We start from the raw sequence: 144,179 nt of genomic DNA on the forward strand, positions 1-144,179 counted from the left end.
GCGACTGGAAATTCAATGCACGGCCCACTGGATTGATGCAAAGCTGAGCCAGAATGACGCAGCCAGACTTCCAGAGCGGAATCGACGCAGCACCTGCCGTGCAGTAGAAATTTCCACACAGCGCCCACTGGATCGACGCAGCCCCTGTGACTTCGTCCTGTCAGTTCCGGAAATCCATGCATCGTCCCCGGGGCATCCGAAAACCCTGCAACCTGAAGAGGATCCACGACCAAGCACCGGAAATCGACGCCAAGCCATCCCTGCGTGAATACTAAATGACGCATCGCCATGTGTGGCCTGAGAAATCAACGCACACCTACATGTTTTCCACGCATCTCCTCCTCTGCGGTTCTTTGCGAAGATTTTCAACACGAACCAGGTACTTTGTGCTTGAAAGAGACATTTATTGCTTTTAAAAGACTAAAGACACTTTATATCACTTTTACAGTGATATCTCAACATATACTTACTGCATTTTAATCATTTTGACCTGCATCTTATCAGATAAATATTATATATTTTTCTAAACACTGTGTGGTGCATTTTTGCGGTGTTATACTGTGTTATTGCATGATTTATTGCACAAATACTTTACACATTGCCTTCTAAGTTAAGCCTGACTGCTTAGTGCCTAGCTACCAGAGGGTGGGCACAGGATAATTTGGATTGTGTGTAACTTACCCTGACTAGAGTGAGGGTCCTAGCTTGGACAAGGGGTAAACTAACTGCCAAACAAATACCCCATTTCTAACACTAGGACTTTTGCACAAGGTTAGGCACAAACTAATTGACAAACGTAACCTAGAATTCAAAACATCAAAGTTTCACATCACACAGTTCTGCAATATCTCTGATTGTATCACTCATCTATCACTTTCATTGCCTGATGAATAAGCTTAGTTTGTAGTCACAATGCCTGTGATTAGCAACCTTTCATGGCTTGTGACCACAAAATGCCTTTTTTAGTTACCATGCTCTTTTTATCAATTAGAAGAGTTTTTTGGATTCATAAAAGGGGTTTTGTGACCCTGTCTGAACTGTAAATATGAGGGGGATGGAAAGGTGTGTTACCCTTCTATCTGTGATTCAGAGACAAATATATAAATGGTTTGTGACCTCAGTTCCAGTTGCAAAACATTGATTAGATTTTGACAGCTCAAAGGGGGTATTATCTGATTCCGGGAGTAGAAGATGGCTTTGTAGAATATCTTCCTCTTTGGGAATCCTGCAGCAACTTCAGAGGGAGCACTGCCTGCTCTTCTAATGTTTTCCCAAATGGGAAACATTTTTGAAAGCAGCATCACTCACTTTAATCAAAATGGAATGCAAACGCAATGATCAAAGTATTCTCTTTCTTGCATACCTCCATCCCTGCATTGGTATCCAATCACAGGGGGTGGCAACTTAAGCAATTTTGTCTGTTGGGCGGAATGTGAGTCCCTCGCATGGAGTAAGACCAAAATCGTTTCAGGTCTAACACACAAGTCCACTAAATACATCCAGGCTCATCTGCTTGTTGCTACGGCATAGAGCATACAGGCCTAACTAAAGGAAACATTTGTAAAATATTATGCAGTTCCAAAAAAATTTAAAAGTCAATACACAATACAATACAAATACCACAACCAATTTTTATAAATAAATAACATTTTAAAAAGAAGAATGGCTCAAAAATGGATAAATCAAACACAGGAGGCCCCAGACATGATTTGTCAAAGTATAAGGGCAAAAAACATCAAGAAAAAGAGAACTACCAATAAGAAGTCACTATTTGTGGGGCCTAAGTTTGTTTTCAGGCTGACTGTGATGTAGTGGACGTTGGACACACCAAGGTTTTGCCTTTTTACCTAGGCCCTTGTAAGTGGTCCATGCAGAGTAATCAGAATAATGAGATTTGGGGTGGTTACCACATTCCACACAGTTCCCCCCAGGTAAAATTTTAGCAGCTGAAACCCTAAGAATGTTAATGGGGCAAATTACCTAGTGAATATCTGTGCATGCAGATTTAGTGCTCAGAGCACAAAAATCTATCTGCATGCTAAACTCCCTTTTAAGGGTATACCTTTAAGTAGGTAATAATTATTGCTCCTTTAAAATTCAAATCCATTTATTATTGGATTTCAAAAGGTAATAATCACCTTCTCTGCCAAGCAGTCATAATGGTGACTTTATTCTACATGCAGTGGGGCAAGACTGCAGGATGTGTCTGAATAAGTCCTGTCAAAGTCAGATAGCTGTTAGACAAGGTCACACTGAAGCTTTTAATTTTGGTAGGAAAAGCTCTGAACTGGAATATTCACATTTTTGCACCCACTTAAATCTTATCTTCAGCCAGATACATTTTGCGCTTCAGTCGGTCAAGATTTCTGACTTCAGAATTAGGGCCTTATTTAGGATTTGGGGGATGGGATACTCATCCATCACATTACCAGTGCCATAGGCTATAATGCACTTGTAATGTGATGGTCGGAACATTCAGTGTGTTTGTGATTAATTATATCATCCTTCACACTCTAAATAAAGCCGAAAGTCAGGCCTGTAGCTGTATCCAACAAATCAGACCCTTTTACTACAGGGACTCGCTGATGCTCCGGATGTTTTCATATTATTTGCTGGATACTGATCCCAATTTATCAATGACTGTGTTCATTTATTAACTGCAGTGCAAACATGTTGCATATTTGAACTGTTGAATTTACTCTTCGGGCCAGTGCTGCAATGCCTGATGGGCTCCGCGAGAGGGCAAGTTTTTGGAGATCTTTTAAATATTTACCAGAAAAATGATGGATGTGTTTTGTGTGTAGGGTGGTGTTAGTGCAAAGCAGGAAAAAGGCATCAACTGGATAAAGAGGGTTAAAGGGGGTACCTAAATAATTTTATTAAGGTGGTCCCCTTGGCAGAGATAAAACCAGAATAAAGAGTGCTACCCTGTGGGCTCGAGCTACCCAGGTAGCATTAATGTGATTCATACAGGGTCAATATGTTTCACACGTATTAGTCCATATGGATTCTTGGCACTTCATCAGGACCAGAAAAATCCATACCCTACACTTAGATAGGACATGTAACAAGGGGTGTTCCCTAGCAGATAAATATACCTCACTGTAGTATAGTCTGCCCTAGAAAAGATTAATTGAAAAAATAAACAATATTATTTCAAGTGTCGCAGATGATACTCTGATAGTATCCAAAACACTTATGGGCCTTCAATCCTCGCTGAACTGATTTGAAGATTTCTGCTCCAAGAGAGGCTTAGAAATAAAAACCTACAAACCTAAGTTCATGGTCATCAACCCTCACAGATCATATAGGGGGAACCTTTTCCTAGGTGGGTCTAAACTAGAATGAATTAACATCTGTGAATATTTGGGGATCAAACTATCAGACTCAATGTCCTCGAAAACCCACAATAATTCTACATCACTAAAATTTAGCCAGCTGGTGGGCATCCTTCTAAGGGAGCACCATGCATCCACTTCACGACCAATAGCTGCTGCTCTATAGATCTACAACATGAAGTCTGTCAGCACAGCACTTTACGGGGCCGAACTCTGGGGCTTTGAGGATGTAAAGGAGCTTACCTGAATAGAAAACGTGTTCATGAGAAAGCTCACCTCCCTGCCCCCGAGGACCGCACTCCTTCCTCTGCACTTGGATCTGGCCCATAAACCATTAGCCACCATAGTTGGTCTTAAGCCGTTGCTGTTTTGGAAGAGAATCATGGCAACTCCTGAACTTTCCTCTCATGCCACTGCATTCAGGAAAGTTTGTTCATTGGATACCTCCAACACGATCCAGTGGATCAACTCAGCCATGTCATCATTGATTGCCATTGCGTTTGGAGACTCATGGAACTCCTCAAAACACAGGGCCACCACCGACTAAAGAAAAAGTGAAGTCTTGTTACTGAGAGTGGGTAACTCAGTCTATATCTCGCTCGTTCTCATTGGGGCGACTAACTAGCGAGTTCCTGGACTTTAAGTCTACCTGGTTCCTAGAATCTTACCTGGATGGCATACTAGACCACATTGACAGGAAGCTCAATATGCAATTCAGATTCGGTTCCCTCCCTCTGAAAACTTTCACCAATAGATGGCAGAATAGGGACCCCACTAATATGTCATGTCCCAGCTGCAACCTGTTTCAGGAGTCAACCGCCCATGTCTTCTTCGTGTGCCCATCTCACACTCCTTTATGTAGGAAATGGCTTGCTCCAACCTGTAACGGCTGGGGACCCGAGATCATGCTGCAACCATGAGGATTCTAAAATCAGACTCTAGTCTGCCCATTGCCATTGCAGTTGCCAAATTCCTCAGCGGAATGTGGCGCATTAGAAGGAAACTGGTCAAGATCACCTAGCTCCTTTGTTCCCGTAGTTCTACACGCACTTTCCAACCCCCATACTGTATTTTGGGACTGTTTCTTTTGATTGTATTGCACTCTCTGCATCGTTTTTATTTATTTTAAAGTAAATTACAATTTTATGATTCTTAATTTATTATTTATTGTGGTGCTATGTGACTTTTATGGCACTGGATGCCGAAATAAAGGTTTATATGGGCTTCAAGTGTCACCTCAGAAAATATGTAGATTGACATTCCTTGTAATGCAGGTGATTCTCAAGTGCCCTCATACTACATGTTGTTAGCATAGAAAAGTAACTTTCTGACGGACAACAGAGATGTCTTGAATCTCATCACAGATATCAACCTCGAACAAGAGACTGACCTACTAGCCACTCTTGACGTTTAAGCAAGCCTTATATACAAACATTCCACAGGATGGTGCTATAGAAGCAATTGAAATGTGCCTGCGATCCGAGATTTGGACTTTGGTGACCTCAATTAGTTTCATTAATGAATGTGGCACTATTGCACTAAAGAGCAACATCTTCAAATTGAAAGACCAGCTTTACTATCAGATGCAAGAGACCTCAATGAAGAGTACCTTTCCCCAAGTCTCGCCTGTTTTTCTGTTTTATCTCTGCAAAGGGGACCATTATATTAAAATTATGTAGGTACCCCTTAGACAGTTTTCATCCACTCAATACCTTTTTCCTGCTTTGCACTCGCATCATCCTACAGTAAACACACCCTCACTGACACATCTATCATTAAGGCAAAAATGTAAAAGCTCTCCAAAAAAACACCCTGGGCCCTGCAATGCCGACCCGACAATGAGTTAGCCATATGATGAAGCATGACACCCATTTGGGTGTGTGAGGGCACCAATTTTTGATTATAGGGATCCCCTCTCAATTTCTAAGGTTCCAACCTCTCGTCCTTTTACTGCCACATAAACTTTAGCCCATGTTTGTCTGCCTAGACATTTTAATATATTATAGAAGTACCCTAACAAATCTACTTCTTAATTCCTGAACGCTTTAGAGCTAACAGCTTGACAGATTTTTTCCTATTCTCATGGAAAGTAGTGTCTGCCAAAATGATGACAGGTGCACTAGAGTTAGCCATCACCAATACATCTCAGCCATTAATAGGGGCGCTTTGACTCTTTACTCCCTTCCTTCTAGAAGATTAGGAATACCTACAGTAAGACATACATTAGTACATTTTTCAACATGTTCTTGCACATTCTCATCTTCATTTGCAATTTTAACGTTATCACTGCTAGTTAAGTTTTTACAAACTGACTGAAAATGACAAGTCTTCCAACACCGATTACATTTCTTTCCTAGTACAAAGCAAGAAGCATAGTTTCCAAAATGCCCCCTAGACCCACATCTAAAGCAAATATATTAATTCCTCCTTGGTCTAGCATTTTTATAATTAACAGTGTAAATTGGTGCTTCCTTTGAGACATAACTAACAGGGGATGAAACCGCTTCCTGTTGAGATAAAACTTGAGATGTTACAATAGACCTTTATATGTGTTTTGCGATAGCCATAGCTTCTATTAATGAAGGATTACAGTAAGTTATCGGGTGCCCATGGATTTTCTTAGAAAAACAATTAAAAACAAATTGATCTTTTACATATGTGTCAACATTGTTTTTGAATTCACTGGTGTCAGCTAACGCTCTAAATGTGGCAATATATTCCTCTGCCGATTCTTCACTCAACTGTGTACATTTGAAGAAGTTTTGTCTCTCCAAAAGAATGCTAGATTGTTCCTCAAATTGCTTTGCAATCCTAGCTTTTGCCTCTTACTACACATTCCAGTAAACTCCCTCCTGCACTGGTGCTGGAATAACTAGCAAACTGTCAAAAACCCTCTGCCCAGCTGTTCCCAAATGATTAAAAAGCAACACTAATTTCCTGGGTGGATTATATCCGCTGGCGTCAATTGATGCGAGATAATTTAAAAAATGCGGATCAATGCTTTCCACTTAATATCTGGTTTGGCCTACTATTTGAAGAAAGGGAGGTGGTTATATAGATCCTTGCACAGTAGCCATGAGTAATAAGTCAAAATATCCATGCGACATGTTTAATACCTGACACTTGTAGTAGCGCCCGAAGCATGAAAGTCAGGTGCAAAAAGGTGGATGGCAAGGAAGGCGTAAAGCTGTATCAAAACACAAACTGAGTACACCTTCCTCATACACAAACACAAAGTGCTTACAGTATTTTGTCAAACAAAAATGTGGAATGAAATTTGTGAAAACTAATGAAGATACCAAACAGTGCATGAAAGCACACCCTGCACCTGAAATGCATGCACAGTTTAAACATGACAAATACAAGGTGCTAATCCGAGATGGCGCTGGTTTGGCAAAAGTTAACCCTTTTGTTTCTGGTGATCTCTTTGTGAAGTACTGCAGTTTCACTTAGAAATACATGGAGTGGCACAAACACTATTGCAGAGAATTGTGGGAAGCTGAGAAGCAATGAATTATGGGCCGAGGTTCTGAGTGAGGTTATCAGAAATCATTGAGTGAAGCAATGACCAGCACGTCTATGATTAACTCAGAGGGAGAGAACTTTGTCCAAGAGTAACCCCAGATTCCTTTAAAAATGAGCTGGGACAGTACATCTTCACAAGCGCACATTAACCCGAGTGTGGCCGCCTGAAAATGTTTGCATTAGGCAAGTGGAGTGTCTTCAAGCGCACAGTCAAAGTGTGGTAGAACCTTTACTTCACGGATCTCCTTTAGCACAGACCAGTGTCCACGCTGAGACAGACTTCCCGCACCTCAGACAAATCTAGCAGGTCAGTGCGCGTTTCTCTAACAGCGGTGTAAAGTTTTTCCGTCTTGCACTGCTGGAATATGTCATGCATCTAAAAGATTTTGCAAAAAGTGACGATCACTGTGCACTGTCACACGGCTAAAATTCTACTGTTCTCGCAAGAGGCTCGTGAGTCCGAATGCGCCCATAAATGATCAGGCCAAAGTATTCCAAACAGTGGACAAACAATGAGAAACCCACAGAGTGGCACAGCAACACTCCAAAACACCAGACAACGACATTGAGTGCGAGGAAGTAAATATTAGCAGAGTCTAGACCTCAAAACAAGATTGGTGCGTCTGAACAGGGTGAATACACCCCCACTCATGGTACTAAATAAATATAGTGAGGGTCACAGCTGAAGAATATCCAAATGATGGGAGCCAAATTCTGTGACCAAATAAAGTTTATTTCCAGAGAGACCCACAACCTCAGAAGCATCTTGTGAGGTTGTAATCTACTGACAACTGCAAGAAGCGCCGATTCCAGACCTCACCTTAAAGCTGCAAAGATGCACACACAGAACAATGCTTTAATCTAATTATCGTAATATACTTAACAGAGAGTAGCAATAACAATGCAGGTAGGCGACATATAGATATACATAAATAAATACATGAATGAAGCTGCTTAACTAAAGCTGCCTACTATAGCCATTAATTCATTTACTTCAAGATATTGGTGGTGAGATGTCTTTCTCAAATTGGAGATAAGGTACATCCTTGAGTAGAATACGGTACTGTATACATAGGACCCTTATGATAATTAATTGTTTTCTGCTGAATCAGTAGTAAAAAAATGGCTGCTCTAGGTTTTTAATGTAAATTAAATGAAATATGTTTTTGATGCAACGTTTTTCGGTGGCCGCATTGATGTCATTATTGTACCGAGTTTGTTGATCAAATTTATACATTTTACTTTCTCTTGTGGTACGGGTCGCAGTCATTTAGTTATATGAGCACTTTCTGGCCGGAGCTTGGCAATGCAAATCTAAATTCCTTCTGGCTTGCAGTACATTTTTAAAGACTTTTGACCCAGCCACATATCCATATACAAATTCAGATTACATAATATGTTTAACTAACATGGTTTTCTGTTCCCTGTGTATTCTTAATATTTTTTGTGATGGTTGTCCTGTATGGCGTATTTTATTTAAAAAAAAAAGACATATTTGAAATTGACCGTGCAAAGGCAATTCAATTTGGAATCAGTACAATGTAAGATGCAATGTTACAACACAGATTACACTTTGACAACACATTGGGTGTGTTATTATTTCAGACTGCATTGTGCTGTAATTGGGCAGCATGGGACTAAGTTATAGATAGGGATGACTTATGTGGCAATTTGCAGGATTGAGCATTACCTCTATATGATAGAAATATGTTCTATTCTTGCCCTGAATTTGTATCATTCCTTTCGAACTTCCTCAAATAAATGTCATTGTTTGTTCAATAAGAGGCTTTTTTGTCCTTCTCAAGTCTCCAAGGAGACTTATATAATTGAAATGAGAGACAGAGCATTAATGAAAATAAATGTGCTGCCATGCTGCCAGCACATCTTGTGAATTGTAATGTTTTACAAGAGACATTATGTTTATCGCAATTGAATTAAAGCAGGCACCTTTCGCACACTTTAAATACAACAACTCAGGTGTGAAGCAGCTCCAATCCACCGATGGCCAGAAATCACACATCTATATTTGACCTTGTAAATTCTATGTATATAGTTTATCTGGGTGCAATGGTTATTTTCAGTCAAAGTTACACTGTAAATTAAAGTGTGGTTATTTGTATTTTACAAAGGGGAAAGCTGTGCCAGCACAGAGGAGTATAAATATTTCGAGGCAATTGGAAATGTCTGCTCTATTGTTTAGCATAAAACATTTTGGATGAAATGAGTAACATCAAAATGAAGGGTAAACTATTTTACATTCCTTGTGCCATTTTCTCTTTCGTATTTATTTTGCCATGTTTATGTCGTAGTGTTCATCGACTATTGACACACGTTTTGTTCAGACAGTTTCTCATGTCACTTATTGCCCTATAATGACTGTCACTTATTGCCCTATAATGACTGTACCTTAGATGGATACCCAAGGGTGCAATAAGTGGCATTTATCACGCGTCCTAGAAGTTATCCAGATGGGAACTGGACTGTGAAATTTAAGATTGACCGATGGTCAATGGGCACTTCTTGTTGTTAGATATTCTAATCAAGACGCACACAGAAAATGCCAATGTCCTAATTTTAGATGAGTCACAACATTGAATGCCGTGGGAGCAACGGTCCATCTCGTCTTTGCTAATATCAGCCCACTGACCCATCTCCAGTACGTCCTGGAGTGCGTAGCCCTCCTCCTAAGCCCTGATGCTTTGATGTTACTAAAAAACTAAAAAAGGGCATTGCAAGAGAACAAAACTGGATATATAGCCTCAAACATATGTTCGGAGGTCATCATTTAAGGACTAAAGTGTCAATGCTTTGCCTGTGTTTCTGATTTTACCCTTTGCCAAGCAGTATGGGACCCAAAAGGGAGAAAGGCTCACCAGTGTGGAAAAGCTGCTCATTGTGATCATAGACCGCATATACTGCTATCTTGGGGGAAATGGGACGCAAATTAGAAAGATTGCAGTTAAGAAAATATTTAGTCTGGATGATTAGCAACAGCCATAAATTCAAACACAAAATAATGAATTCACTATAAACAGTACAAAGAAGTAAAAACGCAAGTGGCCATATTTAAAACAATTGCTAGGTTGCATGCAGAATGAATTACACATTTTTTTTTTTTATTTGTAAGTGCTTTGATATCAATTTTCTACAATAGAAACTTTGGAGCGGGGTAAACATAACCATTGAACCAATAACTTGGTAGTTTGTCACAACATCAACAGTTAAAATAATGTCATTCTAAAGTATTGTTACTTAAGTATTGACTTGATATGTAAAATACAATCAAAATCAAAACTAAGGGCCAGGTGTATTGTTTTACTCATTGCTAAATATTGGTTGTTATTTGCAACCAGTATTTTGTGACACTGAAGCATTTTAAGAACCAAAGTATCTATTAATTGGTCGGTTCTCAACATTCCAAATCACCGTGGGTGGTAATCTGATGTACATCTTGCATAATAATGAGGTTAGCTGTAAATTGTGACTCTCTACAGTTGGAGGCCTTCACAGTAATGGTGATCACATTGGGGACTGCTTTTTAATATTAAAACCTTTTTTTTTTTTTTTATGCAGTCCTTAAAGGAAACATAACTGCATGTATAAAAAAAATACTTTTTCTGTTAGTTTGAGTTGAAAGTGTTCTCCTGGACCAATTCCTACACTTCAAGAAGCTTTTTTTAACATACAGAAAGTAGAATTTACCAAGGGGAGTGCTTCCCTTCTGCAAATGCATTTCCACCTCCTTTCAAGTGATGGTAGAATATTAAACTTTTGCAGAGTGAATTTCAGTTGGAAAACACTGCATACATAGGACACTGATTTGGTATTTGGAAGCAGCGTCTACAAAATGCCTCTTCCATATACTAAATGATTGGTCATGAAGAATCCCATTTTGTGAGTCAGAAAATCTTTTCTGACTCTTAAAATTTAATAAATACATAACAAAAAACATTTTAAGTTTAAGGGTCAGAAGCACTGAATTGGAGCATTCAATGCTGCTCAAATGCTTAGAACATCTGCCTCAAGAATAGTTTCATTACAAATATTCAAATGATATCAGCTACAAAACATGCAAATCAAACATATTGATTCAGAAATTACACAATGGACCTGTATAAAAAGCATTGAAACCATAAACAATGTTCAAATAACTATCAAATAAACATAAGTAAATCTAAAATAAAGAAATAATCCCCATTATATTCATATATAAAAAGCAAAATCGAAGTTGGAAACATATGAAATAAGAATCAATATTCTATGAATAAAGAATAACCAAATACAATTAAAAAATAACTATGAAACCAATTACATTAAACACTACAACTGTTATTAGGAAACCATTGCAGTTATGTAGGTCAATAACCAGAAAAGAAGCCAAACAATCAATGTTACTGAACACCTAACTTGATGCAAAAGTATTACTTTGCTCTTCAAAGTACTCTGAAGAAAGTGCATATTTTTTCAACTTAACAGTATAAAATAAAGTAAAAATAAAAAAAGACCTGCCTTCATACACTCATATCATTTGATATACACATACTTTTTGGATGTACACCCTTATTGACATACCTGCAAGATCTCTTTGTTGTTCATCAATTGTTATCTTGGTATCACTTAGAATATCTTTTCAGTTAAAATCTCAAGTAGAAGTACAGGAATGGTGTACCACTCCTAGTACAAAAGAACCAATAATTGCAACCCTTCCTACTCTGCTTTTAGTGAAACTGATGCAGTTAGCAAATCAAAACCTTCCTTTCATGTTCAATTTTTTGTTATATCACTTCAGAATGGTAAGTCTTTATTAACCCTTTGTAAGGTTCCTGTTAAGAAGTCCAGTTTGGAAGTGTTTTGGGCAGATTCACTGATCCACCGCGGAGCTCACCATGGCCCCCATGTAAACTCATGGCAGATCTGAAGATCCACACTAGAGCCCATTAAAGCATTTACCATTTTGCTATTAATACTTTGCATTTACTTTGCAAGAAAGTACTGAATTAGGAGGCAAACACTACAATGTAAACATGTGTCTACTACACCACTGTCCACTCTTTTTAGTTTCCTTCCTCCCAAACTCTTTTAGCTTGGCTTCCATAATGACCATGTTTGGAACACTCTCTGCTAGCAGCAGGTCACAAATTCAGGACACTTTCTGTGACCAGCATATTAGCTGCATATTAAAGTGTAGTTGGTATGGTTGAGTTTTTCCAATCGCAAGCATATCCAAATCACCATACCATATTTTTATTTATCAAAAGCCAATCACAGAGTTACTCATTTTTTTCTTAAAGTCATTACCTAATTTATTTCCCTGCACATCTCTACCATCCAATCTATTTTTATTTTTTAATTTTTACATACAGTCCTTTATTTTAACTTTCTTTTATCTTCAAAACTCACTCATTCAGCAGCAACCTTCCCCTGTGAGCTACTTTAAAATGGTCAGAGTGTGGATTATGGATGATAGATTTGAGAGACTGCTAGAAAGTGTGGCATTGACAGAGACCTAGGTTTACCTAATCTAGACATTACTTGGGTTGGCCAGAGAGGGATTAAAGTGGCATCAATTACTGCCTTAGGTTGAAATCATTGAAAATTGTCAATATCCAGACCTCATAATTCTGCACTGTGGTGGCAATGGCCTAAGAACAATTACTGGGATAGGGCTGGAAATGCTAATGTAGGATGCCTGTGATACATTGATGCCACTTTTCCCACATACTACCTTGGTGTTCCTCAACATTTGCCAAAGGCAGAATTGGAAACGGTCTAGCAAATTTGTCCCCAGATAGACAAATCCAGCACAAGTGTCAATAAAACAGTTTCTGCATTGCTCAAAGACCACAACCTGGGCTCTACATACCACAACAATTTACGCTTTGACATGAAAGGAATATATCGAAACAATGGGGTTCATTTCACAGAGAAAGGCAACAGGGTGTTCCTCAACAATTTGAGAGACTGCATCATGTTCTATGTGTAGTTATCATCTACACATCATATATATCAAAGCTGTTTCAGAGCCAATCCTTTTCCCATACACCAATTGGTTTTATTTTAAAATCCTTTTTTCCAATTCTTATTAGAATCCATATATCCAAAACAAATCCAGAAAGCAAAAGTACACACTCAATACACAACAAGAACACTTATAGTTCTGTGAATTGGTGTGTGAGAGTCTGTGTTGGTTTGTCAGGGGGTGTGTTAGTGTCAGTGTGGGTTTGTGAGTTGGTGTGTGAGTGCCTCTGTGGTTCTGTGAGTGGTTGTGTGAATGCCAGTGTAGGTCTGTGAATTACTTTGTGAGTCTCTGGCTTTGTCAGTGCCTCTGTTGGACTGTGAGGGGTGTAAGTTCCTTTGTGGGTCTGTGAGGGGGTGTGTCAGTGTCTATGGGCATCTTTGAGTGGTCTGTGAGTGTCTGTTTGGGTTTGTGAGCGTGTGAGTGAGTGTCTGTGTGGGTCTGTGAGGCGGTGCATGAGTGCCCGTGTGAGTCCATGAGTGGGTGTATGAGTGCCTTTGTGGGTCTGTGAGGGAGTGTGTGAGTGCCTGTGTTGGTCTGTGATAGGGTGTGTGAGTGTCTGTGTGGGTCTATAAGGGTGTGTGTTAGTGCCTATTTGGGTCTCTGAGGGCCTGTGTGGGTCTGTGAGGGAGCGTGGGGGGGTCTTTGAGATCCTGTGTGGATCTGTGAGAGGATGTGTGAGTGTCTCTGTGGGTCTGTGAGAGGGTGTGTGAGTGCCTGTGGTGGTTCTGAGAGTGGGTGTATGAGTGCCTGTGTGGGTCTGTGAGGGGCTCTCTAAGTACCTTTGTGGGTCAGTGACTTGGTGTATGAGTGACTGTGTGGGTCTGTGAGTGGTTGTGTGAGTACCTGTGTGGGTGTGTGAGGAGCTGTGTGGGTTTCTGAGTGGCTCTGTCAGTGCCTGTGTGGGTCTATGATTAAATAGTAATATTTCTAAATACAGAAATCTACATAAGTGATGGTATGATAGAGAAAACACTATGCAGAAAAACTACAGCCACCAATGTATTCCAACACGTAGGATGTTTTCGTCAACCATGTCTGAAATGAAGCATCCCCCTTGGGGAATTCTTGTGAATAAAAAGAAACTTCTCACAGGATGTCAAACTAGATGAACGCAGTGTGGCCACACAGAAACAAATTTGAGCAAGAGGGTACACCAAATGATTAGTTGACAGAGGACTGGCAAAGGCAAAACCAATCAATAGAACACCAATTTTGAAGGGCAAAGAAAAGACACAATCAAACTAATCACCACATTCGCAGATTCAAATAGCTTACGTCAAATCCTAAGAAAACATTGGAGCCTGTTGACATTGGATTCAACAGTCTCCAGCATTATTGGGAATCAACAAGAAATTACATTCAGAAGAGCGAGTAACTTGAAGGACAAATTGGCCCATAGTCACTTTATGGGGAAGAAAGCAAATGTGATGGTGTTTCCAGGGTTCTGGAAGTGTAAACAATGTGAAGCATGTAAGATCACAGCCAACACACAAGAATTTATCACAGCTACTAAACAGAAGTGGAAAATCATGCAAAACATCACATGTAAAAGCAAATATGTTTTCTATGTGATAGAGTGTCCATGTGGTTCAAAATACATTGGAAGCACCATCTGTGGGATAAGGATCCATACCTGGAGCATGTGAGACTAGGGATAGGAGCAACAGAGTGGCAAACACATAGAACAACACCATCAAAATGACTGGGAACAGTTGAAATGTTATGCAATTGATCGAGTGAAGAAATCCGAATGTGGTGGAGACAGAGAAAGTATATCAAGACAGAAAGAATCACGTTATATCTTGTTGCTCCACACACTGACCACGAAGGGGTTCAACCAAGATGAAAAATTATGCGTCCCTCTGTATCCAGCTAGGACAAAAGAGCCAGGTAGAGCTGTAAAATCCCACCAGAGGGTGAAGAGATGTCTGGGATACATGTGGCCACCAAAGGCTTATTTTGTGCTTCTACAATGAAGATGCAAAATTGACTATATTTGACTATTGACTATAAGAATCAATCAAACTGTCAATAGTTAGAGACCACAATTAAAGCATTAATTTCTATTATGTTATAATGGCTGGAGCAGGCATTCACCTGCACACACGAATGATGGAGAGTTACTGAACGAAAATACAAATGTCTCACTGTAATAAATTGAGCAGTGCAAGAGGTTCTCATACATGTGCACAAATGAAAACTCGAAGGATTGTGTAAGCGGACTCAAGCAAAACATCTGAATGCCCCAATGTGTTGTGTTTGAGATATGAAAACACAAGTTAAGCTACAAAGACCACCATGCATCGGGGCTATTCAGCCTGAGACGATAAGGGATTTTAAAAATAGTTGCGATCATATTGAGTGATATAACAGAAATGACTAGAAAAATGTAAAGAGTTCCATTGTAATATGTGGGCAGGTCGCAGGAACTCTACTAATGTGCACAAATCATAATCGCTGGAAATGTGACCGCACACTTGAAACAGATCTAAATGTCACAATGTTCTATGCTCCTTGGACTGGAATGTGCATGGGTTTACAGAGACCGGCATACATTGTGTGGGCCCCGTACTAGGATGGTACATGACAGCATTAGACATGTCAGTGGACTCAGTATGAAAACAGAATGAAATGTTTTGCATTGTGATTTTTTTTCATTTGATTTTTTAGCACTATGTAATTTGATGCACAATTCAAGCACAAAAAGCAAACTTTCATAAAGAGCACTTTCTCAGAAAAACTACAAATCCTCAGTTAGTGGGGGAAACAGAAGTAGTTCTAAAAAGGATGATGAAGGATATGAAATAGCATAGTAGGATTGTGATGATCACCTGTGACCAAGGTCTGGGGGGACCAAAACGCATTGGGCTTTTATTTCTTCACTCTGTGATTTGATGGATTAAAGAAAGTAAATAAAGCTTGATATGAGTGTGACTCATTTTAAGTTGCAGACAGCAATGCAAAGGAATAAATATTGTGTAGCGTGGTACAGCTCTGTGGGTGCCACACCCCAAGAGAATTAAGAGTGTTGTGGCATCCATGTAAGAAGGACCTGCTGGACTACATGCTGTATAGACATTTTTGGGGTGCTTCGTCAAGTGGAGGCCGAGAAAAAGGGGGGTTCCTAAAATATGTTTTCCCCATGTAATTTCCTGTAGGGATTTTAGACATGACTACAGCCCGAACTGCTGGACAGAATTATGCCAAATTTGGCAGAAAGATAGCTCTTGGTCCAGAAAGAGTCCTTTTTGTAATTTGGTGTAAATCTCTTCCGGAGTTATGGAATTATTAAAGAAAAAAGATAGTAAGATATCTGGGTGGAGCCTAAGCACAGAGCTCATGTTGAGATTTGATTGGCTGCCAACACTTCAACCAGGAAGTGTTGGTAGCCATCTTGGCTGTCCTTAAAGAGTTTATATCTCTCCTCTGCGAGCACCATCTCTCTCCTGCCTTAAAATCCCTCCTCTATGTATCTGTAAGTCCTCAGCATGTTCCTGTCTCTCCTGTGAGCTCATGCCCCTCTCCCCAAGCTGTCTCTAAAGTGCTCACGTCTCCCCTCGCAGACACCGAGTGACTCTTGTCTCCTCTTTTCTCTGCATTGGACTTTGTGGCACAGGGTAAGTCTTAGTATCACTAGCTGAATGGCTGCAGCCCTGCCAAGTACCGTTTATCAGGGGTTAGCTTAATACTTTTTAGTCCTGTTGTCCACAGCACCACACTAAAATGCATTAGTCACGCATTTCTATTCCCCCCTGTGACTACCGTGAGGAGCACTCTACCATGCTACATTTAACAATCGCAAGTGTGCTGGCACTGAGTGCACTACTGTAGCATAACAAAGGCCCCTGCAGCTCCTGTGGTGTGGGGTGGCCCGAGCTCCAGGGGGCCCCGTCAGCACAGTGCGCTGTGCACGGGCAGCAGGCCTCTGACTGGGTCCAAGGGGGTGGGGGGCCCTCCAGGTACTTTGCTGGGGGCCCCCTCAAGTTTTGTTACGCCACTGGTGCACTAACTATGTGTACTCAAACTATTACATATCATAAAGTGAGCTCTTGGCACCAAGTAGCCGATTAATCATTACACCTCATAAACCAGGCCAGGTAACCACCACATGTGCCTTCTGCCAGTGACATGTGGTGGTTATAAACAGTAATATTGCTGTCCCGGCACTGATTTGTTTCAGTACCCCACGTGGAATGGGGCAGGTGGCAGCGCCTTGCCTGCTGTTTTCGGGCAAGGCACCTGAATCACTGTAACCATGCAGCGGTGATTTCTCCATGAGACAGGAGAGACACAGACACTCAGGTGCTGGGCTGCAGCTTTTTGTCCCTGCTGCTCCCACCATCTTAAAAGTGACTTCTATGTGCAGAGCAGATTCACTGACATACAAACGGATGTTTCCTCAGGCAAGTAAAAGTGTTTTTTCTACTGCGGCATCAAGTCTAATGTAAAGTAATTTAATCGGGCCTTCGTCCTACAAGACTCCTGCAGCTTAACCTCCTCTGTCATGTTTATTATCTCTGATTGTGCTCAGCAGCACCAATTTGACTGGGAAGCTGTCTGCAATGCTAGAGACTGGTACATGAACGTCTTGGCAGTCCAGAGGCCCTGGAGCAGCTGAAAAGTGGAAGCTGAAAAGTAAAAGGTGGTGATCAGGGCCTGGAGGCTGGTGCGCAGTGTGAGTCCATTCATTGTGTGTGGGCAGCAGATGGCTGGCACTTGTCCATTGAGCAGTAAAACATTGTCTATAGTACACATGTTGTGCACCTTCCCTAAATCTCAGTCCCTTTAACCCCTTGAGTAATGTGGACGAGCTGTTCTCGTCCTCGGCTACAGTGCTCGTGTGCAAGGATGAGACCAGCTTGTCTTGCACCCAGCCCACCCACACCCCCGGTCAGGGATGGAAGGAGGAGCGCTTCCCCCATCGGCGATCTAATGACTTTGGCACGCTCACAGCATGCTGATGTCATCAGATGCTGCCAATGACCAGCGCCTCTAGGAGAGAGGATGCCATTTAGGTAAGTCCTTCTCCTGGGGGGGTAGAGAGGGGAAAACAGACACAGGGGGAAAGGAAAGAGTTTTTCCTTTCCCCTTGTGCCTTTTTTAAATGGATTCCTGCTTGAGGATCACACGTGCGAGGCCCTTAATCGTGGAACAGGCATCCACCCACTTGACACCAGGGATTTTTTGGGGTGATTTAGGGAATTGACCCCTTAGGCAAGGGTTGCTCCCTGGGGGGCAATATTGGATCCGTGTTTAACACCCCCCCGGGGGGTAGATCAGCTGTTTTATTTGGCCCCCAGGGGGGATGGAACCCACTAGGCACCAGGGATTTGTGCAATTTTAATTTTAGGGCAGGGTTGCTGTCCTGGGGCAATATATTTTTCTATGTTTTGGTTCTCTCCTGGGGCTAAATAGGAAATTTTTTGGCTGATCTGACCCTTGAGGGGGGGACGAAACCCCCTAGACGCAAGGGATCTGTGTGTGTATGTGTTTTTTGTTTGTTGTGGGTGGGCCCATGGGCAAGGATTGCTCCCCAAAGGGGGCACAGAACTGTTGGCCATTTAGATTGGCCTATTATTTTTAGGCCTATCTGCCCGCAGAAGACACAACGACACCAGGGATTTCTTCATTTAGTTTTTTGTGTGGTTTTTTTTGTGTGTGGGGGTGACTCCTTGTGCAAGGGTCGGTCCCCAAAGGGGGCACAGAACTTTTGGCCATTTCTGCCCCCTATTTGTTTAGGCCCATCTGCCCCCAAATGGGGCAGAATCCACTAAGGCGCCAGGGATTGTTTTTTTTCTCCGTTTTTTTGTGTTTGACTGGGCAGCACCTTGGGCAAGGGTCGCCCCCCCAAGGGTTGGCACATGGCTTTTGGCCATTTCTGCTCCCCTTGATGGCAGATTGGCCCATTATTTTTAGGCCCATCTTCCCCCAAGTGGAGCAGAAACCACTAGACACCAGGGAAAATTTCTAAATGTTTGGTCAATGGACGAAATGTTTGCATTTATGATTACTGTTTATTTCTCCTTTTTGTTCTAGTTCAAAGCCTGTGCTTCCTTTGCTGTGATTCCTTGCGGTTTTTGAAGTGGTTGACCTTCAGTTTGCGTAGTTGCATGTTTTGGGTAAGAAAAAACTATTTACTCCAAATAAGTATTGTTGCCATGCATGAATGACATTTTTGTAAATGGTGTAATAAATGCAGGATGTGTGTCTCCCAAGTAAAATGATACCTCACTTGTGTCGGTCCCCAAAGCAGAGTCAGCCTAAAAATGCATTAACAAAATTGTGCTTATCAACTCGCTGTGTTATCCCCTTAATCTCTACATGTTTTTGGCCCTTCCCTGTTGCAGGCACCTGGGCCACCCACACAAGTTAGGTACCACTTAGATTGGCAGACCGAGGGGAACAATGAGTGGTAGGAAATCTGTACCTGTGCGGTGATCGAACAAAGCAAATGAGAAAATTTTATTTTTCTAGCTAAATGTGAGGTTTGCAAGGGATTCTGGGCAAGAAAATGTTGGGGGAACCATGCAAGCCACACCTCCCTGGACCCCACCGGGTGTCTAGTTTTCAAATGTTTCTGGGTTTGGTAGGTTTCCATAGATGGTTGCCAAGCCCAGGACAAAAACGCAGGTGCCCCCTTGCAAAAACAGTTAGTTTTGCAATAGATAATCTTTTTGTGTCCATGTTGTGCTTTGGACCCTTCCCTGTCGCGGGCACCAGGCCTACCCACACAGGTGAGGTATGATTTTTATCGGGGGACTTGGGGGAATGCTGGGTGGAAGGAAGTTTATGGCTTTCCTCAGATTCCAGAACTTTCCATCACCGAAATGCGAGGAAACCTTTTTTTGACACATTTTGAAATTTGCAAAGGATTCTGTGTGCCAGAACCTGGTGAGATCCCCACAAGACATCCCATTCTAGATTCCACTAGGTGTCTAGTTTTGAAAAATGTCTAGGTTTGGTAGGTTTGCCTAAGTTCCGGTTGAGCTACAGACCAAAATCCACAGCTAGGCGCTTTGCAAAAAACATGTCCGTTTTCTTTGGGAAAATGTGATGTGTCCACATTCTGTTTTGCGGCATTTACTGTTGCAGGGATTAGGCCTACCCACACAAGTGAGGTACCATTTTTATTGAGAGACTTGGGCAAGACTGGGTAGAAGGAAGTTTGTGGCTCCCCTCAAACTGAAGAACTTTCCATCACAGAAATGTGGGGAAAAAGTGTTTTTTTGCCACATTTTGAGGTTTGCAAAGGATTCTGGGTAATAGAATCTAGTGAGAGCCTCACAAGTCACCCCATTCTGGATTTCCCTAGGTGTCTAATTTTCAAAAATGTAAAGGTTTGTTAAGTTTCCCTAGGTGCCGGCTGAGCTAGAGGCCAAAATCCACAGCTAGGCACTTTGCAAAAAAAGAAGTCCGTTTTCTTTGGGAAAATGTGATGTGTCCACGTTGTGTTTTGGGGCATTTCCTGTCACTGGGATTAGCCCCACCCACACAAGTGAGGTATCATTTTTATTGAAAGACTTGGGGAAATGCTGGGTGGAAGGAAGTTTGTGGCTCCCCTCAGATCAAAGAACTTTCCATCACCAAAATGTGAGGAAAAAGCGTTTATCTTGCCACATTTTGAAATCTGCAAATGATACTGGGTGCCAGAACCTGGGGAAAGCCCCACAAGTCACCCCATCCTGGATTCTCCTAGGTGTCTAGTTTTCAAAAATACACAGCCTTGGTAGGATTCCCTATGTGCCGGCTAAGAGAGAGTCCAAATTCCAAAGCTAGGCACTTTCCAAAAAACAAGTCCGATTTCAGTGTAAAAATGTGATGTGTCCATGTTGCGTTTTGGGGCATTTCCTGTTGTGGGCACAAGGCCTTCCCACACAAGTGAGGTACCATTTTTATTGGGGGATGTGGAGGAATGCTGGGTGGGAGGAAGTTTGCAGCTCCCCTCAGGTTCCAAAATTTTGAAGTACCGAAATGTGAGGTGCCATTTCTATTGGGAGGCTTAGGGAGACACAGTGCTATTGCCCCCTGTCTTTTTCTAAATTTTTTCCTAGCATTTTTTGCTAGAATGGGCAGCCCTGAATTTTAGAAATGTGCAAATAGCCACTGCTTCTCAACACCTTGTCTTGTGCCCATTTTGGAAATACAAACGTTTCCTTGATACCTATTTTTTACTCTTTATATTTTATCAAATTAATTGCTGTATACCTGGTATCCAATGAAAATCCATTGCAAGATGCAGCTCATTTATTGGCTCTGGGCACCTACGGTTCTTGATGAACCTACAAGCCCTATATATCTCCGCCACCAGAAGAGTCCAGCAGACATAACGGTATATTCCTTTAATAAATCTGCAATAGCTGAAAAAAGTTACTGAAGAAAACGTGGACAGAAATGCCTGTTTTTTTCAACTCAACCTCAATATTCTTTTTATTTCAGCTGTTACTTTCTATAGGAAAACCTTGAAGGGTCTACACAAATGACCCCTTGCTGAATTCAGAATTTTGTCTACTTTTCAGAAATGTTTAGCTGCCAGGGATCCACCATTTGATTCATACCAATTTCTGTCACTAACTGGAAGGAGGCTGAAAGCCCAACAAATAGTAAAAATGGGGTATATTCCAGTAAAATGCCAAAATTGTTTTGAAAAATGTGTTTTTTTAATTCAAGTCTACCTGTTCCTGAAAGCTGGGAAGATGGTGATTTTAGCCCTGCAAACCTTTTATTGATGCTACATATAAGAAAAAAAACACATTCTTTCTTCTGCAGCACTTTTTTCCCATTTTTCCCAAAACAAAAAACAACACATTTTAGCTGTATTTCGGCTAATTTCTTGGTCTCCTCCTGGGGAACCAATAAACTCTGGGTACCTTTATGATCCCTAGGATGTTGGCAAAGAAGACGCATATTTGGCATGGATAGCTTATGTGGACAAAAAGTTATAAGGGCTAAGTGTGAACTACCCCAAATAGCCAAAAAAAGGCTTGGCACAGAAAGGGGAAAAGGCCTGGCAGAGAAGGGGTTAACATTATGAAAACACAAATGCTATCTGGGGAAGCATGCCTATGTGGCTTTCAATCTTCACTTACAATTCAAATTAAAATAACGTGTTGGCTATTGAACTGCAAGCAAGTTTTGCAGTTTTTTCAGCTCTCAGCAAGCAGGAAGAGTGAAGGTTGTGTTAGCAAAAATGTGTCCATTGGCACATCCCATGAAGGAGGTTGCAGCACATCCTGATGGAGCCTGGCCAATAAATGACACTCCAAGTTTGTGATTTCAAAGTTGCCAAATTTGATTACTGATTTAGAGAGACATGAGGTTCACCTAGCCACTGCAGGCACAGAGTCCTCTGCAGAGATCATGGCAAGTCAGCTTCATACAGCCTCACATAGTATTAAATGGCCTCACACATCCTCATATCATGTAGAGGAGAAAGCGAGAGAGAGAGAGAGAGAGAGAGAGCTTGGCGGTACAGAGAAGAGAAGGAGGATAGCTGAGGAGTAAGAAAGGAAAGCTATCGAAGCAGAGAGCCCTATGGCAGAAGAGAGGGAAAAGCAATGGAGAAAGTCAAAAGAGTTTTCCCATTTCCTGAAACCCCACACAATCAGGTGTTCCCCTGATTAGTTTAGGAGAGGGCTGGAGGGGGTGTTTTAGGGAACCTAGCCACACCACTGGGTGGACTCAGCCGGACCTAACCTCCAAAATTCTGATTCAATCAATCAATCAATCAATCAATCTTATGTTTTAAAGCACACCACCCACCCATAGGGTCTCAAGGTGCTGAAGGGTGTGTCCTCAGAGATCAGTTGAAGAGCCAGGTCTTGCGGTCCTTCCTGAACTGTGGCAGCAGTGGCGACTGTCTGAGGTGAAGGGGTAAGGTGTTCCAACTTGTTGCTGCCAGGTCTGTATAACATCTTCCTCCAGCTGATGACTTCTTTATGTGGGATATGTTGGTGAATGATTGCTGAGACGAACAGAGAGGTCTGGAAGGGGAGTACCAAGTGATGCAGTGGTTGAGGTATCTAGGTCTGCTGTCATGGAGGGCTCTGAAGGCGTGCATGAGGAGTTTGAAATTGATCCTCCTCTCAACAATGAGCCAGTGGAGGTTTTTCAGATGTTCTGTGATATGCTCTCGATGAGGCAGGTTTAGGACGAGTCTGGTGACAGTGTTCTAAATTTGTTGAAGCTTTTTCAGGTTCTTCTTGGTGGTAGTCAAGTCTGCTCAGGATTAGAGTGTGTATCACAGTTTTTTGGCAGTCGGTTGGTATCCCTCTGAAGATCTTTCGTAGGAGTCAGGGTGTGGAAGCAGGTGTAGGTGACGGAGTTGACCTGTCTGGCCATGGTGAGCATTGAGTCAACGCTGATTATGTGGGTGGTCTGTGGGGGTGGTGGGCCTGCTGAGTGTTGAGGGCTACCAGGAGTTGTATCAGACTGAGGAGGAAGGTCCCATGATGAGGAATTCAGTTTTGTTAGAGGTCAGCATAAGGCAGCTCTCCCTCATCCAGGTGACGACTGATTCCATTCTGTCCCTGAAATTCTTCTTGGCTGTTGAGAGTTCTTGGTCAGAGAAATGATTAGCTAGGTGTCATCTGCATGGGAGAAGATGTTTATGCCATAGTGCCTGACAATGGGGGCGAGCGGGGTTATGTAGATGTTGAACAGCATGGGGCATGATGATCCTTGGGGTACTACACAGCTGATGTCTGTAGGTTCTGACAGGTGTGGCGGGAGTCTGACTTTCTGTGATCTGGTGTTAGGAGGTAGTATATCCATCAAAAGGCTTTGCTGTGTATGCCTGCTGCATGGAGTCTAGTGCATAGGGTGCAGTGGGCTACTGTATCAAAGGCGGCTGAAAGATCAAGTAGGATGAGGCCTGATGTAGGTCCGCGGTCGAGGAGGGAGCAGATGTCGTCTGTGGTGGTGAGCAGGGCGGTTTTGGTGCTATGGTTAGTTCTGAATCCTGATTGGGAGATGTCCAGGATGTTGTTACCCTTGATGTGTTGGTGTAGCTGAATGTTGATTGCTTTCTTGGCGACCTTAGCAGGGAAGGGTAGCAGCGAGATGGGGCGGTAGTTCTTGAGATCTGTTGGGTTGGCTGTGGGTTTCTTCAGGAGTGGTCAGATCTCAGTGTGCTTCCAGTCGTCTGGGTAGGTTGCTGACTCTAGGAAGCAGTTGATGGTCTTACAGAGTTCTGGTGCGATTGAGGCACTGGCCTTGTTGAAGATGTAGTAGGGGTCAGGGGTCAATAAGGACTCCGGAGTGGATGTTGTTCATTACTGAGCAGGACTCGTCCGTCAGGAGGGGTGTCCAGGTGTGCAGGAGTCCTGGGGGTTCGGAGGGTTGAGACAGGGGTGTCTTTGGTGAATTTAACGAGTCCTGTGATCTAAAGCTGTTAAAGATGTCTTTGATCTTCTGATGGAAGAAGGTGGCAAGTCTGTCGCGGAGATCCTGAGTTTCAGGGGTGTTGGTGGTCTCGGCTTGTGTTTTGGTGAATTCTTTGATAATGTTAAAGAGTTATTTAGTGTTGTATGTGTTGGGGTCGATTAGGTCCTACAGGGCTGTTTTCCAGGTGGACCTAATGAGGTCTGTTAGAAGTGGGGTCTTTGGTTGACAGTCAGGTCACCCCCTGTTCAAGCAAGGACCCTCACTCTAGTCAGGGTAAAAGAGAATCACCCTCAGCTAACCCCTGCTTACCCCCTTGGTAGCTTGGCAGAGCAGCAGGCTTAACTTCAGAGTGCTAGGTGTAAAGTATTTGTACAACACACACAGTATCTTATTGAAAACACTACAAAATTACACAACACCCGTTTAGAAAAATAGGAAATATTTATCTAAACAGAACAAGACCTAAATGACAAAAATCCGACATACACAAGTCAAGTTATGAATTTTTAAAGATTAAACTAAAAAATAGCGCTTAGAAACACAAAATGCTTCGATGAGGTGTTAACACGGCGTCGTGACGGAGTCGTTCCCAACAAGCCGACACCAGCGGCACCTGACACGGAGTCGTGTAGACCCGCAAGTACAGTACCTTTGGTGAAGAGTGAAAACAAGTCGATGCGCGAAGTCGGGGATCATGGTGTCTGTGCAAAACTTTGAATCCGCGCACTTCGAGCGGCATCGGTCATGATGTGGTGCAGCAACTTCCACGGAGTCGCGGACTTCAGCAGGGCTGCAGCAGCATCGGGCCTGCGAAGGTCGTCGCGTTCCAGCGAAGATCACGGAGTCGGTTGCAGGCGGCGTCACCGGATTCAGCAGTGGCGTCGGTCCGAAGTCGTCCAAAGTTGATTTCCTTGGATTTCCACCAGCTTTCCTTTCAAGGGCCCAGGGACTAGATAGGGCACCACTTGTCAGAGCAGGAGTCTCACCAGAGACTCCCGGTGCTGGCAGAGAGAAGTCTTTGCCATCCCTGAGACTTCAAACAACAGGAGGCAAGCTCTAAATCAAGCCCTTGGAGATTTCTTCACAAGATGGAAGGCACACAAAGTCCAGTCTTTGCCCTCTTACTCTGGCAGAAGCAGCAACTGCAGGATAGCTCCGCAAAGCACAGTCACAGGCAGGGCAGCACTTCTCCTCAGCTCGTCAGCTCTTCTCCAGGCAGAGGTTCCTCTTGATGTCCAGAAGTGATCTAACATCTGTGGTTTTGAGTGCCGTTCTTATACCCAATTTCTCCTTTGAAGTAGGCCTACTTCAAAGTAAAGTCTCTTTTGAATGTGACATCCTGCTTTGCCCAGGCCAGGCCCCAGACACTCACCAGGGGGGTTGGAGACTGCATTGTGTGAGGATAGGCACAGCCCTTTTAGGTGTAAGTGACCACCCCACCCCTCCCTCCTAGCACAGATGGCTCATCAGGAAATGCAGACTACACCCCAGCTCCAGTCTAGTGTGAGGTGCAACCAGCCCAACTGTAAAACTGACCCAGACAGGGAATCCACCAACAGGCAGAGTCACAGAAATGGTATAAGCAAGAAAATGCTCACTTTCTAAAAGTGGCATTTTCAAACACACAATCCTAAAATCAACTTTACTAAAAGATGTATTTTTAAATTGTGAGCTCAGAGACCCCAAACACCAGATGTCCATCCCCTCCCAAAGGGAATCTACACTTTAATCAGATTTAAAGGTAGCCCCCATGTTAACCTATGAGAGGGACAGGCCTTGCAACAGTGAAAAACGAATTTAGCAATATTTCACTGTCAGGACATATAAAACACATTACTATATGTCCTACCTTAACCATGCACTGCACCCTGCCCTTGGGGCTTCCTAGGGCCTACCTTAGGGGTGTCTTACATGTAAGAAAAGAGAAGGTTCAGGCCTGGCAAGTGAGTACACTTGCCAAGTCGAATTTACAGTTAAAAACTGCACACACAGACACTGCAGTGGCAGGTCTGAGACATGATTACAGAGCTACTGATGGGGGTGGCACAACCAGTGCTGCAGGCCCACTAGTAGCATTTGATTTACAGGCCCTGGCACCTCTAGTGCACTTTACTAGGGACGTACTAGTAAATCAAATATGCCAATCATGGATAAACCAATTACATACACATTTTGTAAAGGAGCACTTACACTTTAGCACTGGTTATTAGTGGTAAAGTGCCTAGAGTAACAAAAAGAGCAAAATCAGAGTCCAGCACAAATCAATAACCTGAGGAACAGAGGCAAAAAGCTAAGGGAGACCAAGCCAAGGATGAAAAGTCTAACAAGGCCATGGTGGGATTTAGAGGCAGATTTGAACATTGCAAGGTCTTCTGGGGATTTGCTGTTCCTCCACTTCTTCTCCACCATCCTGCATTAGTGGTTTGATTCCACTATTGTGGGGGTGAACCAACTGGATTTTTTGGAGGAGTATTTCCCTGTGGTCACCTGGAAGGGAGCTAGGGTGTCGGTGCAGTCGGTAATCCATTTGTGGAGGTTGCATGCTGAGTTGTAGGCATCTGTCATGTTGGTGAGTTGCTGAGGGTGTTGATGAGTTGTCCCTCTGAGGTCTGGTTTGATTTTCTGTAGGGGGGATGCGTTGTGTGAGTGTGCACTTTGGGTGTGGAGATGGAGAAGTGGATGCAGTGGTGATCGGTCCAGTGTAGCCGGGTTGAGTCGGTGATGATGACATTGCTACTGGCAGAAACAATGAGGTAGAGGGTATGTCCGACAGTGTGCATTGGTGAGGTGACAAGTTGCTTGAGCCAGATTGTGCTCCAGTTCTCGAGTATTGATATAGGGGGTCATTCCGACCCCGGCGGTCAAGGACCGCCGGGGCCGGGGATGCGGGAGCACCGCCAACAGGCTGGCGGTGCCCCGCAGGGCATTCTGACCGCGGCGGTTTGGCCGCGGTCAGACAAGGAAAACCGGCAGTCTCCCGCCGGTTTTCCGCTGCCCTGGGAATCCCCCATGGCGGCGCAGCTTGCTGCGCCGCCATGGGGGATTCCGACCCCCTCACCGCCATCCTGTTCCTGGCGGCTCCGACCGCCAGGAACAGGATGGCGGTGAGGGGTGTCGTGGGGCCCCTGGCATGGGCACTGCAGGGGCCCCCGTAAGAGGGCCCCACTTTGTATTTCAGTGTCTGCTGTGCAGACACTTAAATACGCGACGGGTGCCACTGCACCCGTCGCACATACCCACTCCGCCGGCTCCATTCGGAGCCAGCTTCCTCGTGGGGAGGGGTTTCCGGCTGGGATGGCGGGCAGCCCTCTGGCGGTCGTCCTCCAGCCCAGCGGGAAAGCCAGAATGGCCTCCGCGGTCTTTCGACCGCGGAGCGGCCATTTGGCGGCTCCCTCCAGGCGGGCGGCTCCTGCCGCCCGCCGGGCTCAGAATGAGCCCCATAGGTTGCTGAGATTCGGCCGTTTTGGATTTTTAAGGAATGTTGCTCCATGATTTTTGCCACACTTCCCAGGAAGTGGTCATGCAAGAGGGTGGTGTACTCTTATGTGATTGGTCAAGAGGCCCCCCCATGCGTTCTACCCCAGGAACAACAATAAAATTGGCAAAGCTGCACCCACACCTCAGATCCCTACAAGGAATAACATCAAAAGAAGATGGACTGCCCTGCTGAACCCCTTACCTGCACCTGTACACTGCACTCTCACCGACTACACGAGCTGCACGCTTGGGCTTCACCACAAAAACGACATTGCCTAGCTTCAAATGGTTCAAGAAGGGACTCCCTGCATGCTACAGGTACAAAATATATAACCAGAGTCCTCTGCATCAAATTCAGCTGAACACTGTCCAGTGATCATTTTGGAGTTTGAGCCAGGTGCATTCTCGTAGTTGGAGTCCTAGCCCTCCCTCAAGGAGCAACTCAGAGCTTCTGGAACCTTGGGGTGAGCTGTGGACTCCTAGAGGACCTCCAAAGACCTTTTGCAAGAAGAACAGAAGTTTTGAGAAGTTTAGAGAACTTTTGGTGAAAAGCTACATAAAGGGACCGACCTGCTGTGATGAGTCAAGCCGGCTTACCTCAACCGCGACCCAGCCTGACTTGCAGGTTTATCCCACTGAAAAGCTCCAGAGCCCCAGACTTCCTTGATTCACCAGGGGCTCCTGAAAAGTTGATCCGGTGAACTAGCATCGAAATCAACTTGCTTTGGAGGGTCGACCCTCATCAGAGGGAAAAAGCTCAAAAAAAGTCACAACGTCAGAACGTAAAAAGTTGACCGGGGCTTCCCACGCAGCATATCCAAGGAGGGTTACAGGGACATCAGATCAAAATTGAGCTTTGGCCCAAATGAACATTTCCATCCTGAAAAATCGTTTAATTCCGAAGGTAGAATTCTTCATTGATGTCTTCTGTGATGCACATCTGAAGACACCTACATGGAGGTTTGATTGGATTGGTGACTTCGTCTCGTTGAAGAAAATGTTCAAGAAAAAGACTCAGGGGCATATTTATGAGCCCTTTGCCCCACTTCACCTGATGCTCCAGTGGCGCTAACCTCAGCTCCATATTTACAAGGAGGTGTAACGCCATATGGGCCCCTCAGACACAGTTATCTGCGTCAGAGGGGCATGCAATGCAACCCATTGTATTTTGATGCTGTCTCAGATTTACAAGATTTCGTAAACCTAGTGCCAAAGTTAGCAAGGCACACGAGGATGAATACTTTTATTCCTCCTCGTTTTTTGCTTTTTCTATGTGTGCTACATTCCTTTCCTGCACATAAACAACAATTTGAAAATATTGCTTCGGCACAGCATTCTGCAGCACACACAGAAGTCCCAAAGCGCCATTAGTGATTGTTTATGTACGGGAAGGGATACCTTCCCGCACATAAACAATCACATCCCTAAACACAGGCATCCTTGCACGATGGTGCAAGGATGCCTGCGTTGGCATTGGCAGCTAAACTTAGTACCATGTCAGGGGACAACACAGGGGTGCGCCATATTCACTTAAATATTGTGTTGTGAAAATGACTGGGGGCCAGATGTAGCAAAGTTTTGCGAGTCGCAAATGGCCCGTTTCGCTATTTGCGACAATGCAAAATCGGTAATGGGATTCAAAAACCCCATTTCCGACTTGCAAAAAGCGATGCGAGCCGTTTGCGACTCGCAAAAATTGCGACCCCATTTTGGGACCCGCACATAGCAAGTCGCAATTTGCGAGTCGCAAAGCTTATGCAATTGCAACTCGCAAATTGCGACTAGTCGCAAAAAGCCCAGTTTGCATATCCCATTTACCACTAACTCAGAGCAGGTAGTAACCATAACCAAAGTATAAAAGGAGACCCAGAAAGCATCTGGGTTACTCAAGATGGCGGAGATATACCTGATAGCAGTGAGGAGGAGAGTCCACGCCGTACAGCAGAGGAGGAGGAGGGGCCACAGACAGGAGAAGATATATAGAACAAGGCAGACTCTTTTTCAGCAAACTGAGGATGAGATATAAGATAAATATCGCCTTAGCAGCGCAGCCATACTAGAATTAATTGATTTACTGAAACCACAGCTAGAACACCAGACTCTGCGTGGCTGCGCCATCCCTACGCATGTGCAAGTGCTATGCTCACTGCACCTCTTGGCCTCAGGGAGCTATCAGGGGGTCATCGCTGTGGCAGGTGGGGTATCCCAAAGTGCAGTGTCAAGGTTCCTCAGGACATTCCTAGATGCCTTAGTCACACACATGGCACGCTTCATATACCTACCAAGGAATGAGGCAGAAATAAATAGCACCAAGCTGGACTTTTACAGGATTGCAAACTTTCCCCATGTCATAGGATGTGTAGATGGGACACATATTCAAATATGCCCCCCTGGAAACCTGGAACATATTTTCCGCAACAGAAAGTGTACCCACTCACTGAATATTCAGGTTGTTTGTGACGCCCATTATATCATCACTGACATTGTAGCTAAGTTTCCAGGCAGTACCCATGACTCATACATTTTTAGGCATAGTGGGATACATCAACGCCTGGAACATGGGGAATTTGGAGACGGATCCTCCTAGGTAGAGCTACAGACACCTTGCATACATACACACAGGTCACTGTGCACACCAATCAGGACTTCCTAACAGTGTACTTTTTGTGCCCAACAGGTGACAGTGCATATGCTCTAAGGCCATGGATTATGACTCCGTTTTTAACACCCAGCAATGAATGTGAGAGGCGATACAACAATGCACATAAGAGGACCAGGAACATCATAGAGCGCACCTTTGGACTCCTGAAAGCAAGATTCCGATGCCTCCACCGCAGTGGAGGTGCCCTCCAGTATACCCCCATTACAGCATTCAAAATTGTGGTCGCATGCGCCATCCTCCACAACATAGCCACCCGACGTGGGCTACCTCTCACCCCTGCAGACCCAGATCCTGATGATGAAGAGCAAGAACAACCACATTGCCATCATGGGGATCGGAGTATAGCTAATCAAGGCAGACTGAGACGGGAACACATCGCAAACCAATACTTTGGAAGGTACGTTTCAACTCCAACCATACTCACCTATTGACCAAAAACACCATTTGTTAAGTGGAACAAATAAACTATTTAATTAGTGCAGAAATTGAACTATATACAAGTAATGAATGTCCATGGGCATGAAAATGCAAACCAGGCATGTGGCACATTGACGTCATGTGCCACTTCAACAGGACCAGGGTAATCTCTATGACCTTCTGCCCCTCCTGCCAGCCTGGCTGGTCCCTGGTGCTTCTGCTGTGCTCTGCCTGGTACTCCTGAGCACCCTACTGGCAGAGACACTGCTCACTGTAGAGCCCTCCTCACTGTCCTGGGGTGTTTCCCCTGTGCCCCTAAACAGATGCCGTGCCTCCATCAAGTCAATGATGTGGGTGAGACATCCCAGGCCCCTAGCCACATCCCCAGCAAAATGGCCCATTTCCACCTGCAGCCCAACTGTCCTCCTCGACAGGCCTGTGGTGTTCATAGCCAGCCTGCCGATGGATGTGGCCATCCTGTCTAGTCTGTGCAGGAGCTGACGGTCCCTGCGCCGCCCACCCTCGGCCTGGGCCAGTAGTCCTCCCGCCAGTTCCCTCATGGCTAGGGCAAGGTCCCCAGTGTTCGTGCATATCATGTCCATCCTGGAGTTCAGTTGCTGCATGCTGGCCTCGTTATTGCGCACGAAGCGGTGCAGCACACCACTGATCCTCCCTAAAATTCTATTTTGTAGGCACTGACCATGCAGCAGCTGGGCCTCACTGGTGCTGGGAGGTTGTTGGCCGGACTGCAGCCCTGATGTCCTGGACCTGCGTCGCCTGCGCAGCGGTGGCTGCCCTGTGTGTTCCACTGTCTCACTCCTGCCTGTTTCTGGCGCAGCCTCTTGGGATACAGTTGCAGCAGGTGTGGATACTGCAGGGATGATGTTGGCCATGCAGGTGGGAGTGCTGGCGGGTCCTGAGGTGTCCTCATGGGGCTGGCTGATTTGAGTAGTGGTGGTGTCTTGTGGGAGACCTGTGGGACATGGGGAACAGACTGTCAGTGTCTACTATCTGTTGCACACTTCCTAATAAACATTTGCCTATGAACTGCCTACTTGACTACATTTCCCATAACGCATCATTCTGGTGTTTGCTACCCTGAAATGGAGCTATCTTGGTTGAGCATGCCCCTGTGTACATGGTGGGTGGGGGTATGGCATTGATAGGGGTACAGGCATGTCACATGGTACTCACCGGTTGATGTGCTGGGCTCTGAGGTGTCCAGGTCCCCAAATCCGGATACTGCCTCCTGCTCCAGGGTTTCCTCCACCCTTTCTTCCAGGGGTGTGGGTGGTGGCACTGACGATGGTCCCCCTCCTGTGCCTCTCATCTCCCGGAGCCTTTCAGCCACCCTCTCCTTGGTCCGGGAGCGGAGGTCATACTACCTTTTTTTGATGTCATCAATGCTCCTGTGGCTCACCCCCAGGGAATTTATTTTGTCCTGGATATCCTGCCACAGCTGTTTCTTGGTGGCTTCAGGCACATTTAGGGCTGCCTTGCCAAATAATTTGTCATAGTGCTGACAGCATTCGTCTGTCAGCACCTCCAGCTCCCTCTCTGAGAACTTCAGCTTTCTCTTCCTTGGAGTTCCTTCCATGGCAGCTGCTGTTTCTCCTGTGTGCAGTTCAGCAGTTATAAAAGGGTGTGGTCCTCCCTCCTCCCAGGTGTATTAGTAAACTTCCTGGCTGGGATGTCATCATCATGTGCCAGGAAGTGTTTCCAGAGTGTTCTGGAGTGGTTTCTGGAGTGTTCTGCAGCACCTGTAATCAATTTACACGCAACTCGCAATTTGCGACACCCACTCGCAAATTGCGAGTTCGTTTTTTGCACGGTCGCAAAAAGCGACCTCGCAATCGGCGGACTCGCACACTGCGTTGCGACTCCGGGTGCGAGTCGCTATTTCGGCACTGTTGTTTTGCCTGCATTTCGATTTGCGACTCGCATTTTGCGAGTCGCACAAACTCGCAAATTGCGAGTCGCACATTTTTATTTTCCTACATCTGGCCCAAAGTGCGGTGCTGCCAATTTTGGCGCAGTGCCACGCTCTGTCATTTTTCCTTAAATATGGGCCTAAGTCCGAAGGTAAACTTTTGACCGAAGCCTCCCCCTTACTGTAGCCGAGCAGGGCTCTATTGCAGTTGGCCTCAAACTTTGACATTGCTCAGTCTACTGAGACCAGATGACCAGATTGGCACTTTTAGGGGCATATTTATACTCTGTTTGCGCCGATTGTGCATCAAAAATTTTGACCCACATTCGGCGCAAACCTTGCCCCATATTTAACCTATGACGCCGGACCCCGCGGACGTCAAAAAACCTCTGTGTGTGTCATTTTTTGGATGCAGGAAACCGCCTTGCGTTAATGACATGCAAGGTAGGCGTTCCCATCCAAAAAAATACTTAAGGCCTGTGCGCCTTATATATAGTCCTGTGTCATTTTGATGCACAGGAAGGGGTGGGCCCTAAAAAACGGCACACAGCCTGCTGTGTGCCATTTTTTCATGGCCGGGTGAGGGCTGGCGTTAAGGGACCTGTGGGCTCACTTCCATGGTCTCAGACCATGGAAGCAGTCCAGAGGTGCCCTTCCCTGCCCCCAGGGACACCCCCTGCCACCCTTGCCCACCCCAGGAGGACACCCATGGATGGGGGACCCATCCCAGGTAAGTACAGGTAAGTTGAGGTAAGTATTATTTTTTTATTTTTTTAAAGTGGCATAGGGGAGCCTAATTTGGGCCCCCCTACATGCCACTGTGCCCAATGGCCATGCCCAGAGGACAGAAGTCCCCGGGCGTGGCCATTGGGCAAGGGGTCATGACTCCTGTCTTTGCTAAGATAGGAGTCATTTCAATCGGGGTTGTGCGTCAAAAAATGTTGCAAGTCCGGTTTGAGCCATGATTTTTGACTCAAACCTAACTTGCACCATTTTTTGATGAGCATTTTCCACTACGCCGGCTAACGTCAATCCTTAAATAAGACGCCTGCATTGCGCGTAGGAATGGCGTTAGCCGGCTGTAAATTCTTTGACGCAAACCAATGCCGGCGCTGGTTTGCGTCAAAAAGTATAAATAAGGGCCTTAGTTTCTATGCGCTAGAAAACATGAAGGCCCTCATTACAACCCTGGCGGTAAATGCCGCCTACCGCCGTGCTGACGGCTGCCAACATACCGTGACTGTGGCGGTATACTGCTACGGATATTATGACCCACACAGAGAAATCCGCCACTATACAGACACCCACACAAGTCCGCCAGACTAAAGGTCAGTGATAAATTGACGGTACCAAAACCCACACCATTAGGCCCACAGGAATATGCCCACAGTATCAGAACCCACAAATCACCATGGCGGTCTGTCAACCGCAGTAAACCATTGGCGGTACACACCGCTGCGCTCAAAATACACACACACTTACAAAATACCACCACATTGGACAATTCAAACTACACACACCTGACACACATACACACACCACACCCACACACCCAATCCAATATAAAGCACACACCCATATTACCCAGAACCCTTTGAACCAAAAAAAAAGATTGCCAACAGAGAGAGACACAAGCCAGGAGCACCCACTCAATCTGAGCCACAGAACACCATCACCCATATACCATCCACGCACCTCACAACACACACCCCAACACATCACCTCACACATCACCCCACACATCCTCACACATATCACTCACACCACATCCATGGCACCACAAAGACACCCCAGGATTTCAGAGGAGGAGCTAAGGGGCATGGTGGAGGAAATCATCCGGGTAGAGCCACTGCTATTTGGATCACAGATACAGCAGACGTCCATTGCAAGGAAGATGAAGCTATGGCGGAAAATCGTGGACAGGGTAAACGGTGTGGGACAGCACCCCAGAACAAGGAATGACATCAGGAAGAGGTGAAACGACCTACGGGGAAGGTGCATTCCGTGGTTGCAAGACACCAGGTAGCTGTACAGAGGACTGGCAGTGGACCCCCACCTCCTCCCCCACAACTAACAACATGCGATGAGCAAGTCTTGGCAAATCTTGCATCCTGAGGGCCTCGCAGGAGTAGCAGGAGGACTGGACTCTGGTAAGTCAAATCTTTACTACTATATACCCCACCCTACCTGCATGCCATCACAAACTCCTACCCCTACCCTGACCCCCATCACTCCACCACATCATATATACCCCACTATCACAACCCACCCATCCCAATAACACCCCTGCATGCCACTACAATCCATGGATCCCCATCACAGACCTGCATGGACACCCATCACCACAGCATGCCCATTAGAGAGAATAACCTAGCCAACAAAATCACCATGCACACAAGGCAAAGCTGACAGGGCAATCACAACCATACAGGGAATCACACCCATGCACAAGATGGCACACGCAGACACACTAACACTGCATTTGCATTCCCACCGGCCCCCTCAATGTCACCGGAGAGGAGTTGCCAGCAACATCCAGTCCCCCCAGAGGAGGCCCACAGTGATGACAGCAGCTCTGCATGCCTGGATCACAATGACTAACCTGGCCCATCAGGGACCTCTGGACAGTCGGTTACCCTGCGACAGTCCCAACCCACCACAGAGCCTACCCCCTCAGGAAACACCACCACAGCACCCACCCAGTGGGCCCATCTCTCTGTCCCCAGGACACATCAATCAGCAGTGTGTCCACCACTACAGGGACCCCAGGCAACTCCACAAACACAGGCCGATAAGGGACCTGGGATCAGTGGCAGTGGGCACACGGTTCAGGGGACAGAGGCACAGGACGACAGGGAAGCTGGGAGGACTGCTGTGCGACAGGAGGAGGAGAGGCCCAGAGAACCCACTCTCCAGGAGGCACTCACCAACATCCTGGGAGCATACCACCATTCCCAAGAGACGATGGGCCAAATACTGGCCAAGTTGCAGGAGACCCAGCGGCCGCAGGAGAGACAGTACCTGAGGATCAGGGAGGACCTCAAACACATCTACACCATCCTGGTCACCATTGCAGGGGTGCTGGCTGACATGGCCAACACCATGAGGGAGGCAGTGGCACACCAACGGGCCCCTGACACTAGCCACACCGAAGAACAGCCCTCCACCTCCGACGGTGCTAGTGACTGGAGGCCCCGCCACAGGAACAACAGGCCACCAGCACCTCACCCCCGCAGAAGGAGAACCACCCCGCAAACGGTCCCTACAATCCAGGCAGAAGCCAGAGAATATTGCCAAGACCCCCACCAGGAAATAAGACTCTCCTGATTGTCACCCTTCTGCCCCACTCTGTCACCCTGTTTACCTTGAACTGCCATTACTCCCCTTTCTATGCTCCATTGGACAATGCACCTGTGATACCAAGAGACTGGACTCTAACTGGACATTCCTCCACCATCACCCGAGCCCATTGCACATCCCCCTCTACTTATGAGCACATTCATAGAGTGATAGCTTTTTCTATTCCTGAACACTTGTTCATTTCTCTGGGGGGAAACAAATGCTACATGTGTACTATCATTGGCACCAATGATGTTGGGGATATGTTCAGGGCATAAAACTCAGCTTTCACTGTTGCCAAATCCTCCACCTGTGGGAATACAATGTAGCTGTGCATGTGTTTAAGCAGGGCTGACAACACTCTGGTCAACACATTGGAGAACATTGGCTGAGACATCCCTGATGCCATGGCCACTGTTGTTTGGAAGGAACCACTTGCCAGGAAATGGAGCACTGACAGGACCTGCACTAGATGGGGGATACCTATGGGCTGGCGGATAGCTGACATCAGGTCTGGCTCCAATTCGGCACAGAGTTCTTGGATTGTGGCCCGATCAAGTCTGTATGTTAGTATAATGTGTCTGTCCTCCATTGTCGGGAGGTCCACCAGGGGTCAGTACACTGGAGGATGTTTACATCTCATATTCATCCTCAGCGGTTAAAGCATATGGAGGAAATTGGTGAGCAGAGGGTGATAATCACACATCGATTGCAATAATGATGCATTTCTGCATTTACAGAACCAGTATGTGAATCCGAGAGTCAGTCGCTGTGCCAAAGTCTGCTGTGACGCAGTTAGGTGCCATGGCCTGTGCCCCACTGAAATGGTGGCTGCCTGACCTGTGAGGAGGGACAAGTGGAAATGAGGTAATTCCGATGACGTTGTGCGTCGTTGCGGTAGGCGGTCGATGACCGTTGCGCAACTTCGCATTGGTTATGATTGGGCCCCATGGGTTCCAGGAGCCAATGGCGATGTATGCCGGCGGTGACAGTATGCACCGCCGCAGATGTGACCGCCATTTTCTATCTATTCACTCACTTGCTACCTGACCATCAACAGGAGAGGACCTACACTGCAAGTGCTGCCGTGACCTGCGTCTGGAAGCGACAATGGCTCATGTATCTGGGGAAAGGGCCCCTGCCTTCACTACGGAGGAGTTGGAGAGACTGGTGGATGGGGTCCTACCCCAGTACACTTTACTCTACGGTCCTCCAGACAAACAGGTGAGTACACTGTGAGCATGATGTGTGGGCCATAAATGTATGGAGTGTATGGAGTGCTGTGTATGTAAGCCACATGTAGGGGGAGCTGAGCCGTCCTGGCCAGAGTGCTGCATGTATGGTGGTCAATGTGTGTGCGTCAGGGGATGGGAGGGATATGGTGGGCCATGAGTGTGACGGTCCCGACGGTTAACTAATTCCCTTTTCTGCTATCTTTTTCATGCAGGTCAGCGCCCATCAGAAAAAGGGTATTTGGTGTACCATCGCCAAGGAGGTGTGGACCCTGGGGGTCTTTGACTGGTGGAGCACCCACTGCCACAAACAGTGGGATGACCTGCGCCGCTGGGCAAGGAAGACGCCCCAGGCCCAGCTGGGGCTGGCCTCCCAACAAGGAAAGTGTGCCCGTCGTACCCTGACCCCCCTTATGTTCCGCATCCTGGCAGTGGTCTATCTGGAGTTGAATGGGTGCTTGAGGGCATCACAGCAGCCACAAGGGGGTGAGTGCAAATTCTGATTCATTACTTTGCGCGCGTTAAGGTTTTACCTGGGAGGGGGGTGTGGACTGTGGGTGCCCCTAGGCCGGGGCGAACATGGCAGGGTAGGTTCCTTGTTGAGCAGGCTCTGAAGCACTCCAACCCTAATAGTGTTAGTGGGCATCTACTACTGGTCAGGGCCCTGTTTGTTTCAGGTGTGCAGCTGATGGCGTTAGGCATTGTACCCCATGGGCTGGTGACTAGCATTGTAACTGGTAGTGCATGGAATAGTGCATAGGGCTGTTCCCTGTGAGTTGTGTACACCAACCTTGTTTTTGCTGGCATTGACCAAGTGTATCCTCTGTCTTTCCCCCCTTTTTATTTTGTCACTCTGTCCTTGTGTGCGGAGGAGCAGAGGCACCGGCGACGGAGGGAGCTGCATCCCACATGGGCCTGTAGGCAGAATCCACCAGTGATGAGGGCACCAATGGGTTGGAGGGTGAGGGGAGCACTACGACGGGGACAGTAGGGGACACCATAGACAGCGACTCCTCCTTGGATGGAAGCTCCCTGGCGGTTGCGGACACCTCTGTGCCCACCCCAATAACAGATACAGCCGCCAACCCCCCTACCAGCACTGCCCTCCCAGCAGCCCCTCAGCGTGTTTCCCGTGCCCGCTCACCAAGGAGGGTGGACATCTCCTTCGCCCCAGGCACCTCAGGCCCTGCCCCAGTCAGCCCTGCTGCCCTCAGCGAGGACCCTTCCCCCGCCTGCGATCCCTCACTGTTGGGCAGTCAACCATTCTGAATGCCATCCAGGGTGTCGAGAGGCATTTGCAACAAACAAATGCATACCTGGAGGGCATTCACTCTGGTGTGGCGGCCCAACAGGGAGCATTTCAGGCTCTGGCCTCTGCACTAATTGCAGCCATTGTCCCTGTATCCAGCCTTTCCCCTCCAACGTCCTCTACCCAGTCCCAATCCCCTCAACCCCAGCCTATCCCAAGCACACCTTCAGACCAGCATTCACCCTAATCAAAACATAGAAGTGGCTCAGGCAAATACAAGCACCACACTTCATCTCACAGGCACTCACACAAGCACCATCCCCATGCAGACACACAAACATCCACTGTGTCCCCCTCCTCCTCGTCCACCTCCCTCCCAGTAGCGTCTCCACTTACACCTGCATGCACTACATCCTCATACACGACCTCCAGCACGCCCATCACTACACACCACTCACTGGCAGTCACCACTCCCACATCCATGAACACATCCCCTGTGTCCTCTCCCACTGTGTCTGTGCACCCTCCTTCCAAAGTACACAAACGCAAGCACCCACCCACCCAACAGCCATCCACCTCACAACAGCATCCAGCCCATGTACCTGCACCCAAACTCAGCAGACAGACACCTCCTACAACCAATCCCTCTTCCTTCACTCCCAGACCTTCTCCATCTTCCCTCCCCAGTGTCCCTAAGAAGCTTTTCCTGGCAAACATTGACCTGTTCCCTGCCCCTCCCCCCTGTCCTTCCCCTTGGGCCCGAGTGGCCAAAACCCATCCCAGCACCTCAGCCACCAAATCCGCATCCGCTGTGGTTCCTGCAGCTGTCAGAGGCTCAAAGCGAGCACCCATCAGCCCAGCCAGTGTGTCACCAACCCCTGCCAAGCCAAAAACCATTCTGCCACCTGGCAAGGTGAATAAGGGGAGAGCATCAAGCAAGGGGAAGGAGCCACAGTGACCCAGCAAGGCCTCCTCAAAGACTCCAGCTGCCAGACCCAAGGTGACACCACTATCTGCCAAGGTGAGGAAGGGTCACAAAGCACCAGGCAAGGCACTTCAGCTGTCCGAGGCTGCAGGTGAAGGCCTGATGGCTACCAGCACAACCGCCAGCACTGCCACCTGCACTGCGGCCAGCACCGCCAGCAGCCCCACCGCTAGCACTGCCGCAAGCACTGACACCTGCACCGCCACCTGCACCGCCGCAAGCACCATTACTGTCAGCAGAAGCAGCCCCAGTGGGCAGCCGTCCAAGGCTGCAGGAGAAGGGCTGGAGCCTCCCCCCACCTCTGGCAGCACCGGCACCTGCACCTTGGCCAGCACCGCCACCTGCATCTGCCGCAACCTCTGCTGCAAGCACCGCCACCTGCTCGCTGACAGTAGCACCACTGCCAGCAGCAGCAGCCCCAGTGGGCAGCCGTTTGAGGCTGCAGGAGAAGGGCTGGAGCCTCCCTCCACCACTGGCAGCACCCCCACCAGCACTGGCACTACCACCACTGTGCAGCCGTAGCCGCCGAAGGATGGACTCTAGCCCTGCCTCCATGGACTATCATGCATCCTGGTCACTCCAAAACTCATGGATCAGACACCCAGATGAGGGACTGTGAACGGCCACACCCCAAGTGTTGCATCACTGGGCAAAGAGCCCCCTGCAAAACCAGTGGAAGAAGGCATCCACTCAGCCTATCCTTGGCAGGATGAAGCACATTGGGCACAGAGCCCCCTCCAGAACCAGTGGAGAAATGCATCCACTCACCCTATCCTTGGCAGGATGAAGCACACTGAGCACCAAGCCCCCTCCAGAACCAGTGGAGAATGGCATCCACTCACCCTATCCTTGGCAAGATGAAGCACACTGGGCACCAAGCCCCCTCCAGAACCTGTGGAGAAATGCATCCACTCATCCTATCCTTGGCAGGATGAAGCACACTGGGCACCAAGCCCCCTCCAGAACCAGTGAAGAAAGGCATCCACTCACCCTATCCTTGGCAGGATGAAGCACACTGGGCACAATGCCCCCTCCAGAACCAGTGGAGAAAGGCATCCACTCACCCAATCCTTGGCAGGATGAAGCACACTGGGCACCAAGCCCACTCCAGAACCAGTGGAGAAAGGCATCAACTTGAGAGACTGTGGCTTTGTACTCCCCAGGAGCAAACAGTGGGCAAACCACCCACTTGAGAAACTTGCGAGACTGTGGCTTTGTACTCCCCAGGAGCAAGCAGTGGGCAAACCACCCACTTGAGAGACTTGAGAGACTGTGGCTTTGTACTCCCCAGGAGCAAGCAGTGGGCAAATCACCCACTTGAGAGACTTGAGAGACTGTGGCTTTCTACTCCCCAGGAGCAAGCAGTGGGCAAACCATCCACTTGAGAGACTTGAGAGACTGTGGCTTTGTACTCCCCAGGAGCAAGCAGTGGGCAAACCATCCACTTGAGAGACTGTGGCTTTGCACTCCCCAGGAGCAAGCAGTGGGCAAACCTCCCACTTGAGAGACTTGAGAGACTGTGGCTTTCAACTCCCCAGGTGGAAGCAGTGGGCAAACCACCCACTTGAGAGACTGTGGCCTTGCAAGCCCCAGGACATCGCTGTGGGCATGGAACCCCCTCCACGTGCAGTGACGTTGTCCTGTCTTCTGGCTGAGGTGCCCCCTCCTTCCCCATCCCCCTGAGGTGCCTATGTGTTTTCAACCTGATGCCCCTGCAGTGTTCTCTCCGTATTGAGGCAGGAGTCAAGTGTGGGCTTGGTCTATGAGTTTTGGCCCAGTGGCCCACGGACATTTTGAGTGGACCATGTACCGCCTTATGTACATATTCTATATAATGTAAATACTGATTTTGAATTTGTAACGTATATCTGACTATTTCTAATATGACACTCATTTGAATCAATTCCTTTTGTCCTTGCGTTCTTCCAGAGGGTTATGGGGTGTATATGTAATGTTAATGCAAGTGTTTGTGTTTATGGTGTTAGGGGTGAGGGTGGGGGTGTTGCATGTGTGTGTCACTCTCTTTTTCCTCCCCTCCTCCCCTGTGTGAAATGTGCAGTACTCACCGTGGTCATTGCCACCGCTGTTCGTACTCCTGGTAGATGAGAAGATACACCAACATGGGTAACACCTGTAGTTCGGGCTCCATGGCGTCCTAATTCTTCTTTGGGTGTCGAGAGGTGAGTGGTTTCCCTTCTGTGTACAGTTTCTACCATGCTTTTGATGGCGTTGGTACCGCCCCAGAAAAGCAGGCAGATGGGCAGGTTGTAATGGGGTGGGCGGTACATTGTTTTCCGTCTGGCTGTTGGCGGTGACCGGCGCGGTGTTTGTTGCTACCGCCGTGGCAGTCAGAGTGTTAAAGTGGCTGTCTGTGTTGGCGGTTTCCACTGTGGTCGTGATTCCATTTTTTTTACCGTCAGCCTGTTGGCGGTATTACCGCCGCTTTAACACCGACCTTCCAGGGTTGTAATGAGGGCCTAATTGTTTAAAAATTCATATCTCCCGTTCCCCTTATCCAATTTTAATTGTTTTAGTGTTATTGTAAAGATAAAAACTTACTCTATTTTTATAAATTGATTTTGGAGTTTTATAGTGTTTTGTGTTTTACTTATTTACTGTTTCGTGATTTTTGAATGCTTTACACACTTGTCTCCTAACTTAAGCCTTGACGGTAGTTGCCAAACTACCAAGGGTTGAGCTGAGTTTAATTTATTGAGACCTAACTGGAACCTAAGTGAGGATTGGTGGCCTATTGCTAGGTGTAGGTACTTACCTGGCCCTACTAATAATCCACTTTCCAACATGGCACATGTGGGCCTGGTTTTCCCCCTGACTCTTTCTTCAGCACTGAAGAGTTGTTGGGTGGATAATCTCTCAGAGAAGATTTTTTTACTTTTTTACTTTTCTGCAGGCTGCATCAGTAGACATTGAAGTTATTAAGCATTACAGGTAGATTATCTGGGATACGTATTGTAGTCCAGATCTGCAAATCAAGTTGAGTACTATCTATAGCTCAGACCCTGGTCTCACTGGTGAATGATGGTCTCAGCATTTTGCATGTACATTATGTATTCATTTACGTTCTCCGGAATCAGGCAATGATCTAAATATAATTATGTTCACATGAAGACATTGTAATGTTTTTATTGGCACCATATTTTCAATCTCATATTTAATTTGAAATTAGATTGTATTCAGTTTGGGCCTAGTTTTAAATACTTTGCTGTCTCATAAAGATGTACTATGTGGGACATACTACATGCACTTTGTGTTTATGTTACTTAATTAGGGTGCTGTTAGTGTGGTTTCACAGTGACCTTTTATATCATGCACTGTGCATTTTATAGTGTTTATATGATAACACTTTACTTAACTATACAGATGCTATATATATATATATATATATATATATATATATATATATATATATATATAGATATATAGATATAAAAATATTCATTTTTTCACAATATTGAGGCTGCATATTATATGAAGACATTATTGTATGTTCTCCACTATTGGAATATCATTATGAAGTTGTGTTTTTTTTTTATTTACAATTAGTAATTCTCCATGTTTAATATTGTATATTTATTCTGTATTTTTCCCCCGCTAATCTTAGAAAAGAGTTTATTTTGCAGCATGTTATCACATCTTACCCTTGTAGATATACACTACAAAATGGTACTACAAAATGGTGGCACTTTTGTAAGTTGTTTTATGGTCCTTTATTGTCACTGTCTCTGTTAAAGCATATTGTTTCCACTGTGGTGGTAATGTGATCAAGGCCCTTTAACGTCAAATCGTGTCTGGTGTTTACGCTGCAATAAACTATGTTTATCGTGCAATTTGAGTAAGCGTTATACTTTTTTGTTTGAGGATTCACAATTATTTCCAACTGGTTCCATCAGACGAATGCTTTAACCCATTTGGAGGTGACTGCAGGTGCCAGTTCTTTCTAGACATATATATTTATATATGTATATTTTTCCATGTGTTCTGCTGCGTATATACAAAGGTGACATAACAAGGAGAAATAAGCATATTTGTCTTTGTTACACCTATGTTGGAATGACATGGAATTTTATCACAATCTCAGGTTCACAACCTTTAGTAAATCTGGGATTGCACCACAATCCATGGGTGGAAACCTGGGAATGCCCACACTCCAACAATGGAACGCCTTTGAAACGCAGAGTAGCAAAGTCAGCAATTTGCACAAGGTGGCTTTTCGTGGCCCAGTAAATCTCTCTTATCTTATCTTATCTTATTTTATCTTATCTTATCTTATCTTATCTTATCTTATCTTATAAGGATTTATACAGCACTTGGCTACCGTGAGGCTTCCCCGCACTGTGAGAGTAAGCACTAGACAGGCCTATTACCATATACTTCAGCTAGTTGGCAAATGCCAGGTTTTAAGAAGTTTCCTAAACGTAATTTCATTGGGTTCATTGGGTTCCATTCTCAGTCCACTTGGCATGGTGTTTCAGAGTTTGGGGGATATGTAGGAGTCATCTGGCCTTTTGAATGCGAGGGACCTTCAGCAGAACAGTTTTAGAGGACCTTAATGTCCTATTGAGGGTATAGAGAGTGAGAAGATCCCTGATCATTTCAGGTCCCTTGTGATTGACTTCTCTGTGAGTGATGCACAGTGTCTTAAGTTGTATTCTTTCTTCCACAGGGAGCCAGTGCAAAGACTCCAAGGCCTCCTTAGCTAAAGCAAGCTTGGACAGCTTAAAGATAGCCCTGGCCGCTACGTCCTGGTCCATTTGGAGTCTCTTTAAGACTGTTTTAGGTGAGCCCTTGTACAGGGAATTTCTGTAGTCCAAGCATGACAGTTTTAGCGCCAGGGCCACCATTCTTCTGGATAATGTAGGTAGGAGGTCCAGTATTTTGCACAGAATTCCCTGCAAGGCAAAACATGTACATGTCAGATTTTTGTCTGTGCTTCCTTTTGACAGGGAGCTGTCCAGTCATTTTTCCAGGATTTTATAGGCTCAGGTGGTATAGAAAGCCATTGCTTTGCCTTGTGGTGCTTTGTATGATGCAAGGGCAGTTAAAGTGTTTTGTAAATCTAACCTTGGATCTCTGATTGTGAATGCCAAATAGAAGATAACTATTTCAACATAATATTCAATAGGAAATTCAACAAAACACAACATTTTGCACATTCATAATACCATCAGTGGGAATTAGGTGGTAACCAGATGCAAAATATAAAAAGAGGCTCAGAATAAGTTGCAGCCATTCACAATGGCTACACTCCATGCTTAAGTGAGAAGGACGTGTATTCTTCAAGCCCAATGAAAAGAAAGCAGGAAGAGGAAGAGGAGGGGTAAGATATTCAGCTAGAGGGTGACTCTATTCGACCAAAAAGATGAGGAGGCTTATGTGATGTTCAGGATTAGCAGAGGTCATACTTGGTTTAATTAATGAATTGGAGCTGATACTTTGCAGGCTAGCACAACAAATTGGAGCATTTTTACTCACAGGTTTTGTGTAGCTTACACCATTTAGCATCCAAAAGCTACCATAGCACAGCTGCAGTTGCAGAAGGTATAGGGGTTTTAGGTTGCAATGTTGTCAAGAACGAAGTCTGACATTTAATTTCCAAGTGCTACTGCTGAGCTGGAAGCTACAAAAATCCATCACTAGTTTTCACAAGTTGCTGCTTGTGTAGGCAGTTGGATACCATTATTTTGTATTTGCATAATTAAACGCATTCATTAACAAAGTGTGATTTAAAATGTTAAATAGTGTGTTCATATTACTCATATAATTTGTAGTAGGTGACTGCATTTAGCCATTGTAAGCAACACATGCTAACATTGTTAAAATGAGTCTAGGTAGCCTAATATTAATGCCATTTTGAATGCCAATTTTACACAAAAAGTGGTGAAAGGCCTGCACATGATGTATCTGTTTGCTGTGCATATTATGTTTTCTTTTTTTGTCATTGCAGATGCTGAATTTTTCTGGATGCCTTTTCATTAGCTAGCGAATAGACATTTTTCATGTATTAGATGACTGATAGTGAGGTTCCAATCAGGAAGAGGAGAATATATCAGCATTGGTGACTTGTGGGAAAAGCTGACTGTACCTAAAAGTCTATTGGTTGTAACATCTCAAAGATATAGCCAAGCGTAGACCATTGTTTAGAAATGAAACTGTGGAGTAATCCTGCTTCCAGAGTTTGGAGAAAACTGATTGTCTCTAGCCAGTGGAAATGAGCTGAAATGTTTAATTTTTTGATTGTGTTGAAATATAATAGCATATGTTCCTTAGACTAGGAAGACTGCCCTTTTTCCTGACTCTTGCACACTCTTGTGCGCTAGAGAGATACTAGCTGACTCAGAACTGCCAATATCCTTCTCAACCCTGCAGATGTAGGGGTTTTCCTTTAAAGGACACATTTTCTGTATGCTTTACATATGATATGATATTATATTGGTTCCTGTAATGTTTTAGCTCATGCTAAAATATGAACATTTAGACAATTTTAATTTGTAACAATTATAGTTAAGATTTAAATGTCTGATTATCAATTATTTTAATGTGACTAAAATTGTTAATAAAACCCTTTAAACTCATTTAAATTATTTCTGTCTTTTTCCTGTGAAACTTATTGGTTTTCACTGTTTTTGGTAATACATCGAAATCCTAGTTTCCTCTTCACATGGACCAACAAAGATCTATATTATCAGTTTTGGGGTTTGTATGACCATTATATCCATATATTAAGATTCAAGAATCCCCAGTGCACATGTTCTAATATATCCGCCCTTTAAAACTGTGTATGTGTATTGCATTCAAAATAGTCACTACTGAATAAATATGCAAGTGGTGCGCAATGCCACATGCCTAATCACAGACCTAGTTGCTTGAAACTAAGGATGCACTCATGACTCTTACATCTTTCTAAACTGTGGTCTACATGAGGGTCTAAAAAAGAGAGACTGGAGATGGATGGTGGGTAGATAAATGTTTTTTTAATATAATCTTTGTGTCAAATTGTGGGGCATTTTGATAATTTTCATAATTCTAAAATAAGTTAAACTGCATATAAATGGTGACCAAAGATGATGACTCCATATATAAAACCTCCTAAGTGAGTTTGTCCTATAATAACATCCAGCAACGCCATTTAAAATCATAACCACATGTGCTGTAATACATAATTTAGGTACCCAGAAGAGACTTACACTGGACCCTGCAAGTGAGGAATCAGGTGAAAATGAGGTTGGAAAAAACCCCACAAAGATTATGAAACATTTTTTTTGTTTATTTTCAGGTTCATCTGAAGATGAAACTCAGTTTAATTTTGACCATTTGGATTCAGATTATGAGTAATGTCTTAATTTAAAAAATAACAACATCTTTTTTGTTCAACTTCATCAAAATTGTCAAATTACCTGCATTTCTATGTGCTTCTCTTTAAGATGTTTTTTTTCTGTGTAACTTTTTGCACCCTTACCCTGCCATTCTCCCCCAGGGGTGTAGTGCTCCTTTGTGTAGCAGGCTTTCCAATAGAAATACTGCTCATATTTGAGCCTTCCTGATTTTCACTGACTGACTTTGCTGCCCTAGTTCCTGCTTTATCAGTTTTTATTCCCTTAAAAGTTTTTATTATTTAGGCTAAGCTTCTTGCTACATTACCATTGTGGTCATCTAGCTCAACTTGCATTCTAGCAGTTCTCCGACACATAGTTGGAGTGGCTGTAGCCAACGTTCAAACAAAACATCCAAATGTTCGGAAGTGAATGTCCATGTGCCTCTTCTGACACCTGTATTCTAAATAGTCATCAGCCATTTGTGTATACCTAACCTTTTACCTATCTATCGGCAGATACAGGAACGTGGCCGCTGGGTAGGTTACAAGTATCGGACCATCGGAGCACGTAAAGCGACGATAGTCCATTGGCATGCACGTTCCCATGAAGCCCCGCCCCTAACAGAGGAGGGTCCTCATCTATCTAGTATGACAGCTGCATAGCTCCTACAGTAAGTTAACTTTACAATTCCTGCAATAAATTCCCCAATAAGATTTAGTATTTATTGTAGCCTAGGAGATTTTTTTGTTTTTGTCCTGATGAAATGCCAATTGATCCGTAGGGACTGCTTAGGTGTGAAACATGTTGACCTATAGTCGTGGTTAAAGGGACTTTTTTCAACCCCCCTATCTGATGGTAGAGTGACAGAACATTGTCTCCTTTCCTTTCCCGGATGTTTTTAACCTTGACCGAGAATCCTTACGATCAATAAAAGACATAGGTTTTGTTGATTCCCAAGCCAGTTTTAATTTTTCTCTCTCCAGCTCCTCTTATTATGTAGGTTAAAATGAATTCCTACATCTTTTCAGCTTGGCACATACTTTGCTTTAAGATGTCTGTCAAAGAGCCCCCTTGTGGGGCCCGCCAGACATTGAAGCGCCAGTCTGGAGAGGAGGAAGCCCTATGATAAAGCATGACATCCAATGGATACGTGAGGGCTCTTGCTTCTATTTTTAGGAGTTCCTAGTGGAGCTCTTTCTTCTCTTTTGGAACAGTGTACTTATCTGGATTGGTAATACTATTAGGGAGACTGTACACTGGACCACATAATCTCCCACTACCTCCTTTGGATAGATATACCTATCCTTTTAGTCATTTTTAATTCTTCAAAGCCAGGTGTAATCTCTGCATTACTTTCACAAAGTATTCTGTCTGATTCTGTTCTCCATCTACTCAATTCAGTGGTAGCCCTCAGCTGTTTTCTTTGCAATTTTAACATTGATTCTTTCAATGTATTGAATTGTGCTGACCTAAGGATAGGTTCAACCTTACAGTAGGCCATGAAGACCTTCTTTGCCTATCTAATATTTGAAAGGATGGTGTTGGATGATGTTCAGAAACTGCAGAAGGAGCAATAGTTGTGAGTGTGGCTCCTAATGCAGGGGTGGTGCTTTGCCATTAGGTAACTATTTATCTCTCTAGGGATTGTAATCGTTGTTTTGAAAGTTTCTGCTTCTGTGTAACAGAAAAAATCATTAACATCTTTAGGTTGTGGTGGGGATTTATGAGTAGTTTGAGCTGCTGTAGGTCAAAACATATTGAAAATATTGGCATGATATTTGTGTTAATAATTAGTTTTAAAGTCTGTCAAGTTAAACATTACAGCTACAGCTAAATACTATATGTAGGTTTTGCAAAATATTTTCGATAGATCATCAATCCCATAAGGCAAAATAGATACTTTTATGAAAACCTTAATGTTGTGCACATGGCCCACATCAACCATAATCCCTTGTATTGATCACTATTAAAACTTGAAATTGAATAATTAGCAATTATTAATGTTGACTTTTGTAACACCAGTTTTGACTTCTTGCTTAAAACACCATATCTTTAGGTAAATTTATTTTTAAAATGAACACACACTAGTATTAATATATATTACATACATACCTTGTAATGAACTGACCCGGAGCATCAGTTATAGGGGCTGATGGATCGATGTTAGATACTCCAGAGAGGGATTCCACCTGGAATGAGATCTCTATTAATTCTTCCAAATGGGTTGATTGTTCCTTTATTTAAAGCATTTAGAAACAACAAAAGTGTGGTATGAAGAGCTATATAAAAATGTGTTATTGTTATTTTATAGTGGAAGCTCAGCTCTCATAGAAAGCTAGAACTGGGGAGCAGCTTACACAAATGCAGTGTGGGGTCAATGGCAGCTTACAGGTCATGGAGTGATGTTTTGATACAGTACTGTTTCCAAACCAATTAAACAATATTTTGTGGCCTTATCATCGTATTTTTGGATAGTTTTTTCAGGCCTTCTGTTGACCCCCAAAGAGTAAGTAAACCAATTAAGAGACATTTACAATATTATTGAATACATTTTGTTTAATAGATTGTTAACTTTTATAACAGCTACATACTCAAAGTTGTGACATAACCTTTCAAAATCTAATCTAATTATTCCATTGGGACTTCTGCATCGTTATTTTTAATAGAAAAAAACAATGAATATGTAAAAATTATACTCATTTCCATGTAATGACCTGCCATTGTGTATTAATACCCAACATTGAAACATGCTTATCATATTTGACTCCATTGTGATGTAGCATGCTTCATTAAATTTAATTGTATTGGTTAAATATATTTTCCAGTATATCTTGACACTTTCAAAAAGGTTGATGGAATATTTGGCCAGCTTAATATGAACATTGCATACCGTAGTAATGACTGGGAAGGAACTGTAATTCTAAAGTACGCTTGGAGCTTAGATTCCTCGCTCTCCTTCTCCTTATTCAATTCAGTGCATGCATGCACCATTGCTGCCTAGGGTTACTTTTTTGTTTTGTTTTACTTTTTGTCTTTGACATTCTCTCTTGACATTTCAATTTTACATTTGCAAATACCTGTGGCCAACTATTACTGGATATCATCATTCTTAAATTAGTGTTTGTCCTACTGATTTGAATCAGGGGTCCCTCACCAGGCGTTAGATATTTAATTGAGAATGGCTGGATCGCCTTCTTTTACTGTATTAAGGTTAAGACGATTTTCTGCTGGCAACAAATTGTGAATCAGACCCTCTCACCTTTATGAATATACAACCTGCCAGTTCCTGTTGAAATTATATATGTTACATTTCTAATGCAAAACTGATTGGGGTTAATTTCTTGCCTTCATCCCAAAAGTACCTGTACGGAATATTGGAGACGATTCCCAAAAGCATGTTGGAGTATGTACATTAGTACTCCTGTAGAACTCTTTTACGAAGTCTTCCATATTTTGTTAATCAGTTCCTGAAATATTCCAACTCACTATTAGAGAGTGTGTTAAAAGGGCACATAAGTATGCACATGAATACTTCCTGAATATTCCCATTTTGTTCTCATTTGAAATGTGTTGGGGCTATTTCATAAAAGCATGATAGATACTGTAAAATAGTACTTCAGAAATACTACTTTACATGCTCCAAAATGCCTTTGTGAACGTTTCTTTTCCTCCAACGTCAGCCTCTGTCTCGTTTTCTCATTGTAAATACAACGAATTAATGCTGCCTTATTAACTGCAATGCACTTGTTAGATAAAAATACTATACTATATAATACTGTCCTCAGTGGTGGAGGTTACTTTTACTACTGGTAGGGGAATTATGTAGAATAATATTTATTATGACTGGTCAGACACAGTCGCGGCTCACGGGTTTAACGGGGACGGGATGGCACGCGGGAGGGGAGCATGGGAGAGGGGAATAATATATATATTTTTTTTTTAAACGCTGCTTACCTTCTCTGTCGCTCTGCAATGCCCCTCTTCCTTGTTGTCACCTCAGGCACAGGCTCAGAGCAGCATCAGGATTGTCTGGAAGCGCCCAGCCAGGGTGCTCCCAGGCAGACTGGGAACCTGTGCAGGCTCTCTCCAGCCCAACAACACAGTTGCTGGGCTGGAGACAGCCTGTTGCGCATGTGTGTTTGGCCAGCCAACCACACATGCGCTCTGAGGGGAGTGCACTGTGCACTCCCCTCACTGCTCGTGACCCCAATGTCCGCCCCTTTCGCAAGGAAAGGATAAAAAACATGGTTTATTATCCTTTGCTTGGGTAAGGAATTGCAGTGGTTGCTGTTGGCGGGGGAGACGCTCCTCCTCCGTAGCAGAGGAGCCGCCACTGGTCAGACATCACAAATGTGCCAAGCTGTCCATTTTTTTACTGCCCAACCCTCTCTTCTTAACGTCCCGTTCAACATCGGGATCGAAAGGTTTCTGATGAGCAGGGAATTATTCTGTAGTGCATTCTTTTCCAAGGAGGTAGGTGCTGTTGCCTCATCCCCTGGGAAGGAAACAAAAACCAGTAATCCTCCCACACACAACAGTGAGTGTTGTGGAGCCCTACCTTTTCTCCCCTCTCAAGACTAGGCCGCCCTCGGTGCTGAGTACAGCGTTTGAAGCCAAAGTAAAAATGCATGCGACCAGATGTGCATTTTGACAAACCTATTACAAACTAGGTCCTACAAGCCACCAGTGATGAATGGCAGTGGCTTCTCCATACAGGAATTTATTAGAAATATGGAACTCCTTCCGATTCAAATATTCATGAGTTTAATATAGACCGTGTCGAAGGAGTATTTCAATTGTGGTTTTTTGGGGTGACTTTTCTAACACATCACGCCGTAGCCTTATTGACGGAAAGTCCTAATCCAGGAACATCTTCCTAAGCCTCCATGGAAAGTGTATCATTAAACTAGTTTCACAAGTGTCCGAAATGTACGTTTGCTGGTAAAATCCAGCGGCCAGATATTTCAGCCACTAAACTTCTGTAGCTCAATTCTGCCAAAAAATTGAAGGGTGAAAAACACCAGCTCAGCAATTGCCAAAACCTGCATACTTTAATGCATTTTCATGGCACAACACACGATTGCTGTTATTTATTGCATCTGGTAAATACAATCCACAGGTATTCGGCATACATTTAGCTGTGATAAATAGTAGTACAATTATTGGTTCGATTTGCACTCTTGTTGGTGTTTGATCATGTTGCTCTTACTGTAAGTAAACGATTAGAAAGTCAAATATGCCTCTCTGTGTTTGCCTAGTTCAGTAAACATGAAACAAAAAGCTATCATGTGCATCCTTGTAGCATGTATCCTTTAAAATACCCTAAATAAAATATGGATGCAGCCTTTGGCATATCATGGTAAAGGGAGATAGAAAGAGCTAAAAAGAGGCTTTCATCTCTTATTTTATTCCACCGCTGGAATCAGAACACTTCAACTGAAAGCCTCTAACCTTTAGAGCTATAGTATCCAATTACAATGCTCTTACTGTCTTCCTCGACGATTTTACTGTGTTCTCTGCATTCCATAAATCAGGCTTGATATCTTGAAAAATCAGAATGAGACCATAAAATCAAGGACTTTTCTATATGCATTTGATTTTTATTTCAAGGTCGTTTTTTAAAATGTGAAGACACTTATTATTTATTATTCATAAAATGCAGATGGCGGTGTGCTTCCTGTGTTTTTGCTGCCACTTTGTATGCTGTCACAGTACATTGAAGACGAAGTATACAATATGGAAGCAGCTACATACTTCCTCAGTTGTCCCAGCTGAAATAAAGAAGATGATTATATGGACATATTTAATCCAGTTCTGATCAGGTCATGCTGGCTTCATTCGGTAAAAGCACGAACTCTATAAGGCGATGTAAAGGAGAAGCCATATTGTTCATATGTGCAATGAAAATGCTTATTAAGAGTAATTGTTGTATATAGAACTGCCACTTAGTCTTGATGGTCATCATAGCATGTGTAGCTTATTTAATGTTGGGAATTCATAAAAGGTCATTAGGAGATTAAAACAGTATTGGTTAACTGGGAAAGGAGTGTAAAGATTATACTACATCTATTGACAAGAATGAGGGCTCTCCAATGCCGCTCGGGGATCCTGACTTGGGGGCCCCATGAACGGTGCTGGCCCCAATAGCCATGCCCAGGGGACATTTGTCCCCTGGGCTTGTCCATTGGGGTGGTGGGCATGGCTCCTGTCTTTACTAAGACAGGAGCCATGTCCATGAGGCTTGTGCGCTAGAAAATGGCACTACACTGCTTGGAGGCAATTTTTTTGCCTCTAAACAGTGTATCGCCATAATTTGGCGCACAAGCCCCGGTTCCCCCTACACCCCCCAGACCCTGTTAGCGTCCTTTCAAAGGGCGCTAACAGGGCCTTAGTGCCGGCTAGCGCCATCTCTTAAATATGGCACCTGGATGGCGTCTAGGAATGCCGCTAGCCGGCGCTATACTTTTTGCCGCAAACCTGCACTAACTCAGGTTTGCGGCAAAAAGTATACATCTACCCCTTATTCGCTTTTGAATGCAAACCCCATTGGCACATAAAACAGTGATCTAAGTTGGGAGGTGTTTACTTAGGCACTATGTGCACATGTTATATTTATCCGTGTACAGATCATCAACCCCGCATTATATGTCCATAATCTTACACCAGGTAAATCATTTTTAATAATTCTGCAGGCAAATAGTGTGATATTCGGTTTGAATTTTACACAACAAACCACAAGCAGCGCTCAAGGCTGTGTATTTAGGCTTCTTCGTTTGACTAGGCCTGGAAATTCAGCCTTTTTTTGTTTTTTTTTAAGTAAAGGGACATCAGGTCTTCCTCTTGTCCTCATGGCTGCCTTAGGATTCCTGGCAACTTTTTCTTTTGTCCTAATCTTGTAGTCACACCACCTCTTCTCACACTCCAAGGCTGTCCTCTTTGTTTCTGTAAAACAGTTTATCTTTTCCACTATGGTTTTCTATTTTTCATCCTTCATTGATAATGGCAATTTTGAGATGAAAAATAACAGGTTCTCATTTTTTGTCACCTCACTCATTATTATCTGGTTCTCCTCCTCACTGAAGTTAGACTTCTTCTTCCCCAGGGCTGATGTGAAGTCTTCAGGGTTGGGGTTACTACCCTCCTGGCTCCCTGAGGCTCTGTCCACACTTTCTTCAGTCTTCAGGAACAATTTTTGCATATCGAGCCTCTTTCTGGAGTGCACCTGTGTCGCTAAGCCCTCCCACATGATGCAACACTGACTTGCTGGGTCACATAGACTGTAGTTGTGTTACGGCACATTTTACCATTCTCATCACTGTTGTGTCAAACTTCATGATGCATCTCTGGCCATTGTGCCATGGGACGCCATCATATAAATACCGCACATCCTTGAAGCAGGGAAATGCTGCAAACATTTCTGACACAATGGTGTGTTGCACAGCATTGCATCAGCAATGATAAATTTTCCCCTCAGTATGTGTTACTGATCTAAACATGAGTCTACACATAGAAGTTGGTGATTTTAATTCAAATCTTTACCTGAGTTTATGAGGCTGAACCTTTCCTCCATATTGCAGCATAAAGAGTGATGGAAACATTTGTTTTGGATTTGCAAAAAGTAGAATAGTGTGTCTAAATGATCATTTTGACTCATCAGCCAGATAAAACATCTGTTTGGGCCATCAACTATGGGCCTGGTTCCGATCTTGGCAGATAAGATGCTCCATCCGTCTGCTGTATTACAAGTTTCATTATAACCTAAGGAACGTGTAATACGGCGGATGAAATATCATTTGTGATGGAGTATCCGATCCACCAAGAACTTAATCAGAATGTAATGAGGCCCTATGTTACATTGGCGATATTTACATTTGTCTTTTTGATGTATTTCAAAGTGCTTACCTTCATGACTGTGAGGAACGTGATTATTGGGCCATTGAGCCAATTATTTCGCTGGAAGAGGACTGGAAGGCACAAATAGTTCTTCCTTTTAAAATAGAAAATACAAGAACTCTCAATACCAGGTTCCCCAATGCTTGCAAAAGGATTTTAGATTAAAACAAAAATAAACTAACTTAGCATTCTCTAGTTTTGAACAATATTCTTGCATGTTTATAATTAACAATCCTTTGTGAATCTAACTGTGCCCTTTTTGAAAGCTAATCGTCTTGATTTTCTTTTACAAAAATTTAAAAGTACAATTTGAAAACAGAAACAAGATTTTAGTTGTGGTTCACTTGTTATCAAGGTATCTTACTTAAAAAAGATCAAGGGCATAATAGAAAAATAAAATTAAAGGAAAAGTCACACAAGCCATGCAGGGTGCCTCTGTATGGCATGGTTAATCTCGTTCTAGTACAGAGCTGAAATAATATATGGTGTATAGTTTAGTAATCCCAATAATATAAAAGAATCCTGAATTCTAGATTGGTGCACAAGATATTGTGGGATTTATTTCGGTTTTATAAATTTCCATAAAGTTCTAAGTCAGAAACACAGTGTTCACAAAAGACAGCCAACTTGTGTTTCACCCCCACTTGACGTGAAAGTCTGGCGCTTTTTCAACACTGACCATACAAAAAAACAGTGCAAAATATTGATGATAAGAAAGATTACCACAAGAATAAATACATTGTTACGCCATAAATGTGTAGGTAAATCAAAACAGAAAAAAAAAAAATAATAATAATAAAACAAAGAAATATTAAGAAAAAGGAAGTCCAAATTTCATGTATCCGACACTGTTCAATAATTAAATGGAGACTCAACCGAAATGCAATAACTGCCAAAATTAGGTAAACAATCATGTACAACATTGACCCGAACATAATGGCATAATGTCACATAATTGCAAAAAGGTCAAAGTACAACAAAGCACATCCAAGTAGTACCTAAATTGACTTCCATTGTAAAATAAAATTACATTTGAATTCCAAATATACATATCAAAAAGCAAAGCAGAACATACACGTAAATCGATGAGAGTAGCATATGGTCAACCAGCAATCATAACAAGACATACCGTATTTAATGTGTATATAAGATACAGGAGATAATACATACGGCCCTCAAAAGGAACCGGGACCCAATATACAGTTTAAAAAAGGATCAACGTCATTATTACGTTTATAATAAATAAAAGGTCATCAATATAATGATTGGGATGTCAGACGTACATACAAGCTAGTGAAGACCCATATAGGCCTAATTGTAGAAACATCAGCATCACCCCGGTGATGAGAACTAATGTGCTCCAATAGTGATTAAATATATGACCATTAGTGACAGAAGGTTAGGGTACCAGGGATAAATTGTGTCCCATATTTGAAGTTGATGTCACCGTTTGAGGAGAGTATGCCCATTTGAAAAAGGGAGACAAGATGTTCAGGCTATCCCAGTCACTCCAAATTAAAAGAATATTTAGAAAACAGTAAATAGAGTTTGGACCTGCGCTGGGTGTGGCATGGCTTTCCAATATAGTGATATAATGTTTCCCAGTCGAATCTGGGTGCACACTTTAGGCCTCTATCATTGTTCTTCCTTTCATCCTTTCCCCCTCCTACATACATGAATTAGTCACCCTTAGTGCTCACTTTTTACTACCGTGGTTAGAGGTCTAGTCAGCAATCACCCCTTATTTAATGGTGTCCAGTGTGTGGACGTGAGGGAGATTACAGTGAGTTTCTGCTCCTACAAAAATAGTGTTTTACTATTTTTTGTCTGTTTTAATAATTTTCTAAAGATTCTTATAACTTGGAGTGACTGGGATATCCTGAACATTTATTTAGTAACAGTCCTTTTCACTTTCTCCACAGACGAGATCTGGGTGCCCACTTTAGCCTTCTATCATTGTACTTCATTTTGGCCTTTCCCCCTCTTCCATACATGAATTACACACCCTTTTTTCTAACCAAGAGGCCTCTTTGGTGGGTATATCCAAGCCACCCTTTTGGTAAATTTGAATTTTTATTTCCCATGATTTTTTATTTATTCATTTGATTTACATGATGGTTTTAAGTGCTTACATCAGAGCTCCTGAGAGCCCCATTACCATGATATTTTAGACATTTCAGTTCGTAGAACATGGTGGCACCCCTTTCATATCAATATATATTTTGAGGGATATCTAATTTGAGGGATATATTGTCCTAACTCTAACAAGTTGGCGGGAATTGCTGGACCCGGGATGCCATGGAGTGTTGCTGCAGGCTTTAGCTCGACCAGAAGATTATATCCAGCACCTCCTGATGGTAGTTTTGCACAGATTACTGGTGGACATTCTGGCCACTCTGTCCCTCCATGACCACACAAAACAACTTTGGACTTTTAGAGGCCCTTTAATTAATACATATCTCAATTGAACATTAACATCTTTATTTTGAGACTTTCTGCTGTATCCATTTGATAAACCTATTCCTGCTCGGCATTAACTCGCACCTTTTGGCTGCCCTCTAGATACATGGGATCCTGCTTTTCATCAGCATGCCTATACGGCCTGGTGCTGCAATGGACCATACAGAATTTCTAGAGTAATAAGGTAACTGCTATCTTTTTTTTAACATACTTTACTCTGCTCATAGGTGAATGTCAAACATTTTGGATTTATTTGCCCATATGCCTCACATTACAGAGTCTTCCTCACTAACCTTATCCTAATCAACCATCTTTTGGAGTTCCTCACGGCTACCATTCTATGCAGTAAGCCTGGAGGCACCCTAGATATTATGACCTTTGCTCTTGTCTGCTTTTTCTAGTGAGCATACTCTCCTCGAATGGTGACACCCACTTCAAATATGGGATAACATTTACTACTGGTGCCCTGACCCTCTGTCACTAATGTTCATTGTTAGACATGGCATCCTTGATGTGGTCTCCCCTAACATTTTGCCTCTGTTGCCCAGGTTGTTGATGTGTGCTGGACTCTGTTTTTGCTGTTTTTGTCACTCTGGGCACTTTGCCACTGCTAACCAGTGCTAAAGTGCAAGTTCTACTATGTAAAATGTGTATGTAATTAGATCTCCATGATTGGCATATTTGATTTACTAGTAAGTCCCTAGTACAATGCACTAGAGGCGCCCCCTGCCTGTAAATCAAATGGTACTAGTGGGCTTGCAGCACTGGTTGTGCCACCCACAATAGAGGCTCTGTAAACATGGCTCAGACCTGCCACTGCAGTGTGTGTGTGTGCAGTTCTAAACTGCCAATTCGACTTGGCAAGTGTACCCACTTGCCAGGCCTAAACACTCCCTTTTCTTACATGTGAGACACCCCTAAGGTAGGCCCTAGGTAGCCGCATTGGCAGGGTGCAGTGTATGTCTAAGGTAGGACAAATACTAATGTGTTTTCTATGTCCTAACATTGAAATACTGCCAGCTTTGGTTTTCACTGTTGCAAGGCCTATCCCTCTCATGGGGGTTGCCTTTAAATATGATTAAAGAATAGATTCCCTTTGGGAGCAGATATAAAAGTGGAGTTTGAGGTCTCTGAACTCACAATTTAAAAATACATCTTTTAGTAAAGTTGATTTTGAAATTGTGTGTTTGAAAATGCCTCTTTTAGAAAGCGAGCATTTTCTTGCTTAAACCATTCTGTGACTCTGCCTCCTTGTGGATTCCCTGTCTGGGTCAGTTTGATAGTTGGGCTGTTTGCACCTCTCTCTAGACACTGACACGAAGGGAGCTGGCGTGTGGCCTGCATATCCTGATGAGCCATCTGTGCTAGGAGGGTGGCACCTGAAAGGGTTGTGCCTGCCCTCACACAATGCAGTGTCCAATCTGCTGGTGTATGTCTGGGGTCTGGCCTGGGCAAGGCATTATTTCACAAACAAGAGAGACTTTCCTTTGAATTCAGCTTATTTCAAAGGCCAAAATGGGTAGAAGAAGGGCACCCAAAACCACAGACTTTAGATCACTTCTGGACATCAAGAGGAACCTCTGCCTGGAGAAGAGCTGAAGAGCTGAGAAGTGCTGCCCTGCCTGTGCTCTGTGGAGCTATCCTGCAGTTGCTACTTCTGCCTGATGAAAGGGGACTAAGACTGGACTTTATTGTGCATTCCTGCTTGTGAAGAAATCTCCAAGGGCTTGTCCTGAGCTTGCCTCCTGTTGTTGAAGTCTCAGGGCCATCAAAGTCTTCCCCTGCAGGCACCTGGACTCTCTGCTGAGACTCCTGCCAAGTGTTGGCCTATCCAGTTCCTGGTCCCTTTACCGGTGAAGCTGGCAGACCAAGGTTGAAAATCCACGCACAGAACTCCGTGCAGGGAAATTTCCGACACAACCTCTGAGACACGTCTGAAGAAACAACATCACCGGCTTTGCAGCTGAAATCGATGCACCGCCTGCAGCATGGCTAGATGATCTATGCACGCGGCTGGAGAAACGATGTACCACATCGCTAACGGAGGCTGGTAACATTGCAACCCACATATCGCGGTTTTGCTGATACCGTGCAGAAGGGTTTTCGACGCAAACCGTGCTGGGTGCGGAAAAACAATGCAACACCTGCCTGGACCTGAGTGCTTGCCCGGATCAATGCATCGCTCTCCTGCGGAGAGGAAAACAACGCATGCCGAACACCCGTAGAAGGAGAAATGATGCACGGTCTCGCCTGCGGGTGAGAAATTGACATATCGCTAACCTTTTTCGACGCACATCGCCCATGCATGTAATCTTGATGCTACCAGGTGCTTTTCAACGCTAACAGTGTTTTTAAGACTCTTTTCTTTTTACAATTAATAACCTGACTTGTGTACGTTGGATTTGTGTCATTTTGGTCTTGTTTTGTTTAGATAAATATTTCCTATTTTTCTAAACTTGTGTTGTGTCATTTTGTAGTGATTTCACTGAGTTACTGTGTGTATTGGTACAAATACTTCACACCAAGACTCTGAAGTTAAGCTAGCCTGCTTGTTCCATCTACCAAGGGGGCTGGCGGGGGGTTAGCTGAGGGTGATTCTCCTTTACCCTGACTAGAGTGAGTGTCCTTGCTTGGACAGGGTGTAACCTGACTGCCAACCAAAGACCCCATTTCTAACACAGTCATATTCTTAATCACTATCGTAGCATGTTACTTCTCATCACCAGGGTGATGCTGATATTTCTCAAACTATGCCTATGTAGGGCATCCCATTCATTATATTGATTTTTTTAAATTCATTTTTCCATAAAAATGATGTGGATCCTTTGGGGTGAAGTCAAGATGGTGACCAGCCTGGACGCATAAGAAAGAGCTCCGAGTGGGCCCTGGATCCATCCTGAATTAATCCTTGGGTTTAGAGCATACCTCACTCTGAAATCACAGCCTGCAGTGGGGGCATACTGAGTCTGGGTGCTGAAGGGCTGGATGGCTTCCGAAGCCGTCAGAGTAAGGAGGAGCAGTGCGGCCTAAGACAGGACGGGCTGAGATGTTACTGCGCGGCACTGCCACTAAGGCTCTGGAAGCATGTGCTGGGGCGGGGGCAGTGAGAAAAGGCGATCAATGACTGCCCTCCCCTGCTGGAGCCCCGGGGACCCAGGTAAAGCACCAGTGGAACTCTGATGAGTGGAGGGGGCATGCTGGTCAGAGGTTGCCCCCCACAATCTACACTGAAGGTGCTGGCTGTTGGAGGGTGAGACTTGGGGCCGAGTACTTAGATTCTGGTCTCCCGACCCCTTACTCATTGATACTGGGCCCCACTAGCCCCTGTGGGGGCCTGAGCTAGAGCTACCTATAGACCGTGACATTGCTGGACCTTTGGCTGCGAGGTGGGGTGGGTGCCTGCTTTCCTGCCATCCTCCCCAGCAGAAAGCAAGACTGGTGCTGGAGTGAGGACCCCTATGACTGTCTGAACTGTCTGGGGGGATGTGAACGCCACATTAGAGGAGGCGACGCAGTCTTTTCCCCCTGACTGCAGCTTGTGATGGGAGCACCGGCAGGAGCAAAGACTGGACCTGGGGGAGCTCCCTGAGGTGCTCGCTGGCGAGGAGTGTCCCTTTTGCACCAGGTAAGGCCGAGAACCTATGAGTCCGTTGTTGGAATTGCACCACACCCCTACCCAAGGCGAGGCTCCTTCACCTTTTTATGGACCCTTGGAACTTGCTGCAGCCTGACAGTTGGCTGATTCTGCTCAGGGTCTGCTTCCCCAGAAGGGATCGAGGACTGCCTGCTGGGAGGTGACTTGCTCGCTGGCTACATGGGAGTGCTGCCCGGGGGGACCACTTGAGCGGCATGACCATCTTACTTCTCCTATTGGTGGCGTTTGGGTTCCTTTGGCCTCTCCTTATTTCCCCGGCTGGCATCCTACCTCGAAAAATTTGGACACTGGTCCGTGAGGCTGATACCACTCTTTTTGCATCCAACAGTGGTGGACGCTGCCGGGAGCCGGAATTTGTCTACTACAGTGTGCTTACAGACTTCCACTACTTTGCCATGATGGGGAAGTTCAAAATGAATAATCCCACATTGCAGGATCCGGTGCCCCTTGGCCCCCGGGACTGAACAGCTGAGGCCTTCACTCATCTAGAAACGACTCTTCAAGTTCATTTCATCCAGTTTGATAAGGTCATTCAAGCTATCCTAGACACGAAGATCTCCCTGGAATCCAGGATTGATGCAATATCTATGGATGTAAATTTACTCTGGGTAGACCACTGCAATCTGACAGAGCGCGTTGATGAGGCAGAATCCTCGCTCACCTCCCTTTGCCCTATCGTTCAGGAGCTGCAGACCCAGATGGTGCAGCTTCAAACAGAAGTAGTTTCCCTTTAAAGATGAGTGGTTGATGCCGATGGGAGATCTCGGTGCAATAATGTTAGACTACTGGGCTGTCCCACGCAAGCGGACGGCCCGATGTGGGAAATTGGTTGTTAGACAATGGGCTGGCAGGCAAACCTCCTAAGTTATTTTCTGTGGAGTGGGCCCACAGGGTACCTGGGAGGCCACCCAAGCCCGGTGCTCCACCTCGACCCATTGTTGCTCGCCTACTCAGTTTCCAAGATCGTGACTTCATTCTTCAATTTCCCCGTTTGAAAGGCCAGTGCATTATGAAGACACACAGATTACAGCTTACCCTGATTTTACCACCGAGGTGCAGAAGCAGTGCAGCTCCCATGGCAAGGGTAAGCAATGTCTCAGAGAACTGAACTTTAAATACACGCTTCCATTCTCAGCGATACTCTGAGTAATCGATGGTGAGGCGACCCCCTAGGTTTACCACACCAGCAGACGTGTGGACCTGATTGCATGCCAAAGGCTTAATGCACTCCTTCAAGGAAGTTCGTGATGAGACAACCTGGTTGACCCCTTGTACGCAATGACACAAACATAAATTACTTATAGCCAAGCCATCTCAGGCTCAGATGGCAAAGGAGCAGGCAGTGGCAGTGCTTGAAACCTCACAGTTGGCATTTAATCCCTTCTCCCCCTTCCAAGAATATCCACTCACAGACCCTGGCTCAGATACAGAGACTAAGGCGTCCTCCCAGACCTCACAGGAGGGGGGGCCTAGCGCTTACCCCACACACAGCTGGCGACTTATAAAGGCATAGATATTTTACCTGACCTTGCCTGGTTTTAAGGGCTCATACAGTTGTTGGAAGCTTTTACCATTGACGGCCCACCCTAAGGCTGCACATGTACTTACCATTAGCTCTGGTTTAATACCTGGCTTTCCCTCGAGGGCCCATAATATGGAACTCTTGCTACAACTGACCTGCTTACCTCCCCACAAGAGAGGCATATCTTCCTTCCCCGCATTGACTTGAATGAACGATAATAGCCTTTTGCACTCTGGTTGAATAGTTTGGGGAGTTGTGGCATGGCTCTTGTTGATGTTCAGCCCTGGGTTAGGGGAGTTGTTACACATGTTTATGCTGTTGTTCTGAAGTGTCTAGCTGGCAATACCGTAGCCAGATGCTTGGAGGAACTGAGGGTTGGGTGGGTGAATGGGGTTTAGTTTAGAAATGGTATATCATCGCTATGGCTGCTAGATATGCTGCTCTAACCTGGAATATTCGGGCAATGGGCACTCCTGCTAAAAGATAGAAGGTACATGCCTACCTTAGACACAGACAAGTGCGTGTCTCCAGGAGATGCACCTGACAAATGGGGAACTGCTCAAGCTCAATCGGAGGTGGAGTGGTCAGATATATGGCATGGAGTACTCCGCTTACGCTGGGGGGGGGTTATTATTTGGGTTGCCATGGAAGTGCCTTTTGTTAAATAGAAGGGCCACATGGATATGGATAAAGAAGGAAGTTATGTTCTCCTGGAAGGTAGGCTAGATGGGCGTTCCATCATGATTGCATTGATTTATGCCCCTAATACGGCTCAAGGTACCTTTTTAAATACGCTTCCCCTACCCTACTACAGAACCCTTGTGCACCTAGACTCTGGGGAGGGGACTTCAACTGCATACATAACAGAACACTGGACCGCATGGTTCCCCCTCTTCAGAACGCCCATGGCCAACAGGCCACTAACACTTTCAACTTTGGTCTTTCTCCCTGGGCCTGCATGATGTATGGTGCCTAAGTCAACCTGAGGATAGGGAATATTCCTATTATGCATCGGTACACCAAATACATACGCAACTTGATTACTTCCTTTGCAACACATACTGCTGGTCCCTTGTAGGAGGCTCCCAATATCTGGGCAGGACCTTATCCGATCACAATCCACTTAAAGTTACATTTCAGTGGGGAAGGGTTATACTGCCTATCCCATCATGGAGAGTAAGAGCAGACTCCCATCACGACCCACTATATAGAGAGACGATAGGCTCACATATTTTTACATACTTTACTGACAGTTCGGGTTCTGTGGGTGACCTAGGAGTGGAATGGGACTCAATCAAAGTGATGATTTTGTGAGGCCACTGCATAGCCACGTCCTAGGAAGTAAAATCCTCTTTCACAAGCACTGTTTTAGCACTTGAAAACAATATCCATACCCTTGAGAGGGAGGCGGTCACAACTCCTACGGTGCATCCCCTTCTAACTGCCCAGAGACACCAGTAGTGAGAGGAGCTGCAGTGTCTCTGCAACGTTGAATATAAGACATACCTAGTCCAACAACATATGGACTGAGAGAAAGCGGGACATACAACTGTGTGGTTATTATGCTCAGAAGCACCTAGAACTGTCATAGGTGTGATTCGGATGACAGGGCCCAGGTGGTGAATACTCAGGAAGCGATTAATAATACCTTTGTTCACTACTACAAATAACTGTACTCTTCCCCGGCTGTTCCCTCCCCCTCATGCAGGGTCTTTCTTTACCTACTTTAATGTTGCAAAACCTAGAACCACCTCTACACTTAGGTGAAATACACAAGACAATACAGCAGATGGCCTGTGGGAAAACACTGAGCACCGATGAAATACCAGTCGAGTATTATGCTACTTTTAAGGATACACTAGCACCTCGGCTACTTCACATGTATAGGGCTGCACACCAATGGGGAGAATTACTGTGATCTTTATGCAAGGCACTCATAGTGGTCCTGGCCAAACTTGGCTGGGATCCGCTTGAGGTGAGCTCATACTGCCCGCTGTCATTGTTGAACATTGAATACAAGCTCTTGAGCAAGATCCTCGCAAACAGACTACTTCCATTGGTCTGCCAATTAGTACACCCAGACCAATGTGGTTTTGTACTGCAAAGGGCTATACACCATAACATTAGATGACTGTTATATTATAGATGCAGTCTCTAGGGAAACAGTCCACCGGGCTGACTCTCTAGACTTTGAAAAGCATTTGACACATTAAGTTGGTCATTCCTGATGCAGGTCCTGCTGCCTAATTTCTTACACTGGGAAAAGCTCCTATACACCACTTCACAAGCGTGAGTTTGCACCAGCTCCCAGATCTCCCACTCATTCCTTATACATAGGGGGATGCACCAGGGTTCCCCTCTACCACCAGTACTATTTGCACTGGCTATGGAACCCCTGACAGCACTGGTGCGATGCTGAAGCCCTGATTGGGGTGTCCAAGTGGGAATGCACTGGCACATAGCGTCATTATATGCGGATGATGTGTTGGTTTACATGCAGGATGTGGTGGGCATTCTCCCAGCCATTTATGACCTGTTGGATCAATCCGGTGAAACAGCTGGCCTTAAGGTGAATTGAGGGAAATCCTGTATCTTCCCCTTGCAGGCAACAAGCGTTCTGCACCAGATGAACCTATATAGGGGGATGTTTCCCGTGGGCTCTTGGGACCTTCTGTTATCGTGGGGTCAATATTTATTATACAGAGGCCAATTTATTTGATGGTAATCGTGGCAGGACCATAGCCTCTATCTGGCAGTCATTACCCTTCTGGACAAGCCTCCTCCTCCTCTCTCCTATGGGCAGGGTATCAATAGTCAAGATGCTGGTCCTTCCCAGGCTTCTGTATTTTTATGTGTTGCTACCCCTGATTGCCACAAAAAACTTTCTTCCGAACTCCTGGGGCCTGGCAACAGAACTCATATGGGAAACAGGACAGACTAGAGTGTCCCTTGTCGTGCTTCATCGCCCCTTGATAGAGGATAGCCTGGCTGTTCCCAGTATGGAACTCTGTTTTGCGGCAGCCCAGCTGCAATGGCTGATGTGCTGGATAGCTGGGGATCACACAACAGGGGGTGCCATGGTTCGATCTGTCCTATGTGCTCCAGATGTACTTGAGTGGCTCTTTTCCTCAGACTCACCCTTTAGCACCCCTAGACTCCTGACGTGGACTGTAAAACTAGTTTGGAACTGCTATATCCAAACTAGATGGTCATCAACACCGTAATCCCTGCAGCTCCCCTTGTGGCACGTACTCCACCTGCAGCACCTCCGTCGTGTATATAACTTTGCCCCATGGAGAGAAAAGGGGCTCACCCTCATGGGCGACCTATATAACAATGTTCCTTACAGTCGTTTCCAGACCTTACAGATTCACATGGGCTAGACTCGGGACAGTTTGTAACACATAGGCCCTCATTACAACCCTGGAGGTCGGTGATAAAGTGGTGGTAACACCGCCAACAGGCCGGCAGTAAATAAAATTTAATTATGAGCACAGTGGAAACCACCAACACAGACAGCCACTTTCACACCGACCGCCACGGCGGAAGCAACTAGCACCACAGTGGTAACCGCCAACAGCCAGGCGGAAGACAATGTACCACCCACTGTATTATGAGAGGCCAATCCACCACCTTTTCTGTGGCAGTACCAACGCCATCAAAAGCACGGTGGAAAGAGTACACAGAAGGGAAACGACTCACCTCTCTACACTCAAGGAAGAACCACAACGGCATGGAGCCCGAGTTGCACATATTTCCCATGCTGGTCTACTTCCTCCTACACCAGGAACACGAATGGCGGCAAAGAAGACCACGGTGAGTACCGCACCTAGCATACAAGGGACGGGGGAGGAAAAAGAGAGTTACACACACGCAACACCACCACCCCCAACACCATACAAAACAGATGCAACAACATTACATATCTACCCCGTAACCCTCAGGAATAACGCAAGGACAAAAGGATGTGAGTAAAGCCAGTGTAATAATAAAAATTTAGATAAATACGTCCTTAAAGCACAAAACAGTATCTACAATATCTACAAATGGAGAAACAATGCCCAGTCCAAAATGCCCGTGGCCCACAGGGCCATGACACATAGGCACACTTGACTCCTGCCTCAATACGGAGAGAACACTGCTGGGGCATCAGGTCAAAAATACACAGGCACCTCAGGGTGAAGGGGAACTGGGGGCACCTCAGCAGGAAGATGGTAAAACTCCACTGCTCCTGGAGGGGGCTACATGCCCTCTGCGATGTCCTCGGGAGTGCAAAGCCACAGTCTCTCAAGTGGGTGGGTTGCCCACTGTTTGTTCCTGGGGAGTGTAAGACCACAGTCTCTCTAGTGGGTGGTCTGCCCACTGCTTGTTCCTGGGGAGTGCAACGCCACAGTCTCTTCAGTGGGTGGTCTGCCCACTGCTTAGTACTGGGGAGTGCAAAGCCACAGTCTCTCTACTGGGTGGTTTGCCCACTGCTTGGTACTGGGGAGCGCAAAGCCACAGCCTCTGTACTGGGTGGTTTGCCAACTGCTTGGTCCTGGGGAGTGCAAAGCCACAGTCTCTCAAGTGTTTGGGTTGCCCACTGTTTGGTCCTGGGGATTGCAAAGCCACAGTTTCTCAGGTGTGTGGGTTGCCCACTGCTTGGTCATGGGGAGTGGTGCAGGTGGAGGTGCAGGTGGCGGTGCTGCCAGTGGTGGGGGGAGGCTTTAGCCCTTCCCTGCAGCCTCAGACGGCTGCCCACTGGGACTGATGCTGCTGGCAGTGGTGCTGCTGGCGGTGGTGCAGGTGGCGGTGCTGCCAGTGGTGCGGGGAGGCTCCTGCTCTTCCCCTGCAGCCTTGGACGGCTGAAGTGCCATGGCTGGTATTGTTTTCACAGATGCTGTAGCCCCAGGCACAAGATCCATGTGGCCTGTGGCGTCTGTGCCTTTTACATTGCCCTTGGCAGCTGTTGTTCCATTCCTGCCTTTGGCAGCTGGTGGTGTCTCCTTGCTTCTGCCAGCTGGTGTTCCCTTCCTACCCTTGCTAGCTGGTGGTGCCTCCTTGCTTCTGCCAGCTGGTGGTGCCTCCTTGCTTCTGCCCACTAATGGTGCCTCCTTGCCCTTGGTAGCTGGTGGTGCCTCCTTGCCCTTCCTAGCAGGTGGTGTCTCCTTGCCATTGCTAGCTGGTAGTGCCTCCTTGCCCTTGCTAGCCTGGTGGTGCCTTCTTGCCCTTGCTAGCTGGTGGTGCCTCCCTGCCCTTGCTACCTGGTGGCCCCCTATTGCCCTTGGTAGGTGGTGCAGGCACACTGGCAGTGCTGACGTTTGCCTCCTCGGAGCCTCTCACACAGGCAGTAGCTGCAGACACTACAGTGGCTGTGGATTGGGTGGTTGGGGTGCTGGCCTGGGTTCTGCCCACCCTGGCCCGAAGTGAAGGACAGAGGTGAGAGGCAGGGAATAGGTCAAGGGTGGAGAGGAAAAGCCTTTTAGGGACACTGGGGCTGGAAGAGGCTGAAGGTCTGGGAGTGGAGGAAGAGGGAGTGGTGATTGCGTTTGTGTACTTTGGAGGAGGGGGCACAGACGGACACAGTGGGAGAGGTTACAGGGGATGTGTGCATGGATGTGGGGGGAGTGACTGCCAGTGAGGGGCATATTGTGATAGGCGTGCTGGTGATGGAGGTAGTGGATGAGGATGTAGTGCATGCAGGTGTGAGTGGAGACGCTACTGGGAGGGAGGTGGATGATGAGGAGGAGGGGGCACAGTGGAGGCAGTGGATGTTGGTGTGTCTACATCTGGATGGTGCTTGTGTGGGTGCCTGTGGGATGAAGTGTGGTGCTTGTGTTTGCCTGAGCCACTTCTGTGTGTTGATTTGGGTGCATGCTGGTCTGAAGGTGTGCTTGGGATAGGTTGGGGTTGAGGGGAATGAGACTGAGTAGAGGAAGTTGGAGGTGGGAGGCTAGAGACAGGGACAATGGCTGCCATCAGCAATTGGCCTGAGCCTGGAATGATCTCTGTTGGGCCGCCACACCAGAGTGAATGCCTTCCAGGAATGCATTTGTTTGTTGCAAATGCCCTGCTAGACTCTGGATGACATTCAGTATGGTTGACTGCCCAACAGAGATGGATCTCAGGAGGTCCATAGCATCATCACTGAGGGTAGCAGGGCTGACTGGGTCAGGGCCTGAGGTGCCTGGGGTGAAGGAGATGCCCACCCTCCTGGGTGAGCGGGCATGCGCAACTCGCTGAGGGGTTGCTAGGAGGGCGGTGCTGGTACAGGGGTTGGCGGCTATACCTGTAGTTGTGGTGGGCACAGAGGTGTCCGCCACCGCCAGAGAGCTTCCATCGGGGGAGATGTCGATGTCCAAACTATCCCCTCCAGTCTCCACCGTGGTGCTCCCCTCGCCCTCTGTCCCACTGGTGCCCACACTGTCAGTGGATTTGGTGTCCAGGCCCAAGTGGGATGCAGCTCCCTCCATTGCCGGTGCCTCTGCTCCTCCGCCAGATGATGCTAATGCACACAAGGATAGGGTGACAAAACAAAAAAGGGGGGGAGAGACAGAGGATAAACTTGGTCAATGCCAGCAACAACACCACTGTTGGCGTACACAACTCACAGGAAACAGCCCTATGCACTAGGCCATGCACTACCAGTTACAATGCTAGTCACCAGGCCATGGGGTACAATGCCTAACGCCCTTAACAGCACACCTAAAACCCACAGGACCCTGCCCAGTAGTAGATGCCCACTAGCATTATTGGGGTTGGATTGCATCTGAGCCTGCCCATCATGGAACCCACCCTGCCATGTTCGTCCTGGCATAGGGGCACCCACAGACCCACATCCCCCACCCAGGTAAAACCTCAACGCGAGCAACTTCATGATTCTGAAACTGTACTCACCCCCTTGTGGCTGCTGTGATGCCTTCAAGCACCCGTCCAACTGCGGATAGGCCACAGCCAGGATGCAGAACATTAGGGAGGTCAGGTTACGACAGGCACCCCTTCCTCATTGGGAGGCCGTCCCCAGCTGGGCCTCCGCCGTCTTCCTTGCCCAGTGGGGCAGGTCCTCCCAGCGGTTGTGACAGTGGCTGCTCCGCCTGTCAAAGAACGCCAGGGTCCACACCTACTTGGTGATGGCACGCCAAATACCCTTTTTCTGATGGGCGCTGACCTGCAGAAAAAGAAACAAAAGAAAAGGTATTAGTCATACCATCTGGACTGTTACACTCATGGCCCACCATATCCGTCCCATCCCCTTACGCACAGACATTGTCCACCAAACATGAAACACTCTGCCCAGGACCCCCCAGCCCCCCCCCCACACAAAGCTTACACACACAGCACTCCATACATTCGTGCCCCACGCATCGTGCTCAAAGTGTACTCACCTGTTTGTCTGGAGGACCATAAAGTAAAGGGTACTGGGGTAGGACCCCATCCACTGGTCTCTCCAACTTCTCCAAAGTGAAGGCAGGGGCCCTTTCCCCAGACACTCGAGCCATGGTCGCTTCCAGACACAGGTTACAGCAGCACTTGCAGTGTAGGTCCTCTCCTGTTGAAGATGAGGTAGCAAGTGAGTGAACAGATAGAAAAATGGCGGTCATGTCCGTGGCGGTGCTTACCGTCACTGCCAGCACACATCACCATTGGCTCCTGGAACCCGTAGGCCCCAATGATAACCAATGAGGTGTTGCCCGGCAGTCATCGACCACCTCCCGCAACGGCGCACAACGTCAGTGGAATAATCTCATTTCCACTTGTCCCTCCTCACGGGTCAAGCGGCCACCATTTCAGGGGGGAACAGGCCATGGCACCTAACTATGTCACAGCAGACATAGGCACATCAACGGACCTACATGTTCACATACTAATTCTGTAAAAAAATGCAAGGCATTTTAATCTGAGGATATCTTTGAAAATGACCATCTGCTTGCCGTTTTTCACCCTAGAGTTCAACCGCTGAGGATGAATAGGAGCTGGAGACATACCACAGTGTACAGACCCCTGGTGGACCTGGCGACAATGGAGGATAGGAACATTATCCTAACCAACAGACTTGATTGGGCCACAATACATGAGCTGTGTGCCCAATTGGAGCCAGACCTGATCTCAGCTATCCTCCACCCCACTGGTATCCCACCTCTTGTGCAGGTCCTGTCAGTGCTCCATTTCCTGGCAAGTGGGACCTTCCAAGCGACAGTGGCCATGGCAGCATGGATGTCACAGGCTATGTTCTCAAATGTGCTAACCAGAATGTTGTCTGCCCTGATGAAACACATGTGCAGCTACATCGTATTCCCCCAGGTGGTTGATTTGGCCACATTGAAGGCTGACTTCTATGCAATGGGACATATCCCCAACATCATTGGTGCTATTGATGGTACACACATTGCCTTTGTCCCCCCCTGGAGAAATGAACAGGTGTTCAGAAATCGAAAGAGCTTTCACTCTCTGAATGTGCAGATAGTGTGCCTGGTGGACCAGTACATCTCCCATGTCAATGCAAAGTATCCTGGGTCTGTGCATAAAGCCTTTATTTTGAGGAATTGCAGCATTCCATATGTGATGTCTCAACTCCAGAGGCACAGGGTGTGGCTAATAGGTGAGCCCATGGTCCTCACCCAGTGTCTGTTGGTATGTGGGTATGGGTTTGGCCCTAAGGGTGAGTGGCTGGCTAACAGGTATGCCTTGATATTTACAGGTGACTCTGGTTACCCCAACCTCTCATGAATACTGACCCCAGTGAGGAATGCCAGGACAAGGGCAGAGGAACATTACAATGAAGCACATGGGGGAACAAGGAGGATCATTGAGCACACCTTTGGTCTCCTGAAGGCCAGATTCTAGTGCCTCCATCTGACAGGTGGATCCCTGTGCTACTCACCCAAGAATGTCTGCCAGATCATCGTTGCATGTTGCATGTTGCACAGCCTGGCCTTGAGCCATCAGGTGCCTTCTCTGCAGGAGGATGAGGCTGGAGATGGTTGTGTGGCAGTGGTGGAGCTTGTGGACAGTGACGAAGAGGAGGCTGAGGAAGAGGATGTGGACAACAGAACAACTATAATTCAACAGTACTTCCAGTGACAACCAGGTAAGACACTGTAACTTCACCTTCCATTGCAATTTTGTGTTCGACATTGTACATGGCAGCCTGATTTTCCAAATTCTATGGCCACTTCCTGTACTCTTTGGCATCTCTATTTTTAGATATCTGTGCCCCACTCTGGCTCCTGGTGTGTTTACTGCTGCCCACTACAGGTCATACCTATGTATGTCTAACTATACATTTGAATTGCAATGTTTACAGCTTGTTAAACTAATACATGTTGCAATCAATTGACAGACTCCATACCTGTATTAGTTCCAAGGGTGTTTATTTTATGTGATAATAAGTGTAGAGGGTATTGAAATGGGCTGGGTTGATGTTGGAGAAAAGTCCAGGATAGAGTCCAGTCTATTGGTATCACCGGTGCATTGTCCAAGGGGGTATAGGGAGTGGGGCAATGGCAGTTCAAGGTGGACAGGGTGACACAAGGGTGACATTCAGGGGAGTCTTATTTCCAGGCGGTGGTCTTGGCAATGTTCTCTGGGTTCTGCCTGGATCGCAGGGACCTTTTACGTGGTGGTTCTCCTTCTGCAGGGGGAGGGGTGCTGATGGCCTGTTGTTCCTGTGGCGGAGCCTCCTGTCCACTAGCGGCAGTGGAGGTGGAGGGCTCTTCATTGGTGTGGTTAGTGTCAGGGGCCCGTTGGTGTGCCACTGCCTCCCTCATGGTGTTGGCCAGGTCTGCCAGCACCCCTGCAATGGTGACCAGAGTGGTGTGGATATCCCTCAGGTCCTCCCTGATCCCCAGGTACTGTCCCTCCTGCAGCCGCTGGGACTCCTGAAACTTGGCCAGTATCTGGCCCATCGTCTGTTGGGAATGGTGGTATGGTCCCAGGATGTTGGTGAGTGCCTCGTGGAGAGTCAGTTCTCTGGTCCTGTCGTCCCGGTGTCACACAGAAGTCCTCCCAGCTTCCCTGTTGTCTTGTACCTTTGTCCCCTGAACCATGGGCCAACTGCCACTGACCCCAGGTCCCTGATCATCCTGTCTTTGTGGGGTTGCCTGGGGACCCTGTAGTGGTGGACACACTGCTGATTGACGTGTCCTGGGGACAGAGGGATGGGCCTGCTGGGTGGGTGCTTTGGTGGTGTTTCCTGAGGAGGAGGCTCTGTGGTGGTATAGGACTGTGCCTGGGTCACCGACTGTGCAGATGTCCCTGATGGGCCAGGTTGGTCATCCAGATCCAGGTGTGCAGAGCTGCTGTCATCACTGTGGGCCTCTTTGGGAGGGGACTGGATGTTGCTGGCACCTCCCCTCAGGTGACGTTGTGTGGGGGTCCTGTGGGGATATAAATGCAGTGTTATTGTTACTGCATGTGACATCGTGTGCATGGGTATGTTTCCCCCTATGGTTGTTATTACCAAGGCAGCTTTGGCTTGTGTGAGTTGTGATTTGGTTTGCTACGTGATTGTCACTAGTGTACATGCTATGGTGATGGGTGTCCATGCAGGGCTGTGAGTGTTGTCCATGCATTGGTAGTGTATGCATGCTGATTACTGGGATAGGTGGGTTGTGATGGTGGGATGTATGTGAGGTGGTGGGGTGATGGGGTGAGGGTAGGGGTATGTGATGGCATGCAGGTAGGGGGGTGATAATAGTAGAGAGTTGACTTACCAGAGTCCAGTCCTCCTGCTACTCCTGCAAGGCCCTCAGGGTGCATGATCGCCAAGACTTGCTCCCCCCATGTTGTTAGTTGTGGGGGAAGTCCTCTGTACAGCTATATGGTGTCTTGCAACCACAGAACACACCTTTCCCCGTAGGTCATTCCACCTCTTCCTGATGTCATGCCTTATTCTAGGGTACTGTCCCGCGGCGTTGACCCTTTCCACGACACTCCCCCAGAGTTCCATCTTCCAAGCAATGGATGTCTGCTGCACCTGCGATACGAATAGCTGTGTCTCTACCCGGATGATTTCCCCCACCATAACCCTTAGCTCCTCTGAGAACCTGGTGTGTCTTTGTGGTGCCATGGGTGTTGAGTGAGTAGTGTGTGAGGGTGTGTGGGGTGATGTGTTGGGGTGTGTGCTGTGAGGTGCGTGGATGGTGTATGGGTGATGGTGCTCTGTTGCTCTGGTTCTGTGGGTGCTCCTGACGTGTCTCTCTCTCAGTTGTAAATTGTTTATAGTGGTAAAAGGTTGTGGGTAATGTGGGTGTGTGTTTTATAGTAGTGTGGGTATGTGGGTGTCATGTGTGTATGTATGTCAGGTGTGAGTAGTTTGAATTGTCCAAAGTGGTGTTGTTTTGTTAGTGTGTGTGCATTTTGAGCACGGCGGTATGTACCACCAATGGTTTACCATGGTTGAATGTCCACCACGGTAATTCGTGGGTCATAATGCTGTGGGCATATCTCTGTTGGCGTAATTGTGTGGGTTTTGGTACCGCCAGTTTATCACTGACCTTTGGTCTGGCGGACTTATGGGTGTATCTGTATAGTGGTGGATTTCTGTGTGTGGGTCATAATACGCGTAGCGGTATACCGCTGCAGTTGCGGTATGTTGGCGGCTGTCAGCATGGTGGTAAGCGCCACTTACCACCAATGTCATAATGAGGTCCATAACGCTGTAAGAACAATGATCGGGGAGTTTTGGAGATCTGGCCCATCCAAGCCCTTACCACACAAAGGGCTACGTTGCATATTGACTCACGGCCTTCACTGGAGAGTGGTTTCACAGCTTTATATGCCACTGCAGGAGGTCTACAGTACCCCCCACCCGTGCAGTAAAGCTAGATGACTGAATGGGGTTCAACTTAATAGACAAGCAATGGTTGATGGCCCTGGAACAGGTGAAATATGTACCATGCAATGCCCAACTAAAATACTTGCAGTTCAACTATACCCATCAAACATACCTCACGCCCTATTGTCTACACAGAATATTCCCGGGTACTCCGTCCCTTTGCCCGAGATGTGGTCATGACGACACCACATTTATTCACATGACATGGGAGTACCCGCTGATTCGCACTACCTGGTCGGGTTTGATACAACATGTCTCGGAGATAATAGACACCCCAGACATATTCCTTATCCTGTTAGGGGTCACGATGAGACCCAAACAGACCTAACACTATTTAAAATGTGTAGACCTTGCGTTGATATTGTTTAAACGGCTGATTGCCATATCTTGGAAGGTGTCCCAGCCGTCCACGATTGATAACTTGTTACGAGTGACCTCACACAGAGCTGCGGCAGAGGCTGGTGCTTTGGCACAAGACTGTGGACTACTGGGAGGGAGTGGGGTAACCACTCTCTGGGACACTTATTTGTTGAAGTTATCAGATAAACTGACCTCCTACACAGCTAGAGATACAGTTACCAGTGACCCATGCCCCCGCTACCGAGGTGGTGACTCCAACCCAACCACTGCTCTATTGAGCTCTGCTGAGGGTTTCGCAATACTGCCTCTCTACCTGACTGTGACTGAAAAGGTGGTGTCGGCAAAGGCCCCTTTGTCCACGGATGCACAATTTAATACATCCCCGATATCTACCACCACTGGCTTCATGTTAATGGAGACACCTCCTTGACACGGGTTAACTCATGTGATACTGTTTTGATTTAGTTCTGCAGGAATATGCAAATCTAGACACAATTAGCTACTAATTAACCCATTTTTCTTGTTCCTTTTCCCCATACGTGTTTGACAGGGTTCTCCGTAGGTATGCTATGTAATACGATGATATCCTGCTTGCATATTTGTCACTATGAGGGGAACAACGTAAGCTACTGTTCCCAACGTTTGTAGTGGGCAAATACCATATTGTTGTTGTCACCACTAATTGAACTACCATATGTATTTATCTGTATCAGATTCTTTGCTTATAAGCTGATGTGCCATTGCCAATGTAAGCTTACTGATTTACCTTTTTATGTATGCTACCATGTTGACACTTGCTTGTTACCTCCTTCTTAAAACAGCCAGTAAAGGGAATTAATAAAAAATTATGTGGATCCTGTTTTGAAAGTCTATATTAGATTCCTGTTCCTTTTGGGGTCTGTATGTATTAACCTTTTGATCTCATCTACACATTACCTATAATTCGTCTTGTTATGATTGCTGGATGATTGTATGCTACTCTGACCAACTTACATGTATTTACTGCTGTGCATTTTGATATGTATATTTGGAATTCCAATGTAATGTTATTTAGCACTGATGGTCATTTTGGGTACTACTTGAATGTCCTTTTTTCACTTGGACCTTTTTGCAAAGATATGACATTATGACATGTTTGAATTGATATTTTGTGGTTGTCTATCTAATTTTGGTATTTATTGCATTGCAGTTTGGTCTCTGTTTATTTATTGAACAACATTGGATACATTGCATTTGGACTTCCTTTTTCGTAATATTTCTTTGTGTTATTTTTATTTCTTTTTCTTCTGTTTTGATGTACCTACACATTTATGGTGCAACAATATTGTATTTGTTCAGTGGTAATTCTTTCTTATCATTACTAATTATTGTGTCTTGTATGGTCTGTCCTGAAAAAGCCCAAGCTTTCATGCCAAGAGTGGCGAAACACATGTTGGCCGTTTTTTGTGAAAGACAATGGCTCTAACTCAGAACTTTAGGGAACTTTATGAAACTGAAATAAGACCCACAAATTCTTGTGCTCCATCTAGTGCTCTGTATTCTTTTAAATTATTGGGATTACCAAAGGATTTACTGTATATTAATTCACCTTTGTCCTTCATCTCCCAGTAAACTATGTTTGAATGGGTTAGGGGTTTCTCATTCTAAAGAATACCTGAATACTTCTATTCTACCCATTACTCAAGGACGGGCACTTTCTTGGACTTTTACCCCTGCTTTTTCACTAAATCTCATTCTAGGTTTTGCGTCACCCTGTGTCCCACTTATGCCTCATGGCTTCAGTCAGGCCATTAATCATGCCCTTCAGGGTCTTGTTGATTCTCTCAACAAGCCCACTGGATTGAGGATGATAAGGGGTGGTAAACCGGTAGGTCACTGCACACTCATCCCACATGGACTTCATGTACGCAGGCATGAAGTGCGTGCCCCTGTCAGACACAACCTCCTTAGGGAATCCCACACGGGTAAAAATTCCCAACACAGCTCTGATCACCACCGGTGCAGTCATTGCGTGGCACAAGGGTCACATAAAACCTTGCTAAATCTAGGTCCAGGAAAGTTTTCTTTATCATTACTTTTTGCCATTCACGCACACTTCTTGTGTCAGTGCAGATAGCAACCTTTGCAGCTGCTGCCAAAAATAAAAATTATTAATCAAGGCTTAGGTGTGTAGGTACAAGGCTGGTGGAGAGAAGGGAAATGTGCATAAATATGTATGTAAGGACATTTTGTTCAATGTCAGTGAAGGAGAGGAACTGATGGGGTTCAGATTGTACTCCCTAATGTACATGCCTCATACTGTAAAGATAATGTGGGATACATGAAAGGACTCGTGTGGTGGTGTGGTCAAATGTCATACGTTAATTAGTTTAGTTCATGGTCAAAACACCATCTACGTTTGATAATATAGGTAAATAAAAATATTCCTATTCATTTATAAATGTATGAAAAACTTGCAGACACACACTCATGTTGACTCCTTCAAATGATACAAGATTACTGAGACTTACTTTCAGCATTGGGTTCGATGAATGTAGCAATTTCTGCTGCATCAGATGGATTAAGTCCTTCTGTAAATTATGTTATGAGGGACTTCCTACAAGTGCACTAAAAAGACATCATTACAAATACATGTGTCCCACAATGATATACATTCACCTAAATGTTTAATGCTGCCGAGATATTACACTTAGGGCCTGATTTAGGTAGTAATGGTTTCACCATCGACTATTCGACTGGAAACCCCTCCACTGCCATGACGGTCTGACAGTTGTATTTAGATGTTGACAGTCCCATAGATGAAAGCCAGCACTGGAACCACCGTCTCCAGCAAGAAATACCACCTGCATTGATGGTGGAAGAGGGAAAACGGGGTGCCGCTGGGAACTCAGACTCGCTCACCGCCGTGCAGATTTGTACCACCCAAAAATAAATGGCAGTCAGGACTTCCATGTCTGAGTTGGTGGATTGGGGGGCAAAAGAGGTGAAAACTCAAAAAATGTTCTACTTCCTCCCACTGTCTCAGATCGAACACCACTTGAGGAGAACACCTGCCATCACTGCTGCCACTGACCCACTGAGAAAACATGACCCCCAAACCCCAGTAGCCAGGCTCGAAGGGAGAGATGCCAAATTACTAGGGTAAGTTGGGAGGCCACTGCATGGGAGGTCCAGACCACTGCAGGCATATACATGTCACAGTCATTTTTGTAGATCACTGTGACATGCGGGGCCACAAGTGGGTCAGACACAGATAGAGACACACTGTCACACAACACATATCACACACATACACAACTGTCACTATGGTATCAGTATTCATTGGCAAATGTATGCTGGCACCGCAATGACAGTACATTCACACTTGTCAACTATGTCCATGCGTGCACATTACTAGGTTACATCTATCTGTCATGTTACGCTGCGAGTTGTGTGTGTGTCAGTACATGTATGTGTGTATGCAATGCAAATGGCTGGGGGAAGGGGAGGGAGCTGGAGTGGGTGATGTGGTTGTGGCTGTATGTGTGTCACTTGCAAATGAGACGATGTTGTTGTGTATTGTTGTGTATGTTGCATTACCATGTGACACATTCAGGTGAGTGTGATCATTGTATGCCAGATGTCATGAAGTGTGTAGGTGTGCATGTGTGTGAGTATGTTTGTGCAACACGGTGTATAGTTGTGTTGGTTGTTGTAGTTGTGTTGTGTGGGTGCAGTGTCAATGATGTGGGTATTCCGTGGTATGTATTTATGTCCCTGTGTGCTTTCAGCATGTACGGGTTGTGTTGTGTCCGAATGTAGTGTGCAGTGCAGGTCTACACCTATATCTACTGGGCATTGTGTGTGTCACTTACCTCTATTCCATAGTCTCTGTCCTTGTATGAAGTCCATTGGGTCTGCTGCCGTCTTCCTCCGCCAGCAATCCATCACCGGTGAATCCACTTGCAGAGCTGTGACATCTAAATTGGGCGGGCGGAAGACCATTGACTTGAAGGTCTTCTCGGGTCCGTGGCCAATGCAGCTTGTAGCTACGACCACCACAATCTAAATCAGACCCCAAGAAATTCAAATGGATAGGAATGGGCATGATACACGAGGAATTGCCATATTATGTACTAGGCTCTGAATGAGGTACTCAATTTAGGGACTACAAGCACAATTATGTTATGTAGGGGTGCAATTCACATTTTTATTTTTGATGTAAGCATGATAAAACGCATTAAAATGATAAAATATGCCTTGTGATGCACAGTATGTGTTATAGGAAGTCAGCTCTTTATATGATATATCAAAATGAGATATACGATGCAAAGAGTCCAGGGTTTCCCTTGCTAGTGGTCAAAGGCTTGCTCTTGCAATCCCAAGGTATTCTTTTTACAGGTTAGTGGGGTCGAGCAGCCTTAGGATTATCACAGAGGAGTGTTAGACAGCTGTAAATACACACAGTCAATAAATGAGACACACAACTCAAGAAGGATATCTACACCAATTTACAAAAATCGGCACCAGAATCGATACATTCAGGTAAGTAAATTTTTCAAAAGAAATCTTTACAGTCTTGAAAAGACAACAGTGCAATTTCTGAAAAGCTGCAATGTTATCCCATCTAGAGAAAAGCAAGTACTGCACTTTGGTATTGTACAGCGGCTGATGGGACTAATCTCCTGGACTTAAGCTAAGTATTGTGCAAGGGTCAAGACCACACCAACAGGTCACACCGGCAGCACTGGGGCACCTAGGTGCAGAGGTGTGGTCCAGCGTCGGTTACCCAATGTTAGTCAAGGGGATCGATCCAGTTGAAAAGATGCTGTAAGTGAAGACTGAGGAACCAGTCGGGAGAAACCAACAAGTGGGTTCCATTCTTGAGATGTCTGGGGACAAGGGGACACCTTCAGTCCTTTTCTGCATAGGCCAAGGTTGACAGGTTCAGAGGTGTCCTGAAGCATCTGTTTTTTTTTCTACCGGAGCACTCGCAGTTGATGGGGCCTGCAGCAGACCACCATGTCCGTGACTGCTTTTTCAATAAAGCAGTTTTTTTTCTCTTTGCAGCCCATTTTCCATAGGACCACTGCCTGCTCTGAAAAAATATTTTTGTGGGCATTCACAAAAGGGAAGGGGTCCCATGGGGACCCCTTCCCTTTTGCGAATGAGTTACCATCCACTTCAAGTGGATGGTAACTGCGAGTTGGTTTGTGACCGCTTTCGCGGTCACAAAGCAACTCAGCATCGCGATACGGTCGCAAATAGGAATGGAACACCCCTTCCTATTTGCGAGTCGGAATCACATTTTGCGAGTCGGTACCAACTCGCAAAATGTGACTCTGCATCGCGTTCAGCCTTTTGCGCCTCGCAAACTGCGTTTTTCGCCGTTTGCGAGGCGCAAAAGGCTTCCTACATCTGGCCCTAGGTCCCTAGCTTTCAGTAATGACTTAGTGGGGGTCACCGGATTCCAATAATGATTTAGTGGCGGTCTCTGGGTTCCAGCAATGATAAAGTGGGGGTCCACAAAAGTCAAAAGGTGGGGAGTCACTGATTTACATCATTGCAACTTACACATTACTATTACACTTTGAAATATGTGAACCGGAAATGCCCTTCAAGGTGAAACATGACCTAGACAGTGTTTTTTATTAGTGCAACTAGCCTCACAAATCTATGGATACTTCATACAGCATCAAACCTTGTCACATCAATTTATGTCCATCCACAGATTTACCAAGAGTGATATATCAGGAAATGTGCAACAGATGCTAGCCCTTCCAAGGGAGTGGCCAAATGGAGTGACATTTATACATTTATTTGGACATGCATGTTTGTAAGTGTGCAGCATTGTGCTACACACTTAGTAAGAGGAAAAACCTCTTGGGATTTTTGTGGGGGTAAATATGTCCAGACATTGCCAAAATCAGGGACTCATTGGCATAGTGCAGTAAGTTTCCCAAAAAGAGCCATATATTGACACATATAGTGCATTCAAACACTAGCCCAGTGACCCTACCCATCACAACAGGTAGAAACAAAAACATTCTTATGTGTCTCTGTTTGAGATGGATATCTATGTATCTCAGCATAGTGTAGAGACCATTATTTACTCTATAGTGTGAACAGGCCATGAGAGTGTCTGACACATAGTTTGTGGGATATGTTTATTTGTTATTAGGTTTAGTGGTGTCTCAGGAAAACTAGTGCCTGATTTAGATGTTGGCATAATGTGTCTGTCCCCACTTTATGGAAACCCTATCTGTCGACTTTGTGGTCCGCCCACCGTTTTCGATGTTGGCGGTCTGATAGACTTTAACGCACCGAGACCTGCTGACTTGTCCATGGATTCCCATCCTTTACGGCGGCACCATGGAAAATTGTGTCTGACCTCCACTTCTGAGTTGGCTGATTAGAGGGGAGGGGTGAACCTCAACTTTGCTACTGATTCTACTTCTGTTTCCAGCTGAACACTGCCAGACAACACTCTCCTTTGCTACTGCCATTCGACCATGGAGAAAACATGACCCTCCCATCACTGGACATTAAGGTAGAGACCCTGCATTGGCTGTGAACGTTGGCTGGTCACTGCACATGAGCTCAGGACCACTGCAGACATATACATGTCACTGTAATTTTTAAAGATCACTGTGACATGCATATGTAGTGGACACAAGTGGTCAGACACAGATAGGGACACACTGGTACAAAACACATATCACACACATATACAACTGTCATTTTGGTATCAGTATTCATTGCCAAATGAATGCTGGCACCACAATGATGGTACAATCACACGTGTCAACTGTGAACATGTGCACATTGCAAGGGGACGTGTACCTGTCATTTTGTGCTTCGAGTTGTTTATGTTGTGTGGTGAGCTGTGTTGTCTTGCTGCATGCAACATTCATGTGTGTGTCGTTGTGTGGCATCCATTGTCATGATGTTTGTAGTTGTGATGTTGTGTGAGGGTGTTTGTGTAGATGAGTGTGTATTTGTGTTGGTTGTTGTGATTTTGTCATGTGTGGGTGTTGTATCAATAGTGTGCGTATGTTTTGTCATGGATGTGTCGGGATGGGGCCACTCACCTGAAAAGCAGGATATCTGCAGGGCCAATGGTATGTCCCCTGACCTCCTGGAACACCTCTTGGCACTTCCTGGTGGACACAGAAACCCCGGTAGGTGTCCCAAAAGGAAAGGGGGAGTGGAAGAGAAAGAGACAAAACACTGCCATGTCTTGCTGGTCCAGCCAGGCACCCTGTATCTTCGGGGGGCGGGGCAGGTCTTTGTTGACAGAGTGCACTCAACTTTCTTGAAACTGAATCTCTCTTTCTGATATGGGCACAGGAGCGGTAGAAGAACAACGGGATGCACCAGCACTTTTCTTGGATAATAATAACTGTTGGCACAATTACTAACACTGCATTACCAACAACCCAAACTGAGTACCAGAACAATAAATATTACTACACTAGGGCTGGCTTCTCAGAGATTCACTGTTGCACACTACAATTAGAACTGTGGTTGCACTTATCATGCACAAGGAAGACAAACAAGGGCATTAATTATATCACTTATAACGTTCCTGCATGCATGGGGTTAAACTAAAAGGAACAAAAACAATCCAATAAATATAAATGTCCATTCTGGGTTCAAACAGTTAGGGTGGCACAGTTTGGTTTGGTTTCACTCTGTGTGTGAAAAACCCTTCAAAAAGCAAATTCCTCAAACCTGAAACACAGGCATGAATGACACAATTTAAATCCAAGAGTTATGCTATTAAAGAAAGAAAAGTCACGTAAATGCTATTTTAAAATTGCACTGTCACTTTTTGTAGTACTTGAGCTCAAGCAGATTTCCTGAAGCACATTTAGGCAAGTAACTACAATGATAATGTAGAATGTTCAGAAATGCATTTGTCTCTTCAAGATAAGCACTCTGCCAAAATATGAGGTCTGAAATACACCAGCTGTTCTAGGAAAGTGTGGCGCTCAAAGAACATTCTCCCTGGAGAATACTAGTCACTTAGCTGCAGTCTTTTCCGGTGTGCTGGAGGAATGCCTGGTGTCAGCTGGTACAGGAACGAAGAAAAAAATTTCCTCAAAAGTCCTGAATACGAGGATGACAGCAGGGACTGGACTGCCAAGTCAGGTGCTGGGATCAGGAAGCAAAACAAAGCCAAGCAGGGAGGCATGCTTCACTCTGCTATTTATAGCCAATTAGGAAAGCAGTTGAGATGAGTCACCACGCCCAATTAGATGCACAAGTCTACACCTGCTCACATTAGCAAGCAAGCATTGGTAAAACAAGCATTGAAAAAAACAATTGTGTAACACAGCACATTATGTTTACTTAGAAACATGAAGGTTTAACCAAGAACAGAGATATGATTTAACCCTAATCCCTGGGGATGCTGACAGATAACGCAGGTGGCACCTTGGGGATTCCTGACAGTATGTATGTCAGGGTGTGTTTCCAGGATGTATGTGTTGTGGTGGAATGGCAATGGATAATGGTGTGCATGTGGTTTGCTGTGTAGTGTGTTGTGCTGAGGATACATATGGCTAAGGTACAGTGTGTCTGTGTGTGTGAGACTCACCTCTGTTCCATAGCCTCTGCCATTGTCTTATGTCTATTTGGTCCAGTGATGCCTTCCATCCATTAGCAAACTGCTGCCAGTGCACCGCTTGCAGGACTGTAACATCTAAATATGGCGGGCAGAAAACAGTTGACTTGACGGTCTTCTCAGTTTCACTGCCACAGTGTTTTGGAGGTAAAGCAACCAAAATCTAAATCAGGCCCAGAATTTGTTAATAAACAATATATTAAATGATCTGGCCATATTGTGTTGTCCCTCGTTGTTGACACACAGTTTAAACTTACTAGCAAATCCTCACCAAAATAATCCTTCCTGTACAATATTAGAGTTCTTTATTTTGATGCACTGTGTAGGAAAGCCATCCTTTTTGTACTGAACACTCCCATTGTTTAACTGATGCTGGTGGTTAAAGACTCTGGAAGTGCCCTGGCTTTGCCTACAAACCCAGAGCCTGTGGTCTGTCCTTTAAAGGTCTATTGTAGTTCGTCTAATTCAAATTGACCAAGACAACCTACATGTAAGCCCCTAGTTTATAATAGGATATGATAGTTTAGAAACCGTAGTGGACTTAATGCACGTATGTGTGCACTACTGTGGTGTCTGGTGTCATTTTAAAGCCAGGCCTACCTTGCATGCTGGTTTTAAAATAAACCTATGCCCAAGTATGACATTGGAATTAATAGCACTTCCAAAGTTCAAAACTACGTTTTTATAAGTCACCCAGAAGGTCTGACCTAGGTGTTCCAAGGGAGGGCACCTTAAGAAATATGTTTTATATGCCCTGGTGGGGAAAAATGGGCAAATTTGTTTTTCCCTATTGTAGTGCTACAAGTGGCATGGCATACATTGGAAGGCTTTGTTAAACTTAATAAAGTCTAATGTTTCTTTGCAGCTAGCTGGCAATGGCATTCAAAGTATCACAATAATGGTTACAATTAATCCAACAATTTGCCCAGGTCATATTATTATAGATATTACTGAAAAGTAGTTTTAGAACTGACTATCCTGAAGTTATCTAAAGCAGCCCTGTAGCAGCCTCTTCTGATGGGTCAACCTTGTACAGCCTGAGCCAAGCTGCTACCTGAGTAGGTGTGAAGAGGCCTGTGGCTGAAAAAATATATCCATTTGATGGGAGGAGATCTGCTTGCTAGAAAAATACAGGGAGACGAATGGGGAAATAACTTCAAAGGCAAGAGAGCAGATGTAACAGGACCAAGGCTAGCCCCACGTTCTTGATCCTCACCCAGATGGAAGGCCACATAATTAGATTAGGAGAGGGGCAGGAAAGGAAGTGTAGTCAGATGTTAGCCACACCTCTGGGTTGAATTACTCTGACACACACTCCAATTAAAGAATTTCTCCATTTTGATTTTTCTGAGAAAGGTGCATTCTGGGTCAAAAATATGCCACACTTCCCAGAAAGTCATCATAGCAGAGGGAGGTAAATTTACCCCCATTGGGTGGAGTGCCCCTCCCCTTCTGCCAGCCCTGAATAAATGCAGAGCTTCAAGAAGTCATCATAGCACTGCCTAGAATAACAGAAGAAGAAGGATTGCCCTGCTGAACCCATAGTCTGCACCACAGATGGCTTGCACTCTAAAGGGCTGTACCTGCTGCACTCTGAAGGCACCACAAAGAAAGGACTGCACCTACTTCAAAAGGAAAAGGAATGGGCTACCCGAGCAGCAATAGGTAGAAAAATGCTGGAAGAAGCCACCTGCAAGCCCAAAGAAAGGACATCCCAGCTGACTGGCTGGTGCAACTGGACACTTTTCTCCCCAAAGAAAACCAAAAGGAAGAAGATCTGAAAGTCTGGAAACTTTCTAAAAGGTTTTCCTGCAAAGCTCCAGGAGGAGAGTGGCTAAACCTAAAAAATCAAGCCACTGCTGTCAAACCGCAAATTCTTCTGACTACGCTTGTTTGCCCCACTGAAAACTTTGGAGCTCCTTGCCGTTGAAGCAGAGGACAAATACCTACAGGGTTAAAGGCATTACATTGCAGCAGGCCACCGTTACCAAATCAAAATCTGGATCCGAGGAACATGAGAACTTGACTTTCAGAAAAAAGTTGCAATAAAACAAATAAGCACCATGTAAGCTTTAGAGGGGGCCCAGTGTTCACCCTATTAAATGCACACTCCATCGCAGTTGGCCTAAACCTTTGATTTTGTCCTCGTTGAGTGAAAACAGATAGATGTAGCAGCTCTTTATGCTTTTTGGTGCTAAAATGCGCTCCCTACATTGGATTGATGTTGTTTTGGTGTCATGTTAAAAATAAAAATACTCTCTAATTTTATAAATTGGTGTTGAATTTCTATTGTGTTGTATCTTTTACTTATTTACTGTTTTGCTAATATTACTAGTCTCCTAAATTAAGTCTGGCTGTTTTTTGCCAAGCTACCCAGGGTTAAGCCAGGATTAATGTATTGAGACTATACTGGACCTAGTGATTGTGGTATTATTTTGCATAACTGCACCTGCTAAGAAAGCACTTTCCTACATTAGCTAGGAAGTGGTGGTATCCAGAACTTTTGATTAATAACACCAATCAGTTTTTGAGTTGGACAATTAAAAATCATCTAAATTGACCAAGTGCAAAAATGGCTTTTGTCTTTTAATTTTGACTAATTTTGATTGATCCATTTCTTTTTTTTTTTATTTCTCCGATCTCAATTTTTCCAAAGTTTTTTTGTGAATCAAAATTAAGGTATACCATAGAACTTGATCTGGTTAGCCTACCCACAGTAGAAGAGCTTAGGGACCTGTGTAAGGCTAGGGGTTTACCAGCACACCCCACTTCTAGGAAGGCAGTGCGGTTAAAAGCCATTAAAGGCTTTGCAGAGGCCTAGCTAGTAAATCAGACCGCTGATAAAGAGGAGTTTCCAGTGATGGAAAGACAGAGGGAGGAAGACTTCCTAGACCTTAGTGATGAGGAAGATGAACATCTCTCCATACACAGAGCTACCAAGACCATGGCTACAGCTAGTAGGAGAAAACAATCCACCAAAGAAGAGTCAGGACTTTCCCTTAGGTAAAGAGAGCTTGAGGTACAGCTGGCTTATATAGCCCTAGAAGCAGATACGTTGGCCCTGACCAAGAAGAGGTGGACACATGCAGAGAGGAGAACCACAAAGGGATTGTAGAAAGGAAGATGGTTGCAGTACAGAAGAAAAGGCAGAAATGTCCAGGGGTAGTGGTTTGACTCAAGGCTACCCAAGGGAATTGTCCCTAAGTATCAGGAGGGTGATTACATTCACAAAGGGCTGAGAGCTTTTGAGAAAAGGCCATTAAGAGCTCCAGTATTGGGGTTAATTCCTGTGAAAACTGATTACAGTAGCAGGGAGAGATAGGCTTTTGACCTTCGAGGTAAATGAGTCTGCATCGTATCCACACATGAAGCAGAGCTTGATCAGAAGGTTTGGTCCCATCCCTAAGTAGCACTGGATAAAGGTTAGCGATCCCATAAAGTCAGTACTCAATCCTGGGTTGACTTTGTATAACTATATGTAAAGGCAATAGAGCGCTGGATACAGGGTAAAGGGGTAAGTACCTGTGAGGGGCTGTACAATTTAATAATGAAGAAGCACATATTGGCCAACTACTCTTCAGAGATGTTACACCAGTATCTAATTGACTCAAAACTGTGTAGTCCTAGGGAACTGGGAGAAACAGAAGATGAATAGGTTTGCACCAAGGAGACCAAGAAGAACCAAGGGGCTGATCAGAAGAAGTGAGGACAGATCTCCTCCCAAAGGAAAGCCCTGGGTAAATAAGATAAACACAGAAAGAGCCCTCAAAGTGTCCCCAACCACCAACCAAAGGAGGGGTTCCCAGAGCCATTTCACTGGAAAGGGTTATCGTGCAAAGATGTTTGATCCTACAAAGGCAGGCGTTGTGCAATAAGGACACAAAAGGGGAGTTGCAGTCTGCACAAAAAAGTCCTCCACAGGTTAGAAGTCCTAGGAGGTTGCTAGTGCAGGTAAGTCAGTGGAATGTTGCACATGGATGGGGAACCAGTATGCAGCTATGACCTTAGTTTACATGGGTGGGATGGAGGTTGTAACCCTGCAGTCTTAACTCCAAGCATAGATAACTACAGGCAAAGGCCCAAGATGAACAGGACTGAGGCTGAGGCTCTGAGGGATTCAGACACCAGTGTGACCATTGTGGTGGACAAACTGGTTTCTCCACATCCGATCCTACATGGTGTATTTCACAAGGTTACCTTTGCAGAAAACAGAGCCAAGGTCCATCCCAAGGCAATAGTGAGCTTGAAATTGGGAGATTGGCCCTAAGAAGGTAGTTATGTCTCCTGTATCCCAGTGGGGTGTCAACTAGGAAATGCTCATGAAGCTTTTGAATGGTCATGGTTGGAAAGGCAGGTCCATGCTTAGAATGCTGGACCTCCCTGAGTATGTTTGTGTAGTGATTAGGGCACAGACTGCACATCAGGGGTGTACTGGACACTTGGAACCTTAAACAATATGCCAAGCCTCCAAGAAGAAGAGGAAGGGCAAAGGGTCTATGAGCCAGCCCTAGTTGCTCAAGAGGTCCAGAAAGAATCCAAATCTGAGGGGAGGATCTGGCTTCAGAAGGGGGAATTACACCCCTGCAGGATCTGCTTGACTTGGCAGAATTGCAAGGAGCAGGTGGACCCACCAAAGAGGAGCTATGTCAAGGACTAAGGGATTGTCCTACTCTTGAGGGCCTAAGGCTGATTACCTATAGGCAAGAGAAGGGTGATATCAGTGGTTTCTACAGAGTCTATTGGGAGGATAGGGTCCTCCATACTGAGGTGAGGGATCCCAAAAAAGGGTAAACCAGGAGAGTGGTGGTCCCCCAAAAGTATAGAGAAACAGTATGCCAGGGTGCAGGTTGGGTAAGCAAGTGTTTTTATAATCTCGTTGGTGCTTGATGTCTAATTTTATTCTGGGCACAAATATCACATTTCTGTATAAACCTCCTTGAGACATTATAGATATATTGCCAGCAAAAATACTTTTTGATCAATAGTCATTTACTCTCCTGGGTGACCCGCCATTAACTGTGTATGACACCATTCCAGTGATTGCTGTTGGAGTGTAAACCAAATCATTTAATTTTTGCCCTCCATGGACCTGTAGAATATTGTTGGCTACCCTTCTTTTTTGTGCCATAGATATCTTTGATACAAAATACCTTTCAGTACACAAAACCCTCTGAATTGTTTTGGAAGGAATGATATAAGAGGAATACTGAATCTACCCTCATACCCCTGTTGGGATAACGCATCAGCCTTGCCATGCTGTTGACCAGGTTGGAATCAGATCACAAAATCATAGTTGTTAAAAAACTGTGACCAGCGCAGCTCACCATTGACAGAGCCAGGGCAGCCTTCAAAAAATTCAAATTAATGGTCCATTAATATAGTGACTTTATGCAAAGCCCATAAGAGATAATAGGCCTGGTTTAGAAATTGGTGGATGAAGTTACTCCACGACAAACACGACAGACCACTGTATTACAATTCAATTATATACTATGGAAGTCATAATATTGTGACAGGAAATCCATCACATTGCTGATGGAGCAACCCGTACCCCAAACTTTAAATCAGGCCCTAAGTCTCCATCCCTCAAAGGATTTTCTGATGGCCAACAGCTCTTTATCCCCCCCAGATTAGTTCACTTCATCTAGACTTAGTTTATGTGAAAAGTATGGGACAGGATGTACATTTCCAGTTGTTTTATCACTTGAATTAAAGCAATGTGTTTAGATAGAGCACAGCTACTCATAGAGTGTCCTGGTGCTCAATGTATGATCAAAGGAGGGCTGCAGCAGCCCAGGTCTACTCACTCATGCTTAAAGAGAAAAGTCTTCAGTTATTTTCTAAATTTCACCAAGGAATTAGTCAGCCATGGGTAGGCAATTGTTTCCATGCTTTAGCGCCAAGGAATGAGAGGGTAGAACCTCACTGATGCTGTTTTTTAAAGTGCAGGACCATCAATAAACATGCAGTACAGGAGCAAAGGGGATGAGCCAGGTGGTATTCCAACATCCTTTTGTTCAGGTACTTTGGTCCCTGTTTGTGGGGATCCTGATAGCCCAATGTCAGCACCTTAAATATAATGTGTTGCTGCACTGGTAACCAGTGTGGGTAGGGTTGTGATAGAACCCCACCCACAGCTACTTGGGAAGCATCTGCCTCAACAATATATGGCTCAGTGGGATCAGAATGTTGTGAAACGGAAGGAGCATTCAGAAGCTGAAAAGCCTACCTCTGGCCTCCACAAGAATTAACATGTTTATGCAATCATTTAGTGATAAGTGATGCCAGAGTGGAGAAATGATCAATAAATCTATGATAAAAATTGCCTGAGCCTAAAGAACTCTCTACTTTTTTCATTGTCTGAGGCGATTTCCTTTGAACTTTTGGGGGTACATTTGAATTCCATGTGCTGATAGTACGTAACCCAAAAAAGACAAGTTAGACAAATGAAATTCACATTTGCCAAATTTGACAAACAGTCTGTTTTCCCATAATTTCTGTAAGCCAGCCTTCACATGCATTTCGTGGTCAATTGAGGTAACTGAATGGATCAAGATATCATCCATGTATGCTATAGCACAAGTGTCTAAGTACGACCTCAAAACCTCATTAGCAAAAAACTGAAATGTGGCTGAAACATTACACAATCTCGGGGCCAAAACCAGATCACATCACATCATTTAAAGCTCTATAATCAATACAGAGTCAGAATTCTCCCCCTTTATATGGAACAGAAAACAAAGGAGAAGATGGTGGTGAATGTGATGGTCTGATGAACCGTATTCTTAACATTTTGTCTAAATATTCTCAAAAATGGAGATTCTCTTTTTCTGTCAGCACATAGGTTCGGCTGCAGGCAATCTGAGCACCCACATGGAAGTCAATCTGGCAATCATAAGGCCCATGAGAGGGGAGAGTAGTGGACCTTTGATTATCAAAAGCATCTACAAATTCATAATAACAAGGAGGTATATATTTTGAGATTTAGTTACATATGTACCAATAGCATCTTCTTGAGTTGTTCCCATATGAGGTGAGGTCAAACAATTCCATTCACAGGCAGTTAGCACATGTTTGACTCAATCAATGTCCAGACTATGGCCTGATTATGACCTTGGGGGAGGGGATTACTCCTTTCCAAATATGACGGAAATTCCATCTGCTGTGTTACAAGTTCCATAGGACATAAGGGAACTTGTAATATGGTGGGCAGGATATCTGTCACATTTGGAATGAAGTAAACCCCTCTGCAAAGGTTGTATTCAAGACCTATGTGTTTTTAACAAGGGTATCCCTAACAGTGCTTGGAATTGTGGAGCCTTAATTAAGCCGAAATGCACTGTTTCCCTCAGATTACCCTGAATGACTAAAGCCAGATCACCGTTAGAGTGTGTAGTAGAACCTGAAACCAAGGCACTACCATCAATGATTTCCACCTTTTCCACCATCTCTGGTAAGAATGGGAGCCCATAATGAGCAGCTAGAACAATATCCATAAAGGTTCTGGTGACTCCTGAGTCCAACAATATCTTAAAGTCTGTGGATTGGCTCCCACAAATAGACTGTACTGGAACATAAAAGTGTTGATACACATTATTTATACTCATCTGTACCAAGGTTTTTGAGACTGTATTGATTTCAGGACCTGAAAAACAAGTCTCCGCTGTTTTTGTGCATTCTAGTTTACAGCTTCAGATTTTCTTTCAAGTTTAGGCATACAATCTCGTACAAAAATGTCCCTTCTTTCCAGAGTAAAGACAGAGGGGGTCATTATGACCCCAGCGGTCGGTGGTAATATGGAGGAAAGTACTGCCAACAGGCTTGCGGTACTTTCCTCCATATTATGACATTGGCAGTTTGGCTAAAGCCAAACCGCCAATGTACCACACTGACCACCACAGCGGTAACTGCCGCCGGGCTGGAAACATCACTCTCCAGTCCAGCGGCTGTCACTTGCCCCCCTGCTGGATTATGACCCCGCCTACCGCCATGGTTTTCGTGGCTTCCGTACCGCCACGAAAACCATTGCGGTGGGCACCATAGGTGACAGGGAATCCCTTCCCTGTCACTAATAGGGGTTTTCCCACCCCCCCTTCCTCTCCAGACCCCCCTTCATTCATGCCCCTCCCTTCACACACACATGCATACACACACCCATTCCAACATTCATCCATGCATGTATACATACATTCATACACACATCCACACACACCTACATACATACATGCAGACACGCATTCACACAACTCAACATACACGCACTCACACCCCCAAACATGCGAACTCATACAACACGCAACACAGACCCGCATAAATGCACGCACAGACATACACACACTCCTCCACACACATACACAACACCACCCACCCCCGTCCCCTGTCGGAGCACTCACTTACCTGTAGTCAGGGGGTCCTCTGGCAGGAGAGGGGATGTGGTGCTGCTGCCAGCAGCAGCAGCGTCTGCCAGCATAACACCGCCAGGCCGTATTAATTCTCATAATAGGGCCAGCGGCGGTCTACTGGTGTGGCGCTGCTTCTGGCAGCAGCGCCACATTACCGCCATCCACCAGCAAGACCACAGCCGGATTTCCGCCATCTTTCTGGCGGAAATCCAGCTGTGGCTATTTTGTGGTGGACAGATAGTAGCGGCGGCGAAGGTCTTTTGGCGGCCGTCGCCGTGGCGGTAGGTGGTTTTTGCCGTCAAGGTCCTAATGAGGGCCAGAGTTTCATAACTCGGCATCTTCATTGTTTAAGGGACCCTTAATGCTCCCTATCTGCATTGGTTCTGGGTCATCAGGGACTTTATCTGATTTAGACTTTTCTCTCTGATTACTACCACTCTGGTATCTGAACACCCCTTATCAGTTTGACGTTCAGAAAGACAATGATTCAGTTTCACTACCAAGTCAATTAACTTGCTTCATGTTTTGGAAGGATTTACTACCTGGGCTAGTAAATCTGTGAATTCATCTTATAATTCCCAGTATAACAAAGAGCTATATTTATTTTCAGGCCACCCTGACTTTGCTACTTGTCTGTTAAATGCAGTTATATATGTTAGGAGATCTTTACTTCCTTTTCTTAAATTTAAGAGTTCTGTGTCCACTGATTGTATAAAGGTGTGGCAATCAAATAGTTTCTTCAATTCTGCCTTAAAAGATATGTAGCCATATTGGATAGGATCGTCCAGTTTCACTGATGAAATCAACCAGGAATCAGTGGTGCCACACAGATATGGCAGCACAAAAGCGACCTTAGACTGTTCATTGAGGAAGTATGCAGGTTTGCACATAGAATGTAACTGACATTAGTTAATAAAGGTTGTAATATTAGCAGGTTCTCCCCTAAATCTTTCTATGGCAGCTAAGGGAACTGCTAGAGGGGAAGTAACATGAATTGCAGGACACTGAGTATTCCCAAACATGGTAAGTTGGGGAAAGGTGCTACTGTTGGGTTTTGTACCTTGACCATGAGTCTGTAGACATGTTCCTGCCACCCCTTGCTCCTGTAACACATCTACTTTTTGTGCTAAACACCATGCCTGCTGGGCCCATCTGCAGTCCTGGGGACCACCACTTCCCTGGGGCAAAACATCTTTAATTAATGCAGGGGCCCGTGCGGTGCCCCCAAACCCCGGGACTGCTACCTCCCTAGGGCAAATTATATTCATTATGGGGGACCTCCTGAATTCAATGCTGGAGGGGGGCCGCACGGCCACCCTTGAGGACCCATGGATGGCCCTGCAGACCACCACCCCCCAGGGCGACACTGAGATAGGTGTGAGAGGATGTTGCAGGCCAGTGATCGAAACTAGAACAAGCAACTTCCTCATGTGCTGCGTGCTGCTTCATATCCAATGTGCTCCCTCTTCAACATGCCCACATTCAGTATAAGCCTGACAGAGAGTTCCTCCGAACAATGGCTAGAAGTCCCCTTAGCCAGGCATCAGGGACAGGCAAAGACTTTGAACATACTGTTCATCCATTTCTATTGGCCCCACATTTCTGACAAGTTAAAGGAGTTTTGCAGCTCTTGTGTCACATGCTGAGCCATTGGAAAAACAGGGGCAAGCCGAAGGTTACACTGATACCACTGCCAGTGGTTGAGACTCCCTTAGAGAGGGCAGGGATTGATATTGCTGGTCCATTAGACTCACCAACTGCCTCAGAGAAAATATATATCTTGGTGGCAGTGGGCCATGCCACCAGATGGCCAAAATCAGTACCCCTCAAAACAGTTACTGTTCCCACAGTGGCCAGAGCCCTACTTCACTAGAGTGGGTTTTCCAAAGAAGGTTACTTAAGTTAATGTTTTGTCATTCTGTAAGAGGGCCATTGTGTTTGTTTAGAGAAGATTGGAAGAAGCCTCTTAAAGATCCTAAACAAGATGTGCTGGATTATGTGCTAGGCTCGCGGTACATGAGGAGAGCAAGTGGCAACCTGGGGGCCAGCCAAGAACTTATTAAGCTCTGGTTTTGCCAGAGGGCTATCATGCCTGAGTACCAACCAGGACAATTGGTGTGGGTGCTGAAGCCTGTGCCTCCCAGGGCCCTCAAGGACAAGTGGACTCAGCTCTGCCCTTTGCTAGAGAAAAAGGGTGAGGTGATGAAGGAGGGGAGGAGGAGGAGTGAGCCTCTGTAAGACTCCCTCTCCACCAATGACAAGACAGGTCAGTGGAGGGGGTAGCCCTCTCTCCCAAGATGACAGACCAACAGCAGAAAGACTATAGACAAGTGTTTAAGCAGTTTGCTGGGCTGTTCTCCTTGACCCCTGGACTCACCACTTGATGTGGCTATGACATTGACACTGCTGATAGACTGCCTGTCAAAAACAAGCTGTACAGGTTGTCTGACCGGGTCAAAGCCAGATTAAAGGCTGGAGAGAGCAAGATGCTAAAGCTCAAAGCCAGCATTAAGGCTGAAGCAGCCCAAATGCTAGAGCTGGGGGTAATTGAGCCCACTGACAGTCCATGGTCCACTCCAGTGGTACTAGCACCCAAGCCTAATCCCCAATGGGAAAAGAAAGAATTAGGTTTTTGTGTGGCCTACAGAGGTTTGACTGTAATCACCAACACTGATTCTCACACTATACCTAGAGTTGATTAGCTCATTGACAGTTTGGGGGATGCAAAGTACCTGAGTACATTTTATTTGACCTCAAGTTACTGGTAGATTACCCTAAGTACAGGAGCACAGGAGAGGTCAGCATTTTCAACCCCAGAGGGCAATTTTTAGATTAAGGTGATTCCCTTTGGCTTAGAGAATGCTCCTGCCACATAACAAAGGTTGGTCAACAGAGTCATGTCTGGGTTGAAAACGTACAGTTATCTAAATTATATAGCTGTATTCCGTTCCACCTGGGAGGAGAACCAGGTCCACCTGAGGGAAGTGCTTGTGGTCCTAAAGCAGCCAGGCCTGACTATCAAGGCAAGTAAATGCCAGATAGTGTGAGGTTCAGTAGTGTACATGAGTCACCATGTAGGTGGAGGCCATGTATAACTTCTCCAACCCAAGATCCAGACAATCTTGGATTGGGAAGCTCTTAAAACTCAGACACAGGTCACAGCCTTTCATGGCCTGATTGGATGCTACAGGAAGTTTCTGAATAATTATAGGGACCATTGTGGCTCCCCTGACAGAACGTACCCATGTGTCAGAAGGTCTTTGACACTCTGAAGGAGACTTTGGCCACTATTATGACAATGGAGGTAAAAACCGCCTACTGCTGTGGCGATGGCCCCCAAAATACCGTCACTGCGGCTACCATCCGTCTGCCATAATTTGACCATTAATGTCATGATGTGGCGATAAGTACCGCCAGCCTGTTGGTGGTACTACTGCCACATTAGCTCCAACCGCCGAGGTCATAATGACCCCCTTTGTGTTCAGCATCAGTCTTGCTGGACCCTGACTACAATAAAAAGTTCACTGTTCAAACAGATGCTTCAGAGCAAGGAATTGGGGCAGTCCTGGCACAAGTAAATGAAGAGGGCCATAATTAACCTGTTGCCTTCATTAGGAGGCAACTACTCCCCAGAAAGCAAAGATGGAGTGCCATTAAGAGGGAAGCCTTTGCTGTGGTCCCAGGAGAAGCTAGGACCCTACTTGTTTGGTCCTCACTAATCATGTTCAAACTAACCACAGACCTCTCATATGGCTCCTGCAGATGAGGGAGGAAAACCCAAAATGGTTAAGGTGGATGGACCTTGCAGTGGAATACAGTCCTGGGACTACCCATGCAATGCTGATGGAATTTCCAGGTGTTTCCACTTAGATGATGAGGACTAGCCGGGTGCAGGTTAGTTAGCCATTGTAGCCTTTGTCTTTCTTCTGAGAAAGGGGTATGTAGGAAAGTCATCCTTTTTGCTGTGAATGCTCCCGGCCCCAATGTTTTGACAGATGCTAGTGGTTGCTGACTCTGAAAGTGTCCTGGGCTCTGCTCAGCAGGCCAGGGCCAGTGATCTATCCTCTAAAGGCACATGGTAATTGGTGTAACTCCTTTTGGCGAAGTCAAACTACCTGTGCACTGCTGTGGTGTCTGGTGTCATTTTAAAGCAAGGCTTGCCTTACAGACTGGTTTTGAAATAAGATGATGTCCAAAATCGACTTTGGAATTAAAAGTACTTACATAGTCCAAAAATGACCTTTCTTTTTATAACTTATAAGTCGCCATTAAAGTCTGCCCTAGGTGCCTCAAGGGGAAGGTGACTTGTTATAAAATGCAGGAAAAATATAAAATATCTTTCATATACCCTGATAGGAAAAATTGGCAAGATAATTTCCCTATTGTTGTGCTGTTAGCTCCATAGGCAAAAATTTAGAAGAGTTTATTAAACTTAATAAAGTCTAACTTTTCATTGGAGGTAGTTAGCAGAGACATTCAACATATCAAAATAATTGGTACAACAAACACAACAGTGTTCCCTGGTCAGACAGGATAGTAACTTTAGGACTGACTCTCCTGAAGTTACCTAAAGCAGCCCTGTAGTAGCCTTTTCTGTTGGGTCAACCTTTTACAGCCAGAGCCAAGCTGCTACCTGAGTAGGTGTAAAGAGGCCAGTGGTGCGAGAAAATCTGCTTCCTGGAGAAGTCAAGGAGAGGAAGGAGGCTGGGGAAATAAGCTAGACTTCAAAGGCAGGAAACAAGATGCCATAGGGCCTGGATCAGTCCCCATTTCCTTCATCCCGAGCCTGATGGGAGTCCCCCAATTAGATTAGGAGAGATGCTGGAAGGGGAATAAAGTCAGATGTTAGCCACATACCTAGATTGGGTTACACAGACACACACTCCAACCAGAGAATTTCTCAATTTAGATTTTTGTGAGAACAGCACATTCTGGGTCACAAATATGCCACACATCACAGGAAGTAGCCATAGTAGAGGGGGGTAACTGTATCCCCATTGGTTGAAGTGTTCCTCCCTTCTTCCAACCCAAAATGAAGGCAGAGCTGTAGGAGCTCCTTGGATTAATGCCTGGAATAACAGACGAAGATGTTTTGCACTGCTTGATCCTTGCACTGAACCACAGAAGTTCTGCACTCCAAAGGACTGCACCTGCAGCACTTTCAAGGCTCCACAAGGAAAGGTATGTGCCTGCTTAAGAAGGAAAAAGGAGTAGTCTCCCTGAGCAGTAATAGGTAGAAAAATGCTGGAAGAAGCCACCTGAAAACTATAAGAGAGAATCATCCTGGCTGACCAATGGTAACAGGATTTTTTCTGGACTGTGCTGGTGCATTGTGAGAGATTGAGTCCTCACCCTCAAAAGGCAAACCTGAGCTTTTGAACCCTTGCATTGTGCTGCTGGATGCCTTTCTCCCCCAAAGGAAACCAAAATGAAGAAGACCTGAAAGTTTAGAAACATTCTACAAACGTTTCCTAAAAAGCCCCAGTAGAAGACTGGCTCAACATCAAAAATCAGTCTGCTGTTGTTGAACGTTGAATCGTCCTGACCATGATGGTTTGTCCCACTGAAAGCTCTGAAGCTCCTTGATGTTGATGCAGAGGACAAAGTTGTCCTTGGCTCACTGAGGCATTGTGCTGCAGCAGGCAGCTTTCGTCAAATCGAACTCCAGATTAGAGGATCTTGAGGACTCAATGTTGAGAGAAAAGCTCCAAAAGACTAAGGGCCTGATTTAGATGTTGGTGGTGGGGAATACTCCATGACGAATATCCCATCTGCCTTATTATGACCTCATTCTATCCTCTGGTGATTGGAATACAGTGAACGGGATATTCGTCACATTTGTGACAGAGTTTTACCTCCGACAACATCTAAATCAGGCCCTAAGTGTGAAGGTAATAATTGACCAAGGCATAGCGCGCACCCTATCTCACCTGCACACCATTGTGTTCAGCCTAAAACTTTGCCCCAGTCTAGCGCGAACAGTTAGTCACGAGTGACACTAAAGTGTTAAAATGTAAATTCTTTTAATGTAATGTTTGAAAATTAATATCTCTGGTTCCTTACATTGGGTTTTTGTTGTTTTGGTGTCATTTGTAAAGAATAAAAATAACTCTAGTTTTTATAAATTGGTATTGGGTTGTGTCTGTTACTTATTTACTGTTTTGATGATATTAAATGCTTTGTATTTGCATGTGTCCTAAGTTAAGCCTGACTGCTCATTGGCATGCTACCCGGGTTAGAGCAAAGATTAATTTATTGAGGCTTGACAGGAATTTACTAGTGATTGTGGTATTATTACTAGCTAAAGGTGCATACTTCCACCTACTAATAATCTACTTTCTTATACAGTGTGAATTCAACCATATGAACACATACATGCCTCAAAACATAGGTATGCAGAAAAACATTTTGAGGGACACAAATACAACCCAAATAAAATAAACTGTGTTAAGATTTAGAGTCAAGTAATTTACATAACACAACACACATACAATTTTTATTACCATCTTATTACCATTTACCAATTAGTTACGATTTTGTCTTTATTTTTTTGATTTTGCAGAAATATTTGCTAGTAGAGCGCCTCTCTTAGCATAACCAGCCCTTGAGTGCATAATTTCACGTTGCATTTCTTCTTCCTCCTCCTCATCAGGTGTCATTGCACAACCAACTTCCCACTGGACATTAGTTTTTGAACAAATGATGTGCAGAATTTTACACACAAGTATTGTTGTAAGGTTATTTTAGCACTTTGCTTGGGCACATTCTCTTTAGCTCTGGACTTGCAGCCTGTGCCCTTTTACCTAGTTTATTTCATGTATTCCTCCTCATTATTTTAGCATGGCTTCATTGGGTTGGAGATGTTTTATTATTTTTATCAGCTGCCTTTTTAGGTAGAATTTTGTATTAGTTCTTTTGCATGACATTTCATCTTGTGCTCTGCCCAAAACTGTGCATGATAATTTACTAAGTATTCTGTGTCCGAGACTAGTATATCTACCTTACAGAAAAAGGTCCCATAACATGTCTGGGTAGTTCTGGGAACAACATGTTTTGTTATAAATCAACATGCTGCCACAATCAAGGTTATGTTGTGAGGTAATCTGCAAGGTAATCTGCAAACCCATGGCAATTATCAAAACTAGACTCTGCTGCTTCGTCTCCCATAAATGTTTACACACTCTCAGCTGTGCTTCTAGGATACAATCTTTTAGTATCACTATATACCCCATATCTCTGATATTTTTTGCTCTCCTTAATGCAGTACTAGTTATATTTTTACCAACAAGATAAGGGTCATAGGTCACCATCTAAATAGTATTGATTTAAACAAGCCTAATTCTTCATAGGCCCACTGAATGCACTGCTATTGTAAATTCTAATTATATTACAAATTCAAACCACCTCAAGTAGTTCTAGTTTTCCTTAAATCCTCATCAAAGTAACCTAATGTAACTCCAATTTATTTTCTAGATTTTCTCTGATTCAACTTAATATATTTCACTTTTAATGAAACATATTTAGCAGCTAGAGAAAAACATTCAAATTGTTTTGCAGTTCTGATTTACCACATTTCTGTGAGAGTGTGATCAAATGCACTTATCTCTCAAAACAAAGAACCTTTGGGCATGCAAAAGAAGTATTTTGCTAATTGTGAATCTATTTAAATCTCTTCAAACATCTGTTTATGAATATTTTTTGTGATAATTACTATTTATAAAGTTTTAGCCATAATGTGTGAAAAACACCGAAGGGAAAGAAATCAAACCTTCTGGTCATCTATAGTGTAGTTTACTGTTTTGCAGTCTGTCCCTTGATATTTCTATTTATATGTAGTATCATTTCAGGTAAAACTATCTTTATTAGTGATAAAATCATTTTTAGAGTGGTACAGTAGAAACTGATTTGGCAATATACTGGTCTTTTTCTGTATTCACATCTCTCTTGCTCTCTCTCTATATATGTTGTATACACACACACACACACACACACATTCTAGATATAGGTGTGCATGTGTAAATATGCGTTTCTTACTCCCAGTTTCCAGTACATAATTATAGTTAGGACCTAGTTGCCATAGGAAAAAATCATTTTTTTTGTTTTGCCAATAACTTTGGTGCAGTTTAACAAAATGTCATCCAATTTTCAAAACTACTACTACAGTCAGTTCAGCTGCTGTGTTGAAAGATTTGGGGTGATCCATCAAGTTGACGCCTGAAAAAAAGGGGGGTCCCAAAGCACTTTTTTCATATGCATTTACCCTTAGTAATTTTGAACATGACCATAGCCCAAATTACTGGACTGAATTACACCAACTTTGGCAGAAATTTACCTCTTGGTTCAGAAAGTGTGCTTTTTTTGATTTGGTGTAAATTTGTTTAGTAGGTTTTGAGATATTAAAAGAAAACACAATTTGTATATCTGGGCAGAGTCTAAGCACAGATCTCATGGTGAGATCTGATTGGCCATCAGCATTTCAACCAGAAAGTGATGGCAGACATCTTGGTACCTATATCCATGATAGCACCCCAATTGAAGTGCTTTGTAGTGAGTGGCAGGTTTCGAGGGTCACAAAAAGGAGAACATAAAAAGGTTGATAAAGGATTTTAGTTACAATACAAATAGTTTGTTGCTAAGGGGATGTTACCCTGAGAAAAAGCCTTTTCTGGGATTTCATGAATCGTGTTTGAGAGAAAACAGTTTTCTCATGAATTTCACATAGAGAGTATATTTTCTGTAAATTCACACTATCTTTCTGAGACATAACAGAATGGAGTCTGACATTCTCAGTAAAACATGCACTTCCAACAGACAGGAGCAGGCTATGAGTTGATTTCCTTATATTCTACTGCATCCTCCCAGAGTGTTCTAAAGAACAGCTAGAGCGACAACAGTCTTACTTTTGACAAAAGTGTGGCACACCTGAAGCCATCATGATTGAATCAAACTGGTAAAACCTAAAACATTTAATTCAGAAAGGAACAAAATGAAGGGGGTCAGTTTGTCATAGAAATGATGGTTAGTGTTGTGGAAAGAAAAATGAGGACACATATTAAGTGAGTTCTCAAATATCTTCCGGTTGTATTTCCAATAGGAGTGCTATCAGTTGATTCCCTTGTATTCTACTGAAGCCTCCCAGAGAGTTCTAAAGAACAACGAAAGCGATAACAGTCTTACTTTTGACAAAAGTGTTGCACACCTGAAGACACCTTCATTGAATCAGACTAATAAAACTTGAAACATTTAATTTACAAAGGCGCAAAATGAGTGGTTTCATTTTGTCAGAAAAAACTTAGCGAATCCAGTCACGGCGTGTTCGTGAACATTAAAGTCACAGGAATTCTCTCATTTGCTGGCCGCAACCTAATGTGAAAGTTACAGCCACTCTTTTCTATAATGGTGAATGGTCTCTGGGCCTGAAATGTGGTAGTAACACACCTGTAAAGTGACATTAGTGGTCAGGATCGAGGTACTCTGACTTTTTTTTAGCTGAGTGGGTTTTATGACATGTTATGAGTTTTAAAATCAGGAAGACTTTTATTTTTACACAATGTAGATATTTGCGAATCCGTCGTGATGCTCACTATGGCTCCCTGTGTAACGTTGCGACAATGTCAGGAATATCAAGAAAAAAAAAGAAAAAAAACATTGGCACACTCACCTACCTACTTAGACATTATGCACTCACTCATAGACCCACTTAGACACCCACACACCCACTCACAGACTCACTGCAACACTCATGTATGCACTCACAGACCCACTCGGACACATGCAGACACTCAGAGACCCAATCAGACACTCACACACCCACTCACAAATCCACCCAGACACTACACACAAACTCACAGACCCACTCACAAACATTCACACACCCACACAGACACTCAATGTACTCACTAACAGACCCACTCATATACTGACGCAACCACTCACAGATCCACTAAGACACTCATGCACCCACAGACAGACCTACTCAGCCAGTCACACACCCACTCACAGACTTACTCAGCCACTCACTCCCACTCACAGACCCACTGAGACACTAATGTACCCACTCACACATCCACTCAGACTCTCACGCACCCACACACAGACCCACTCAGACACTCCCACGCCCACTTACAGACCCACTCAGACACTTATGCACCCACTCACAGACCTACTGAGACAGTCATGCACCCACTCACAGACCCACTCAGCCCCTCACAGAGGTACTCAGACACCCACACACCTACTGACAGACCCACTCAGCCAGTCATACACCCACTCGCAGACTCACTCAGACACTAATGCACCCACTCACAGACCCACTCAGACACTCATGCACCCACACACAGACTCACTCGGACACTCAGGCAGATGTAATTATAACATGTGCCCTAAGGTAACTATAACTCGCAGCCTCATCATGCACTGCTAATTACTTCAGATATTGCATCACTCATGATATCTTCCATGACATCATTGAAAATATCTCTGTAACATTTGCAGTAAAATGAATTATATATGAAAACTGTGAATGGTGATGGCGTGAGATGTAGTTACCCTAAGAAATGAATTATAGTTAGTTGAAATAACTCTAACTATGCCAGCTGCATTTCTATGATTTTGTTCATGTAACATCTGAACCTAACTATAACGTCCCTGTAACTTTTGTTTTTCTTAGTGAATTTCTATGTGTGTGTGTGTTAGTATACATGTATACATATATATATATATATATATATATATTACCCATTGGTGGTTGCCAGTAGGTAGATATAGTTAGGACCTAGTTTCCACAGAAAAAATATTTTTTGACTTGCCTATATCTTTGATGCTGTTTGACAAATCTTCACAAGTTTTCCAAAACAAAGGGGGTTATTACAACTTTGGAGGAGGTGTTCATCCGTCCCAAAAGTGACGGTAAAGTGACGGATATACCACCAGCCGTATTACGAGTTCCATAGGATACAATGGACTCGTAATACAGCTGGTCGTATATCCGTCACTTTACCGTCACTTTTGGGACGGATTAACACCTCCTCCAAAGTTGTAATAACCCCCTAAGTGTTTCTGAGAATCCTGTTGTACATGGGATATTTGGGGGTGATCCGCCAAGAAGAGCCTGAGAAAAAGGGTTCAAATAAAGTGTGTTTCCCATTATAATTCCTGTATGGATTTTGAATATGGCTACAGCCCAAATGGCTGGACAGAATTACACCAAATATAGCAGAAATGTAGCTTTTGGTCTAGAAGGAGGCTTCTCGTTGTTTCGTGTATAGCCATTCATTCGTTTTTGAGATATTAAATTCAAAAGAAAACTAAATATGTATATCTGGAGAAAAGAACACTTCGCAAATCCACTTGCAGAGTATTTGTGAACCCTTGAGCCATGGCAATGCTGTCATTGACTGGCCACAACCTGATCTGAAAGCTGCAGCCACCATTTTCTATAATGGGGACTGGTCTCTGGGGCTGCAATGCGGTAGTAAACCAACTATAAAGTGGCATTAGAGGTCAGGGTAGAGGTACTCTGACCCCAAGAATTGTTTAGCAGAGTGGTTATTATAATAGGTTATGAGTTTTAAAATCAAGAAGACTTTTTTTTATGCATGATCACAAATTTGCGATTGGCACAGTCATCCACCCAATTACACATTTTGTACCTACTCACAGACCCACTCAGACACTCACACAACCACTCACAGACCCACTCAGACACTCACACACCCGCTCACTAACCACTAGGGCCCTCACACACCCATTGGAAACCCGCTGACAGGCCCACTCAGACACTCATGCACCCACTGACAGACCCACTAAGCCAGTCATGCATCCACTCACAGACCCACTCAACTACTCATGCACCCACTGAGAGACACACTCAGACACACACACCCACTGACAAACCCATTCAGCCAGTCATGCACCCACTCGCAGACTCACTCAGACACTCATGCATGGATGTCCTTCCAGGACTAGATAGGCAGATTAGGCCAGTGTATTCTGAAGTCCAAATTTTCTGCCATAGCAATATCGGCTGTATCTTTATTAGGTCCACTAGGAAAGGGGCCCCTAGTTCTGCATGACTAACAAATGAGGGAGTACCATTTGGTACCATTAGCAAGTGTCTAAAAAAATCATTTTCCACACCTTGGATCGGGTTACAGTTGGTATACCCCCAAACACCCGCTCCATAAGTGGCGGACGGGATACATTTAGCTCTGAAAACTTTTAACATGTTCTGTGGAGTGATCACCCCTAGCCTCTTTGAAAAAATCTTCAGGGATGTCATGGTCTTCGTGATCTGTAGTTTCTTAGTTTTTACACACTGAGCCCAGGAGTCTTGTTTATCAAACATTATACCCAGATAGGAAAATGTTGAAGTGATGTCAATCTTTCCACCTTGCATAATGGTATCATGGGTCTTAATTGATTTCCTGCCACAATTCATTATGAAGGTTTTCGAGCGTTTGACAGTAAGGCCCAAGTCTGCCATGTAAGTTACGCAAGAAGTTAAAAGTCTTTGAAGGGCTAGCGTGGTCCGGGCCAGAAGAACAGCTTTGTCTGCATATAGTAAAGCTGGAATCGGGCGATGGCCTATTAGGGGGAGATCTTTACATTTACTTGTTAATTCTAGTTCCAGCTTGTTTATGTATATTGAGAATAAGAATGGAGCTAATACACAGCCTTGGCGTACGCCTCTATGTATACCAAAAGGCCTAGTACATTCTCCTCTTGTCCCATATCTCACCCTTGCTCTACTCCCTGAGTACAGTTCCCGTATGAACTGAATTATTGTTGGTTCTACTCCTATGCCACTTAGGATTTCCCATAGTTTCTCGTGAACTACACAGTCAAATGCTGAAGACACGTCTATAAAGGTCAAATACAAGTTACCTTCCCTAATATTTGTGTATTTCCTAATTATGATACTTAAGTTCAGTCCTTGTTCCACTGTGCCTATTCCTGTACGGAAACCGTACTGCAATTCGGATAAAATATTGTTTTCCTCAGCCCAGCCTTGTAATCTATCCAAAATGATTCTCCCAGCTATTTTAGGTAATGTGTCAAGTAATGAGATGGGTCTGTAGCAGGCTGGGTTAACACAGTCGCGTTTTTTATATATAGGGACAATAATAGAATCTAGCCATGATGGTAAGGGTCCTTGCATACAGCAAGCCCTCAGTGCCTGCGTCAATAGGGGGCCCATACTTGTAGGTTTGCCTTGTATAAGTCTACCGGAACGCCGTTGGGCCCGGAGCTTTTCCCGCTATACTTACGTTGATGGCTTCTACTACTTCCTCCAAGCTGAACGTGAGTTCCTTTGAATGGTATAACTCATTGGAGAATCAAGTAGCTCTATGTCAGAAGCCAGGCTATATATCTTGGCGAAGTGACCAATCCAATCGCCTTCTGCTATAGCAATTTCCATTCTGGGATCTTGTCTAGCGCCTGACATAGGAGTATTTATTATTTTTCAAAAAATTATATTATCTTTCATTAGACTAGCTTTATGGAGGGATTCCCAAGTATTTTCTTTCAGGGTGATTATCCTTTTTTATGGCCGCCCTATATTCCTGCCTCCGAAGGTCCCCTTTCAGTTCCATCCTGTCTGCCAGGGTCCCAGTAGGGTGTGTGGCAGTCCTTTGTGTGAGGGCAGGCTACTATCCGTTGACATGTAAGTGTCAGGTCCTCCACCCTCCCAGCCCAGTAAGACCCATTCAAAATGCAGATGTATGCAAGTGTGGCTGAGCATCCTGTGTTTGGGGTTTGTCTGAGTGAATGCACAAGGGAGCTGTCAACTAAACCTAGCCAGATGTGGATTGTAAGGCACAGAAGGATTTAAGTGCGGAGAAATGCTCACTTTCTAAAAGCGGCATTTCAAAAATAGTAATATTAAATCCAACTTCACTAGTCAGCAGGATTTTGTATTACCATTCTGGCCATACTAAATATGACAGTGTTACTCCTTTCAGATCAGAAGCTACCACTCAAACAGTCTATGAGGGTAGCCCTAATGTTAGACTATGAAAGGAGCAGGCCTCACAGCAGTGCAAAACCAATTTAGGAGTTTAACACTACCAGGATATGTAAGCTACACAGGTACATGTCCTGCCTTTTGTCTACACAGCACCCTGCCCTATGGGTTACATAGGGCCTACCTTATGGGGTGATTTATATGTAGAACAAGGGAAGTTTTGGGCTTGGCAAGTGCTTTTAAATGCCAAGTAGAATTGGCAGTGAAACTACACACATAGGCCGTGCAATGGCAGGCCTGAGACATGATTAAGGGACTACTTAAGTGGGTGGCACAAGCAGTGCTGCAGGCCCACTAGTAGCATTTAATCTACAGGCCCTGGGCTCATATAGTGCACTTTACAAGGGACTTATAAGTAAATTAAATAAGCCAATTGGGTATGATCCAATGTCATCATGTTTTAAGGGAGAAGGCACTTTAGCACTGGTTAGCAGTGGTAAAGTGCACAGAGTCCTAAAACCAGCAAAAACAGTGTCCAAACAGTTGAGGGAGCAGGCAAAACGTTAGTGGTGACCACCCTAAGGCTGTCAGGTCTAACATTTGTGTTATGACATAATTGTGACAGAAAAAGATTGGCCACCAGAGTGTGTCTGTAACCTCTCACTAGGGGAAGATGTCATTTTGCCAACTTTCTCGGTCCTTCTTCCTAAAGAATTGAGAGAGGCTTGCTCCATCGATTGGGCATTGGCACAAGCCCTGCCACTGTATCGCAATCATATAGTGTGGGATAATGACTCCCCCTACCATGTCATACCAATTAGGGGTGGGCGGTGAGCTCTGCTCTGCTGGTTAACAGTGTTTTTGCCACTCGCGCTCCATATGGAGGGTGGAGTTGAGCCAAAAACTTTGCTCTCCCCGGCAGAGAAGTGGAGCTCAACCGTGTGCATACTGCAGCCAAGTTATGGGCCATACAGTGCATGTACAGACAGCCTGCAGTTGCACTGTGTGGCCCATAACTGGGCTGCAGTGTGTACTCGACCCAAAGATGTGGGCGGCAGCCACGCATGGCCGTGGGGCTGCTGCAAGCTGCTGCTGAGAGGCTGCACTGGTGCCAGCACCGGATACAGGCCTCACTGTCCTCAGCTGCCTGGGAGCAGGTGGCAGAGGAAGGCAGAGAGCCAGGCTGCTGGCATCGGCAACCCTGGAGCCCTGGACCTAGGTAAGACTCTTACTCTCTCGTTTTCTCTTTTATGTGCACACGTGCCAGCACTGGGCATGGACAGGATTTACATACATGGGGGTCTGTGCTTGGAAAAAAGGAAACATGCAGTCAGAGTTCCACTTGAAGAACCTGTCTCCCCAGAATCCCTGCAAAAGGAGGCCGTGTTATGGGGTATAGTGCTGAGGTAGCAAGGAGATCTGGACACTGTGGGGAGCACCAGCTGCTGAGTGGTAGTCTGGCAGCTCCCGTCATATAGATGTGTGTGTGGCCTGAGAGAGTGCCTAAGAGCCCAGTGACAAGCAAGACTAGGCACTTTGTGAAAATAGCAGGCTGCTGGTGGTGATCTGGTTTACTGCTTCAAGTGCTGGGCTCTAAAAGAAAGGGCAGTCTGAGGCTGTGTGTAAGTGCAGACAAAGCAATTGCAAGGCTGGTGCAAAACAGGGGTTGTGCTTGGCCTTCGGAAGCAAGTTCATGAAGGAGGGCAGTTAATGAACGGAAGTGTGCAGGTGTGGTGAAAAGCAGAAGGCTCCAGGCCAGTGGGCTGTGTCAGGACAAGAAGCCTGGTTTGGCATACCCTGGCCTGAGTGCCCCTTATCTCGGAAGCGCTAAGGAGGATTTGGCTTGATTAGTTCTAATGGCTCATTCAGCACCAGGGTGGTAGGGGAGGTGGCATTCAGCCGCACACAGAATTCCACAGAGATTTTACCCAAGTCTGCCAAATTCCATGGAGTAGAACACCATGATCTCCACCCACCACTAATACCAATTAGATCAACACCACAGCCACAGCCACAATACCCTATTAAACATGAGGCTAAAGCATCAGTTAGAGAAATACTCACACAACTTGAGTACCAGGGAGTAGTAGAACTCGTTTCACAACCATTTTTTCCCCGTAGATAAGCCAACCAACCAAGACAAGAGATTAGATCTCATAAAGGCAACAGATGAGCGGGTTGCTCCTGCACATGCAGGTGTGGTGGCTATTATTTCTTCACTGCAAATATGCTCCTGTTAGCTAGGTCTATAAAAAAAAATAGACCAGACAGTATGTCCTTTGTTGTGACATCTGTCAACAAATTAGAGAATCCACCGTTAATCGGCCACCGCAGACACCCCTCCTAATTTCAAACAAAACGGTACAATTTGTGTACCTGGACCATTAAGGTCTCTTAATAACTGATGTTTCATGCAAATACATCCTGTTTGCCATTGATTCTTACTCCAGATTTTTGTGGGTGTAGCCATAACGATGGGCTGACACTCAAACTGTTATAAAAAGATGTGCAAGTCTTTATAGGGACATATGCAGTTGCGGCATTCCATTAGGACAAGGGCCCTGCTTTTGCCTCCATGATTTTCAGAGACACAACGGCGACAATGGGTGTCCGACTTCTCTTCTAGTCTAGTCTTCTGAATATTTTAAGACTCATTCATGCCATCCCAGATCTTAACTACATTGGTTCTAAGGACATTGCATTCATTGCATTCTTGCTCTCTAGGGGGCCCTACCCAAGGGACTCCACCTTGGTTTAGTTAATTTCTGCCACAATAGCTCAGTCCATTCTCTCTAAGAGAGATTTATTTTTCTCGTGGGGCATCACAATATTTCCCTACAAGGAGTCTGGTTATCTTGTGTTAAAATCAGAATCCCAATGTTCAACGGCTCCCATAGTATTGAAGCCCTTTTCAATCTTGAAAAGTGCCCTAGGTGGCACTTCTACTTTTAATGGCACTCCTCGTACCAGCTCTGGTTCCCAGGGTCCTCCAATTGGGATTGGCTGCCATCTACCCTCTTGCATGGACGTCCCTATTGACCCCCACGGGTGGGTGGTTCTGTTCAAAAATCTGGATATCTGTCCTTATGTTCATGGAACATCAATGGGGTTGCGCATAAGTTTGCCTTGGCTGACTTTTTAAAATTTTTGAACAGTTGCGATTTAATCACACTTCAGGAAATCTGGACTGAGCACAGCTGTCCGTTGCCAGGGTATTTAGAAATATGGAAATCTGCCCATAGAACGAGCAAGAATGGCCGTGCCAAGGGAGGTTTGGCCATCTATGTAACTGCTAAATTAAATGGGTGTATATTACCACTGGTTTGGGATGATAACTGGATCCAGGGGATTGTCATAAGGAACGGGACTGCGCAGCAGACCCTCATAGTAATTCATATTTTCATTGCTCCTGGAACAAAGGAAAAAAGGGGCAGGCTGTCTCGACTGATGCAGATTGTGGGCAATTTAGTTGGGGAATACCTATGTGCTAATTATCTTATAACTGGTGATTTTAATATGAACCTGTTTCAGGATACAATGGAGGTTCCTGATTGTGGTAACCACCAGTTAATTCCCGAACAATTAAGGCCCCAGGGTTCTCTGCATTGCCAATTGGGAGAGTACTTAGTAATGCATCTTAACAGCATGGGCTTTAAAGTTTTGAATGGCCGTTTACGTGACAATGCACCCGCGCCCCTGGTGGACAAGATCAGATGGTCGATCCCGCTCCTATTTAGATTATGCCATTTGTAATATTGAATTGCTTCATCTCATTGAAAGGTTTCTGATTTTCTCCTGGAGTGAGAGCGATCATTGTCCACAAATTGTATCTATCAAATCCAGATTTCCTGTACACAGTGTCATGCGTGCAGTGGGTGGTGGTGTTTGTTTCGAGTCACTAAAGCGTATAAAATGGAATGCTTCTAATGGCGGCATAGTATTGACTGAATGTATTAATTTTCTTTACTCTCAGGGATCGGGCTGTGTGTCCCCAATTAAGTTATTGGTTAAACTTTCTTGCCTTTTATGGTCAAAGTTCCACCAATCGGCACGTAACTGTGCTCCATCTCGGTCCTTTGTCATCTCTAGGGAAACCAGGAGTCTAAAGAAAGTGCGTAATAGGCTAGCAAGGGCAATTAGAAAAAAGCACTGATTCTGAGTGTTTATTCATTGAATACAAACAACTAGGGAAAGATTATAGGAAGGCTGTTTTATCAGACCTATCTTAGTCAGTTTTGGGTTAAACTTTTAAGCGCAAGCAAATATCAAAATTCCATCAAATTTTGGTTCCTTCTTAACAATCTAAATAGCAATCAAAGGTGCAAGGGCGTTGTCGATATTTCAGAAGGAGCTTGGACTTCTTACTTGACTACCCACTTTACCGCTAGCGAGCAGGATGGGGAACTGCTGGATGAGGGGGCCCATAGATCTACTCTTGCTTTGTTTAAAACGTGTCCCTTGTTTACAGGGTCTTTAATTCCCTCAGAGGGAGTGAGGAAGTTCTTTCAATTACGTCTCCCCCATATCATCTCGAGGGCTAAGCAATTCCGAGCCTCCAGTTCAAAAGGCCTTCCACAGGCACTATTCAAACAGGATCCTCTCTTTTGGGCTAATCATTTTGCACATTTGTTCAAGCACTGCCTCTTGACTTCAACAATACCTGAGTCCTAGCGTGGTGCCATCCTTCATCCCCTATATAAAAGTGGTTCAAGGTCAGATCCTGCCAATTTTAGGATGATAGCCCTGCTGGAAAATGAGGCTAAGTTCTAAGCCAGTCTTTTGTTGCAAGATCTCTGTGCTTGGGCTGAATCAAAGGCTTTAATTCCCATTGTCCAAACGGGGTTTTCTGCTGGCTCACGCATTTCAACTAATTTATTAGCACTTTCTATCCTGATCGATAGGGCGATTTTGTCAGGTCTGATGTGCAATTGTTGTTTTGTGGATTTTAAGGCAGCATTCGATCGGATCCCCCGGAGTGCCCTGTGGGTCAAACTACAAATCTGGGTCATCCCGCCAGTACTCCTGGGTGCTATCATAGAACTCCTGGGTCCGTATTAAGCTTGGTGTTGGGTGCTCTCTCTCTAGGAAAATTCCCACCACCCGTGGTGTGAAACAGTGTTGTGTACTTGCTCCCCTTCCTTTTAATCTGTTCATTGCAGACATGTTAACTCTCATCCCCCCAAGGTTGGTGGCTTTAGGCTTAGTCATCTGCTTTATACCGATGATCTTGCATTATTTAGTTGCACTAAGATTGGCCTCCAACAGCTGCTTTACCAACTTGTATCTTATACTTCTGCCAATCAATTGGAAGTTAATTTGCTTAAAACAAAAGTGGTCTCCTTTGGGAGGAAAAAATCCTTGGGCTTTAGTTGGTATTATAAAAGCTGTAAACTTGTTTCTGACCAGTCTTATACATATTTAGGGGTACATTTCGAATCCAGGGGCAGTTTTGTTAAATATAAGAAGGAAATTGAACTCTAAGCTGTGGCATTGCATGTGGCTTTCTCCAAATTATCTAAAGTTTTAAAGGGGCCAACCCTTCGTCCCCTGATGGAAGGTCTGAGAGCAAAGATTATCCCTTCGCTGGCCTATGGTCAAGAAATTTTGTTGGGCAAAGGCTCTTGCCTATTAAATAGGCTGGTCAATAAAATCTACAAGAGAGTCTTTCATGTTCTACGCCTGGCTTCACCCGCGCAGGTACGGTTGGAATTTGGATTTCCAGATTTGGTGGCAGTTGGTGCTGGTGCTTTTCTGAAGCTTTGTTATAAATTGCGTCAGGCCTCAGACGGTCACCTGCAAGCAGTCTTGTGGCAAGAAATTAGTGAGTCGAAATCAAAGTGTATTTATTCTCATTTCTTGGTTGAATATAAACGGAGACTAGATGCTGGTGATCTTTGGGCAAGTAATCCTCCCTATTCTTAGTTTAAAATAGATGTTAAAAGGTTTATTTATTTGTATTCTTATCACTTCAGGTACGTCTTCTAGTTTTTTCTCTTGCCCTTATGGGTTTTGGTTGAAAAAGGCCTTCATGGCCCTAAGGATGGGCGATTGTTTTTTAAAAAAACATCTGCCCCAATGGCAGCTATCCCAACAGTGTGACATGTAGAGGCTGTAGTAATGCGGACGAAACCCTTGATCATGTGGTTTGCCTGTGCCCAGCTTTACTAAAGGAGAGTAGATTTTTGCTTCGGAGCAAATGGAACAAACTGGGAAGCCGCTCCTGTCGACAGGCTATCATCCAGTCTTTGGACCCAGGCAACCCAACGCTAAATGTGTTATTGACAAAATGTATTAAAATTGCACAATCTAAATTCAATGGCACTGTGAGCAATGAACAGGTATAGTCGGAATCTCTTCCACGCTCTTGCCATATTGCCCGTTATTGATTAGGTTGAGGAGCTCTAACGGCATATGTTGATGTTTAGTGCAATTACTTTTTAATGCACCATGCACTTTAGGTCTATGCCTATGTATTTTTTTTTGTGTATTATGTGGGGTTCCGGGCTGGGTGGTTTGTTTAATTTTTATACCTCAGGATTGTTTTACACTTCTAGGTAGGAATGTCTTTTTAAAATGTCATGTGTGTTTATGGTGTGTTTTTAGCATGAATTCAGTCTCTGAGGGTATTTATTCTCGATTGCTTTTTCGCTTTATTTTTGCTTATTTGCATTGGATTTTATTAAATGTACAATAAATTATTATTCATGTCATGTCTTCTAGTCTCCTTACCATCCCGAGGGAAGCACGGTTGTGGAGCAGAAGAACCAAGACTTAACAGCTGGAGTACTAGGTAGGGGTCGCAGTTGACTTAATGGCCTGTATGGAGTCCAAAGAGCTTTCAATAATCTACCCAGAAGGTCTTTGGGAGAGTGTACCCCATATGATGTGCTGTTCGGCATACCTATAAATGTTCTGGATCTTGATGGCTCTGGTGCGGTAGGGGCAGACACACCTTTTGACATAAATGAACATGTAACTGTTTTGCAGGAATTACAACGGTTCTATGATGGAAATTCATCTGCATGGCACCTTGGGAATGAGGGATTCACCGACAACACCAACCGGGTGGATTCCAGACTTTAGGGATCTAGGGTGAGAAAAGATTGCTGTAAAAAAGGAATTTGGCCCTTCATATCGAGAACCAGTTCCAGTCTTGGGAATACATGGTACCAGAATTGTCACCCTACTATCGCTGCCTGGTTCCGAAGAGACATCTTCATTTCAATTGACAGTGTCAAGTTACACCATGTTGCCAGTCCTGCACAATAGACCACAAGGACTCCTTGGTAGTTCCAGGACACCTCTCACTGCCAATCAGGATGTGCCTCTATAAATTATAAACAAGAGTGATGAAAGTTCTATGAGCCTGGGGAGGGTGGAAAATTACCTTTCCTTAGTAGCTGTCACTGCATCTACGACATGAAACATTCAAAGTTCTGAGCTATCGTACTCAAATTCTAAACAAACGGATGGAATTGTTTACTACAAACTACATGGGATACATCTGGTAGTTCTCCTTCTCCTACATTGGCTCCAGTGTTTGCACAATCTGCTTCTGGGTACTTTGCTAACATCACTGACCCCTTTTCAAACTCTTCAGCATCATCTGCAGCACCTGTATCAAGAGCACATCATTTATTCAATTGGCTTAAAGCTAACTAATTCGCCCAGGGAGTTATCTCTGGATTCTACTAACTTTGCTTGCCTTCCTTTTATGGATTGGTTTTGTGAACGTTTTCTTTTTACTGGTACATGGTCATTACCTTCCTAAATGCTCTGCTGTTGAATTGGTGAATGAGGTTTTGAAGCATTACCTATCCTCACATAAAGTCAGAAGAGAATTTTGTCTCCAGTGAACATTTCAGCTATTCTAATTCCTGATGAGATTATATTCAGACTGATAGAAATAATCCAAATTGCATATGTATTCAAAGTTTCTATGAATGATAATAACACCATCCTTTGTTTATGTTGGTTGGGATGTTAAACAGTTGATTCTGTGGCCAGTGGACACAAATGGTTGTCAAGAACCTTCACAGGGGATTTTAGAGCGAGCCAACTTTACACTTGTTACAACTGACAAGAACACTCTGCCAACATCACCACATATAGCCAGGGCAAACTTTGTCAATGATGTTTGACATCTACCACATTAACCGCTGTTAAAGAACACCTTAGTCTCCTGTCAGAAAACGCAGACTTACAAGATTTCCTGTTAGGCCCCAGAAAGCCATGCACAAAAAGATGAAATTTGGAAAATGTCCCAAATGGAAGCAGCAAGCCGGCTGAGGCAGAGAGATCAGGAAAACATGCAGAAAGCTTTAACCGTTGTAGATAATGGTAACGCTTGGTACAACAGCAAATACACACTTAACAACATTGTCTCAACTGCAATTGACATCATTCAAAATGATACGTCATTTTTACACCATGGATAGAGTCATCTCAGGTACATTATACAGTTAGATTGGACATCACAAGTTCTGAAAAGTAGCTGCATATCCTGGCAACAGATCCAGTGACCTATTTGCTGCATTTAACTTGATGCAACAGCAGCAAATAATGGCTAAGAAAGAAGCAACTTATATTATGCTTAACATCAAAAAGTTTGAAATGTTGTCTTTCTCTGTAGCTGAAATACCATCTGTAGTCTGCTTAATGCAATAGGTTATTCATCTACCCATTTCAACACTTCAGTTCACCACATGCTTGAAGCAAATTCCTGTAGGCAGATTTGAGAAGCTAGGAGATAGTTGCATCCATGCTGTGTGGGAGCTATCCTTTACTCACAAATGTTTCAATGGCATGAAAGAAGTCTTTCTTAGCGAAAGTGAATGTAAGACTTCTGTGAGTCATTCAATGATTTGTATACAGCTGCCCTTGCACAGAGCATGTAATGCTTCTGTTGCACATTTAGCTTCTTATCTAAAAGGTGTTCCTTTCCCTTTACTTTGTCCAGCATTCCAGGTGCTCTCAAATGTGTTATGTGAAGTTGAATGGAGAAAGCTATTGCAGAATGTGAGCTGGTATTGCCTACGTAGTCCCCCAAATTGTGACTTGTTGCAAGAATGTGCCCACCCGCACCACGCAAGAAACAAAAGTAGCAGAAATGTGGCCTCATATTGCTACTTCAAAGGTAACCTTTGACAAGCTGAATGGACTGAAGGTTCTGTTGTTTCAAAAACATGTTGTGCTTACATCTGCCCTCAATACCTATGCACTCCAAATGGTGAGGTTATCTGCAGAGGTACAGTCCCTTTTAAATACCAACTTTCCAAAACATTTCACTGAACTTATAGGTCACATTTTCAACATGCCTAACAGCGGTGAGTTTGCACATTTCTTTAAGGTTGTCAGTCCTTGTTCTCTCAGCACCTTTCAATCTGTCCTTAGCATAATACCTCCAGCCATACACTTAGGCCCTCATTATGACATCGGTGGTATTCTTAGAATACCGCCGATGCCAGGGGCATCAGAAGAGTGCCAGTGCTGGCGGTCTTCCGCCCGTCCTATTATGGACACTGCAGGATTTCCACCACAATGGGGGCAGAAATCCTGCAGTAGTCATGCTGGCGGACGGTGGTGCCCTGGCATATTAAGGCCATTAGTATGGCCTGGTGATGTCCTGCTTTGCTGGCGGTGTCAGCGCCCCTTCCTGTTCCCAGCCGGACGGCCTACTCACCAGACAAGGTAAGTGGGGTGTCCGACAGGGGAGGGAGGTTGGAGGGTGGGGGTGTTTTGTGTGAGTGTGTGATGTATGCGTGTGTGTGTATGAATGTGTGTGTGAATGTGAGTTTTGTGGTGTATATGTGGTTGTATGCGTATGAGTGAATGCATGTATGAAAGTTGAAGTGAGTGTGTGTCTGCATGTCAGTGTGTATGCATGCCTGAATGGGTGTTTGGATGTCTGAATGAATGCGTACCTGAATGTGTGTTGGTATGTATGAGTGAATGCATGCGTGGAAGTGTAGGTGAACAGGTGTATGTGTGCTGTGTGCTGAGTGTGGGTGTCTGTGTGCGTGTATGCAAGGAGGGGGGTGTTTTTGAATGAATTAGGGGTGTGGGGCGTTTGTTGGAATCGGGGGTGGGGTGGTGAATTTGGATGGGGGTGGGTGGTGGGGTTAGGTGCTTGCTGAGGGGGTGGGGGAGCCGCCTGCCAGTGACAGGGAAGGAATTCCCTGTCACTAGTAGGCCCTACAGCTATGGTTTTCATGGCGATGCTAACGCTGCGGAAACCATGATGGTAGGCTGGCTCATAATGCCACTGGCGGTACTCTGTGGGCATCTGGGTCGCCATGGCGCTATGAAAGGTGATGTGGCAGATTTTTGAGTGTTTTTGGGAGATTCCCTATAACTTTAGCATTCATTGGCACATCCTGCTATTTTCCCTTCGCAATGGCTGCCCCATCTCAACAAGAAAGACTGATGGCATTGCCACTAGCCCAACTGTGTCATGAATGAAGATGCAGTATTTTGGAGCACCACTCCTGGAAGGACTGGAGTCTAACTGGTCTTTGTCATTCAGAATTGCGTGCAGCCCATCTTTTGATGTTTGTGGTGTCCATTCAAACATACACCAGAAGTGAGTTTCACTATGCAGCGCATACCTTCTTTGGATGCAAGTATTTTTGTTTTCTCAATGAGGGTTTATACCCAGATGTACACAGTGAGATTGCGATTGCTGCAAGAGGCTTCCTATGAGCCGTCCTTTGTGGATCAATTGGCTCTTGGTTCTACAACACTTGGCACTGCACTGGATGCTATTGCCTCAGCCAGGGCCATGACTGAAGCAAAGTAACATGAGTGCTCCTTCACCTTCCTTGTCAACGACCTGGTTGTTTTAACACAGGCCAAAGTGGGGTCTTTCCCGGAATCTCTAACAATTGGTAAAAGTGGCGATATTTTAAAGGATCACAATTACTGTTGATCTCATGTCATTTGGACTTTGCATAAAAGTTTTTGTGAAATTTTAAACTGACCCTTTTAATTTAGCTCAATTTTGATCTGACCTGTTTGTCGACATGGCCATTTTAACTTTTTATATGTATTTTGGCTTGCTGTTAGTAGTCATGCAGGAATAATGATTTTACTCAGGGTTTATGATAGACCTCTGCACCTTTGCACCAACAATAGGGAGGACGTCATTGGTTATTTTTGCAATCTTACACACATAGGTAGAACATTGAGACTTAATGCAGTGCCACACTAGCCTCAATTTCATATCATCAACACACATGGTGTGTGGTACTCCTAAACCATTAACCTAGAACTCTACTTTTAAGAGTCTACATTGAAACATTCCTACTCAGGAGTTTCCTGACATGCCAAAGATTTGGACGGGCTGGGCTCACTCACATAATGTGAAATGCTTCATCATCAGCCACCTCGTCCAACCCTGGTAAGGTAATACTACCAGGGCAGACTAGACCTCAAGTGGGGCTATCTTGAGGGAGATCTTAGATATTATCTAACTGGACGTGGAATTCAGGTCCAGATACAATTTAAAAATTTCTCAGGATAAACCACAAAAAGTGTCCTTTTTATTAAGGTGGTATCCTCGATATTATTAAAATAACACCATTAAGGTATTAAAAAGGGGTTCTAATGGGTATTATGCCCAAGTTGTACCCCTACATATCGGCTGCTGACATGTTTATGCCCATGTGTTGTTAGCCTAAAAAGGTCTTGGGCATGCCTTGGGGTTAAATCTAGGATTTTAACCCAAGAGATTATTTCATGAAGGTGATGTAAATGGATACAAGTGGTTGACCTACCTTACATAATTTGCCACTTTACTGTAGAGCACCCCTATGTTTCATGGCCTACTCGCCTCATGGTCTGTTCTGAGGGGACATCTCCTATAGTCACACTTTAGTCAAGGAGACACATCCACAAGTTACCTGTTCTGCTTTCAGGAACAGCCAACCGGAAATTCCTGGGAAGACCATGAAACGAGTAGGCCATTAAATATATTGTTTGTATTCCCCGTCTGGACCAATTTTCACAGTGTAAATCGTGGATGCAGCCCTCTCTGCATGGCTCGTATTTGCTACGGATACCTTCACCTCCTCGGGCCTGGCCTATGTGAATTAAGAGGAGATGGGCCACACCGCCCCCCCTTCCATATTCCTTTTAAGGTCATTGCGACTGTTAACGCATCCCTTTATGATACATTTTTACACATTGGGACTCATTTTAGGCCAATGAATCTTTTGACCCTGTTGAGAGACACCTTAGGACAAGATAGCTAATCAACATGTCAATCAATACGTCAATAATATCATCAATATTTATCACAACAATGCATTTCACTTTAGTCAAAGACATTAATCAAACTCAAGACACCACCATGACCTTGCAGTCATGAATAACCACACCAGTTTAGTATGAATTTAGTGATATTTATTCCCTATTGGTTACAATACTACTAGCAAGTTTATTAGTCTCAAAACCAAGAAACACAATAGCATAGTCACAATATGGCAACTCTGATAACATTTCATCAAAGCTTTAATCACAAACATTAGAATATAGCACACCGTCAGCATAGATTATTCTAAGCAGAGTATATTAGCGCATTGTTCAACAAAACATAGATTCAGTAATTTGTCTATTTGCGTCAGTTCAGTGAACCCCTCACCTAACCTCAAATTAGCATTGGCATGTTGGGCTTCATGCTTATTTCGTAACACCAAATTTGTAAAACATCTAGCTATGGCTCCTGTCAAAAGAAAAGCAGTTGGTACCTAGAAAGAAAAAGCAAACAGACAATCACAATTTCATTGTCATATAGTTACCCTCCAAGTTTGGTCAGCACCCAGGTTCTGTCTTTGTCTTCAGGACATCATTTGATTCGCCATCAAAAGAGATTCAGCCCCATCAAAAGGGAAAAAGGGGCACTTCCCTCATAAGGTGGTAAAGTGTCAATGGGCAATCTAAGGACAGAATGGCTTTAAGAACCAAACAGCAAAGTCTCTATGCAGAGTGACAAAGTGTCTGGGTCATAGCAAATAGCATCAGCATCTCCTCCTCTCCTAGTCTCCTGCTCCCTAATTCTCTCTAGTCTAATTTACTTCCTGGTGACAAGGGTTTTTATCCCCTTTTCGTGGTACATTCCCCTAAAATCTAATTGGACAAGGGTTTGCACCCCACTATCTTTAACCAATTAAAAACACATCAGCTCATCAAATTTGATATCCCATAACAGTTCTCACGTATTTTATTGGTGCTTATGATTGACGTATTTAACGGGTGGAATGTCCGGTATGATTTCATCGTCTTGTGGTCTTTTGCACATCTTCAGTCAGTGGCTCCATTGTCTGTACCGGTTTAGGTGACCTTGTACTTCATGTTAATCTACACTGTTGCATTTAGTTAAAAAATGTTACACAGTTTCTATGCGTCATGAATATACATTAGTTCATAAACATTTCATGTTACTATAGATTATATAAGCTACGCTCTCTCACGATGAATATCTCCCTGGCGTTTGGTCTGGTAATAAGAGGAGGCTGTGCAAACCCCCCATCTCAATTAAGAATTGCTCCAGGGACCACCACCTGCCCAGGGCACAGTCATTATAAAATGGGAATGGGGAGCCACATACGGGCCAAATTCAGCCACAGGGACCACCACCTCCCCAGGGCTGGCCCTATCCTAAACAAAGGTGGGGAGCCTGTGTGCCCCCCTGACCCATTAATGGCCCGGGGAACCACCACCATGCAGGGCTGGCTTGCTATGTCCCAAGGTGCCCACCCTCAGGACATAGTAGTTTACTGTCCCTTGGCAGGAGCTATCACAGCTCCCAACAAGGAATAGCAAACTTCAAGTTCCCACCCAGTGAGCAGGAGCTGGAAAACTGCTCCTGCTCACTGGGATCATACTTTTCATCTGCTTTCCTGCCCACTGTCAAGCGGGCAGGAAAACAGATGAAACAATTGCTCCTGCATGCAGGGACCTAGTAGTTATAGTTAGGACCTAGTTTCCATTGATTTATTGACTTAGCTTTGTCCTTGGTGTTGCTTGATGAATCTTCAAGAAATTTTCCCCAAAAAGTATGCCTAAGGGCCATGTTGTGCATGGAAAACGTTTGGGGTGGTCTTTCAAGTGGGGGCCAAGAAAAAGGGGCATCAAAAAAAGTGCATTTCCCATGTTAATTTGAACACGGCTACCGCCGGAAGGAATTTCACCAAAGTTGGCAGGAAAGTAGCTCTTGGTCCAGAAAATATACTTTTTGTTATTTTGTGTATATTCGTTTAATAGTTTTTGAGATATTAAAGGAAATCTAAATTTGTATATCGGGGCAAAGTCTCGGCAAAGATCTCATGGTGAGATCTGATTGGCTTTCAGAACTTCAACCAGAAAGTGCTGGCAGCCAGCTTGCGACCAATATACATGATAGCAACTCACTGAAATGCATTATAGTGAATGACGTTTTGGGGGTCACAAAAAAGAGAATGTATAAAGGGTGATAACAGAATTAGTTTGTTGCCAAGGGGATTTTACCCTGTAAGAAAGCCTTCTGCTGGGACTTAATGAGTCATGTTTGAGAGAAAACAGTTTTCAAATGATTTTAGCATAGAGGTTATAGAGGATGCTCCAGAAGTTAAGATGGAAGCATGTTTCCTGTAAATGTACACAACTTTCTCAGACATATGAGAATGAAGTCTAATATTCTCAGTAAAGCATGCACTTACAACAGGAGCAACCTGTCAGTTGATTCCCCTGTGTTATACTGCAGCCTCCCAACGTGTTCTAAAGAAGAACTAGAGCCCAAAGGGCCAGATGTATCATTTTATCCAATAGTGATTACCTAATTGTGAGTTTTTGCGAATGGCAATTAAGTAATCGCTATTGGAATGTATGAAACTCCAGGAGTTTCATACTGCAATTCGCAAGGGCTCGCAAATTGACCTACCTCATTAATATTCATAAGGTAAGGTAAAAGTTTATTTTATATTTTTTATGAGGAGGCAGTGGTCCGTGGGAACACTGCCTGCTCTTATAAAATGTTTTCGTATGCATTCACAGAGGGGAAGGGATCACTTAGGGACCCCCTCCCCTTTGAGAATGGGTTAACCACCAATTTGAAATTGGTGGTAACGGCGATTGTTTTGCGACCGCATTCCAAGTCCCAAACACCTCTGTGATTCGGTATTAGGGAGGGACACCCTTGACATGCCCCTTCCTAATACCGAATCGGTATGTAGTCGCAAATACAATTTGTGATTCGGTAACAAGTTACCAAATCGCAAATTGGACTTGTTACATACCAAAATGCATTTTTGAGATTGCAAAAATGTTTGATACATCTGGCCCTAAGAATCTTATGACAAAAGTGTGGCACACCTGGAGGCATCTTGGTTGACTCAAACTGGTAAAACTTAAAACATTTAATTTAGAAAGGAAAATAATGAGGGGGTTAATTTTGTCATAGAAAATATGGTTAGTGCTGTAGAAAGAAAAATAAGGACACGTTTTAAGTGAGTTCTCAAATATCTTCCTCTTCTATTTTGTTAAAACTTTCTGACATACAGACTGAAACATGCACTTTTAACACTAGCAGACGACTGCCAGTTAACTCCCTGGTGATGAGCTGATTTACTTTCAGTATTCTAGTGAGCAACTAGAGTGCTAAAAATTCAGAATTTATGCTAAAAGTGGGACACATCTGAACACCATTTCGATGGAATCGAATATGAAAACTGAAAGCATTTTCTACTGAGGATACTGCAGTAAATGAGGAAATTAGAGAGCTTCATAACAAATGTCTCCTAAGATGGCCACCAGAGAAAAAAGAGTTGAAATGTAGCACGATTATCACCAAAATGTAGCCCAAGTATAGCCAAAAAACAAAAGATAGCAAATAATTTAAAAGTGCTTTGTCACTATTTGAGAACTCAGGCAACATGTCTTCGTTTTAGTTTTTTTAGAGCACTAGCCATAATATCTATAGCAATAAGACTCTCTTGTTTTTATAATTTCTTAAGGAAATGATTTAGGTATTACGGTTTTGATTACATCCAGATGACGTCAGGTGTGCCACACTTTTGTAATAAATATAGGGGCATATTTACAAGCCTCTAGCGCCACTGAAGCATCACGTTTTGTGGCACTCCAATGGCGTTATGCCCTGCGCCATATTTACAAGGTGGCATTAAGTCACTTTTTGTGGCTTAACACAGCCTTGCAAATATAGGCCTCTGATGCAGTTTTCTGCGGCAGTGGGGCGTGCAATGTGTGTTGCTGTCGGTGTACCGAAGCAACGCTCATTGCTTTTTTACACTGCTCCAGATTTACAAGGAAATGTAAATCTGAGGCAATGCCAAAAACAAGTGCTACCCCAGGGGTGGCGTCAGCAAGGTGCGATGAGAGAAATACTTTTATTTCTCCTCATTTTTGCTTTTTCTATATGTTTTGCATTCTGCAGCACACATAGAAAGAGCAGAAGGCCATTCATGATTGTCTATGTTCAGGAAGGTGTCTCTTTCTGCACATAAACAATCATTAAAGATTGTGCATTCTGCAGCACACACAGGAGTAACAAATTGCCATTATTGATTGTTTATATGCAGGAAGGGACACCTTCCAGCACAAAGAATCATTCCCTGCAATGCAGACACCCTTGCACTATGGTGCAAAGGTGCCTGCGTTGGAGCTAGGCAGCTAATTTTAGGTCCAGTGAAGGGGGAGGGGACAGAAATTCATCATATTTTGGAGATAAGGTGCATTTCTACCTTTTCCCGGTGGCGCAGTGTGGGCCAGCAAGACATTCAGAGCCAACAAGTTGACCATGCTGGGCAGGTGGGATGGGCAGTGGCAGCACAACAGACCATGGAGGGAATGGGAAAGGGGGGCAGGGGCAACAAACAAACCAAGCAGGACAGGCAAGAGAGGCTGTGGCAATATAACAGGCTATTGAGGGCAAAAGGAAACAGTACACAAATACATGTAAACAGACCCAATTCAGGCAGGAGGCTCCTGATGTTTTTAAGCCCAAAGGAGCTTTATTTTTTATGCTTCTTGCCTAAAATGTCCTCCTTTTCAATTTAGGTAAATGGGGGAAATCATCAATCCCCGGGTTTAGTTTTTCAAAACCTCCCTCTTGAAAATGTTGGCAAATATGGTACATTGGATCACAGAAGGCAGGAGGAATTTGGTAGGGGCATATCCTTGGATAACAGAGGGCAGGAGGGAGATGGGCAGGGGCACCAAACTGACCTAACAGGGCAAGCATCAGGGGTTGCAGCAGCAAAATACACCATACAGGGCAAGTGGGATAGCAGTGCAGCACAACAGCCCAAGGAAAACAATAGGGAGGGGACAGAGCCATGCACATGGACATCAGAGAGGAGAGGGGATTGAGGCAAGGGTAGCAAGATTACTTTACCAGATAGACAGGAGGGGCAGTTGCAGTATAACAGTCCATGAAGGGACAGGAGTAAGGGGGCAGGGACACGAAAACAGACCAGACAATGCAGGAGGGAGGGAATTGGGGCCTGCACAATGAAAATGGAGGGCAGAGGGGAAGGGGGCAGGATTAGCAAGCTGACCATGGAGGGCAGGAGGGATGGGCACTGGGAGCGCAACACACCTTGGAGGGAAACAGTGAGACTATAGTGGCATACACACCAACAATGGAGGGAAGGTTAGAGGGGGCAGCAATATGACCACACAGGGCTGTTTGGAGGGGCTGTGGCAGCACAGAAGACCATGCATGGCAAGCCGAGCAGTAGTGGCAGCACAACAGCCAATGGAGGCAAGATGAAGCAGACAGGGCATGCACAAAGGACCACGAACGACAGAAGGGAGGGGTATGGGCTGCACACAGACAAGAGAGGGCAGGGGAAGGGGCTTCACAATAGGCCATGCAGGACAGACAGGAGGAGCAGTTGCAGCACAACAGAGGATGGAGGGCAGAATGGAGTGGCAGCAAATGAACCATGGATGACAGGAGGGAGGCAATAGTGGCATGGAACTTGAACAGGCAGGGTAGAGGTAGTATGGACAGGAAGCAGCCATCTGACCATGCTAGAAAGGAGGGAGGGACAGTGGCAGGTCAACATAAGACTCAGAGTAGATAGCAGCGGCTGCTGCAGGTCCATGGAACATGATGGTCAAAAAGGAGGGACCAGGGGCATGTATACAGATATCAGAGGGCAAGGGAACGAGGGTAGGGACTGCAGGCTAAGCAAAAAGGTTAAGCAACCACTCAGGGATGTAATGAAGGAGCAGTGGCATGAATTTGGACAATGCATGGCAAGGAGGAGCAGGGACATGAGCAGCAAGCTTGGGTGGCGGCAGTACAATGCCAGGCCATGCCTTGCATCCAACCCCTCATACTGTGCATTGCAATGGGCATCATACTTAATGTTAAAAAACCCTAGTACCAAAAGTTACAGGGACGTTATATTTAGGAAATAGAATACAAATCTTAGAAATTCACTGAAAAACCAAAGGTTACAGAGATGCTATAGTTACATGCACCATGCACAAAATCATACACATTCAGCTGTTATAGTTTATTCATGCCCTGTGGTAACTATAGCTCATGCCTGCGAAATGCACTGCTACTTACCCCAGATAGTACATCACTCATGACATCTTTTATGATATCATTAATAACACAGTAACATTTGTACTAAAATTATTTATGAGAAAACTGTGCATGGCAAGGGCATGAGTTATAGTTACCTTACGGTATGAGTTATAGTAACTCAATGCTCAGACTGGAGCTTCATCTTTTGAACTTGTTCCCCTAGTTCTTGGTAACCGCTGAGATTCCTTACTGTGTTACCGCAACCAACAGCACCACTATCGGCAACATTCCTGCTCCCGACCACTGCTACTATATGTGGCCCACTCGTGGAGACGGGTGGTTACTGATGTACAGCTGGACAGTTAGGGTGGTGGGTGGTGGATGCAGGCATTGAGCCATGTACTGAACCATGTTCTGGCTGCAGTGTGGCATCCTTGAACACGCTGTGGAATTCCTTTAAGCTGTGAGGGAGCCCACATACTTCTATGTGGTTCTATATGGTAATTGGCTGCTTACAGCCTGCTTACAACCTGCTTTCGCAGCCACAGGGCCCAACCGACCAAGCAACCAAGCAAGTTGCCAAGCGGGCCACCGAGCGACTTGCAGAGTGTAGTCAGCACTGGGGTCAAAGACTCTTATAGGCCTGGCTACAATCTGTCCTGCCTGTCCTTTCCAAAGCCCTGGTCTGTTTGGGTGAGGATGGTGGCTCCAGGAAGACCAGGTAGTGGAGGTAAGTGAACAACTGCTGTTGCTGTTGGTTCCTCAGGATTTACTGCATTGCTATATTGACTGACATGTTCTGCTGGCCTTGTCACTAGTGTTTTTGTCTTTTTTGTATTCTTACCCTATTTTGACCTGTACCTTTACCCTGTTATTGACAATACCTTCTTCCCCAACGCCCTACTTTGGTCCCCATGGAAAAACAGAAGTGTGTTGGTGGCCCTCATACTGCCACTCCTACCCCCAAAGCTACATCAATAGATATTGCAGAGGGTATTAGGGGTTGTGTCCACTGAAATTGAACTTGCAGAGAGGAGACTCTATCAGCCACTGTTCAACTTACTTGAGATGCCTGTTGCAATTGACATCCCCGTGGTGAAGTCCAGTGGGGCTGGTGACACCCTTGAGGTGAAGTTTAGTTGGTCAGACAGGGTCACTGAATGGAGTCAACTTCTCAGAGCTTGGATATGCAGATCTTCAACAAACAACAAACAAAATGCAAAGAACAGTCTGGTCATGTCGTTTCCTTCTCTACCACTCCTGTGCCTGTTCAGCCACGCTGTGCCACTGTTGAAAGGGATCTCGATTTTTATTTGGGCTGGGTGGCTCAATTGATGGTGGAGATAGTAGAAAAAGTCAAGTCTGCAAGTGTGCCTTGTGCTTGGAACTCCCACCTACATTGATATGCATGGCACCTATTGAGTACATTTGCAAAGACACTTGGTAAACCCAACTCCAGCAGGCCATGGAGAGAGGTGGGGATGACTTAGCTAATCCTGCTGTGTCTTGAAAGATCAGTGGCCCTAGTCAGGATAATAGTCGTCCCCCTCCTTGCCTTCCCAGTGTTCAATCCCCCACTCACAGAGCAATCCTATCGCATAATGAGCAGCCCATTGTTGGGGGCCAATGAGGGAGCCAACGAGAGGTCCAACCCAGTCTGAAGAGAAGCTGCACTGAGAGCCATGGCTAAAGTACTTCATCTCCAGTCATAAGCTTCAGGTCATCAATCTGCCACCAGCGACTTGCACCTACGTCGCAATTCTGTCAGGAGTACCCGAACTGCAAGAAGGCCAGAGGGGGACGCATTAAGAACTGGTCAATTAATGTATGAACTAATTTATGAAAAAACAAGAACTTTCCGGTCTCATTGGCATATAACATTCTTTTAACACACAAAGTTGGGTGGGGTGGGCAGGTCCTGGTATACTCTCCAGGGAATAGTATTATTATTACATTTTAAGAACCTAATTTGGTTCAAAGGTTACATTTTGAAGATATGCAAGGACCGGTAGTGGAGTCGTATTTTGCCCTTTTACCTCTGGGATATTTCTACAAACCTTGCTTCTATCTTAGATGTGACCACCCCAGGCTGCTGCCTCCCCCCCACACCACCACCAACAGTTTTCCTTACAGCCAGTATTGTTCTAGCAGGATCTACAACATACCATTTCAAATTGAAATGTTGTTGTTCACTTTAGTAGGTGCAGCAAGTGCTCTACCTCTCTGGACACGTGTTTCTGGGTTCACTCCTTCATCACCAGAGAGCAGCTCTGTCTGTGGGGTTGCCAAAAGTCCTCTCAGATTTATGTACCACTCACTGGCACACAGGTGCTCAACCAGAGCTCATCAGCTTGCTGGAACAAGGGAGCCTTCTTAAACAGGAAAACTATAAGCACCGTGCCTCACACTCGAGCATACAACACTTGCATGTGAATTGTGAATTGGCAAATACACAGTAGGCACATATCTGCTCATGCACATATGCCCTCACATGCGTTATTGTGCACCCTGCCTTAGGGCTGTGAGGCCTGCCAGAGGGGTGACTTACCTGTGTTGCATGCAGTGTTAGTGGACATGGCACTCATGGAGAGTGCCATGTCGACTTCGTAACTTTGGGTTCACCTCGACATGCACTTATAGTGGCAGTTTGTATGAGGCAGGTGTAAGGAAATGCCTCCTTGGCATGGTTACCCCCTGACTTTTTGCCTTTGCTGAGGCTATGTTTTGAATTGAAAGTGTGCTGAGGCCTGCTAACCAGGCCCCAGCACCAGTGTTCTTTCCCTAACCTGTACTTTTGATTCCACAATTGGCACACCCTGGCACCCAGATAAGTCCCTTGTAACTGGTACCCCTGGTACCAAGGGCCCTGATGCCAGGGAAGGTCTCTAAGGGCTGCAGCATGTATTACGCCACCCTAGAGACCCCCCACTCAGCACAGACACCCTGCTTACCAGCTTGTGTGTGCTAGTGAGAACAAAATGAGTAAGTCGACATGGCACTCCCCTCAGGGTGCCATGCCAGCCTCTCACTGCCTATGCAGTATAGGTAAGACACCCCTCTAGCAGGCCTTACAGCCCTAAGGCAGGGTGCACTATACCATAGGTGAGGGCACCAGTGCATGAGCACTGTGCCCTTACAGTGTCTAAGCAAAACCTTAGACATTGTAAGTGCAGGGTAGCCATAAGAGTATATGGTCTGGGAGTCTGTTTTACACGAACTCCACAGCACCATAATGGCTACACTGAAAACTGGGAAGTTTGGTATCAAACTTCTCAGCACAATAAATGCACACTGATGCCAGTGTACATTTTATTGTAAAATACACCACAGAGGGCACCTTAGAGGTGCCCCCTGAAACCTAACCGACTATCTGTGTAGGCTGACTGGTTCCAGCAGCCTGCCACACTAGAGACATGTCGCTGGCCCCATGGGGAGAGTGCCTTTGTCACTCTGAGGCCAGTAACAAAGCCTGCACTGGGTGGAGATGCTAACACCTCCCCCAGGCAGGAGCTGTAACACCTGGCGGTGAGCCTCAAAGGCTCACCCCTTTGTCACAGCACCGCAGGACACTCCAGCTAGTGGAGTTGCCCGCCCCCTCCGGCCCCGGCCCCCACTTTTGGCGGCAAGGCCGGAGAAAATAATGAGAATAACAAGGAGGAGTCACTGGCCAGTCAGGACAGCCCCTAAGGTGTCCTGAGCTGAGGTGACTCTAACTTTTAGAAATCCTCCATCTTGCAGATGGAGGATTCCCCCAATAGGATTAGGGATGTGACCCCCTCCCCTTGGGAGGAGGCACAAAGAGGGTGTACCCACCCTCAGGGCTAGTAGCCATTGGCTACTAACCCCCCAGACCTAAACACGCCCTTAAATTTAGTATTTAAGGGCTCCCCTGAACCTAAGAATTGAGATTCCTGCAACTACAAGAAGAAGGACTGCCGAGCTGACAAACCCCTGCAGAGGAAGAACAGAAGACACCAACTGCCTTGGCCCCAGACTTACCAGCTTGTCTCCTGCCTTCCAAAGAACCTGCTCCAGCGACGCTTTCCAAGGGACCAACGACCTCTGAATTCTCTGAGGACTGCCCTGCTTCGAAAAAGACAAGAAACTCCTGAGGACAGCGGCACTGCTCCAAAAGAACTGCAACTTTGTTACAAGGAGCAGATTTAAAGACCCCTGCAACTCCCCGCAAGAAGCGTGAGACTTGCAACACTGCACCCGGCGACCCCGACTCGACTGGTGGAGAACAACCAACTCAGGGAGGACCCTCCGGCGACTCTACGACTGTGAGTAACCAAAGTTGTCCCCCCTGAGCCCCCACAGCGACGCCTGCAGACGGAATCCCCAGGCTCCCCCTGACCGCGACTGTCTGAACTCCATTTTCCGACGGCTGGAAAAGACCCTGCACCCGCAGCCCCCAGCGCCTAAAGAAACGGAACTTCTGTGCAGGAGTGACCCCCAGGAGGCCCTCTCCCTTGCCTAGGTGGTGGCTACCCCGAGGAGCCCCCTCCTTGCCTGCCTGCACCGCTGAAGAGACCTCTTGGTCTCCCATTGAAAACTAAAGGAAACCCGACGCTTGTTTGCACACTGCACCCGGCCGCCCCCGCGCTGCTGAGGGTGTACTTTCTGTGCTAGCTTGTGTCCCCCCCGGTCTGCCCTCCGAAGACACGGGTACTTACCTGCTGGCAGACTGGAACCGGGGCACCCCCTTCTCTCCATTGAAGACTATGTGTTTTGGGCACCTCTTTGACCTTTGCACCTGACCGGCCCTGAGCTGCTGGTGTGATAACTTTGGGGTTGCTCTGAACCCCCAACGGTGGGCTACCTTGGACCAAAAACTGAAAACTGTAAGTGACTTACTTACCTGTGAAAACTAACAATAACTTGCCTCCCCCAGGAACTGTGAAAATTGCACTGTGTCCACTTTTAAAACAGCTTATTGTGTTTTATGTGAAAAGTATACATGCTAAAGTAATGATTCAAAGTTCCTAGAGTACTTACCTGCAATACCTTTCAAATGAGCTATTACATGTAAAATTTGAACCTGTGGTTCTTAAAATAAACTAAGAAAATATATTTTTCTATAACAAAACCTATTGGCTGGATTTGTCTCTGAGTGTGTGTTCCTCATTTATTGCCTGTGTGTATGTACAACAAATGCTTAACACTACTCCTTGGATAAGCCTACTGCTCGACCACACTACCACAAAATAGAACATTAGTATTATCTCTTTTTACCACTATTTTACCTCTAAGGGGAACCCTTGGACTCTGTGCATGCTATTCCTTACTTTGAAATAGCACATACAGAGCCAACTTCCTACAGCCGGTGTGGGCCACTGAAGTGCCAATTTTGGAGAAAGAGATCTTGCCCTAGGAAGCTGTGTAACAGGGGCCCATGGCACTTACAGTTCAAAACCGTATCATGTTCCAGTCAAAAAGTGGGGGGCTAACCATGTCAAAAGAGGCACTTTCTCACACAGAAAAATGGTTTGAAAAAAACTCAGAGAGGTTAGAATATCTCTGATGAAAGCCCTGAAAAGCAATGTGAAGCCGGTATTTTAAATGTTAGATAGGATTATGACCAAGCACCCAGTGTGAAGTCAAGGTTTGGGATGATCTGCTGGAAGCAGCAAAGGGCAGGAATGCTAGACTCTTCTGGCAGCTGGTCACAAACAATGGCCACAAAGATTATGCTTACCATGAATGTCATATCTCTGAGGTGGACTGGGTGGGGCACTCTCCAAAATACCTCTAATTAACCCTGATACCCATCCATCTAGTAGGGCTGAAATGGAGATGGTAGTGTCTTTCACCATCAAAGAATCCTTCAGAGCTTTGAAGGAGCTGTAAGTGGGGAAAACTCCTGGGATTGATGGGTTCCCTTTGGATATGTTCTGTGCGAAACCTCAGACTTGGGTTCCCTATATTAATATCCTGACTCATGCAGTTGTGGCGGGTACCCTATCCCTAGCTCATGGAGAGGGACTGAAATAATACCAATTGATAAAAAGGGCTCACAGCAAGATTCAGGTAATTATCACCCCATATCTCTGATAGATAAAATACAAAACATATATTGTAAACAACTTTTGATAAGACTTTGGGCTTGGATTAGATTCAACAAGGCCCTATCTCACCTTCAAGCTGGCTTCATTACTAAAACAAGTACTGTGGACCAGATTCTTCATTTCTTGGCCCTCAAATGGAAAGTTGTCAACTTGGAACTTGCTATTTGTCACCCCTGTTGATCTTCGTGTGACATTTGAACTAGTTCCAAGGACGAAACTTTGGAAGGTCCTCAAAATATTTGAGGTTCCGTTAGGGCTATTGATGCTGATTCGGGATTTGTATACTGATAATATTGTTATAGTCAGATGGGGATCAGGGGGAACCACAGAAAACTTTCCAATGAGGCACTGTGTACGGCAAGAATACCTCCTTGCTCCCACATTATTTCTATTATTCATCAATGAAAGCATATCTTATTTCATGAAGTGCTTGAATTATGCACCCAAAATTGCTGAATCCAAAATACCAAGTATGCTATTTGCAGATGACACACTTCTCTTATCTAAAACTGTGACAGGTCTTAACACCGTTTTGGGGAATTTCAATAAATTTTGTAAAGACCATGGTATTGAAACAAACAAGTCTAGAACTAAATACATGAAATGTACACAAGGTAAGAAAGTTAAAGGGAATGTGGTCCTAGATGGAGTCAAACTGGATAGGGTATTAGAATCCGACTATCTAAGGGTGAGATTGTCAGACTCCACTAGTTGGTCCGAGTAGATAGGAAAAAGCTCTCTATTCCTTAAGCATAAAGCTGGGTCTATTGTTAGATATGCAAATAACACCTCTTCCTATCCTATCTCACCGGCAGTGGAAACATATAGGGTGCAAGTGTGCAATGCCACCATTTATGGTTCTGATTTGTGGGGATACTGTAAACTTGATTTGGGGACAAAGATGACAATTCCTTCTTAAGATCCCTACTGAGGTTACCAAAAAGGTTGATCTCTTTCAGACCCAGTTTATCTTACGCCTATTTTATTCTGGGCAGCGGTATGGACATCTGACAACTTGTGCCCTACAGAGATTCAATTACTAAAATGTTAGCTCACCAACTGACCCTTAGCATCCTGTTGATAGCCCATGTCACATTTTGGCAGCTTAAACTTGGGTTCACGGAATTTTGGCTTCAGCCAACTTCAATGACCAGCAGCTCCAATGATCTTATGAAAGATCACTACTGGAATGTTGTCCTTAGCTCCAAAATTTTTATTGTTCCCTCAGGCAATTTAACAGATCAATATTTGTCTTTCAAATGTGGGTCTTTCTATGAAGATTATATAGACTATGTAAATACGCCAAAGTCAAGGTCCCTTTACATTAGAGTTAGACTGGGGACTTTACTAACTGCTTCTTTTTCCACCTCTTGGAGGAATAACATTAAGGGGGTTATTCTAACTTTGGAGGAGGTGTTAATCCGTCCCAAAAGTGACGGAAAAGTGACGGATTTACCACCAGCCGTATTACGAGTCCATTATATCCTATGGAACTCGTAATACGGCTGGTGGTATATCCGTCACTTTACCGTCACTTTTGGGACGATTTAACACTCCTCCAAAGTTAGAATTACCCCCTAAGTCATTTGTGCCCATGGGTTTTCAGTCAGTGGAGAGTGATCAGAATATATTGTTCTTCTGTCACATGTAGACCAAACAGCATGCTCACTGGATTATCCCTCTGTGCTGCCTCCTTGGGCTTGATGGCAGGCATAGTGCTTTGGGAATCTGCAGAACAGATACTAGGAGCTGTATTGTTTACTTGGTTGCCTGCTATTTCAACTCTATATGGCATCTTAGAAAAAGAGGTAGCAATACACAAATGCACCATGCACTTTAAGTCTAATTGTGTTTTTGGCTTTTTTTAAGTGATTTTAAGCGATGTTTATCTTGTATTGAAGAATAGCTTCCAGATAATAGGGTTGTGTCCAGAGGCCTCATCAGGTTTCTTGTTCCTTGAAATCAGATTTTTTTTGTTTTCTTCGTTTTCATGTTGTTTGTCAAATTGCTTAATCTCTGTTATGTTTTATATCTAAGTTGCTGTGTGTACTTTTTTTCTATAACTGAAATAATGTCAATGATGATGATGATGGAAAGACACACTCACTTTGGCCTGGAGAGAAACAAAGTCTAACTCAACCTTTAGGTCAGCTACATTGTTTGCTAAATCCAGCGGTCTCTGCAATGACATATGTCACCCACACTCACCCAGTCCATAAACCCTCTAAACCCAATAACTCACACCCACAATAAAAAGAGGCGACTCGTGCCAATCTAACCCTCCAACACCACCTATGGACACACCCACTTCAAACTAATTACACTCACTCCTCCACAACTCATTCTAGCTATACTACCCACACTATTCCTCTCTCCATTTTAAATCCAACATTACACACTCATAAGAAAAACAAACACTCCTTCCCCAATACACTGCACCCAAACAACACACTACAAAAACAAGTATACTTGTAAAAAAAACAACCACAGCAAAACATCTACCCCCTACTTTAGAAATCTAACATACTCTAACCTTATCAATAAGAAATGATCCACCACCTCCAAGATTATATCAAACAAAAACAACTGAAGTAAAAAATAAAGCAGGGAAATCTAGCCAGGTGTTCATAAAAAAAATCTCTAGTTCTTTCTGGATGGCAACCATTGAGCTTCCGCTTTCTCCTCATTTCTCAGGATTACTTAAGATTGTCTCATGGAATAACATATTGGGTTAGTGGACGGTGGCTGCAGTCATGTTTTGGCTGGCATTGCTGTTGTACAGTTCTGGACCTGGGTGGCGGTGAAGCCACATCTTTTACTATTCACCCACCAGTTTGCTAGAGACTGTCTCTAGCTAGTCAAACTGCATACACCTGTTGATGGCCTGCCTTCTTCCTGATCTCATATTTTTTTAAATACTGAAAATTAAAGATAACCACTGGATTTATAAAAATTAATGAGTAAGAATGGGTTTAAAATAGTTACTAATGGTTGTCAGTCAGTCACAAAATATGTACAGGGCATGTATATGGGCCCATCATGATGCTACTGAAGTGATCATCCCATAACCCCATCTTTATTCAACAATTAATCCAACCCACTCCACCAAGCAGGAACATTACTATATGATCAATGCAATGCAAAACACAAGCAGTGGACAAAACTACTTTTCATGCATAACATCGGCACACTTGCTACATAGGCCAAACTCTTGGAATCAGACACAGCAATAGCAGTACATGTAAACCATATATACCCGTGAATGGCACCTCAATCTACTTGCCTCATTTATACATTTTACTTAAGCACACCCACCAGGATTAGACTGTTAATAGCTTTTGAACAAGCACTCGTACTCTGCTATTCAAGCCCTTCTACTCTCACACCTGGGTGAGGTAACACCTTGCTCCATGTCCTCACAGACTGCACACTTGTGCCTCCTAAAAGCATTCAACAAGCCACAGCTTGCCTTATGCAGAGCCTGAGAAAAGATGAACACATCACCCACATTCTGATAGAGCTCATCCAGTGCATGAGAAAGTATGGTCACATCACCCACATTCTGATGGAACTCTATTGGCTCCCTTTATGAGCCCCCTCATCATCAGAACAAACCACATTATTTACAAAGCCATAACACCACAATTATTTTGCAGACAAACTCACCTTCTGTGAAAGTTTCACACATCATCAGCCAGGACACCATTAGACTGTAGACTAAGAAATGTAAAAAAAAAAAAGAAACAAGGAAGCAGGCCTTTTCCATGTAAGTACTCAGCAACTAGAACAAGGTTTCCATAGCCATCAGAACCATCCCAATGCTGCTTCAGTTCAGGAAACCGTTGAAGACCTACCTCTTTTAAGAAAGCTGCATCAAAATGCATTAAGCATCCACAACGCAGCTTCCTCTCTGATCACTTGTTGACTATATTCTTGTCTTTGCCTCTGTACAGCACTCTGTTGACTTTTGGCTATGTGTGTGCTGCACAAATACCATATACATCCACACAAGCATACTTTGCTAGGGAATCCTTTGGTAATCCTCTGATAGTAATATGGGGGGGCACCCAATGAAACAAATAACCTGTACTACATTAAAATGTCAGCATTCATCTTTAGTAAGGACAAACACATTCAAGACCAGCGTGCATTTGCATTCACTAGGCAAGGCTTAAAGAACATTTAGGTGATAATGAGTCAAGTAATTATGCTTTCCTTCAGTTTTTAAATACGAGAAAATCATAAGGAGTGAATATTTGAAAAATATTGACACATTTACATACACAAAACAAGAGATATTGCTAACCCATAACTATTGTATTGATTAGTACATGCAGACTGAAAACTTTATTCTTGCTCCTGGTTACATTATTTTAACTCCTAAACAAAAAAAAGAAGAACGTACTGCCTCTGTAATATTTATATGTTGTGTTTTCTACCTTGGTTGGAATTGTCACTCAATCCTCTTGTTCCTGATCTCATTCCACTGAGCACTCTCCCAATTTCCTTCCCCATTGCTGCCCAGTCCAATCCTACTTAATGCAGCATCAGTTGTGCCAGAGGATCTGATTCTGGAAGTATTGATCCTGAGGAGTTGAGAACCTGACAGAATAACAGATCTATACACTTACTTCCTTCTGAGAGGTATTTTTCAGAATGGCCCCATTAGAAAAATTAGGTGAAATGAAGTGTGACCTGGGAGAATCCATACAGAAAAATGTTTCACTCTCCAATCAGGTTGAGCAGCTGCAAAACTAACTAGATGTGACAGGACGGTTCTGACCATCTTGTATGCCCTGATTTGTCACTTTTTGACCACCTGGTTTGTGACCTTTTACTGTGAGGGAGTATCCTAGTTAGGGACTCACCCACAGTCAACTCATGGTAAAATGGACTGCACATGTGACCGCCGGAACTACCTCGCTAAAGAAAGGCTGCTGTGGTGCAGCAAGAGTAGAAGACACGGGGCTGCAGGTGAAGGGTTCTGGCATGCGCAGCTCAAGAACTGCACTTAGGGAGCCTAGCACAGAAGGAATTATGCAGAGTGGGGGGTGACCTGGAGTGGGCCTCAGGAGATGGGTGTACACATGTGTTAGACTTTTCATCCTTGGCGTGGTCTCCCTTAACATTTTGCCTCTGTTCCCCAGGTTGTTGATGTGTGCTGGACTCTGATTTTACTGTTTTTGTTACTCTGGGCACTTTACCACTGATAACCAGTGCTAAAGTGCAAGTGCTCCTTTACAAAATGTGTATGTAATTGGGTTATCCATAATTGGCATATTTGGTTTACCAGTAAGCCCCTAGTAAAGTGCACTAGAGGTGCCAGGGCCCGTAAATCAAATGCTACTAGTGGGCCTCCAGCACTGGTTGTGCCACCCACATAAGTAGTTCTGTAATCATGTCTCAGACCTGCCATTGCAGTGTCTGTGTGTGCAGTTTTAACTGTAAGTTTGACTTTGCAAGTGTACCCACTTGCCAGGACTAAACCTTCCCTTTTCCTACATGTCAGACACCCCTAAGGTAGGCCCTCGGTAGCCCCAAGGGCAGGGTGCACTGTATGGTTAAGATAGGACATATAGTAATGTGTTTTATATGTCCTGACAGTGAAATATTGCTAAATTCGTTTTTCACTGTTGCAAGGCCTGTCCCTCTCATAGGTTACCATGGGGGCTACCTTTAAACCTGATTAAAGTGTAGATTCCCTTTGGAGCGGATGGACATGTGGAGTTTGGGGTCTCTGAGCTCACAATTTAAAAATACATCTTTTAGTAAAGTTGATTTTAAAATTGTGTGTTTGAAAATGTCATTTTTAGAAAGTGAGCATTTCCTTGCTTATACCATTTCTGTGACTCTGCCTGTTTGTGGATTCCCTGTCTGAGTCAGTGTGACAGTTGGGCTGGTTGCACCTCACACTAGTCAGTGACACAAAAGGAGCTGGGGTGTAGTCTGCATTTCCTGATGAGCCACCTGTGCTAGGAGGGAGGGGAGGAGTGGTCACTTACACCTGAAAGGGCTGTGCCTGTCCTCACACAATTCAGTCTCCAACCCTGTGGTGAGTGTCTGGGGCCTGGCCTGGGCAAGGCAGGATTTCACATTCACTAGAGACTTTGCTTTGAAGTAGGCCTACTTCAAAGGAGAAATTGCGTATAACAAGGGCACCCAAAACCACAGACTTTAGAACACTTCTGGAAACAAGAGGAACCTCTGCCTGGAGAAGAGCTAAAGAGCTGAGGAGAAGTGCTGCCCTGCCTGTGACTGTGCTTTGTGGAGCTATCCTGCAGTTACTGCTTCTGCCAGAGTAAGAGGGCAAAGACTGGACTTTGCGTGCCTTCCATCTTGTGAAGAAACCTCCAGGGGCTTGATTTAGCGCTTGCCTTCTGTTGTTTGAAGTCTCAGGGACAGCAAAGACTTCTCTCTGCCAGCACCTGGAGTCTCTGGAGAGACTCCTGCTTTGACAAGTGGTGCCCTATCCAGTCCCTGGACCCTTGAAAGGAAAGCTGGTGGAAATCGAAGGAAACCGACTTCGGACTACTTCGGACTGAAGTCGCTGCTGAATCCGGTGATGCCGCCTGCACCCGACGCCGTGATCTTCATTGGAACGCGACAATCTTCGCAGGCACAATGCCACTGCAGCCGCGCTGAAGTGCGCGACTCCGTGGAAGTCACCGCACCACGTCGTGACCGACACCGATCGAAGTGCGCCAACGCCGCGATCCCCGACTTCGCGCATCGACTTGTTTTCACTCTTCACCAAAGGTACTGTACTTGGGGGTCTATGCGACTCTGTGTCCGGCACCGCTGGTGTCGGCTTGTTGGGAACGACTCCGTCATGACGCCATGTTAACACCTCATCGAAGCATTTTTGTTTCTAAGCGCTACTTTTGAGTTTAATCTTTAAAAATTCATAACTTGACTTGTGTATGTTGGATTTTTGTCGTTTTGGTCTTGTTTTATTTAGATAAATATTTACTATTTTTCTAAGCTGGTGTTGTGTCATTTTGTAGTGTTTTCATTAAGTTACTGTGTATGTTGGTACAAATAGTTTACACCTAGCACTCTAAAGTTAAGCCTACTGTTCTGCAAAGCTACCAAGGGGGTAAGCAGGAGTTAGCTGAGGGTGATCCTCTTTTACCCTGACTAGAGTGAGGGTCCTTGCTTGAACAGGGGGTAACCTGACTGTCAACCAAAGACCCCATTTCTAACAACATGTGAGGGATATTCAGTGTGCTTACTGTCTTTTTACTGTAGGGACACTCCAGTAAATGTCAGCATCAGTGTGCTTACTGTTTTTTCCCTGTAGGGACACTCCATTACATATAAATGGAAAGGAATTGTCTAGGGCATACCTCAGGTCCCCCTGGGACCACCAAGACCAGAGTCACACCAATGTACACTGTAACCTGTATGAAAAGAATGATGCAGTAGGTTACAAAAGCATAGTTGTACAACTTATGGGTCATCTAGGAATGTCATCTTTCTCTGACTTAGCTTAGGGTTAGGGTCAATTGCTGCTCTATCCAGCTGCCTTAACAGGGCCTTGCATCAATTAGCTAGCTGTCCACCCCTTCCAGGAAATGGGCGGAGAAGCCCTGGAAGGAATGTTAGGAGGAAGGGGCTGAGTTTCAGAGCACATGTGGCCTTAGCTCCTGGACAACACCATTTTGAGCTATCCCAGAAGACAAGGAAGTGAAGTGGCACATCTGGATTGGCCAGAGGTGCTGGCCTGCTGAACACTTCTGCCCCCACTTAAAAGGTCCTGCACAGGGGAGAGCGCTCTCTCTTGGATGTGCTTCACTGCTGGACACTAGGACTGCAGACGGGCATCATGGGCAACTGTAAGGAAGAACCCCCTGCCTGCCCCTGCGGCAGGGACTCTGACCCTGAAGGACTTCAGGCCAAGCGAGGAGCATGCCCGGGCCAGATAAGATGGCCCCCTTACTTCTCCCTGAGGGCCAGTTGGGGGAATGACTGGTCCCGGCGCAAGGAGAGCACACCACCCAGAAGGAAAGGAGGGCACCCAGAAGAAATGCTGGCGCAGGGAGTCAGTGGGACCAACACCTTACAATCTGGGACCCTACTGGACCAGAAGGACTAATTAAAGGGCTTCTCGTGGCAAGGGCTCATCACCAGGAGTTGTTTTGCCATGTGCCATGTGGGATACCAGAGATTTTTTAGCCATGTGCCACCTCGAGGGAGACATGAGAGATTACACAATGTCATCCAAGAGTAATTCCATCAATTTGTGTATATTTTTAAATTGTTGCATAGTATTGAGTAGTGTGTGTGTATTAAATTTACTTTTACTTTATCAAAAGAAAAAAGCACACACTGGACAATCATTTATTGAGTGTCATGCTTGTGTGCTCGTGAATGGGGATTACTAGCTCACACCACCTCCCTTGAGTAAGCCTTGGACCGCTCTGCAATGCTACCCTATGAAAGTAATGCACTACAATGGGGTGTTTGGTTCCCAGTGGTGGTCGGGTGCGGACCCATCACTTGTGCAGGCCACATAACTAAATGCCCAACTTCCAACTCTAGCCTCTCTACTTTCTCATGTAGGTCCTTTGAAAGCCAGATTTAGATCCAAGGGATGCTAGAGTTTGAGTACACCTAGATAACTATATTGGACATTGTTTTTCATGGAGTATGACTTTGAGATCATATTTTGACTCAGAACATCCAATGGAAAAGTGAATTTTCTATCCATATATCAGGAATTGTAAAATGTTTTTCAAACATGGGAAATACCATTGGTTATTTCAACCAAGCTGCAGGAGCCACAACAATAAGCATGTCCTGACGATCAATCTTTCATGCTGATACAAGTGATAAAGTGCATCTGTTTATGTAACCACCTCCTCTATTGTGGAAGGGTATTGCTGGTTTTTAAGCTCTGCACTCTGAGTACTGCTGTTCAGGCCCTTGTGCATGTGCTTATAGCCTTATAGTATGGTCAAATAAGCTAACTTATAGTTAGCCTGTTTACCGTACCCGTCAGGTCATAGATTTTGATGCAGAAAAATACTCTAATGCCATGAAAAGTTAGGTCTCATTTGTGGACTGAAGCACATGTTGTGCCTTTCAGCAGCCTGACAAAGAGAACATGGCTTAAGGCCTATCTGTGAAGCCTGCCTCCTGCAGCTTTTAAACTTGTAGTAAAACCTGTCAAACGATCCTTTTCGTCAGGTAAAGAAAAGTACTTTTAAATATTAAATAAGTCACACCTTAAATGGACTTCCAGCGCACACGTTAGACTACCTAATATTTAAAAGTGGAATCAGTGTCAGCATGTACCACAATGTTTAGCCACCAAATGTCATTTTCAATGGGAAGGGCAGTAGTATAGCTGTTGACTGAGAAAATAAAATAACACTTTTGGTTTGGAATAAGCTACTGGAATACTTCAAACACAATTGTTAAAGTTTATTAAAAATCCAATTCAGTGGTGAAGTCTGTTTCTAATCAATATTTAGGAGAATTGACCTTTAAAACTTAAAACTTCATGTGCCTGAACGGCCATTAGCTAATTAGCATTGACCTGCCAGTAGCTGCCCTGTCAGTACTTTTACTTAATGAAGTGTGAAAACAGCTCCCAGAACAGAAACAATGCCTGAGAGCTTCAGGCAAGAAGGCCAGGTTATGAGGTTTTTGACACATGATAGCTCAGGAAAGGATGCTGGGGAGAAGAGGCTCAGAAACTTAATTAACATGAAAGGGATCCCGTTGAGGTTATCCCAGTTTTAATTGAGTGTAAGGTAGAACATTTTCTGGACCTGTGGAGGAACACAGGAAGATCACATTTGATATTTTGTGACCTATTTGGAGACCTGAAGGGCTGGGCCTGCTCTCACTTGTACGTAGGACTGCAGTAGTCAGTTAGTGGACCTCCCGTGTCGCTACAGGGACACAAACCTTTTTTTTCCTGAGGCCCTAAGCTACCGAGTAGGAAGTGGACCTGGACTGGCCCTTGCTGGTGGCCTCTTCTAGAGTGAGCTCTGCACTGTTAGTGATGTTCCTGAGGTCTTGGGAGCCTTCGAAGTGGAGAAGATGGGCTGCTGCCGAAACTCTGAAAAGTTGGAACTTAAACCATTTTTGGACTTACAAGACCTCTAGAGTGTCAGGAGGACTTCACAGAAAAGGTGTCTGACTTTGAGTGGACCTAGTCAGATCGAGCTTCAGGCTTGCCCCACTGGAGGATTTTGAGCCCATAAAAAAGGTAAAGCAGAAGACAGAAATCTAGACCAGGCAAAGGCACAAACATTATCTGTTCAACAGGAGGATGTTGTGTATGTAAAATTCAAATTTCTCCTGTTCAAAAATGTTCCTGTCAGTTTCAAAGGCCGCAGCGGGACCTCACCCAACAGGTTTTTGGTTTTGGGAGAACTTTGTTGAATACAGCCTTCAAGCTTATCATGTTTGAGGAATTGACCTTCCTTTTCAGAGACTAGGTAAAAAGGTAATATCTTTAACCAGAATAACCCACTTGGTGAGCTTGGTTGGCCTGATAACGTGACTAGGTCTCACTCAACCGTGAAAAGTGACTATTGATTTGTACTTTATTTTGTCTTGGTGACTTTTGCCTTCAATCTTTAAAAATTCATATCTTTGGCTCACTCACTAGATATTTTGTATTTTGGTGTCATTTTGCTCAATAAATGTGTATCAATTTTTAAATTGATGCACAGAAATGTGTTGTTTTGTGACTTTTAAATTATTTTGTTACTGGTAAAGACTGTTCTGAACTTAAGCCTGTTTGTACTGTGGATTGGCAACCAGGAGGCTGAGTCCACTTTTAAATTATTGTAACTCTGTGTCACCCTGATAAATTTGTGGTCTTATTCCTTGTTGTGGACTCATGTGCTCCCCAATTAATAACTCATTTTCTTTCATTAGACAATGTGTTATCTTGAGTGGCTGATGAGTCATCAAGGTCAATTCATGGGTGACTGCTTTCAAGATAAAATGGGTCGTCCTGGGAGCATATAAACTAAGGAAGTTGTATCACACTGTTTTGGTGGTTAAAATTGCAGGACAATGTTGCCCAATTCATTATATTTCCTTTTTTACTCATGACTTGTTCAGTTGTATGCCTTACTTGTTAGAATTGTTTCTGGTCGAGGGTCACATTTCACTTCAAAGTTTTGGACAGTGTGGTGTTTTGCTTTATGTGTCCAAACTCAATTGTCAATAAGTTTCCACTTATGGGTGGACGGACAGAAAAAACATTGTAAGCACTTTGAAGTGTTGTTCAGTAGATTAATCAGGATCTTAGGTCCAGTTACTCAGTTCATGAGTCTTACCCATAAATGTAACCTGTGCCTCAGGTCTTTATCTCATGTTCAAAAACTTTAACAACTGGTAAAGCCATTGGCAGCGGGCTATACGGCTATATTCGACACTGCTGGAGCACCTGCCTCTGGCACAACTGTGTCTGAAGAACTGGGAACCTGATAGATAACAAAAGCATGAATATTTGTTCACATTTGCTGTAACAATGCAAAGTATAAAATACATTTTCAACGTACATTTTACATCACATAGACTGTTTCTTCTAGTGAATAAGGGAGAATATGATCACAGTAATAGATTATTTCTAGAAGTGGCACTGGAGTTGTATTTGGGAATCAGGTGAATTATAAAAGTCATGCACTGACTCACAGAGTTCTTGTGAAATATTGGCATGCATAGATCACAACTAAACCTCAAAATCTTTAGTGGTGAGTTATTTTTAGTGAAAGGCAGCAGTTGCCCATCCATACGTGCTGAGGGATCACACTCCCCACCTTTTTTCTGACATGAAGAGTGTCTGTCAGGCTAAACAAAAGTCAGCCTGACAGATACTCTTCTGGTTCAGGTGAAGCAGCCAGGAGCTGGACATGCTCTAAATGCACAGACTCCTCACTGCCTGAGCTAAACTTTGCTGGCTGGAGAAGCCACAGGTTCTGTGGGTGTGACCTCTTCAGCCTGACAAAGGTGCCTCAAGGCCCTCCCCCACACTTCGAGGGGGGAGAGTCACTAATTGCCTCGGACCAGGGTGCTTCAGTTTTTTAGTCATGAAGTGCCCAGGGCCAAAGACAATCAGTGACACCTCATCACAGAGTGGGGTGTGGTCAGCAGTCTCACTGACCTCATTCCAATCTGTGATGAGATTGGAACTGCCAATGAGGGAAGGCGGCTGTCCCAACCCTCCTGGAAGCTCTGAGGCTTCCCTAGCGGACCTGCTGCTCTTGAGATACGTTTTTTTTTTTTTTTTTTTGTTATGTTATGTTTGGTGCATGCATGCGTGCATGTATGAATGTATATGTTACTGTTAGTGAGTGCTGTGAATGGGTTTTTGAGTGCGTGCGTGACTGAATGGGTGTGAGTAAGGTGTATGCGTGCAGGTCTAACCTTCCCTGCCCCCCTTCTTCGTAAAAGTGCTGGCTGCCACTGATGGAAGGGCTGTATTGTTTGTCCTGGGTATTCACTTTATTACTAGGTTACAGTTCCTACTGAATGTCACCCGTCTTTACCAAGGTTATGCAGTGATTCTGACTTGTCCACCTAGCTCAGAATGCAAAACGAAAGAACTGAGAACCAAACCATGGAAGCATTGATTTGAATGATGTAAACAATACTTTAGGTTCCACCTTCCAGACACATCTTGTTTCCAGCATTAATCACATTTTTCCTCTTTGTTTGACTTGCATCGCCATTACCAATTCGACAGGTAGATTAGGGGGCAGCCACCACGACATCTTTCGAAAGTCATTCCTTAGGCACTAACTGAGGGTTGCTCATCATCAGATTTCAATTTGTTTTGGATTTGGTTTCAGCAAGAGCAGACTCTCAGGGCCGCCAGCATTGCTGCTCAATGCCTCAAAACTCCTCTGACAGCAGTCAGCGCTGTCAATAGAGATAGACTCAAAGATACGAGCGGTATCACCCCCGACACCTGAATAACAAACACGGACACAAAATTGAACATTTCCAGGGGGCATGGCTGAGGTACAGGAAAAGGAAAAATCTAAACATCAAGCATGGGAGTGAAGTAAGTATGTAATGAAAAAGTTTGAAAGTGTATTGCAAAACAAAAACAGACATCACAATGGGGAAATTAAATCGCTCCTTATCTGAACATTTCGGAATCTGAATTTTTCCATGAATACTGATTTCAGAAAAGGAATCAGAATGAAGGGAAAATAACTTGTCATCTTTATTGCACTGGTTGTACTACTGTAGAATAAACAACAGTGTATATACTGTTGTGCTTAAAAGGCCGGATAAGGACCGTTGGAAATGCAAAATGACCAGGCTGCTGTGTCACAAGCAATCACTTTTTAGTTTGACGAACTATTTATTAAATATAAAATTATTTTGGAAAAAAGGATGTGGCATTATGCCTAGAGCTGTCGACTTTGGAACTGGAAAAGGGGCATTTTCGCAAGCTTTTGGCAAGGGCAGCGCTGCAAGCCTTCTTGCTGCACTGCCCTGCATCAAAATGAAAAGGCACCTTATCTACAAGATACGGGGCATTCCTGTACTTTCCCCTGCGCTGGCTCACAATGGGCTGCCATGCGCCAGTGCAGGAACTTTTGCACCATTGTGCAATGGTCTGTATTGCGGGAATGATTGTTTTTTTGCAGGAAGGGATACCTTCCTGCGCAAAAACAATCACAGCAGGCATTTTCCTCTTTCTATGTGTGCTACAAAAATGCAGCACACATAGAAAAAGCAAAATGTGAGGAGAAATAAAAGTATTTCTTCTTGTTGCACCTCCCTTATGCCTCTCCTGGAAAGGTGTAGGCTTTTGACGCATTCCCAGGTTTACAAGTCCTTGTAAATCTGGGAATGCATCAAAATCCATAGGTTTGCATGGGAACACCCACTGCAACACCCATGGAATGCCTCCCTGTGGCAGGGAGAGTCAACACAGTGACTTGTGATGTGTTGCCTCAGTCCATATTTACAAGACCATGAAAATCCAAGCAGGGTGGCTTTATGTGGTCTTGTAAATATGG

Source organism: Pleurodeles waltl, chromosome 2_1, assembly GCF_031143425.1.
Source record: "Pleurodeles waltl isolate 20211129_DDA chromosome 2_1, aPleWal1.hap1.20221129, whole genome shotgun sequence".
Lineage (NCBI taxonomy): Eukaryota > Metazoa > Chordata > Amphibia > Caudata > Salamandridae > Pleurodeles > Pleurodeles waltl.